This window comes from Camarhynchus parvulus, chromosome 10 (genome assembly GCF_901933205.1).
Source record: "Camarhynchus parvulus chromosome 10, STF_HiC, whole genome shotgun sequence".
NCBI classification, from domain to species: domain Eukaryota; kingdom Metazoa; phylum Chordata; class Aves; order Passeriformes; family Thraupidae; genus Camarhynchus; species Camarhynchus parvulus.
This window is the reverse complement of record NC_044580.1, coordinates 13984488-14112743: the sequence shown is the minus strand read 5'-3', so window position 1 is coordinate 14112743 and position 128256 is coordinate 13984488. Positions and strand designations below refer to the sequence as shown.

At 44.0% G+C, this 128256-nt stretch overlaps 1 protein-coding gene across 2 annotated transcripts; it reads right to left on the bottom strand.

The window, feature by feature from the left end:
• Positions 1-55546: 55546 nt before the first annotated feature.
• On the bottom strand, positions 55547-121417 carry SV2B (synaptic vesicle glycoprotein 2B). 2 transcript variants are annotated; one of them, XM_030955621.1, is made up of 14 exons: positions 121304-121363; positions 115553-115725; positions 86167-87014; positions 75970-76150; positions 75216-75367; positions 73245-73378; positions 72407-72496; positions 70184-70294; positions 69005-69093; positions 68124-68288; positions 65413-65546; positions 64466-64666; positions 61609-61768; positions 55547-60584 (listed from the first exon to the last, which is right to left on the bottom strand). In XM_030955621.1, exons 3-14 carry the CDS (start codon positions 86648-86650, stop codon positions 60401-60403), a joined length of 2085 nt encoding a protein of 694 aa, XP_030811481.1. In that variant the 5' UTR covers positions 86651-87014; positions 115553-115725; positions 121304-121363; the 3' UTR covers positions 55547-60400. The 2 variants fall into 2 exon arrangements, with proteins under 2 accessions (XP_030811481.1, XP_030811482.1); XM_030955622.1 differs by lacking the exon at positions 115553-115725 and having other exon boundaries at positions 121304-121417.
• Positions 121418-128256: the final 6839 nt, after the last annotated feature.

The following is a 128256-nucleotide window of genomic DNA, read 5'->3' as shown; positions in this document are numbered from 1 at the left end:
ATCAATAGCCAGGGTCTGAAGTTTCACAGCAGGTCATCATTTGATCTGGTAATAAATCTTCTATGGTTTATTACTGGGGACAACAGAAGTAGAGGGAAAACATAGTTTTCAGCCAGGCCGTGACCAATGGGTTATAGGGAAGGAATGTCCAGGGTTATGGTCTGAGTTATTTCACTGGGGAGCACATTAAACACTGATTTTGTTCTCTGCAGGAGGGATGATGTCCAATGAAAATGTCAAAACACAGTAAAATGAGTTCAAGAAATAAAATAGCCTGGAAATAGGGAAAAGGATCCTAACTGGCATTGCTAGGACATATTTGGGATTGGTAGCATCCCTGTCCCTCTTTCCTGTCCCCTTTGAGTCGCAGGGAGAAGAAGTAAGCTGTCTGACCCTCTAACCCTGCAGCTTCAGTGGAATGGAAGGGTTTGTAGCCACCCCATTTCCCATGCTGCTACTGCAGCACGTTTACTTGCATTAAATTGGAGCCACAGCTGTGCAGATTTTACTGGGAGACACTTTACAACCTTGTTTGAATATTGTCACCAGACAGCTGGGCAAATACTTTACCTTGGGAGAACCCCAGCTGGCATTTCCTGCCTCCTCACTCCCAATAAGCAGGAAGTTTTCTCAGGCTGGTTCTCCACCTCCAAAGCTGCCTCCAGCCTTGCACTGCTCCCACAGAGCTGCAGAGGAGCTGCAGCCCCTCGTGCACTACAGGGTTAACCAGAAGGCAGGCTGTAAAAGCAATTCCAGCCCTCACTAATCCCATCCACTGAGCTGTGAGTCTGTTCCCAAGGTTTCCCAGCACAGCTCATTGCTGCATGTGCCTTTATATTACAGCAGAGCACTTTATCTTCAGGCTGAATTTTTGTAGGGCTGGTGAATATAGTGATGTTTCCAGCTGCTCTGTCCAGATAAAGGACTGGGGCTGGACTTCTTGGAAAGGCAGGATTTGTGTCACCAATCAGAGTGTTTTTCCTTCTGGCATGTGCTCAAAAAAAAGTTTCCAGAGTAAGATGCCCTAGATTTTATCATCACAACTTGATCTATGTGGAGGCCTTTTGGCTGCTGACAGCAATATTGTCTCAGGTATTTAGACATGGTCCTTCTCTTCTGGGTTCACTCTCCTGGGATTTCTCTGGCTCACAGTTCTCTTGGAATTTCCCTGACTCATGAGCCTTCTGGACATCTCTGCTTGTCACCGTGGGAGCTGCCTCGGGGTAGGTGTCCTCTGGCAACCTTGTACTGGTGCAACTGGAATAACCATGGCGAGGATGCTGATGGTCAGACTGATCTGTAACTGGGAAATACTGAAGGACCCAGGATAAAGCAGAGGCTGATGACTGTCTCTCACCCAGCTGATCTGAATGCTGAGGACCCAGACTGACTCTGAAAGCTCCCAAAACCCTTTTTCCATCCTCTTATTCCCATGCCCCTGCTGCATCTTAGTCAAGGCTGTAAATGCTGGCTTTCTTTCCTCCCCAAATATTCCATTTACTCTAACAAGACATGGATTGCACTTAATTGTTTATCTGAACTGAGGCTGTAAACTGTTAAATGATTCATCCATTAATATTCCAGGTGGATGCTGCTTTCACACGTGCAGAAAAACAAGAGACACGTGTTATTGTAATGAATCAATAATTACTGCTCATGAAATGTTATGAAGGTAGGGCACACCACTATTTATTAGATACTTATTTTAGGTTGTTTCATTTGGTTTGGTGATAAATGCTGGAGTTTACCTGTCAAAGGAAGGTGCTTCTCCCCAGACCATTGAGAGTTTGTTTCTGGTACCTGCACAGGGCATGATGCACTGGAGCATGGTTAGGAGAGGCAGGATGCCAGCCCCAAGTGTGATATGCAGACCAGCATTTTGCCAACTCAGCCTGCAAACAATTTTGTTCAGACCCAGTAGTTTCTGGAAAAAAAAAAAAAGGGAACCCCAGCCCTGATTGCTTGCTCAGGCACAGTGCAGGGCAGAAACCATCTCTTTTGGTACAGTATGTTGTCTTGTTTCAGCCCTGCTCAACCCTTCACTCCACACACTTGGCAAGGGACCCCTCTGTGTCCTGAACAAGGATCAATTCATCATGTGGAGTAGGAAGGCATCAAGCCCACCCCTAGGAGTAATTGCTGGGAACATGGGCATTGAATGACTAAAGTGACAGGAATTCTGCCTTGCATTTCAGTGTGGCCAGGATTTACTTGCAAGAAAAGAGGGGAAAGTTCCTAAGATTTCATTCAATTTGGATAAGTACCAAACCAAACAGTTTGTTTGGTTATCCCAGAGCCTTTTATCTGCAGTAAATACAAAAAGAAAAAGCCTTTGAGAAGACAGATTGAGAGGGTGTTAAATAAGTTGTTACCCTTTCCTTGTTCTGAGTGCAAGCAGCCAGTTTGCATGGATAGGGGCTCTAAAAAGCTGCCTTTTACGATCAAGAAATAAATTGTATTTAAGATTTTAGTGATGGAAATTTAACTTGCTGCTTTGGGCTTACCCTGGCCAAACCAGTGGATCAGTGCACGAGGGTCATGCATTATTTCAGCTGAAGTACTGTTGATAAATGGTGATGAGTTTGCAGAGAATTATTAAAGAGACATAAGCACCTACAGGCAAGGAGTGTTTTTCCTTTATCAGAACTTGCCAAAATGTGATTCTGAAAAGCCTGTGCTTCAGTGAAACTTTGTCTCCTGGCTTCTCACCTCCAAAAGTCTCCAGTTTTTGCCCACAGTGGAACTGTAGTGATGCAGACAGAGGTCTGGTTTCAGTGTAATTCTTCCCTGCTCTGGTGCCAGACAGGTTTGGAGACTGAATCAATATTTGCAACAATTACAAAGGAACTTTCCCTTCAAGCCTTCTGAGTTCAACTGGCTTTTAAACTTGTCAGAAATAATTCTCCACCATCTCCTTGCAGGTTTTAGCAGTAGACCTGAACATACAGTCATTCTGAATAGGGAGATGGTCCAATCCCATCTGCCTGTGTAAAGGTGACTCTGGATTTGCATGAAGCCACTTTAAAAAAGAAGCAAAGGACTTCCAAGAAGCTGAAACACATCTACACAATATAATTTCAGTCAGCTGCTCTGAGCAACAAATATTTTCATGCAGCTAATTTATTCTCCTTAAAAATGTCCCATGGGAAGAAATATCCTATGGTTGATTGTTCATGAACATTTAAAGAGTTTTCTATCTGGCAATTCTTTCTCCTCCTGACAGAATATCAATCCTGCCATTCTGTCATCTCCTGTGCTTTAGTTTAGTTACTACCACAGTTACTGCTACAGCAGTAAAATTTATTGATCAGACATTCTTGCTTTACAAGGTAGAAATGGAGAGCTGTGACTGCTCATTCCCCTACAGAATGCAGTAACTGTCTTTGGAGGTGAAGAGCCTTGAACCTTTATGGAGCTGCAGACTCTATTTTCCAAACTGGGCGTTAGGAATGACAACCAAAACAAGAATCACTGAGCAAGCAGGAAAGGAAAAAAATAATGTTTGTGCTCTCAGTAAGCACTGTTCACTTCTGGCTGTAGATGTCATTGTCTGCCCCTGACTAGTGTAGAACTAGCAGTGAGCTCCATGGCATTGTCCCTTTCCCTCCCTGCTCATTCTCTCCCAGGAAAGTGCTGCACTGTCACCCACATATTTTCTGAAAAATCCTTTCACTATGATTTTTCTCCTGAGAAGCTGAGAAGCCTCAGAAAAGAAATGCAAACAATAACTATCTGATGGCTGTGGGATGTGGCCTGGAGATGGTTTGCCAACAGGTGCATCTTTGATTAGTTTCATGTGGATTTTTTTTAATTGATGACCAATCACAGCCAGCTGTGTCGGGGTCTCTGTTACAAGATATTATGATTCATTTCTTTGCTAGCCTTCTGATGTCTCCTTTCTCTTTCTTTAGTGTAGTTTTAATATAATGTTCTTTTTATATAATATCATAACATAATAAATCAGCCTTCTGAAACATGGAGTCAAGATTCTCATCTCGTCCTTCATCCTGGGAACCCTCAAACACCACCACAGGGCACTGCTGGCTCTTGGCAGCTGTTGTCTCATTAGTTCTCCATTAACTAGCAGGAACAACATGTGATGCATTTCTACACCCCTCTAGCTGTCACAGGCATTAAAATGCCCACTGCCATCTGACTGGGAATGTGAAAGGCAGTGGTGGAAAGACACACACATTAAGCAACTCAGAAACGAGGGGCCAGCTGGTATCTTAAGAGAGTGTCATTTGTAAGGCACAAATGGGCCTAAGTGAGCACAAGGGAGGCTCTGACCCTGAGCACTGAAGCACATACTTCTCTTTAAGGAGTTAGTAATTCCACTAAATTCATTGGCAACAATATTTTTGACTAACTCTTTTCTGTGTCTAATGTTCCCTAGAGAAAAAATAGAAGTGATAATATCAGTTTGCCAGTTGTTGAGGCTTAGAGGCTAAATGTGTGCAGAGTGCTTTGAGATAGGAACCTAGGAAACAGGCCCAAAGGGGACTCCAAGGGTACCAAATCCCATAGGCACATCCACCACTTAATATCTTCGATAAATTTAGCAAGCTCCATCCTGAAACCTGTTGAATTTCTCACCCAAAGTACTTTGGCTAGCAAGCTATTCACAAGTGTTACCTTTCTGAGGATTAGAAGCAGGGCTGTTAGTGTGGGCAAATGATGAAAAGAAAATGCATTTAGGAAAAGATTATCAGCTGCATTAGGAGCCAAAATGAACAAGTGTGCTCTGAACAGTCCATTTGCTTCCTGCCTGCTCTGGGCACTGTTCCCCTGTCTTCTTCCATGGTTTATGTCACTGTTCTCCTCCAGCCATTATTGCCCCATTACTCATTTCTGTTGTCTGCAGACACTGCTCCCTCCCCACCTTCTTCCTACTGATTTTTGCATCCTCTCCTTCTCCACCACTTGATTTTGAACATCAGAAATCCAGTCTCCTCTCATAATCCAGGAGCATGGGCATTTACCCTTTTGCACTGAGCTCTTGAAACCCGGTCAGAATTCAGCCTCATCCCAGGTTGGGTTCAGGAAAGCCTCTGACTGCACAGCAGATCCTTGACATTCCAGGAGACAGCATTTCTTCCCTTCATGCTGGCTGGTGGAATGGTCTGTGTGGGGAGAATTGAGAGCCTGATGGAGGAATGTGGGAAGAGTGGCTGTACCAGCACCCCAGGCTGTCAATAAGCATCAGGATGATGGTGACTGAGCCACTGTGGGGAACCACAAAAGCAGGAAGGAGCCAAACATGCAGCCATAGAACATTATTTTTCTTCTCTTTTCAGTAATTATTTCCTAGGATGAGAATTTGCTTTTCCTCAACATTTTAAAATTGAGGCCACTCTTTGTGCAGCAGTCACAATCTGCCCAACATTCACATCCGATGATGGGGACAGGACCTGGTTTTGGATCTCATCCATCAATGACAGATCCACACCACTGTGTGACGGAGGGCAAGGCAGGGAGGAAGGAGAGGGGGGGAATGGAAGGTGCAGAGGGCTGGTAAACAACACACAGAAATCTCATTTTCAGTTGCCAGCTCAAAAACAACCCCAGCTTGCTGTGGCCCAAAGCCATTTCCTGTTGAGCGTAATGACTTGGGTACTTGCTCTGCACTTATTAGACAGGCAACCAAAAGAAAACAACAGCAAAAAGCTGTCTTTGAAAATGAAGCAGGCACTGCTAACAGCAGCTATCCATCTTAGTCTCCACTTCCCCCTGGAAACAGATCCCAGCAATTAGCAGGACGCCTGCTTCTTTCATGGAAATACAAAAAATGTTAAATGAACTCCAAACCTGCTTCTGTGTCTCTATGAACATCAACAGAGGGAGTGAAGGGACCCTTCAAGCCTGTGTAGCCCAGCCCCTCTGCAGTGAGCAGAGACATCCTCAGCTTGATCAAGTTGTTCAGAGCCCCTGGCTTTGAATATTTCCAGGGCTGGATCATTGGGAGCCCATGCCAGTGTTTCACTACCCTCACTGAAAAAACCTTCTTCCTTGCCTTTGATCTAAATTGACCCCCTTTCAGTGCAAAACTATTTCCCCTTGTCCTATCACAACAGGTCCTGTAAGAATCTTTTCCCCACAAAAACAAGTTTGTGCCCAGATCTGAGTTCCCAACAAACCCACTGGCACCCCAAAGAGACAATTTCTCCTTGGCCAAAACGCTGTGAGCAGCAAGAGCCACCCTGCAGAGCTGTCAGGAGAGCTGCAGTCCCACATCCCTCCCCGTCCTGCCTGAGCTTGGATCAGGGCAGAGAACCAAACACCCTGAATCCTGACTTGGTAGTGTTTGAGGGAGTCACTGTGCATCTGTGCTCTTTTGCACACAACACCTTTACTTTTTCTCCACCAGACTGGCAGCCAAGAGTGACAGAGGATTCCTTCCTCACCCAACAGCTGTGCTGGCAGTGCTGATGAATGTTTCAGGATAACTAACATCCTCCTCATCTCAGGTTCCTCTGCACCTCTTAGCCTGTTCATGTGGAAATGGCTTAGCCCTGGATTTAAACAGCATTTCTTCCACAGACTCACTTTCCCTGGTATTTGTCCATGTTATGGCATGTATCCATGTGAAAGAAAAAGTATGTTGAGGGTAATGGAGCAGAAGGACAGAGGGTCATCATTATTTTTTAAGCTGCTTCGAGGATTCCAAAGAAACTACTTCCAGCAGACAATAATGTAGGCATTCTGATGCGGCTGCCCTGCAGGAGGAAGTTTGGCTCCACCACACCTTCCCCTCCCCACATTGCTTTCACCTGAATTTTAATCATCTGAAGAAGGATAAAATCAATAAAATGTTTAATGTGGAGGGATGGGACAGGGTGACCCTGAGTGCTGTTCTTTGGGGATGAAAAATGCCTCATTTAAAGTTTTTCAGTTTGTGGATCTCCCCCAGACATAAATTTGATTTATGCCTTTTGCATTTGCTTTTGATTTCAGTGGAAATTGGCTCCCACAATCAGGGCAGGCAGGGAGATGGAGCTGGGCTGACTTTGTGCACAGACACTTCACAATCACCCAAGAGAGGTGTAGATGGTGGAGTTTTCCAGCAGCACAGACTGGCTTCTCCATGAATAGGAGATTTGGCATGATGAATACTGAAGCTTTCATCACTACCAAAACATCCACAATAGTTGTTAATTCCTTCCTAGCTGAAGAGGTGGTGTGTAAAGGACTGGAGCTCTTCAAGAGATGAAAAGATATTTTGTCCCCAACAGAAAGCAGCTGATAATGAAATAGAGAAGCACAGCCCATACCATGCTGAACATCTGCATTTGGATTTTAATCCTCCATCCCTTTAGAATCCTGTTTTAGTGTTGTCCAAAGGGAGATAAAAAATTATCCCTTCTTTTATTATGTCTGTGAGTTTTTGGCAGTGAGATGAGCCTGTATCTTGCAAACTGATGTTCCCTCTCATGTGAGGAGTTTGGCTGCTTTGGCCTCTTGTAACTACATCTGCTTTTGGTCCAGAAGAGGCAAGAGAAAAGAACTCACCTTGCTGTTTCAGGTAATTGGGAGCTAATCAAACAGGCTGGGACCCTGCCCAGAGCTTTCCATGGGAACCCTGCCCACACAGGGCTTGGTGCTGTCCTGTTTGGTCAGTGGCATGATCTCTATCACATGGTTCCAAACCTGAAATAACCTGTCTGGATCTCTTACAGCAAAGGTCCTTGCCATTTTTTTATACATTAAAATACCATGGAATAGTACTGCAAAATCTGCATCCTGGAGGAAAATGATGGAAATAGATATTTTTCTTCACAGCCAAAGAGAGTGAAACTCACTGACTCTTATGATATGGCATGTTTTTCCCAGCACTGATTCTTTTCCAGATGCATGGTTAGATAGAAATCTCAGCTACAGGATTCCACAGAAAAGCTTGAATTCAGTGCTAGGTCTTAGGAAGCAGAAGGTGCACTAAAAAAAATTAAAATGTCATCCTCTCTTGGAATGTGACTCATGCGTTAGGGATGGTGGATTCTGGAAATGGTTAATTAGTAAAAACACTTGGGATAGTCTCAGCTAGAAAATCTTCTGTGCCAGGATCACAAAGGGCTAGGGTTTAATCTAATACACAGCAGCAGTGGGAATTATGCTCCCTGCTGTATTTCAATATCCAGTGAACCATTGCTTGGGTGTGTTTGGATACCTCCATAGCCTTCCACTCATGGGGCACAAGGGGATTCACTTTCCTCTAAACGCAATTAATCAGTACCTGTGGAAGGCACAACGGATTTCAATACATTTTGTAAATATAATAAAGGTTTGGTCTGGGTTTTTTTTTTATTCATGAGCAAATGTGTACCTTTAATACTCACTGAATTTAGTTAACTATGGTTCCAGCCAACAGGGTAATCACCCAAGTGAAGAGCACTGGGCCATCAGTTTATCCTGCACCAGAATGACCCTCCTCACCAAAGGATTGTCCATCTGTTGCTGAGAGTGGGGTTAAAGATCAAAAGCTGTACACTAAATCTTATTTCTATTTTCTCAGGAGAAGTTCTGTGTGAATAATCAACAATCTGCAAATGCAAGAGACTCATATAAGAGACTGAGTCACTCCCAAAACTTTAGATCAATTAAATATGTAACCAAACCTATAGAGAATGGGCAAAAAAATTCTACTCTTTTCTATATAATATCAGTTTAGAACTGAACTGCAGTAAGTGAAATAGGAAAGAAAATCCTTGACTGTTCATTCCAGAGCTACCTTTATGAAACACCAATCCTGTCATTTATTTGCCTTGTCCTTGATAAATACACACAAAAGAAGGGAAGATTTTACAGCAGAAAATATCAATAATGTCTTAAGGGAGTCAGGCAAAATTGGCTTGTCTATTTACAAATCAATACATAAAACCCTCCATAAAGCTGGTACTTATTTGACTTTGATGCCTGAGCATTACTGAGCGTGTCAAGGGCTGTTCTCTGTGCTGTCTGATGGCACAGAGAGGCAAAGCTGTCGTGCTGTGCTGAATTTCTGGTTCCCCATGTGTCCTTGTGCCAGCACAAGCCAAGAAGCTCCATGGGGTCATGGGTTGTGGAGGTGTGCTGGGCACCACTCCTGATGGGAATCCCACAGGGATGTTCTTCATCTGCCCTCTCTGCCCTCCGTGCTCCCCTGATCACTGCATGAGAACTGAAACAGAAGAGCTCAGCCCCCCCTGGCATCAGCATTTCCTGGAGTATCAGCAGGATTTTGTAGAATGCTGTTTTCTCCTCTGTTGTATTCCCTGGGGCCTGGAAAATAAGTGGGAAAGGCTATGCAGACTCCACTGGGACAAGTGAGGTGGGTCAGGACATTTACATCTAAACACAGGGAAGATATTAGCTGTCAACTCAGCTTCCACTTCCCTGGGGAAGGCCCAGACCTGTCCCTGGAAAAGTGGTGCTTTTCTATCTGTGCAAGACTTTAACTGGGAAAAAGATACCCAGAAAGCCCAAGGGCATCCCTCCTGCAGTTACCAGGACTCGGAAATGTTTCCCAGAAAAGGAGAGAGTGAAGATGCAGAGGGAGAGATGATATCTTTCATTAAATCAGTGGAGCAGAGCAGCTGTGGAGCAGCAGAGCAAGAGCAAAAGGCAGGCAGCCCCTCTGAGGGGGGCAGGGCTGAGCCATGGATGGCAAACCACGTAAACACGGTCCCTAAACACAGCCAAGCATCAATCTAAATGCTACAATTACAAAAATATTGCCCTTAACAATTTGAAAACGTCACTTGCAGGATGTACAATTAACCCTAAGAAATCAGCGAGAGAAAATGGATTGGGTAGAAATTCTATAAAATGGGGGTCAACACCTTTTCTGTTTTCTCCATCAGGATTTAAAAAGACATAAAATCAGGAATATAAAGGCCGGCAGCAAGAAATAAGATTTTTTTCTCAGCCAGCAGTAAACAACACACATCTTTCAGAAAATGAGACATGTCCCAAGGAATTTGAAATGGATCATTGCCTTTTATGAAACATTAGATATGTCTGGAAGTTAACACTGAAAATTAGAATGCAGAGAATAGACAGACCACAGAAAAACATCATTAAGTGCGACGTATTTACTATCCTTTCACAGTGGGGATGGGAGCGTTATTGTTTAGGTAAGTGAATGGAAATTCAAATGGAAGACCAGACCAAATCTACCTAGTTTTGGTTTGGTTTTTTCAACAAGATGAAATTTCTTGCAATGTCCTGTATTACTACATTATGCATTACTGCCTGGAGGAAAGTTTCTCTCTAAACAAATAGATGAAAATATTTTGAGAGAGATCACAAAGGAGCTTAGAGCAATGAGCAAAAACCAAATAGGCAATGTAAGCATGATTAATTTGTTTCTGCCTGCTCCTCTATTCAGAGAGGGATGAGCTGGGGAAAACATGGTTTATTTGCAAAAGGAACAGATTCCTATCATGAAGAGAATGGGGGCAAAACTGCTTTGAATTATTTTTGTTGTCTTTTGTGCAACAAATTCTCTGACACAAAGATGTAAAACTTAAATCTCCCGCATGCTGGAATGCTCTCACATTGCTATTTCCAGCAGTGGGCTGTGCCCAGATGCCTTTGTTCTCCATATCTCCCTTCTCCTCTTTGTGTGCTCTTTTTTTATAGTCTTCTACCTGTTGGGTAACAAATTATTGTGCTACATGAATGGGAAACACCGGATCTCCGATAAAGGGCTTAGATGAGCAGAGATAGTGCTGGTGGCTTGTGCCAAGAGGTGCTTCCTAAACAATTTGTGCCACAACAGGAGCAGCCTCAGGTTAACAGCCTTTTTTTGAGTCTCAGACATTGCTGTGAATGGTGCCAAGGTGAGGGAGATGAGGTTGGGAGGTGAAGGCTCTCAGGACTGCCCTGCTGGCACAGCTGAGCGGGTGGTGGGTGGTGCTGAGGGGTCAGGGACCCACTGCCATGGTTCAGCTTCTCAACCTGGTTTGCTGCTGAACTCGAGGTGTGAGAACCATGCCCTGAATGCAGGAGCAGGAGCTCAGTGGTTCCAGGTGCCCTACTTTCCACCCACCCCTGTCCTCATGAAGGAGATGCTGTGTGGCCTGACTTGGACACACTTTGTGTACAGCCTGGCAGGAATTTTCCTGAATCCAACCCTTGGTTTTGCTGTGCTGCTGTTCTTGGGGGAGCAATGGAGGTGCTGCTGCTCCTGTGGCCTTCCAGGGCATCTCCCTGTTCCTCAGGGAGGACCCAACCTCAGCTCTGTCCCAGCACAGGTTCTCCCATCTGTCACCATCTCCTGTGTGCTTTTCTGTCCAGGTTTGTGATAACCTGGCATTTGTACTGACAGTGAGCACTGAAAATTTATGTGTGCTTTGGATTTCATAGGGATTTGGTGTCATTTTGGTCTATTTTAGAGCTTTGCTACTCTGTTTTGTCCATGAGAATAAATCCTGATTGTGTTGATCATAAGTCCAGCAAGGGCAGCTCCTAGATGAGTGGGAAAACATGTAAACATCAAAGATTTGGAGGAAGGCAATAGATTTTTCTCAAGGTTTGTGTGCTTTTATGAAGTGCAGAACTGCAGTAAAAATTTTATTTTAAACTATAGTTAACCTGTGTGGGGTGAGATGAAAAGAGGTTGAATGCACCAGCCACAGGACTCTAGGTTATGGCATTTTTGCTCTTCAAATCACAATATAGCCAGCTCTAAAGAAAACAGAAACACTGAAAACAGTTTTCTGGGGACAAAGTGAATTGCTTATTGCTCAGCTGTGGTTTCGAGGTTTGCTCCCTTTTCCTTCCCCCATTCATTGCTAAGTTATGGCTTCCCTCCTGGTAATTCACAATAAACACCTCAGGGATGGAGGGAATGATTGAAAAAACATGAAAACGTTTGAAAGCCTTGACTCACTGCCAGCAAACCACCTTCCACTGCAGTTAAATATCTGTTTGCATTTGAATATTTGATGGAATCTGGTCGAACTCAAATGAAACTGTTGCTGGGAGAGAGATAATGCTCTGGCAATCTATAGTAATGATCTGAAGCGGTGCCATTTACAGCAATGGCCCTGCTATGGCTGCTGCATTGTTAATGAGACCACAGAAACACACAGAGCCCATTAATGATGGGGAAAAGCCTGCAGGGAGCTGGGCACCCGCAGCTCCAGGGGACCCTCAGCTCCCATCTCTGGGCCAGATGTGGAAATTTCCACTCAGCCCCTGGCACAGGGATTGCCACCCACTCACACCTCCCAGCTGGGGAGCTCATGGCAGCATCCCTAACCCATTCCCCTGTGCTGGGATTACTGAAAGCCTGGTCCTTCTGCAAGGGGCACAGCAAGGAAGAAGTTGAAAGGCAGGATTTCCTATCTCTGATGGCTTCTGAAATGAGTTTGCCTGCAAACCACTAATCCCTGAGCTACTAAACAGTTTCACTCTCCCATACTGTGACAGTTTTCCCTCCTGCTTTTCTCAAACAGCTGCCACAGCCAAGGATGGACCAGTTATAGATTCTCTCACAAGATATAAAACCCTAAACAAAATGAAAAACTCACTTGACTTAGTGGAAGATTCTAAGATTAAACCTGGAGCTAAAGCCGACCCAGAGGTCATCTCTGAACTCCTGCAATGGCTAAAGATGTGCATCCTTCACTTCTAAGCTGGGTGAAATGCTAGAGGTCACTGAACTGGGGAAAGCACTACTGGTGAGGGGACAAACGGTGCCAGAATTCTTCCACAAAATAAAGAGGAGCCAAAGGAGGAGGGTAATCACATCTTTTGAGCAGCTGGCTTCAGGCCAAGGGAAAAAGAGATGTAAGGCTGTCACCACTTCCTGCAGCACTGCTGAAGGGGTATTGGCAGGGAGAAGAAAGCAGGCATTGCCTCACAAGCTCACCTTGATCTTCTGAGTAATTGCATTTCCATGAAGTGTCACTTCTTGCTGGCCCACAGGTGTTCCCAGTTGTGTTTCTGTGTTTGCTGCCTGAGCACTCAATATCCCCTCAAAGGGGGGCTGTGGAGGCCCTTTCACTGAGCTGTTCCCAGGCTGAAGGGAACAATTCTCATTTCCCCCATATTTTGTCCCTGCCTCCATTCCATGTACAGCACCTCCAGTTAAATTGCTGGGAAAAGCTGGGACAGGGGGCTCTGCCCATTGAGTTTTTGTTTCTGGCACTGTAAATAGATGGGGGGAGTTTTCCACTCCAGCTTTCCCTGGATGCAGGAGAGGATTTAACCAGCACAGAGACTGCCCAAAGGGAGATGCTCTTACCTCACATGGCAAAGAGCTGATGCTGTACCTGGAGAGAGAGTCCAGGTCACTTACAGATCTGCTCCTTGAGACGTTTCCCTGTGTCCTCTTCTGAAATATCAGGCTCTGCCCCTCACCTGGCAGGGAATCTGAGAGGGGACAGGTCCTGCTCTAAGCTGGTCTGGCTATTTGGGCACTGGTTCCCAGCAGCTGAGACCTGCCATCAGAACCAAAGAATGACATTTTTTTAGCAGTGACCATTTTAATCCAAATTATTTATTCAGTGAATTTATTAATTTAAAGAAGAAATCTTTAGTTGATCAGATTCTGAGAAATAGCATTCCCTCAGGACTTGGAATACTGATCTCAGCCTTGTGCTGGCATGTGGGGTGTTTATTCAAGCTTGGCCCTTGAAAAGGGTCACCAAGCCCCTGTCCCAGGGTATTTCTGTTTGCTTTCAATTGCAAATGAACATTGGATAAGGACTTAATCTCCAGTTTGCCTTTTAGAAATTGATTTATCACTTAATAAAACCCTTGCTGTGATGGGGAAAGAGCAGGCAGAGCCTGAGCAATAGCTCTATTGTGCTGTCAGTATAAATTAGAGCTAAAGATGTTACTCTTTAACTACAAGCTTTGGGGTTTCTGTGTTTTTTTTACAAGTGCAATTTTCAGCTGACAAAAGGCATCTTGCACAACAGATTCTTTCCTGTTTAGGTCTTCATCCCACACAGTTTTCACAGCCTTGCTGCCCTCTGAATCTCCTGCAGGCAGCAGCATGCAGAGGAGAAGGGATCAAACTACAGGAAAGGCAGAATCTGCTTTCTGGGCTGGAAATTGTAGTGTACAGCTATTGATGATAATTATAGGGAAAAGGCTCATTGATTTACACTCTACTTTCTGAAAATCTGAGGCTTCAAAAGAACCAGGGAAAGGAAAAAGTAATAAACTAAGACATCTGTCCTTTTTTATCTGTTATTAGAGAGGATAGAGCTGGTTTCAGGTGTCTGAGGGAGTCATGTTAAGCTCCAAGACAGAGTTAAGTCTGAAGAAAAAGCTTTACTTCTAAAGTACAGACCAGCTTATTTTTCCTAGGCTCTCACCCCAGGCTGAGTAGCTGAAATCTGGAATAAGAGTGCATCAGCTCTATAGAGACGGCCTTGTCCTGAAACAAAGGTTCAGAGCCAGGAGTAAGAGCAGGGACACATCTGGGTTTCATCATTTGGGAATTGCCTGAACGTGCTGTCAATCTCCTCCTCTGTGAGGAGACCAGAAAGATGACACAGTGACTAATGCTCAGTCAGTAATATTGAAATGCCAGATATGGGCAGAGGGAGTGGTATCAGCTCTATCTGAGAGCTCCTGGTCTCCTGCCTGACTGCAGATGGAAGGATCCTGTTGGCACAGGTTGGACGTCCAAGGGAACAGGGAGTGTCACAGTGACAGCCTGATGCTTGTATGCAGAGGAGCTGAATTAATACCAGTGGTGGCCATCAATCAAGGAAGCCAGGCCTAGCTCAGGGGTTTCCATACCTCTTTTTAATCCTGCAGCTTGTTAACACCAGTTTTGTCTTTTGCATTCAGCTTCTGAGAAGTTCCCATTAATTGTAGATTCCATAATTCCTGATTTCCCAGCCCAGGACTCGGGGGTGGCATCAGCCAGCTTGTAATTCCCTTGGCATAAACAGAAATTCTATAAAATAATATTAACCAGGGCTTATGGGGTTAACATACTATGGCATAAAAACTCATAGAGGAGAGGAAGATTTATTTAGAAGTTAACATTTATATATATACACATGCATATATATATTCATTAACTTGCTAGAATGTATATTGGGAGCATTTAATACATTCCTCAACAGCTGAGAAATTTCTGTTCAGCTCACGAATTCATCATCACAGTGAGTGATAATGAGCCTTTTGCTGTAGGATGCAAATCCTACAGCATCCCTGCGTCCCTGGTGAAGGAGGGACTAGGAATCCTTGATGCTAAGGCTAGACTGAGAATGGGAAAAAGAAATTAACCCTTGCCATTTTTGCTAAGTGTGTCTGCAATGAACCATATTCTATTTGAAAGGTAAAAGTATTTTAAACAGAAACTAAAATGTGGACCTGATGTATTTAATTATTGTTAATCAAAGAAGAATTAGGGCTCATCAAAGGTTTTCTAACATTTTGTTAAATCTTTCATACAGTCTCTTTGTTCTGGCAGGATAGAGAACAAAATGTTAGGAATATCTTCCAAGTCAACTTCTTCTAGAAAACAAATAATTGAATTTGCAGATTTATTTGCCATTATTTCACAGTACTTTTGGGATATCTTATTCCACTCCTTAGTTAGTTCATTTGTAGCAACATCTTTTCTTTATTCTTACAATGATTCACATCACAGTGATCTTGGAAATATTTTTCAAAATCACTTTGGTTATCTTAGTCATGACTTACCAAAACTTTTGAATATTCTAATCTACAAATTAACATTTAACAAGCATTCAAGGTGTTTTATACAAATGGAAAATAAATATGTGAGGGTGGGGGTTTTGTGTGTTAAAAGTTACTTGCTTTGTATGGAAGAAAGAGAGGGCAGAGAGAGCTGCCCAGAGAAGCAGCCTGTCAGCAGCACCAGTTCTTGCTGTTCTGACCAAGATCCTCCAAAATCTCACCTCTCCTCCTGTTTTATTTTTTAAACAAAATCCAAATCTATTTTTTTAAAGATGGCCTTACTGGTCTCTATGATTGTTCCCTCCTCTTCCATTTATTTTGAAAGGAAAATACAATTTCTTAATAATAATTAAAACATTAATTATATTGGAGAGAGTGAGATCTATGTGCCAGTGAACACTTTGGTATTCTGCACAAGGAATCTCTGACCATATTCATTTTTTTTTGTCCTGAAGGTGAAAGAGATATTTTCTTTTTTGAAATTCCCCTTTGCCTTAAGAATATTTAACAGAAAATTTCCCTCCTTGCACTAATAGGACAGACATTTCAAATCTATCAAGCTGAAGGGAAGGCTGCAAACTTTCATTAGCTGCTGAAGAATGCACCACACCATCCAACTTCAAACATTCTGTCAAAAATATAATTAAGCCATCTTCTAAGTAATAATAATAATAAAAATGATATCTTGTATTTTCCCAAGTACTTTTATCCCTGCAAAGAATATATTTCAGAATTCACAGACCTCCTCCTGTCTCCCTTTATTAAAATAAATGTTAAAAAAATGCCATAGCTACTTGGATGATATATTTATTTATTTATTTATTTATTTATTTATTTATTTATTTATTTTTGTGCCCAGCCCACATACCTGTAGTATCTGTTCATCCCCTCATCCCAGCTCCTCTCTCCCTGCAATCCCTGGGAGAATGATGCAGGCAGAGCAGGAAAATCAATATAAAGTATGCCCCCTTCTACTTTGTTTATTTATTTGATATATCTTTTTTAGGGGAAGTTAAAAAAAACAAAACCAACTCTGTGTCTTGCTTGGTTGTCCCTTATGAGGGATTTTAAGGTAATCTTTCATCAGCTTTCCTTACCACCACAGGAAAAAGTCTCCCTCTCTTGCATCCTTACTTCAGGCAACTGAAGCATGAAATGGGAAATCTCATCTGCAGTGGAAAGCAAATGTGTCACCTTATTTATTAATTTCATGATCAGCTGAAGACTTTGATTTATTGGACAAGCCCAGCCAGAGTGTTTTTGAATAGAAGCAAGAATAAAGACTAGCTGTGGAGAAGGTTGCTGAATATTTTCTTTTGATTATTTACACAGAGATGCAATGAGAAATGCCATTTAAAATCAAAAATAAAACCAGTACAAACCCAGAATCCCTTATGTCTTTTTCCATCCTGTGGGAAGTTTTTTCTCCCTTTTTCTTTGCCAAGTCTCTCATCATGGCCTGGGTGACATCACATTCCAGGCCATGCCTCTACCTGCAGGCTGTGGAGTGCTGTACCTTGGATCTGTTTGATTTAGCTAAAATTGGCTGCCAGCATGATGGGTTGAGACCCTGGAGCCCTGGCTTCAAGATGCCATTGGCAAAATGAGCAGAATTTAAAATATTTGCAAAGTGCTCTGAGCTCTCAGGCACTCTGGACGTGCCTGGTATTTTCTTTGCACATGGGATTTGCATGTATCTGAACATTTAAAATCTTGCAAGAGAAGGTGAAGTCACCACAGTCAGGCAGGAGAGAGACTAAGAACATTCATTTCACTGCATTTGGGAAACAGAACACATAAGCACTATCTTTCAAAAATCTACATTTTCCTCTTTTCTACAGCCAACATACACTGAACCAGTTTCACATAAATTACTTTAAACTTGCAATAACAGCAGTATATCCAGGAGAATGGTGAAGGAGTTCCCTATGCCCAGCTGGAGCCTGAGGTCTCAGGTATAAAATCAGGAGAACAGTAAAAGTACAGAGGTGGACCAGGCATGGATGTTGGCTGGGGTGGGCGCACGTCCCAGAATGATGTTCCTGCTTCATTTCCCCAGGGCTGTTAGTGGATTATCTACTGATGGATAGGTTTTAATTACCAGTGGACATGTTTTCCTGCATCTGATCTTCATCCAGATGCTAATTCAGAGAAATATTCTGATCTGGTTTCTGCAGGGGACTTGGCTAAGATCATCTTGACAGTCCCTTGTGGCACTGTAATCCATAAGCCGTGCCAATAAATCACACCATGGCTCCAGTCTTCTCTACGGAATCACACATGCAAAGGGTGTGATGAAGAGGATCAAATCTAGCCCTGATCTTTGTTCAAAGCTCCCCTTTTAAGAGGAAATGCATATAATGAGTGATTCACCCACCCCACTTGACCCAGCATTTAATCAATTAGTGGGGAAGTACAGACTGTCCTGTCAGATGTGCACGTATGCAAATGTCCTCTTTTATTCCTGTAAAGCAATTAAGCTCATAGTTATAAAACAATTATGCTGTAAAGTTTCCTTTTTCCTTAAGGGGAAGCCTGTGGCATTTAAAAAAACCACATATTTAGAATTTTAAAGCCATTGTTTTGGTGATGTTTGAGGGGATGTAGGGCTAGAGAGTTAACTGAGTTAGATGGCATCAAAAAGAGCAGGAATGAGTCCCTGTTTGACAGCTTGGAGAAAAACTGTAAATGTGAGACATAATTTATATGTATTTTAAAAATTCAGCAACAACAGCAAATAATTCAAGGGACTCTAGCCAGCTGGTCTTCCTTCTAAAACTGGATACAGCAAGCAGGAAGTCTTTGCACAGCAATGATGACATGCAGGAGCCTTCTATATAAATTTACACATTCATCAAGCCTTTGTGGAATAATGAGCTACAATCTAGCCAGCCCGGGGCAGTCTGCTGTAATTGTTATGATTTGTTTTCAAGATACAGTACAAATTCCTTCATAATCTTTCCTGAATTTTAATAAGGGGAAGGGAAGACTTAATTAAAGAATCCTTTGTACCTTCTATGGCAACAGCCATCTGCGAGTGCTTCATTCTGGGTCTTATCTCCATCGTGCAGCCCCCAGCTCTGCCTTTGTGCAGGGTGCTGGAAAGAGACCCAAGGAGTGAAATACCCCTGCTGAGAGGGTTTTGGAAAGTGTGAACCACTTTGGCATCTTCAGTGGAGAGGCAAGGACCAGAGCCCTTTGATCAGCCCTGATGCATTAGAGTATTTATTGAAGATAAATGGCATTTATCTCCAGACAAATTAATGGCATTTATTTCAAGACAAATTAGGGAATACCCAGTTTACATATGAAAGAATCACAAAACTTTTTTTTTTTTTAAGAGGTATGTATAACATAATTGACTTCTACCAAGAGTAGTCTCTGGTGTCAACAGGGCCTTTTGTGTGTTGCTATAAATGGGCTTTTATTTTTACAACGAAATAGGGAAATGTATCTACCAATAGAAGCTGTCAGTAAAGAGGTGAGCTTCTCAGATGCAGCTCTGTACAGGCTAAATTGATAATTTATTTGGAAATAAATCCTCCTCACCCACAGTTTCAAGAAAAAGCAACTTTTATAATAGGAGTTTGTAATTAAGGCTGGGTGCCTCAGCTTACAAGGGCCTGAAAATCCAAATAATAGGATGGATTTCTTTGCTGGTATAACCCAGAAAGTGGCTGGGATTTCAGAGCAGGATGTGTCTGAACACAGGCAAAAATAATTCTAGAAACTAACTCTCCTTGATTTAATGCAGAAGGAGCAAACACCAAAGGCATCTCATGGAGCCCTTGCTCCCTCCTGGCAAGTATATATTCTTATGTACCTTTTGCTGTAAGAAATTCAAAGTTTGGCCAACATCTCATTCTTTCTGTTCTGCTAAATGATGCCTGGTATAGCTGTGAAAGCTCTCCTAATTTCCTCTTTGTTACATTCCTACTCCCTTCTTTCCTATCCATCCATCCTGTATGCCTGTGGGCTGAGAAGCTGCTTTGGTGTGGGAATCCTCAGCACTGAGTTCTTTCCTGCCCTGTTAATCCCCCTTAGGAGCAGGCAGGATGTGATTATTAATCACTCACTGGAGAGTCGGGAATGTAATCTCTAGATAACATCCATCCCACTTAAGCCTGCCCTTAATGCCAGTTTTTGCAGAAATGTCTTGGGACTTTGTGTCTTCTGTTACACCTTGATATGATCACACAGGAATCCTCATGGGAGTGGAGAAAAGCACTGGCAGACCTGATAGCCAGGCTTTCATTTCTGTCTGACTGCACACATGGTGTGATGCCATTGCTTCAGCTGATGGGTGTGTGAAAGCCTGAGCTGTGGACAGAGGGGTTAATTTGTTGAAAGAATAATTAATGCCCTTTGTCTTTTTCCTCTCCTCTTTTTATCCATTTGCATCAAAACTCTATCAAGCAAACTGCTTTCCTCTACATCTGGAAGAATTCAGTTTGTATTTTACTTCTATTGCACTTTTGTGTCCTTCCAGCTCTGTTAGCATAGATCAAAACAATCTAGGAGCATATGTTCCTATCAGATTTAATGTGTAGACTTTCTTAAATCTCTCAAAAGACCTTTCAGATCTAAGCCTACATTTAAGTAAGTAATTAATTATTGCATAGCTCTTCCAATGAAAACACAACTTGTTTTCAATTTAGACTGCAATTCTGGCTCTTTTGAAGTTTCCTGTCTGTTCATTCCAAGCTAGGGATTGTGTAAATTTGATCTCAGACAGTACCTGTCAAATCATCAAAAGGCATTGGGGAGCCTCCATGTGTCTGGAAGAATCTCCAGTTCTTCACTCACCCCCGTGGAGTTCAGGGACCAGCAAATTCAGCCACACACATCAGTGTGTGCACAGCACTGAACTAAAACCTTTCCCTAAAACACTTAAAACACAGTATCTTGCCCAAAAGGACACAGCCTTCCTATAAAAACAGGGGAAGAACATTTAACTAATCCTCTGACTGTGAAATGTCAGGCAGGAGGAGGTCCTTGGGGAGGGAGAGGATTTGGGAGTGAAGTGTTTCTTGTCCTGGTTTGTGAGTCAGGAACAAAAGCCGGGAGTGATTTTCTGAAGAGAGGAGGTGTCTGTGATTCAGCTGTCACGTTCTCTGCTCCTGGCCACCCAGTGCCCTGACAGGGCAGAGAAATATTTCCCAGCAGAGCTGGGGTGAAATATCTCTTTGTACTGGAAAACTCCACAGCTTGTCATGCAGTAAATGGAGTTCACCATGCAGAGCATCACCTGCTGCCAGCCCAACAGAAGGCACCACAGCAAAGCACAGGAAGCCCCATAAATACACAGAAAGAGCAGAGGATGAGCATGGGGCTTGTTGTGTTGGTTTTTGAAGGACAGGGTGTAATTCATCACTTGGGGGCAATCATGAGAGGGATGTTTAAATTCCTCAGAGAGCACAGAGCTTATAAATAATAATGAACAGAATAAAATGCAAATGGCCTGGAAGGAATCAATAGTCATGAATGAAATCAGCCCTCAGATCCTAATTGAAATGAAAATGAGATGCATATTCAATATGTGCTTAATAGAATATACATGATATGAGCATCCTGAGCTAATGAACAAGATCTTTCCATCATGCAGATACACACAGGCAGGCCCCCCTCCTAGGAAGAGAATGCCAATAGATGCACCCAGCCTCTCATACCTCTGTGAATTGCTATGTATATATACATATATATTGAGGATAATGGAAACAATGAACTTTTAACCTCTGCTAGGTCTCAACAACAAACAGCCACAAAAAGAGCAGCTGTTGTTTCTGAATATCCATGAAACAGTGATAGGTATTTTGCATATTGCTCCAAAATTAATTGAAGCTTTTGTTTGTGTCAGAAATAGCAGAGAATAATGCCGAGGCTTTATTCTCCTTTGTATTTCAGGCCATTTTGCAGTAGCTGATTAGGTGCCCACATGCTAATTGCTCTGGTTCTTTGGTAGCCCTTCCTAGGACCTCACTGACCCACACAGAAGAGTGGGAGCTGCTGCTCTTTGAGTCTAATTACAAACAATTGAATTATTTCCTGCAGGAGGCTGAGCTGGGTGTTGAAGATTGCATATAAGATGTTTTCCATTACCATCTGTATGGCTGATTACCTTGTCAAGTGAGCAGTTTGCCTTATCTCTCTCTTTGAATGACCACATTCACACCTTCCTCGGGAGGGGACCTCTGCTGATAACAGACTATTGAATATCAGTGCATGACTGATAAGAACTATAACATCCCATTGTGAGATGCTCCGCCCAGAGGGAGGAGCCAAGCATTGCTGCCCCATATACTCTGGGATTCTGAAATTGCAAGTCGGCCTTTCTCCACGAGATTCCCCAGAGGAACAGCAGCTGCCTTTTCCTCCTGGATCTTCAGAGGAAGACTACATCCTTCTCTACAGAACCCCCTTGCTCCAACAGAATCACACCTGATACTTCAGAGGACTGCAGCCACATTTTCAATCGGACTGCCACCAACACCCTGACCAACAGGGTGTCAGGTTGGGTTCTCACTCTGTCAGTGTTGTTCCAGTGGACTGCATTGTTTATTTTATTCTTTTTATTTCTTCCCTATTAAAGAACTGTTATTTCCTGCTCCCATATCTTTGCCTGAGAGCCCCTTAATTTAAAATTATAGCAATTTGGAGGGGTGGGGAGGGTTTACATTCTCAACTTCAGGGGAGGTTCCTGCCTTCCTTAGCAGACTCCTGTCTTTCCAAACCGAGACACTGGGGATCTCATGTTATCTCAGCAGAAAGCAGATGTGCTTTCTGGAACATCAGTGTCATTTCAGGAGGGTCTTGGCTAGGGCTGCAAAAATCAGCTGTCATGCACAGCACTGCTGAGACAGGAGCAGGAGATGGTCCACAGCCCTGGGACCCAAGGAATCCTGACAGCTGGGAAGGTGTGAGGCACCATGGCTCATGTGGGATCACCTCCCTGAGGTCTCACTCCTCTTGTGCTGGAGAATACCAGTTAAGAGATGCCCAGTTTGCTGCTGAAATGCTGATTGCCCTTTGCTATGCTGGGTGCCTCACCCAGCAAAACAGAATTGGGCATTCTGCTCTTGGGATAAAAACCCAAAAGCCAAAAGTCCTAATTGGAATTCTGCCACGGTTCAACCTCTCTGCCTCCAATTCCTCATCTCCACCCCACATCTGTCCTGAGGGTTGAGTGTTTAACGTTGCAATGTTTTGAAAATGTTCTAAATGTTTTGTGCTAAATCCTATCTGAAAGTACCTAACTGTTAAACAGATGGAGCTTTTTTTATTGCTTTGCAAAGCAAATGTCATCTGTATTGAATTTCTTGCCTTGTCTGCTAACAGAATTCTTCTCTCTGATTTTATTTTTCCATTCCTGTGGAGACAGGGTTGCTGGGGAGGGAGCTGAACACAACAATTTAAGGGCCAAAAATCTATTTCTTGCTTTAGTATCCAGCATTAATGTTATTGCCTCATCACCACTGAGCCAGAATCCCAATTGGATGTCAGACTGATGAGGTCTTTATCCCAGATCCATTATTGGATGGAAACACATTCTTCTGAATCTGCACTCTATGACTGGATGGGGGCACTCACTGACAGGGAAAAAAAGTGTGTTCTGAGTGTAGCAGAAAGCTGAAGTAAAATCATCCCTCCCTTAACACAGCCCAACAGCTCTTCTGACACAGTGGAGGCTTTGCCAAGGGCCACTCAGCTAAGCTAAGGGCCATTGAGCTCTCATAGAAATCCCTGTGGGTTTTCCTCATGGGAAAAACGGCTGAAAATGCTCCCTGGTGTAAACTGCACGGGTGCAGCTTGTGTTCCTGCCCCTTGCTGAGAGCTGAGCACAGGAAAAAAGCCTGCAGGGAGCAGGGCAGTGCTCCTGGCTGTGCTGCCAGCAGCGATTGGTCTCACCCACCTCACTCTGCCCTGCCCCAGCATCTCCATCCTCAGAGATGAACACAGCACCTCGGGGGGACCTGTGACCCACAGCTATTCTCGCAGCTGTTCTCACAGCCAGCTGAGTAATTCTTCCTGTTGTATTCCTTTCTCTTCCAGCAGATGGTTGTCTGTAGCTGTTCCTTTGTAATTTTTTCTCTTTATTTACTGGCTCCAGGCAGTGGAAAGCCAAGAAATGGGAGAACATTGAGGTGATGGACCTGTCTTCATCCTGTCACCCTGCTTCCCAGATGTGGTGCACTGGGTTCCAATCCTTCCTCCCTGAGACCCTGCACCCTCTGCACCTTCAGGAGTGTGGCTCTGTCATGAGCAATAAACCTGGGAGGACTTGAATCTATTCTAGGCCTGCTGCTGCCAGGTACAGATACTATCTGTTAGATTTTATTTTCCCACAAATTCTTCTGATTCATAAAACATTCAGGATTGTGGACCCCTATTTTGTCAAATCTTTCTTTCCTGCTGTGAAGCTTTTGGCAGTGGAAATGTGTATGAATGACAACAAAGCTGATCTTTATTAATATCTTGGTTGGCCAGAAACATTGTTGGATAAACCATGGATAGTCCTGGGGAGTCTGCAAGGCATTAGGAAGTGATTTTCCAGATGAGATGTAGAAAGAAAGAAGGAAAAATCTGTTTTGAGCTATACACACAAATTTCCATAGATGCAAAAAACAAAATGAAGAAGAATTAATTCAATTACAGAGCATTCAACTTAAGCCTTGTTTTAGGAGTTTTTAAGTGATAACTCATGTAGCTACACTGCATGGAGTTTCCTTGGAGTTTTTTTTCTTTGTGTTTCTTTTCCCCAAGTAAAGACAATCCCTCAGTTAAAAGGATCAGAACACTTTGAAATAATTGTTGAGAAGTAATTCCTCTTGCTCTTCTCCCTGGGGAGCAGTGCTCCAGGGTGGATGCTGGTCCCAAAGCAGCTGGAGACATCTCAGCTCTCAGGATGTGGCTCTCAGCACATCCCTTAGTGCTGGCATGAAGGAGAGAACTACACACATTGGTTTGGAGCATGTGGGGTTGGTGCTGACCCTGGCAGGGGCAAATGTGAGCCCAGGCTGAGTGCTGGCAGAGTCACAGCTCCAGGGAAATTCCACATTCCTGACACCCCTGTCTGGAGGGGACACATGGCAGCGCAGCTGAGCCAGCCCTGACAACCTCCCCTGCCAAAGGGCCACTGCTGCCACTGCTGGAGGGTTCCAAGAGCAAACTGAGGGGTGTGAGAATGGCTTTGCATGAAATACAGTCACTACTCAGCTGCAATTCCCCTCCTTTTTGGCATGCTGAATATTCACACGTGATATACACTCATACATCTATTTCTAAATCCACCTCATGCTACTTAGAATAGGGGCAGGAGTCATTCACCTTATACACAGAGATTGATGGAAAGAGGATTCTGTGAGTTTCAGGGAAAATTCTTACGATAAAACCTGATCTGGAGTCAGTAAAATACCCATCATTGTCAGCCCTTCCCCACTACTGGCCCCCATCTTCTATTTCTACACTTTGTGCGAGGATTATCAACTTTCCCCTCATCTTTTGGAAGACTTTTGTTGCAGTGACAGTATTAAGATCAGTTTAGCATTTGTTATGCTGGTTTCAGATTTTTTTTTAAGCACAAAAGAAACTTATTTTAAACAGTAAAATTACCAGATGGGAAGCTAATTTAATAAGTTGATCATATCTTTTCATTTTAATTTGAAGACTGCACATAGAGCTGTCTTCTTGAAATACAACCTGACACAACTGCAATAATCCTAAACTGCCAGATCTGATTTTGTTTTCCAAGTAGGAACTAAAGAGTACTTTAATTTCTTTAAAAGTACATTGGAGAGGATAACATTTCATTGACAAGGGCATTCTTTAAGGAAGACTGACTCAGGCACTACGAGACATGGAAAGTGAAAAAGTTAAAACCAACTGAGTTGAAAAACTGTTATGACCACCAAATGAAATAAGCAAATAACAACTGCAAAGGAACAGCCCAGTTTTGCCACCTAAACCTTTGTTATTTTTCTACAAGCCAGGGGTAGAATGCTACTGCAATTCACAATACAGAGCTTATTTTAATATTCTGCTCTGTCTGTGCATAGTCCATGGCTGGGAGAACTGGGCTTTATCTCATTGTTATCAAGGTCTTTCCATCTTAAATATCGTGTACAAAAACCAGGCTGACTGGAACTGAATACAGTATTTGAATACACAAACCCACAAAATTTCACCAATATCTGATGAAAATCAAGATGTACCCTCTGGAGAAAAGATTATGTAGACTCGCCCCCAAACATAAGTGAATATTCTATTTTCACATATACCCGCTTCCTTTGTTTCCAGTGAAGGAAATAATAAATTATTTTTTAAATTCCATTTTTATCCATAAGAACCATCTCAGAAACTTATTAATGGACAGGAAATGTTGGCCGATAGCAATGTGGTTAAGAAGCACATTACATTATAATCATTTTACTCAGGTTCAGTTTAAGATTTTTAAGCCACAGAAGAAGCTATTTCTCACTCTTTTCTTGTCAGAGATTGAGTACCCAGAACAATTCAGAGGGGAGATAATATTTGCTGCTTTTAACATAGCGAAAAGGTTGTGGTAGAACATTTCACAGGGAAGTTTTGGGTAAGGTTGCATCTATTTTTTTGTGTGGTGGAAAGAAAGGTCCTCACCTCCAGATATGTTTAAGTTACAGGGACAACAGTGATTTTATCAAGAGGAAATGGGAGCTAGGGAAATATTCCTTGTTTCTAAATAAAAACATTCATTTTTCTACCACTTCCTAATGTATGGGATGTAGTCAATATGAAATATTGTTCTTCAGCTGCCTCAGCATGCATGCCTTGCTACACAAGCACTTTCTTGGCTTGATTTCATTTCAAAGCCCATTCAGACTCTATTCTCCCTGTGCTATAGTTCTGTAACTGATTCAGGTTTCAAGTCATATTTTGCTGTTTTCTCTCAAGAGTAAAAATCAGAGTTGGCTCCTGTGGGCAGCAGCTGATTTTCACATGAGCTAGAGGCAAACCTCAGGGTTCATTCCACACACACACTCTTTTGTAAGAGTGTCTAGCTTGATTGAAACATGCAAAAAAGCATCACCTACACCTGTCATCAGCACAGCACTTATCTAGGAAAAAAGGCTTGCAGATGAAAATGATCCTGGAAATAATTGCAAATCCAAGATGAAAAAACTCGAGTGACCTCTTTTTAAATACCACAGAAACATATTGGCAAACCTTTACCATTAGACTGGAAAATAAATATCCATCCACTCATGGTCAAATTTCAAATGAACATGATCTAACTAATCAATTTTTGTTTATTTAGCATGCTCTAACTACTCAAGTAAATCTAAATTAATGGCATGAGTAATTGGATTCATTTAAGACCTTGCATTTCCTTTCCTTATGCTCTGCTGCTCACTGCTGTTTAAATGAGAGCAGCCAAACCATTTTCTTCCGTGGGCCACACAGACAATACACTGATCACCAGAATTTGGATCCCAGGTGCCTTTTTCAGAATTATCCTCTCACACATGGCATAGCCAATGATTAAACATACCAGAGAGCTTGGAGCTCTAGAACAATTCAAACCTGAGATTTCCAGCAAAGAAAAAAATCATGTATACAAAAGAGAACCTACCCAGTGCTATTCCCACTGATGGGAGAGGGAAGAGGTTAGTTTGAGGTTAACAACAAGGCTTTGGAGGCCTTGGCATGTGGTATAAATGTCTTCTGGCACACAGCTGAGCCTCTGGGCTGTACCTCAGCCTAAGTGGCATGTGATGTGTGCTCCTGCCTCTGTTGGAATTCATGGAGGGAGACATTGCTTACTGGGGGCTGCACTGGAGCCCAGGTGTGCACAGGATGGATTTTACAGAGGCTGAAGTTTGTACCTCACAGTGAAACCGCTACCAGAGAGTGGTTTGTACCTCAGGGCCTGTGATCCCTTCTTGAATAATCAAGTCTGCTCTCCTGCAGGCCTCCTTCCTCCTCCCAACACATAAAACCCCCCATGTCTGTCCTGTCCCGTGAATCCACAGGCTGTGATGGATCTACACATGCACAGTTCATATCTACTCCACTCTTTTCTGGGAATATAGTTCTGCAACACAGGGTAACCACACCAGCTTTCTTTGCTGTATAGCAGGTAATTTGTGTCAGCCTTTGTTTAGGAGCCTGGGGCTTTACATGCTCAAAGCAGGTTTTCTTGGCAGGAATTTAAAACATTTCTTATGTCTTGGAGGAGTTTTTCCACTTACAGTTTGCTAAAGTGGGGTCTAAGGAAAGAATCCCTCCATTTTGACTACTCTTGTTTAAACTGGAGTGGTCTTTTAATTCAGGCTATTCCTGTCCATCCACACTCATGGATGAGATCCTAAAGCTCACCTTCCAGCAGTGGCCTCCTCTCCTCACATACCCTGCAGCCCCTGACACTCATCCAGCAGCTTCTTCAAACAGGGAGAGGGAGAGGGGAGCTCCTCCACAGCCCTGGGCACCATCTAACCCATATCTGGGGTTTCTGGCACCCCTGTAATTCAGTTATTCAATTAGTAACCAAGAACAACTGCATTGTTCCTTCATGCCATGGTAAAGAAGGCTGGTGCTGCCTGTTGTAACTTTATTTATAACTTCCCTACACCCCCCTGCTCTCTCTGATAGGCAAACCAAGGAACAAGCTGGAGGTTGCTGCATGGAGAAAGGGAGTTCTTTAGGTAAGGGACGGGATGTGGGGTTCTGATAATACAGTGTCACTACTCAGGGAATATCTCTTAGAGCCTGTCTCTTCTCTCTCAAGAGGCTTTTTTTTGATAGACCAGGCCTTTTTATGGAAAGAGAGCACTTTTCACCTAAAATGTTGAAGGTTTTGTGAGGTGACGTTGGATCCAAAAGGGAAAGAAAAAACATGTTACTTCTACCAGAGTATTTCTGGGAGAGAACAGTCACCTTCTGGGTGCTCTCAGCAGTTCTGTCCTCTCTGTATTGTGCTTAAAATTGCTCAGCAGTGAGGCAAATTCCTGGAGCCTGGACCCCTTAGCCCAGCTGAAAATGGTGTGAAGGATGTGAGGGTGAACAGGCAGGAGAGCAGGAAAAGGCAAAGGGGTTTTGGACCAGGAGCAAACAGAGCTATTAAAATGGCATATTTTCTAACTAGCAGCAGAACTGCTGACTCACTCTGGTTTAGATTATTGTTCCTTGCCTTCCATGAGCACTAATAGGCTATAAATAAACCCACAAAACCTTACTGCCAGGGAAAGCTAATTTCTGGTGCATTTACTGATGTTTAGGGCTTTCTTTTCACAGCAGATGAAATCACTGGAGTGTTTGCTGTGATTTGGTGTATAGCAGCTTAAATCAGAGCTTTGCTTGGACAAGCTCCCAGCCTTCCCTTTGTTGTTGGATCAGGGATCTTAGTGTGAATTTGCAAGGGGCCAAAGGAATTAAGTGCCCACACGGACTTATTTTGGTCATCAGGATGCCCACATTCACCTTACAAATGCAAACTTTTAAAAAGTACACCCAGTTTTCAACAAGAAACTTACTGAACAGACTTCTAAACTGGGGAGATTTTTTTTTTCCCATGGTATCTAACTTGGATTCTTCCTTTGGCTTTTGGTCCGTGCAGCAGGGGAGAGGGGCCAGTGCTGAGAACACCTGAAAAGTAATTAAAGGCAGCAGCTGCTGAGGGACTGCTTCTTTACTGCCCTCCACTGAAAAGGTTCATGGAAAACTATTTACTTTCCCTGAGCTGCTGGAGAAAATGTTAGACAAGTTGTAGCTCTGTGCAGAGGTTTGTGCTTGCTCTAACCTCTTGCATCCGTTTGATATCTGAAAATCTATTGACAAATTATTTCCTATCTGCTTTTCACAGTTGCTAGATTCCTGGGATGAGAGAGTCTTTATTTCTTTGCAGGGCTGCACTACACCCGACTAGATTAGAAAATGTTACTTGCTGATAGATTTTTTTCCCCTTTTAGCTGCCTACAGAATGCTATACCGAGGTGCAGCGAAAAAAAAAAAAATCCACACCAGAGATATGATTTTTCTATTAACCTTCTCACCCCAAACTTCTTCAGAGACATTCATTTTTTCCCTTGGATTTCTATAGAATTTTTCCATAAAAGCTGAAGAAGTTTGCAGAAATCAACCATTCTTAAAAGAATTTCTTCAAGCTCATATATTTATACATTGCTTTTAAAATCAGATTCCTTGTAAATATACAATTCTACTATAGATGAGGCCTTGTGAGGCTCAGTTATACATTACAGAGTCCTTGATTACCAGGCTTTGGTGAAACCCAGCTTTGCTGTGTTACTGGTACAAGCTGCAGGAAAAGGTGTCCAGGAGCTGCTATCACAAGTGGTTTTCTATAGAAATCTGGTGTTTGACAAGAACTGGAATGGTAAAGGAAATGCTATTTTGGGGACTGGGGATTCACCAGCCCACGTGGAGTGAGTCTGCAGCACTTCTTGGCCAAGCTCACCAGCAAACCAGCCTGTAAAGCACCACCCCTGGTATGAGAAGGGATATGAAGGCAGTCACAATTAACCAAAGTTTTTGAAGTATGGAAAAAATGAATTTCATATGCAGCTGAAGACAGCCCTGCAGAAGAGTTCATCCCCATTCCAAAGGGAGAGTTCCCACATTTTGATTGCACCTGCTCTTGAAGAACCATAGGCAGAGCACTGCCATCAGAGAGGTGTTTGCAATCAAACACAGCCTAATGCAACCCTGTCTCTTGGGGTGTTTGGCTTTTTTTTCCTTCCCTGTTCTTTCTCCTACTCTTTGTGGTTTATTGTGTCCTTTCAAGCATTAATTTCACAACAGATAAATAAAATTTCCTTCTGACTGGGGTGCAATGGCAGTCAGTCCAGGATTTACACTTCCAGTTTAATAAAACCAGTGAGAATGATTTGTTAAACCAATGCAAGAAAAATGCAGGAGGGGAATTTCAAGGATCTCTCAGTTCATGGGCAGGATTGCATGAGATGGAAGTAATAGCTTTGATTTCTTCTGACCTAAGCAGTGTTCTTGTGACCCTCACACAGTTACAGTGGTCCTACATTCCTTCTTTATAATGGATTGATGTTTATTGCCTAGGATTTGAGATTTTCGTCCTGAAATCTGGAGAACTGTTAATTTCAAGATAACTTATGGCTACTTATGGATCAAATTATTCAAGACAGCTTTCAGTAAAGGGCCAATGTAGTAATAACTCCCTTAAATTCTGGCTATGAATTTGAGCAGGCTAACTTATTTCTGTTCTGCAGGCACCCAAAAAGTTTATTAATCTTACAGCAACAGTTAGGTATCAATGCTTTGTGCTGTTAACTATTATATTAGAAAATTGGGGATTCAGAAATCTCTCCAATTATTAGTGGTTGCTATGGAGAATGGACTAGACCATGATTTTTACCAAGGTAGATGTGTTTGACTTCACACAACTTTCCTTCTCCCTGGTGTGTTATTGATGGTGTTCTGTTGCACTGATTCTTCAGAGAAAAAAGTAATTCACCAAATAGAGCAGTTTTCACTGATGTCCACATTTCATTGTGTTGTAATGCTGTTATTTTTCCCCTAAATTTTATCCATCCTTTGTCTAGTATATGTGGGCCTTTGAGGACAAGCACAGGAAAAAAGAAAAAAACAATATTCTGGAGACTCTTCAGTCTTCCTTAGTTATAACAAAGAGCAGAATTGCATGTAAGGGCTGTAAGGAGGTGTGTAAAAGGGATCATGATTTGGCAGACAGAAGTCTTGATAGGTTTTCTTATTCCTGTGCTTTTAAAAAACTTATTTCCTTTAAATATATCCCACACCCCATCCCATGGCAGCTCAGGCTACACGGGCAGACAAACACAGACACTGTTACCAAGGCAGCAGCAGCACACAGACACCCTGCTGCTACCATGACAGCAAATGTTATATGGTTTAAATATATGTATTTGTTTCTGTGCACACATCTGTCCTGGCTGTAGGCCTAAATCCCACAAGTCAATGCCAGAAGCTGCAGTGATTTAAGACCACGGAGTTAGGCTGGATGTAGTGAAAGCTAAGCACGTGCTTAAGCTTGCTTCTTGATGGGAACCTTCTTATCCAATTAAAACTGGGAGGACAAGGGCAGTCAGAAAGCCAGGAGATCAGTCAGATCATCCAGGGAAAAGGAGTGCAAGTTGTCACCCTCCATCACAGCTTCCCAGGCAAACAGGGCCAAATCCTTGGGGCCACTGTATCCTACAAGGAGTCTCCCAAGTCAGGGTTCTCCTTGGCCATCTCCAAGTAATACCCAACAGACAGAGTAAATACTTTTAAATTTTGCCCACAATGCAGAAGGATTGTTGCACGTTATGTTTTTGTCCAAATAGATACAAATATTGCCCCTCATTATCCATAACCCCTGAAATATTGTGGGTTTTGATTTTTTTTCTTTCAAATAATTAAGCCTGTTTGCTGTTGGCAGCCATCACATTTGCCTGTGTAAGGCCAAGTCTTTCCAAGTTTATTAGATTTACTATTTCCAAGAAATAGCTTTCATAACCAGAGGTGCCCATTAGTTCTCCAGCTATTTCCTGTCTTATCCCCAGGTTGTTGCCCATGCCAGATTCCCATGCAAGGGTGGTCTCATGTTACAGAAAAAGCCTCCTTCTCTCTGGAGAACACCAGCTTCTCTGACCCCACACAGATATAATGATGACTTTAAAACACAGAGTGCAGCAATTACCAATGCTCGTGTCACAAATCAGGTCCACAGAATTATTTACTGTCCCTCTGCTTTTAATTTTATCCTTGTTCTGCATCTCATAAAGGTCCCTGTCATGCTGCCAGCGTTTTGGTGCCTGTTATTTATTTTATTTACTGCTGAAAAATGAAAATATGTGTAAATCCATAAATAGCTAATACAAGAAATATTGCTTCTGTGACATAAGTCTGAGTCTTTCATGGCTCTTGCATCAAATGAATGGTCCAATGGGTCAGGCAGCTTCAGCCAATCTCCCAGCACCCCATGACATTTAAATATAATTTAGCTTTCAGGGTTAGGGGGGAAGAGGGGAGGGGAAACTGAATGAGTTATGAAAATACAAATTAAACTGCATTACTATTGCTTTACAACAGCCTGTGCCATATTAAATAGCTGACATGTCTGTTCCAAGACTTTGTCTTGTTACTTTTACATTTATGTAAACTTACTTCAGTTACAGAGCAGGAAAAGAAAAATCAATTGAAACAGAAGACAGAGATTTAATTTAGCTGGGGGAAAATCAGATCAAGGAAGGCAAATGATGAAGATAAAAGTAACCCCTGTCCCAATGTAGAGAGAGAGTGGCTGTCTGATGTTCATTAGAATTAATTAACAGCATTCTGCTCCTCTGGGACCTGGGGGGCTGAGGAGGGTGGGATTTGCTGCTGTTCCAAGAATGAATTAAAAACACAGACTAAAAGAAAAAAGAGCCAGGGGTTTTCATCCTTTAGGACCACAATGGGTTGGTGGATCTAGATGTGGATGGACAGAAGTAACATGGTTTAAGCCCTTCCTCACCACAGCTGTGGTGGAAAAAGGCAGTGACTGCTGGATTATTGTGCTGACAGTGTACCTGGAAAAATTAGGTTTATGTGATCCACACTGTGCATGCAATGTCTGTCTCTGCCTCTGTAAAAATCATAATGTCCACTGGCTGATTTGAATGAGATATCCTGAATAATCCGGAAAGATTTTAAGTTCTCTGAAGGAAATAGGGCAGCAGGTAGAAAAGTGTCTGTGTCTATGTTCAGGCTGATACTAGGAATGGACTCACATTCCTTTTGAGACAGTAGAGAACCAACATTAGACAGAGCTATCATTAACATCCCAGCACTGCCAAGCCCACCACAAACCCATGTCCTCAAGTGCCACATCTACACCTCTTCTCAACACCTGCAGGGTTGGTGACTTCACCATGGCTCTGGGCAGCCTGTTCCAGTGCTTGACAACCTTTGGTGAAGAAATTTTTCCTCATATCCAATGTAAAGCTCTCCTGGCACAACATGAAGCTATTTCTCTTGTCCTGTCCCTTGTTAGGTGGGAGGACAGCCTGACCCCACATGTGTGCACCATCCATTCTGGGAGTTGTGACACCAGAAAGGTCACTCCAGAGCCTCCTTTTCTCCAGGCTGAACCCCTCCAGCTCCCTCAGCTGCTCCTTATCAGACTCATGCTCCTGTTCCTTCAGCAGCTCCATTTTCCCTGGAGACTCTCCAGGCCCTCAATGTCCTTTCTGTAGTGCAGGGCCCACAGCTGACCCCAGGATTGGAGGTGCAGCCTCACCAGTGCCAGGTACAGAGGGACAATCACTGCTCTTGTCCTGCTGGCCACACTGCTGCTCACACAAGCCAGGATGCTGTCAGCCTTTTTGGCCACCTGGCCACACTGCCAGCTCATATTCAGCTCCAATCCAGACGATTAAACTTGGGATAATCCAAATACCAGACACAAAATGGCAGGAAAGAGGTTTCCTCAATTCATGTGGGTTTTTTCCCCACATCTCTCCCCAAGAAGTCCTGCCAGGAGCCTGTGCCCACACTTGGTGTGTGCCAGAGGAGGAGAGGCAGCCAGGCCAGGAGTGTGAGCAAACCAACAAACCTGCTTCCAAAAACACAGGAGGCAGCTGAGTGTGGAAGGACACAAACTTTGTTTGTTTGGTTTGGATTGGAAAGGAAGGCTCATTTTAAGCTTCACAGGGTTTTTTTGAGGGATGGAAGAAATCAGCCTTTACCAAATGCAGGGAAAAACTGGCTTTTCAAAACCTGGAGAGGATCAGGGCCTAAACAAACAGAGCCTCTGAAATTAAATCATGCAAATGTACTTGACAGATTCCCTGTTCAGAAAATGGTGTCCAAGAACAAATAGTTCTTTGGCTGTTGAAATGTTACAGGATATTGGCAGTCTAAAGAAATGAAAATAACCCCCTGAATCAGGACATTCTGCATCCCCTGAGCTGCTGTGCTCCTGCCCTGTGGTCAGGGGGTGGGAGCACTCTCAAGGTGGTGATGAATGAATGATTTATGAAGCCCCTTTTTCAAAGGATGCCTTGAAAGGTGCATCTGTATAGCTGATCCCAGCCAGCCATGGCATCAGTCTCTGAAGACTGTTTCATGTGTTGTCTGTTCATTACATAAAAGCAGAGTGTGGGCCACTGGAGCCTTTGTTTGCTTCCTCTCCCAGCAGTTTAGAGAGGGGACAAATGTGAGCAAGGTACATGGACTGCTCAATTCAGCAGCCAATAATATTCAATAATATTCAATAATAAACAGAGACCAAGGGGATGGGGACAAACCAGAAGATCATGTTGATGGCCTGCTTAGATCTGTCCCTCCAAACCTGCTGCAACCTCAAGACTCCAGAGCTGATCCTTCCAGGTGAGCAAGCTGGTTCTATCAGACTAGGAAGATAGGATGCTGTTGGGAAAAAAGGCCTCTTCATTAGGATCATTTGGCCATGGAACAACATGCATAAGAATTTCCTTAGCTGGACACTGATTTGAAAAGCACGAAAAGGAGGGGGAAGGAGCAAGAAGCCTCTTGGACTGCACTCTGACAATCTGAAAATTCACCAGGCATTTCGACTATCAAGCTAGCCCAAAACACATGAGCAGTGTGAAGCATGAAAGTAGAGCTAGATCTGAATTTGATGGGTCAATATCTTCAGTGATTTGATTGCACTAAATTCAATCTTTAGTTCAGAGAGGTGACACAGAGCTGAAAATTGAAGCTCAGCTGCTGAAATTGAGTCTCGGGAAGGCAAGAAAGCAGCAAGGCATAAAGGGAAAAGAAAATAATTTCTTAAATAACTTCCCTTTAGATTCCTGTAGCTAAAGCCAGTGTTTGCCAAGAGATAATCCATGCATAACTCTGCCTCCTTTGCTTTGGAAAGGGACTCACTGGGGGCCAGACTTTGAAACCCCAGCAGCCAAGTATGAGCTATATTGCTGAGGAATTTCTTTCATGACTAATCCTGCTGGCTGTTCTGGTAGCAGGGGGAGCCCTTCCCTCCTTGGGGGAAAGGAAACTCAGCCTGGGCCATGATTTGCACACAGTAGAACCCTGAGGACAATGGTCAGTGCATGGTAGAGTGATATCGTGGAGATGTTCACCTGCCAGAGGTAGGTGCTCATTTGTCACTGGGGCTGGAGAGGGAATGGATTGAAGATAAAAAGCTCTCAATGTGTTGGCAGAGACCCCAGCCAAACTGGGGATTGTCTACAGGCTGCTTTAACTTCCAGGGCTGTCACCTACCTTGGAACAGTTGTTGCTCTCCAGGAGCCAAGGCCATGGCCTTGTGTGGTCCTTGGAGCCAGTTCATGTCTCAGTAGGAGGAGTCCTGTTTTGTCCTATGAAGACATAAAATTTTGGTCTTTCCTGCACTCAAAAATATTGAAATAAGAGAAACTCCGAGTCTAGCCCTCTGCAGGAGCTTTGGGATTTCCTCCCTTCCTTGGGAAAGCTCTTGCAGGCATGGTAGAGATTATCAGTAGTAGTTACAACAGTATTTATGCATTGTATTTTAAAACATTTTGCTTGAAGCGTTCCGCAAAGAACCAATATTACGATAATAAGCAACAATTTAGAAATGATCATCAAAGTGGAAAACCAAGATAGATATAACATAGAGAGCCAAAGGGCATAATTAGAAGGAGGGGGAGGCTTCCCTTTGGAATGCAGCCATGATGCAGAAAATGCCTATTCAGAGCTAGCTTTCACCTGATCCTTCCTCCCTTCGAGAAAAATGTGCATTAGAATTTAATGTTGCAATTTCTATGTTAGAATTCAGAAAGCAAACACAGCCATGAGCTTCTGCTTGTTCTGAGATCTCGTTCACCCTGCTTCTCTCCTCCTAGGTCTTATTCATCTTTAACAGGTTGTAAAGGAAAACACAGCCCTCTTGACTGCACCAGGGGTCAACGTTTTCTGCTCTTGCCTAAGTGAAAGATCAGGATTTTCATGGGCTTGGGCCACAGTTGTACTGTGTATGACCACACAGTCCAATAGCAGTGACACAGGCAGAGAAAGGGAATAGCTCTAAAGAATTATAGAAAATATTTACCATGATTCTTATGTTGCGGTGACTATACAGATTCTTACAGCAATCAACGCTTTTCATTAAAGCCCGTTTTTAAGAGAACATTCATTTTCACTGGAGGGAAAAATGTCAAAGACATATCTATTTTCCTTAAAGTCTGGGCATATTATAAATAATACTTGGAGTCCTAAAGGAGAATATTTTAATTTTCAGCTGGAAAATACTGACCAAAGTGCCAAAATCTCTGCTTTATACAGAATAGTAAAAAGAAATTAAAATGTTTGGTGAAGTCTTTTCCTCTTCCTCTGGGTCATCTTTACCAGGTCACTGCTAAGCAACATTCTTTTTCTCTTTTTCCTTGACTTCTCTAGAACATCCCTTCCCATTTCTGCTCTTTCCCTGGAATTTCCCACCTCTGCAGTTTTAACTCCACTGTCCCTCGATGCAGCAGGAGCTTGGCAAAGCCCCAGAGGCTGCTGCTTTGGGGCAGCAGCTCTGTTGTGCTGTCAGCTGAGAATCCTCCCACCAGTGCTGATCTCTTTCTAAGGCAGCTTTTACATCAGTTTGTCGGTGAAGGTGTCCTTCACTCTGCTATTTACAGAGTTCAAGGATAAAACATTTAATTTTCTCATCAAATTTCTCATTTCAGACTTCTCTAAGCTTCATCCAGTTAAGCTGAACGGGGCGTACAAAGTATTCAGCTCATGTGAAACTTCTGAGAGACCATAGAGGTTTTTTTTAAAGAACATGGAAGATGGACAGCCATGACACTAATTATTTTGCTGCTTAAGCATTCTTCCTGCTTAAATGTTTTTGTCTTGCATTAAGATTGATTTTTTTTTTAGTATTTTCACATTTATTTTTAAGTATTTTCCCCAGAACCACACACAAAGCTAACAGTATTGTAAATCTTCTTTTTGCTTCTAATGTGTTTTAAAATTTCTGAGTTCTGACCGCTGTGGTTTTCCCCTTTTCATTCTCACAGAACTTTTTCACCATTCTTAATGGGATGATTGATCACACCTCTTATTTTTCACGTGAATCACTGTGTGTATATATATATATATATATATATATATATATATATATATAATGTGCATATATACATTCTATATGTTTAGTTTTGGGCAGCTGGCTGTCAGTGAGATGCTCTTAGCTAAGGCTTTTTTTGGTGGTGGCTCTGGCCTTGTCTGCTTGAGACAGCAGCAGCTCCTCAATTTTAGGATCCTATTTACCTCTGCTGAACTGTGTCTGGTACTTCTGGTGATTGTGCTGGTCATTGAGTAAATGCTGTAGATAATTTCAAAATCGTTGGCAAAATATCTTCTGGAGGCACCAAGACTGATCCTTCGTGAGGCAGCAAAGGCATCTCTGAGTGCATCAAGGACTCTTTCCTCCTGATCCAAGTGGCTGAGCATATCTCTGCCTTTAAGAGCTCAATGTGGGAGGCAGCTGGGCTGGCAGGCAGAGCCAGCCCTGTCTCAAGGGCTGGAGAAAGCTGACCAAGAAGCCACAGGTTCCCCCGTGCCACATTGTCAAAGGCAATGTTCCCATTTAGTCACTCGCACTCACTGTCTTTCAAGCCTCATTGAACTCCAGCAGGGGTAAAAAAGCCTCTGTGACGAATGTGATCCTCCTCGGCAGGACAGAGACGTTTAGGGGATGTCACTGCCATCACTCTGGCTGGGGGTAAGGCTGAAATAACTCCTGTCAACCCCACGATGAAACCAGGACGGAGGAACGCCGCTAACAACAGGCAGCCGTCAACACTCCCAAAGCTCTCCTCTGAAATGAGGCCACTGGGCTGCCCCTAAATCCTGCTAAACGTGGGTGTGTGGGGTGCTGTGAGCTGCAGGTCTCTGGGTATCAGGGGCTGTCTGGAGCAGTGAGGGGCCCTGCAGCTGTGCTGCCCACCTCCTGCTGCTCCTGCTCACTGCCACAGCCGCCTCAACTCAGCTCGGTTCATGTGTGACATCATTTCCCCATAAAGGAGGGCTGATTGTAAACCCAGATGGAAATGGATTTGCATGAAATGCTCTTTAATTAATTAGCTAAATGTTTGCAAAGTGCTTTGAAGATGTAAAGCTCCATACAAGTGTTCAACGGTTCTAATAATAAAATAACAATAATTAATTTCCCCAGGAAGTGTGTGTACAGCATGTGCTCAGAATATTCCTATCCAAGAACATAAAAAAAAATAACCCCACTTTACCTCTGACATTTTATTGAGGACTGAGTACTGCAATAAAATAAATTAATTCATTTATTCATCCATGGAGACTTCAGTTTGGCTCTAGTTTAAAAAAGAAAATAGCAGCCATAGTGCCCATTAGTCAATGTGACAGAACAGAAGTATAATTTAGAGCAGTTAAGCAAGACAGGGCTGTTTAGCAGCGAGGCATCTGATAAGGGGACCAAGTATCTCTGCTTTCAGTTTTCCTCTAAAAGCAGAAGGGACCTACAATAAAGTGGCCTGCAGTGACTCAAAATCTGGATGTTGTTCTGAGTACATTAAATATGAAGAAGCAGCAGAAACCTGGGCTGATCCAGATGCTTTTACACATTGCTCCTGGATGGGGTCTGGGAAATTCTGCTCCCTTCCCTTAGAAGAAGTGCTCATTTTGGTGCTTGCATTCCTTTGGATTTGATTTCTGCTCATATTTGGTCAGATTTCTGCAGGCAAGAAGTTAGTGAGATAAAAAAGCCATTGCAAAAGCTCATGTGAATATGCATTTACCAGAGGATTTGCTTCTCCAGCCAAGGCTTCCAGCATTTCAAGGTCTTTACAGCAAACCTTCAGCTCAAGAGTGAACCTTCAACAACCTTCCTTCCCTGTGCTGCACTGCCAGGATTGTGTTCTCTAAGGAAACTGGGCTAGATTGTCCTCACTCTGAAGGCAGAGTTGACAATGCAGTGCTCCTCCTTCAGCTTCCTGACAGCTTTTCACTTGAAATCACTCAGACTTGTTAATTTACCCGTGACATCCCACCAGATGCATCTGCTGGAGCAGGTCACCACAGAGACTCGAGGGCAGGACAGAGAAGATCTGTGGATGGGCTGATTTCCCCCTGCATTTTTCATGCTTTACACAAGTGCAGAGATGAGTGGTGAAAGTTTGTGTCATTAATCAGTAGCTTATACCCAGAGCATTAGGGATTTTAAAGCTGAGGAGATAATGTGACAAATGAAAAAAATGATGTGAATTAGCACAAAACTGACTTTTCCCCTTGATATTAATTCATTTCTATGGCAAGGGTGCATTTTCAGAGTGCAATCAAATTCATGAAGAGGTTTTGATGGATATGGAGAGACAGGAAAACACCATTTTTCACTTGGAAAAGCTGCACAAAGCACAAGAAGGGCCCCTTTATGGAGTCATAACTGCAGGAGATGTCATCTGTCAGGGAGCTGCATGTTGGCTCTCCCTCCCCAAGTGGGGATGTGCAGATTGCAAGTGAGGCTTTAAACTTCTCTCCAGAGCCTGAGTTCAGGAGTTTCTTTTTAGTGTATTTTGGAAATAAAATCAGAGAAGAAAATTGGAAGAGTTGGGCTGCTTTCTACAGAGGGACTCTGCCATCCAGTTCAGCCAGGAATTGTGTTAGATTCACCTGATTCATCTGTCTCAGAGCAGAATTTTATGACAAAAAACATCTGTTTTGTTCCCTGTAGTTATGATTATATAACAAGAAGCACTAGAATGAGATACTCAAACAAAAACAAACCTGTGCTTTATGTCCATGCATCTAAGCAGATTGAGTGAGAGCAAATGATTTTAGATGTATCTCTTACCTCCTTACCAAAGCAGAGGAGATATTAATGCTCCACCAGAAGTAAAAAGAAGCATTCAGAAGAATAGCTGAGGCCAGATATTTTCCCTAAAATACTTAACTGTTTGCCAAAACTTGGAAGATTATTTGACAGTCATCAGCATGAATTTTCTTGAAGAGGATGCCTGGAGTAAGCAGAAAGACCTGAAGGTTTTGAGCATGCAAAACTAATGTAACTTTACCCTGACTCTGAATTCATCCTGCTTCTGGAGAGAAGCAATGGGGAATTTGTAATCTCCATACAATCTCAATACCCTGACTGAATAAAAAGAACACGACTGACCTGCTGCATTTGACCATTATGTTATTGAAAAATTCCCACCTATGAACTAAGGGATTTAGCCCTTGGAAAACCTACTTGTATTTGCAGAGCTGTTTCCTGACCTTTTCTGTAAGCCAACATAGTCATGAGCAGTAAGATCAAAGGCCTGATGAATGTCTGATGTGAAGAGAAAAGAAAAGGCTTCAGGCTCTTTCCCTTAGAGACTGATGAACACTCATTTCCAGTTAATTTAATAGGGTATATGCTGAAAAAGGGACTCCTGTATACAGTACATTGAACACAATCGCTTATATTTTCTCTGCTTAAGTGGATGGTCTGTTCTAGTGAGCCTGTATCTTAGCAGACACTAAATATTATGTTTGTCAGATGAATGTACCTCTTCAGGAGCTCAGTTTGCAGGCACTGAGTGCACTTCAGAGGGCAGATGTCGATTCAGAATGCATACAGAAACCCTGCCTGGTTTGGGACAAATGGGACAGGTGACCTGAGCCTCCAGTGAGCTAAACCAGCCAAATTTAATTGATTTTGGTGCAGCAGCAGTGATTGTGGTGCCTGATGATCCAAGCTGGATGCTCCAGACCATCTGACTGAGGAGCAATTAAAGAAAGGGATGAAGAAGGTGCATGTTTTAAGGCAGCAACACCAGCATCAGGCTTAAAAGCTTACAACTGAAATTTAAGAATGCATTTCATGACATGTGAGCATTTTGTTCCTGAGCCATCATTGAGGGCTGGTTTTTGGCATAGCAGCTGAGCCACACACCTGGAAGGAGCAGGAATGATCCTGGGGGGAAGCAGCCCCCCTTTGTGAGGCACAGCTCAGGGAGCAGCTCTGCCTGTCAGCCCCTCAGCACTGACTCCTGCACATTTCACAGGAGACAGGAACACACAAATATGTGTCCTCACTGGTAGCTCCTAGCCCAAACCTCTCTATACAAAACCAAAATTCAGCTAAATTTGCCAAAGACATTTTCAAAAAGCTTTTTGGCTGGTTCCTACCTGGGGAGTGATAATCTGTCTCTGTAGAGAATGACTTTGGGGGGGATATAATGAAAGGGAGGAGGGAAAGAGTTGACATTATTTAAAGAAAACCTTTTAGTGAGGCTAAGCATGTAATCTAGATCTTCATTTTGCAGGTGTCAGGTAAATATAAGAAGATTGTATTTGCAGTAGGCAGGAGCCCCTGCTCAAGCCCAGGTATTTGCATTAATGTTACCAACTGCTTTAGGGTTTTCTTCACTGGGATGTTTTTACAATCTAACCCCTTCAGCTGCTTATTTCCTGTGCTTGCAGGATGGTGAGCAAGGTACAGGGAAGGGAGAAAGTTCTTAGAGGGGAATGGGGCATTTTACTGCATTTTACTGCAGTAAGTAATTACCAATTTAATTGTTTCATATACTCTCTGCCTTTGATGGTTATCATCAACATACAAATGCTCTGCAACAGCAGCAAATAAAGAATCAAATGGTGATTGGAGCCATCAACTTTGTCATCTGTGTCCCTGCTTCTTTTTTCAGGTTCCTTTGTGTAGCTCAAGTTTGTGTGGATCTCTCCCCTAAATCCACTGAGCAGAGTCAGGGCCACAAAGCAGTGTGTTTCTCTGTTCTTTTTGGAGCTTAAATGAAGGTTGGAAGAATAATAGAATGTCCTGCATTGGAAGCGATCCACAAGGAGAATTGTTAATCTATTTCGTTGTAGCTGGGGTGGTCAGGGCTGTAAAATGGTCCAGTGCTTAACTGCACTTTTATAACCCTGTGCAGGAGACAGAGTGATGCCAGAAAGCCTCTGCATTTACCACTGCAGAGGAGGAGGAAGGAGACAGGCTCCTAAATGTGCAGTTTACCAGGAGAAGCTGCAGCAGCTGCATCTGTGCTAACACCAAACTCTTCCCTCAAGTTCAGCCTAGGATTCACCCTCCCTTTTTCCTGAAACTCAGACAATTCCACATTGGATCAAACACATGTGAGATGCTACCAGGCTGGTCTCTGACAGCTGGAACAGCTCCAAGGATGCTATAGACTGCTTCAATCCTAGCAGATCTGAATTGCATGAGGAGGAGCTGAGAGCTTGCCATCATTACCCTCTGCAAATCAGGACTGCAGATGTCCCTGCCTGTCCTGTTCGCTGCTATCACTTCAATGTTTACTTATCCTCCATTCTGTTTTCTCTGGATTTAGTCTCCAGTCATGAGCATATTCTTCCACCTTTCTTCTCCCTGGATCAGGGTAGAATGTGGCCCCTGGCTTTCAATAGCCGCCCTACCCTGCAGGATACCTGCTGTGCCTCACAGGCACTTGTCCCTGTTATCCAGCTGGGACAGAGCTTTGCTTCCAACCTGGAAAATGGAGGTGCCAGCAAAATGAGGAGCTGCAGTTCTTCTTCTCTCTAAATCCCATTCTTGGTCTCAGTGGTAATAAATCAGTGTTTAAAACACTTTAGCTTTTCATCATCCATTAGAGTAAACATCCGCTGCTCATCTGTTTTCCTTCTGCAGCATCATTGTCTTCACCATTGGAATTAATTGATTTCTTTGTGTTGGGTTGGGTTTCATAAGACTAAATATTCCCAAGAGATGAAAACATGAACTGAGTGGTGTGTGTGTGTGCAAAACAGATTTCCATCTAGATAAGGGCAAAGTGAGAGTTCAATACAGAGCTACTGTTTAGTCCTGGAGACACAGGAAAACCACAAAACTGCCCTATGTGCAACATGGTAACAGGTTGCTCAGAGAAGCTGTGGCTGCCTGACCTTCGGAATTGTTCAAAGTCAGGCTGGATGTCCCTGCCCATGGCAGAAGGTTTGGACTAGATAATCTGAGAATGTCCTTTCCAACCCAAACCAGTCTGTAGTGATATGGGGCCTCTTAAGTAGGTACAGAAATATCTATTTTAGAAATAAAGTAGAAATCCATGATGGAAATTAAATTGTTTGGGAGAGATCAGACAGCAGACAACATAAACCTTAAGAAAACTGAGGAATTCTGGATGTCACTCATGCTCTCCCTTCTGAACCATGTTATCATCTGAATGTGTAAGAAAACAAAATCTACAATAAAATAAGCTTCAATCATAAGTCAGTGAAGCTGAGGGGTCAGCAGGTCTCTCAGTTCCTCTCATAATGAAAACCCAAAAAGACAAGGAAAGTTCCATTTCTGTCCAGTAAAATGCCATTATTGTGTCTGACAATGACAGATTTCTGCATACACAGACACACAATGTACACGCACACGCATACAAAGCCGTTCCATAATAACAGGTTTTCTGGCTTGGTCTCAAAGCTGACATAAATGAGAAGACCAGGAGCTCCTTTCCTGCTATTTTATGGACTGTGAATAAAATTGCACTTGTCCTGATGATCCTTCATTTGGCCATCATTCCTAATCATCAGACAGAGTGCCCCTCACAAAGAAAGGACAAATCCATACCCAGGAGTCTGTCAGACAGAGTCAACACATCACTCCAAACATACCCACAGTGAACCAACACATATTTTTCTCCCTTGTTTAATTTAAAATAGTTTTTCTCTTTCCCTTCTCTTTTCACCTGCTCCCTGGATGGAAATTGCACTGCTGGGAAGGCAGGGACACCAGCTGCTCTGTAGCTCTCCCCATTCATCTCTCTTAGGTCCTGAATCACTCAGGTGCTTTTGTGATGCTTTTTGTGATAAGCACCTGCTTGAATCCATCCTTGTTCAGTGAAACATTTAAAACTCATTGTAAGCCTCACTGACACCAAGCAGAGTTAAACACAGTTAATGCCATACTTAAAATTCAGCCCAGTTGTGTAGTGCTCTGCCAAATCATTATTTGGCACTGGATAGCAATGCAGGCCTAAGTGACCTCCAAAAGGCTGCTCATTATAGCTGTTTATAGCAGTTAGAGGCAAATACTTTAAGGTGCAGTTAAGGAAATGTACCCAGCTTCAGATCTTTGCCACTCACAAGCAAAAGCTCAAGGAAGCTGAGAGGAGAAGGTTTATTTTGTTCTCCAAATGTGACATAAACTCTGAGGAATAAATGCACAGAAAAGCTGCTTTTAAAATTTTGAGGTTAGCAATCATTCACGGCTGCCATAAAAGCCAGAAAATTTCCATATACTTCATTTCAGCTGCCTAAAACCTAAATTCACATTACAAAATCTGAAGGTAACTTAGGGATGTTTGCTTGTAGCTGCCTACCTACAATTTCCAACACTTGAAGATTCATCATCTAATAAAATTATTTGAGTGGAAACCATTCCGTGTCTCAGTTATGTTCCTGACTTTTCAAGACCAACTCAGATAACTCATCACTAACACAAACAGTGCATGTGCACATCAACACCAGCAGAAACAGCCCCCTGGAGGGTGTGCAGTGGGCTGGTGATGAGAGTATTTATGCCAGAGAACAGGGAATGAGGAGTCCAAAGCTGTACCTACACCATCCATATCCTCAGGAAGACAGAGGCACTGGAACTGCCTGACTCTGCTCTACAGAAAATCTGTCTGAGCCATCTGCTCTCCAAGAGTTTGTTGACCAGCGCACAACTGGAGTGGCAATGCCTAATGGGAGGTGTCTAATGGGCAGATGAAGAGAGCAAGCTAAATAGCTCAGTCTCTGACTATTAAAAACTGGCTTTGGTTGGGCTGCTTTGCTGAACTGCCAAAGTTCAGCTATTAGAGGGCTCAAGATGCTTATCTAAAAATAAATTTAGGGCTTTTTGGCAAATTTCAACACTTTGGTTCTTTCTAACCTGCTATAAAATCTGCCTGATCTTTGGATCTGCCTGGAGCTCTGTGAAGATCAAACTAAGGCCATGAGAGCCACAGAAAAACAATAGATTTAGTGATGGGAAGTATTTAAAACTGTCTTTTATTTTCTCTTAGATGCAGCCCCTGGTACTGATCTCTAAAGGATCAGTATCTCTGAAGGATATCTCTAGAAAGGATTTCTTTAAATAATGTCAACCAGAAACATCCAGAAGTTCTTTCAAAGTGCAAGGAACCTCTCAGGTCAGGTATTCATCGGAAGAAGCAAGACCTCAGCACCAGCCATGCTGTCTGCAGGCAGAACCCCTCAGGTCCCACTTCTTCCTGCTCTTGAAGGAATTTATGCCTTGAAAGAGCTCCATTGGAGCACAGCTCCTCTGCCTAGCAGTACACTCACCATCAGCTCAGCAGAGGTGACTCTGCACCATTTCCCTTCTTCAAAATATCTGCTGAGATGTTTATATTTGGCTCCGCCTGTGTGTGAAACCTCTCCTCAGCCAGGACCCTGTAAAGAGCTTTGCTGCACAGCATCGGTGGAGCTCCAAACTGGTGAGATGAGTGGTGAGACAGGAGGCACAACCTCCACAGGAGGGAAATGATGACAACACAGCTTGTGAAGAGTAGCAGACACCACCCTGCTCACCCAGAGCTTGCCAAAGAGCTGGTTTGTTTGAGTTCCCTCCATTGCCTTTTTCCACGTACGTGATTGCTCATGCACACAAAGCCAATGAGTGACTGCACGGGCATAAACACACACATGCTCAAACCCAACCACGCTCTGCTCCCTCTGCCAGCTGGAAAAAGAGGGCTGAAGTCTTTCTTGTTTTCCTTGTTTCTTACCCCCACAGAAAAGTCTGGGATACCGAACAACAACCTGTACAGAGAAGATAGAGCGGTTTAAAATGGACAAAAATACCTGAAACAATCTCATCTGCTTTGCCCAGGAGGAGCTGCTATCTCACTTCAATGCCTGCTGAAGCTGTGGATGTCTCCCTTAGTCTCAGCAGTGATTTTCGTTCCTTAATTAATCAATTACACATGTAACTGTGGTCCATTAGCAAGGCAGATGACTGTCTTCAGATGCTGATTACTGGTTTCGGAAGAGCCCAAAAATATTTCAGTAGGATGAATAAATTTCCTCTATGAGGTTTTAATGAGACCATTTAGCTTTTTTTCTTTTTTTTTTTTTTAAAACAAGAACTGAAATGGGTGTAATAAACCAACTCCACCTACATGATGCACAGGGGAAAACAACAGGCCCCAGTTTTAGACCCTGTCTGCTCTTAATTGTACTTAGAAGAGTATATAATGGAGGACTAATGGTACCTATGTGTTTAGCTCACTTAGCAGTGCAGAGGGGATGATTTCCTATACACAGTATAACACTTTGATTGGCTGTTTTATAAGATAATGATCAGGACACATACATTAGTAATAGACTGCCGTGGCTAGTATGTCCTGAGTTATAAACCCCAGCTGGTCATGGTCATAATTATTCATAATAACAGTAATCTGCGTTTCTAAATCATATCTGACCCCAAGAGCTAATGGAATCTGTTTATATAATATACACACATTGCAGTAAGTCTAAGTTCATCTTTGTATAAATATAGGGGTATTTGTTCAGTATGGGGACACGTTTTCAAAGAAAAAAGAATTCAGTTCTTAGAGCAACTCAGTCACACAAAAATACAGCCAGGATTTCAGTACTTAATTTTCTGACATCTTCCCATAGTATGCACATTGTGCCTGTTCATTTCATTAATCCGTTATTGACAAGAAGAGCTCAGGACTTTGATTTTAAATCTCATCGGAGAGTCTGAAAGCCTCTCCTTTCCAGCAGCTGCTTGCCCCGGGTCACTGCTACTATTATATGATGATTTATATTTACATATTCTGCTTGGAGGTTGCATTGTATTTTCTTGCTCCTGTTTTTCTTCCTGAAACTGAGGATAAAAACAGCAATCAACATGGGACATCAGCAAAGGCTCACAGCTGGCCCCATCCCCATTACCTTCAGCCTTTCCTAATGTTTCACTGATTATTTTCCAAAACGAGAGGCTAAAGCTGTGAAATTCCTGAAAAATTAGTTCTGAGCTCAAGTGCTAAAAATACACATTTCATGTAATGCTGGAAAGGAGACAGGGTGATCCCCACTCTACGTTTGCCAAAGCATCTCTGAAATCCAAATAAATTAAACTTCTTATTCAATCAGTGTTGCCAAGTGGATGGGTACAAGCAGCTCCAGTGGTAGTAAGTAAATTGGCCGTATTCTGGAATTTATTCTGGTAGGCTTTTTACTTGTAAGGGAGGCATCACAGTCTTTTATTCCTGCTGGACCAGTGTCCCACATCCATCCTGTACACATCTCCAGAACTCCTGGTGCTGTCCAAAGCTTTGGAGTCAACTGGGCTTTGATTCCTCTTTCCTTTAAGGATATTAAGATTCAACTCAGGAATCAGAAGTCAGGAATACATGGATAAAACATCCCCAAAGCTGGGATAAAGGCAGTAAGAAGCAATTTGCATTGTAAAGAAGTTTTATAAGTATGCAGCCTATTAATAACTGCCTCCACTTGTGACAAATGTCACTGGGCTGATTTGAGCTGCTTTGGAGGTGGCACAGATACAATTATCTATCACCCCGGAAGATACTCTCCAGAAATTATTCACATTTGAAGGGTGTTGGGATGGTGATTTCTTTTGTTTTGTTTACCTGATGAGCAATTTTGACCCAAAGGTCCTGCTTTTTAAAGGCTTCAGACTCAGGGTCACTTCTGCAGGGCATTTACATCTCCCCAACCCATCAGCTCTGTTGTGCTTTGTGTTGCACAATCTTGAAAGCAAAACATGAAAAGAATTAGAAATCAGTGCAGAAGATTTGGTCATTTACATAGCTTCAGGGCTGTGATGGCCATGGAAAAGGTTGCTGTGGCACCTGGAAAGACAGGAGTCTGTGAGCCTTGTTCAGAGAAAAGTTTTGCAATTACCTGGCCCTCATCATAGTTTGACACTTCTGAGCTATCTTCTACAGAAGAAGACCTCTTACTGAACCCAAGGCATTTGGAGGAGAAAACAAACACCCACACAGGCAGAAAAATCACTGTAATTCACCTGGTGAAGTCACTCTTAGCAAAAAGCCCATGAGACAGATCCCATTACCCTGTCCTTGAGTTGGGAACAAGGGGATCAGAATTGGTCACATCTCTGGATGTGACTGTACGTGGGAGCTGCCAGTCCTCAAGACTGCATGAATCATGAAAGTCAGGCAGCAAAGTCGACAGTGAACATTTCAGCTCCCTCCATCTGTCCCTGCAGATGCACTGGAGAGCCCCAGCTCCTGCCACCTCCCAGGGGCTGACTCTGCTCATCCCCAGTCCTGTCCTGCAGCAAGCTGGGGTCTTGCTGAAAGCAAGGAACTTGGTTCTTTGCAAGACTTGGCTTCCAAACAAGGTGTTGTGACAAGTGACCTCACACCCATCCCAGTCCAAGCAGGACTGGCTGCAGCCTTAGGCCAGGGGAATGGTTTTGTGCCCAGTGACAAAGGCACCAGCTCCTCACTGTCACCCAGCCCTCCACACCTCTCAGCAGTTTAAGAGACAGTAATGGCACAGTTGCCATCACCTTCACATTTTCTGTTTTGTTACCTCCAGTACAAATATCAATTACACTGTCTGACAAGGGGAAAATGAAATTGCAAAGTGTTAGGCTGCAGGTATTTAGGCCAAGGATTGGGGCTGTCTTTAAAACACTGTAATGACACCATCCTGGATGGATAAGAGAGAGATGGGGTGTTGTGTGCATTCCTACACTTTGAATTTAAATTAAAATTTGCTGTGATTTAAGATGTTATCTCCTTTGAAGGTCTATACTTTCCTTGGAGAGAATAATTATTCTCAGCTAATAATGTGAGTTGCTAGGCTAGTGATTAGTATATTTGCAACAGGGTAAATTTGCTTCTTATTGATGAAGACTCAGGTGTGTTATTTACTGTCTGATAATTTCAATCTGGAATTAATCTTTGGCTTGAAAGGACACCTATTCTTTAAAGCTCATCATCCCCTTGCCCTGCTTTTGCTCATGTCTTCAGTTTTGAAGGTACATCTTTCTTCATGATTTGCAGAAGTCATTACCAAATGCTTGGAAGTCCACCAGGCAGGTTACCTTGATAATTTCTTTTATGAATAGTAATAACAACAATGTCAATAAATAAAGCTAAATCATGCTCAGAGGAAAACAAAGTAGTCACTTGTGAGTTGCACTTGCAAAGATTGGTAGTAAGAGGGTAGCAAGGACATAAAATAAGTAGGGAGCATTATCCCCCATGTCCCATTTTGAAACCAAATTAATCAGGCCACCACCCAAGGACTTTACTCATAAATGTAATGTCACACAACACATTCTTGCTACAGAGTCAAAGGGGAACACAAGTAGCTCAGGGCTATGAGCACTGAGCAGCTCAGGACAGAAAATTTTAGTGCTTTATTCCTTGATCAGCACAAGGGCAGTCATAAAACTAGACCAGGATCTCTATGTGCAAACAGAAGGATGGAGATTGTCCTCCACACTGGTTTAATGCCTTGTGCAGTTGTTCAAGAGGCCTGTTGAGAGCAGGGTCATTGCACTGGAAATGTCTGTGGGACAAACATTTCACCTTGTGCTCATTCCCTGTCATGCAGGAGGAAGCCCTGGCTGGGTAATGCCTGGTGATGAGCTCAGCCCTCACTCATCTCTGCCATTATCTCACAGACTGGGGAACTCATTCCCAATAATTATGTTGCTGATAAGGGAATTCCCAGGACTACAGTGGATAAACATATTTGATTTACATAATATTGCTTAAAAATCAGCATTTCATTTGCATCATGTCGCCAGATTCCCACTGCATCAAGCAAGGCAGGGTGCTTGGGGAAGTCACACCTGAAGAGAAAAAAGAAAACCCAGAGAGAAAAGGAGACAGAAGGTGATTTTCCCAGATTTTGCTGTGCTGTGAGACACCTCAGAGATCTAGTTCAGAAAGTCTTCTCCTCCTAAAGTGAGAGGGAGCTGTCAGCTTTCCAGTGAGCCACACCACCACCCTAATTTTCATTCAGAGAACTTGCCACCCACACCTCCACAAGCCTGAGGCTTGCACACACAGCAGAGATCTGGGCTTTGCTTCTGCCTTTGCACCCTGACCAGTGTGCAAAGGCTGGGAGAGGGCTGGATGGGGCTTTAAACAACCTACGCTAGTGGGAGGCACCCCTGTTTAACAGGAGACAATGGTCAGAAAATGGTTTGAGTTCGAATTTGAGGCATTTTTTGGGTTGGATTTTAACATTCCCCTGCTTAGTTTTCCCATCTAGATTTCCTCTTCTTTATGAAATCCTGTCTCTAAAGCCTATCAAGGCAATATTTCATCCCCAGTGGACACTGGAAGGTTGCAATAATCATCTTCATGGGATACATTTAACTTCAGCCTTGAACTCTTCTGTGGTTGATGTGGCATTCACCCAGGGTTACCTCTTTTTTTCCTCTTTAACGAGATTTTCTTCCCACAAGTTTCCTACTGAACCTTGACCTGAGGAGGCAGGGAAACTGGTTATCTGGGAGCAAATGTGTAGCATTTACAAGGAAAAGCTGCTTTAAGTGACCAGGAGGAAGGACATTCTGCAATACCAGAGATAAATATCAGCGAGGACATGGGATAATAATGGCACTCCAAACCCAAAACCTCAGAAAATCTGTCTGAGAAGGTCTCTCAAGCCCCTAAAGCCGGGGTCATCCCATACAGAGCAAGAGATCTGTCCCAGAGACCAACACAAAGGTGACACTGTTCCTGTCCTCTTCCAGGTGGGATGCAAAAGGGGACAAAGTAGCTTAGCAGGGTCCCACAGCTGTGCCAAGCCAGGGCTGCTCAGAACTCTCTGAGGCCTCTTTGGACAGGGTCAAAAGAGGGCTGTAAATAGTTGTTCTGAAATATTTATAGGCCTAAGGGCTCAGTACGAGGCTGGTTTCTTCAGAGCGGTTTGTTATTCAGGGGTCTGAGGGAAGGAACACGGTTCCTGGGAAGATTTCTGAGCTCTTATCCTAAATAAGAAAGGATGAAAGAGCTGAGTTTATCACTCAAAGATGTGTTTTGAAGGGCTGAGGACAATATTGTTTTCCCATTCTGAAGCAGACGATTTCAAGGCTGAGAAAGGGCTCCCTCTGGAGAAATCTTACCAACTTCTTCTGAAAGCCCAGGACAGGAGTGGATCCTGCTCCTGTGCTGCCCATGGCTCTCCACTGCTGGACAGGCTGCAGCCCTGGGAAGTCACAAACTCCCTGGAGTGTCGCCTTTGCTTTGCCAGGGTAACAAAAGCAAGGAGTGAAGCCACTTGAGATCTGGCTTTGGTTTCCTTGCTATTAGCTCTCTTTGTATTTAATGCGTAGCTCTTTTGTTTATTTTCTATAGTGAAGGAAAAGCTTTGCAGGGAATTCTAAACTTGTGGTTCTCAGAGCGAAAACATCATCACAAAATCCATGGCGGACCTCAGCTGTATCCAGGTGTGGTGGGAGTGATCTCCTAAGGCTGGGGTAAAGCCCTGCTGAAGAGGATCATGATCCTCAGGCTGGGCTCTGTGGGTTCTGGAGGCTGTGGGCAGGACAGCTGCAATGTTGATTTTAGTTGGTTAATTCCCAGCAGGATCAGAATTCTGATCTGAGTCATCCATAGAGTGAAAGCATGAGGGTTTGTGGCCTCAGGTTGTTTTGAGGTGATAAGCGAAGCACTTACAAATACCTGTGTTGTCCCCTGCCTTACATTCCTCATACAGAGATGTGGGAGGGGTTCACCAAACCCCTCTGTGGTGAGAATTCTCCTTTTAATAGCCCAAATTCTCCTTTTAATAGCCCAAATTTTAACTGCAGAATGTTCTGCCTCCTGGAGGAGGAGGAACTTATGAGACAACCTTGGTGACATCTCATCGTGATTTGCTGGGCTGGAGACCTTATGTACAAAGCCCATCCCTGCAGCATCTCAGCAGGCTGCCCCAGGAGGCACCACTGCTGCAGCCCTGCAGGGAAGGCACTGCCCAGTTCACAGCTTTTCTCCTCTACCTGCACTCTCTCCACATTATTACAAGGAATCTACGTCTCCCCTTGAGAACACTCAGGATGTGCAGGCTGAGAAAGCTTGAAAACCATTGCACTAGCCCACTGAAGCAGAAATCCTTGTTTTCTCCCCCATAATTACATTTGCTCTGCTTCAGCTTTGCACAACTTGCATTCCAAGAGCTTTGGCATTAGTCAGAGCTGTTTGTTCCCTAAACTTTGAGTCGCTGCTTCTTTTTGTTACCTCCTTTTCCCTGATTTCGCTGAGGGTCAGAGCCCTGTGAGCTGCATCTGATGGCACTGCTGCAGCACCTTCTCTGTCTGATGGGGGTCCTGGGCACAGCCTCCAGCAGTCACTGGTGAGCAGAGACCAGTCAATGTCGTGGGCAACTGCTGCCATCTCCTGGTCTTTCAATCCCCCAAAAACCTCGGGCATCATCACTAAGGTCAAGTGCAATCATTTAGTTTTACATACAAGTGCATACGTGTGCATATATGTGTATGTATGTATATATACACACATTTTTGTAGGTGAAAAAAGAAGTGCTGAACAGTAAATTTAAATCTGACTTCTATTATTTTCAAATGGTACTATGTGGGTCAGGGCAGTAATAACTCTGTACATTTAAAATGTTAAAAATTGTGTATAATCCCCCTAACTGTTTGCATTGGCCATGGTAGCTGAAAGTTCTTCAGGTAATTCTCCTTGCTCACTGAGAATGGTAAAAAAAATTTTAACTTTTTTTCTGGTTTGTAATCACCTGCTCACAAAAAACTTCTCTGAGAAGGACACATTCTCTTAGTATCAGCCCCAAAATCTGACCAAGGTTTGTGCATTGGCAGGCTGCTCAGTCTCCAACAATTTCTGCCCCAAGCTGGAAAAAACAGGGCTCCATTTCCTATCCACAAGGACCTGGCCAAGTTTTGCCCTTCCTTTGTCTTTTCAACAAATGAGAACTCAGATTGCCAAGTTTGGTCTCTACTTTTAAAGTCCCCAAATTAGGATCTGAGATACAGGAGCACTGGTAAAATGATTTGCCATTTTACCATAACCTGACTCAAATCACATTCCTAATATGAAGTCACTTCACACACAGAATCATCACTCAGACCTATTGCTGGATTTATTTTGTGGCTGCTAAGACTGCCATCTCCAGCCTTCTTCCTCCACCAGGTAACCTTCTGTGACAGCTTGGATGAACTTGCACATCCAGGGAATCTGGGTCATTTACTAGTAGCAACGAGAATCTGTGCCAGAAAATCCACATGATGATGGTCAGGGCAGCAATATCAACGTGGAAAAGCAGGAACACAGATTTGCAAAGGTTTTCTTACCAACCAGTCCATCCTATGTGATCTCAGGCAGATGTGTCATGTAATCCTGCTTTTGAATTCCCTGTGCCCTACTTTAAAATTAGTCAGGGGTTTTTCTGCACTGTTTTTGTCAGCAACCCTCTCTGAACATTCAAATATGGGATTTTTCTGCTTACTGAGACTTCAGCCTTATGCAGAATGTCAACTAGCCTGGAGTAAGAACAACTCAAAAACACCTGCAAGGCTTTCAGTGCAAATCTCTGACCTTTATCTAAGAACTCACTTTGTAGAAAATGATTTCTGATGGTGTTTGCTGATGCAGGTTTTCCTTCAGGCTGAACACACAGAAGGGCTTAGGGAAGGCTGCTCTGCACTCTGCAGTTGGACAGGAGCATTGCAAAATTCACAGCTGGCAGCTCCCTCCTGAGACCAGTCCTTGCTGATTCCCACCTGAGGCCAGTCCTTACTGACTCCCACCTGAGACCAGTCCTTACTGATTCCCACCTGAGACCAGTCCTTACTGATTCCCACCTGAGGCCAGTCCTTACTGATTCCCACCTGAGACCAGTCCACTCCTACCTGAGCCAGTCTCCCCACCTGAGCCAGTCTTACTGTCCATGGAAGTTAGCATTTAGATCCCACCGAGACCAGTACTGATTCCCACCTGAGGCCAGTCCTTACTGATTCCCACCTGAGGCCAGTCCTTACTGACTCCCACCTGAGACCAGTCCTTACCAACCCCATTCTGCTGCAGGCTCTGACTCACCCAGTGAAACCCCAGCCCAGACAGGTCCTATCAGCTGAACCCAAGCTGAGGGAAAATGCTGGTTCCATCCCCTGATGATGGAAATACCTTCATGGTTTCTTTACTACATTTTCAATCTTTCTGGCTCTTTATTTCTCGCTTTCATATTACCTTTAACATGTTACAGTGGATGTGTAATCAATGATTTACCCAACAGCTTTTCAGCGCTTAAATTTCTCAACCATGAGCTAGAGCTGACTCAAATCAAAACCCTTCAGTGGGCCTTGGACAAGTGAGATTACTGCATTTAATGTTTTGCATAAAGAAATTCATGCATAAGCCCCATATTCTGGCAGCCAGCCTCCCGTGCTTGTGCCATGAGCTCCTTTCCTGTGCAGTTGCTGCTGTCTGTATCATTGCTCTGAAAGCATGGCCTGCACAGTTAGATGTATACAAAGAGCTGCAAATAGAAATAAAGAGTTCACATGCCTAGAAATTCATCTGAGAAGGGAGTGTACTGTGGTCAAAGGGTGTACCAAGCCTCAAAAGCAGCGCTTCCTTGGGGAGGCATTCCTGTCACAAAGCAGAGTTTAGCTTTTTGGTCTTGCACAGCATTTGGAGATATTTTGTGCTTCCTCCTACCAGAAAATGTCTCAGGGTAAAGATTTTCTTGTGTCCTGTGTTTGGTAGTCCATGGTGTGAAAGGATTGTGATAGAAGGCAGACTTAATTGAGTTGGGATTGTATGAAAGGAGGAGGATGAACAAGTAGCAAACATCAAAGAAAGCCCCTACAGTGTCAGGGTACAAAGTTACCCAGTAGAGCCCTTGTGAAAAGGCTCAAAATGTTCATTAAACACAAACACTACAAGAGCCATTCTTTTTCTTCCAGCCTTTTAATGTGACAGAGAGAACAAAAACAAATCCATTGGAACAGCTGCAATTTCCAGTGACGACCAGACACAGATCAAATAAAAAAATAAAAGAAGGTTTAAAATGAAGAAAAGGAACCAAGGGACTGGAATTGGCTATTTCACACACAGAGTTGACAGAACATCTAAATGAAACTTTCCATTAAAGCACGACACCAGGTGTTATTTACAGTGGAACTTGCAGTGTGTGTACATTTATACAGCACTAGTATCACATACAGCAAAGAAATTAATTTCATTTTGTTTCCTTCATGGTTCCCAGGCTTGATTCTTCCTAAAAGCAGCATTTGCTAATGTAAGGGTGAGAAACTGAGGGAGAAACTTAATGCAAAATAAAATACATAGGGCTCAAATCTACATAAACCTAAAAATATCCTCTCAGGTTTTGTGATTCCTTTTGAAAGTCAAAGGACATGAGCAGGGAATATAAAAGGACTCCTTAAGAGCATCAGAGAATACTCTGCTGTTGGAGGTCTCAAAGCAGGACCTGGAAGGGACCTGGAATCTGCAGAAAGCTCAGCTCCATGCTCCTGCTCTGTGCCCCTGTGCGGAGGCAGCCTTGGGGCTGGACCACTCCCAGGCTTGGGGAACATCCCTTAGTGCCCCCCCAGCATCACTGAAGGACATCAGAGTGCCTGAGCCCTTCCCAGTGTGCAGAACCTCTGCCACTGGATGTGGGTTTTCCAAGACTGACCCTCCTCATGGTCCAAAAGATCCCATACACCACCATTTGTAAGTCCCACAGCATTTCAAGGAATTTCAAAGAGTGATGTTGATATGGGCAAGGAGGGGCTCACCCCGCCCAGCACAAGCTGCAGCCACCACCTCTAGGATGTAGCAGAGCCAAAGGCAGTAACAGGAGCTGTCCTGCACAACTGGGGTAAATAAATCACAACACCACAACCTGTAAATCAACAGGGAACACAAGGAGGCAGAACTCTCATTGTAACACCACTGGTCTTTAATAATAGTATCAACAGTGCTTGGTGTTCCTATAAAAGCCAGTGTCTGCATGCTCAGAAATTCAGCAATGGACTCCTCCCAGTACACTGCTGTAGAGCTGGAACCACAAAGCCACAGCAGGCCAGTTTGGGTTCCCTAAATTCACCTTTCCCATGCCACAATGTCCCTGGCTAAGTGGCTGTCCTGCTGTGCCACACTGCAGGAGGAGATCCAGCTGTCCTCTAGAAGAGATCTTTGGGATTTAAGGCAAGTCCCCTGCCCTGGTCCTTCCTCTGTGTCCCTGTTGCAGTGAAGGTCACAAACCCATGGAGATGGTGCTGTGCAGAGACCATCAGGGGAGCTGTGGTCAGCAGGTTTCTCCGTGGATGGTCCAGTGTATCCCAGACAGAGACAGCTCCCTGTGGCAGATGTGGGCAGGGGAACTGAGGGAGGAGATGTGCTGGCCCTTGAGCAGCAGGAGCAATGCTGATTTTACAGCAGAAATTAAGCTGAGCCATCAGAGGAGGTGCCTGAGGAGAAATCTTCCCTTGCTTGAGGCTCAAGGATCCATGACTGAGGCTAAGCGTAGCAGGTGGCCAAGGCTTGAAACTGAGCCCAAAACAAACCCCAGCCGATGAAGAGGGGGCTGCACCCAGCTGCTGTTTTGCTCTGGAGAGCAGCAGTGTGACACCTACACTGATTTACACCACGGCAAGGACAGCAAATACACACTTTGGGAATATTGACTAAGCCTGTCCCCACTGAACTGGGTGGGAGATGCCAGCCCAGGTGTCACACATGCAATGCCTGAGCTGGAGCTGCTGCCCTGGATCTCTCTGTCCCTGAAGAAGCAGGACTGTCCAGGGCAAGTCATCTCCAGCTCAGCACAGGGCCTGGGCAGGGTCCCCCTATTCCCTTTGCCTTTCAGCTGAGAACAATGGCAATCCATTCAGTCCAACCCTAGGTGTGTCTCAGCTGGGTGATGGGAGCTCTCCTCAGCTTTTCCTTTCTTCCTTCTCTGTCCTTTATCTCAGGACAACAATCCTTTATCTCTGTGTGTTTGCTCTCTCCTGTTGGTCGCAAACTCCCTGGTCAAGCAGGGGTAGGAGCCTTCTCCCAACACATCCAATATCCCTTAGCCCTTAAGTGACTCACCCATGGATTTTAGGGTGCAAAGAATTTCCAGGTGGCATTGACAATGAGATCCTATTACTCTTTACCTTGTCCCAGCTGGTCTGTGGGGTAAGGTCTAGCAGCCTGTGAAAGAGTCATTTTATAAGGAAGAAAGGTTTCTCATATTGGATAATATTTCCTAATATTACCTTGCCATTTCTATCTCCTCATGATTTCAATTTTTTCCTTCTCTGGAAATTAACAGGGAAGTTTTGCAAAATAAATGATGTCACTAATGTCACTGCAAAATGTCAATGGAGAACACAAACAGGTTTGCTGTGAGCTTTGGGTGACATGTAAATAGGAATGTTATGCAAAAAAAAAATATTTAGACAATTAGGTTCTAGCTCCTCAGAGCTGCACAAATGAACAGTCCAGAAAATGAAAAACAAAATTTCTCCCCCTCTGTCCAGTTGCAATGTGGTAATTGGCAAGCACAGCCCAACAAAATGAATGAAACCTAAAGGTCACAGTGACCTTTTGTGTTAAAATACATATTTAAACTGTTTCTCATCATGCAAAAGGACCAGATATTCTTAGAGAAAAAACCCACATTCTGGGCTGTGATTCTGAACAGAAGCTGTGAACTGCTGCCAAAGGACATAATTACATTCACTCCTACCTTAGAGAAGGAACCTTGCTGTTTTGAAGACAAATAAAATAAATAATAATAAAAAAATGCCTAAGCTACCCATAAAATGAAGAAATTATGCATAATAAGCTCAGTTATTACAGCAGCTTGTGATTTCATCAATTTCATAAACCTCAGAATAAAGGTCGAAAATCTCAAACAGCCCATTGTAGCCTAGCTGATCCATGAGTGTTTATCCCTGATTGACACAATGATAAAAGTGATGTTCATTAGGGGCTTTTGCCTCATTGGCAAGGATTTGCTGCTTGTGATCTAACCCTGCTGTGTCCTTCAGCAGCACCACGCTGAGTCCCACAGCTGCAGCCTGGGCTGGTCCTGGTGCCCAAGTGCAAGGGGCTGTGCCTGTGCAGCCAAAGGCAGGGGTGTAAGACATCACTCCTGCAGGATCTCAGCCTAGCCTTGCTTGGTTTTCTTAAAAAAAAAAAGAAAAAAAAATCACCAAAAAACCAGAAAACAAATAAAAACCAACAAAGATCCAACAAAAGGTAAATGAGAAGATCACCAGCAAAAGTACAGAAGAACATTTTTATGTCACAAAATATCCTGGTTTGACAAATTAGCTGCACTATGTGGTGGTTTCAGATCAATTCTGGTCTGTTGCTGAGCTTGTTGCAAGGGTATAATTAGTGTTATCTCATCCATTGTGAGCACTGGTGTGCTATTGAATAGGGTGCTTTTCCTTCTGGTTTCCCAAGAAAACACACCCCTAAATACACAACTCACTTTGCCTCTAGGTGCAACAGGACTTAACTGGTATGATAAAAAGGGCACACGAATTTCAGAAATGTTCTCCACAGGATATCAAGCTAAACTGTGCCACTTAATGGGGAATTTAATGTTCTGTACAGTGAAAGCTTGCTGTGTGCATTCCCTGTGTAACAAGTTAAATGGCTTTAAGTAACTGTGCTTACAGTGTTTCAATGAGACCCAAGTATATTAGAAAATCAAGCATCATATTCTTCAAATAATATGGCTAAAATGCTGGTAAATTCACAGTTACCATTCTCTAGGTATTAGGCAAAAATCCCCTATTTACACTGGATAATATGTACACATTTGGTTTGTGGAATGCTCCAATATCATATCAATTTCTCCTCTGTGAAAGCTGTAAGGAAAAAACCCTCTTAATCATTATAGAAATATATAGTCCCAGCCACTAAGACATTTAAATATTTGGTATCTTGATGTAAAGAACAAAGTGTCACTGAGTTGGTCATGACTCCTGATAAACTTGAATTACTGGGATTTGGTTTTGGTGCCACTCTTAAAATCCTCTTAAGGGTGCAGAAATTAGAAATCCTAAATTTTAATAGCTGATCACTTCAATGGGTGTATGTAAGTTTGCAAGTAGGTGTAAATACACACACATATATATATATATATATAATTATTTAGATATTTCTCTTCCACAGCAAGAAGGTGTCTAGTAATTCCCTGTGCCCAAGTGAAGACAATAAAGGGCTTTGAAGCTCTGAGTCTTCTGAGACAGCTGAGCACCCACCCTCACATCCTCGAGAAATCAGGACTCTCACTCTTCCAGGGTGGAGTGGTAATTCCAAAATCAAGACAGCTGGGGCCAGTGGCCACATCTGCAGCTGTTAGCTGGAGCTCACCTAGAGCAGGTTTGTTTCCCGCCCTCCCTGGATGCTCTGAGCACAGCTGATGTGGGTGGCTGGGCAGGGCAGGAGGGTCTGGTCTGTCCTCCTGTCTGTCCTCCATGCGGGCACGGAGCTGCTGTCTGCCTCTGGTGTCCTTGCAGGGGATGGACAGGGTCAGGGTGGGCTCCCAGCACAGGCAGGGTGGAACCCAAGCTCTGCAAGGGGCATGTGGGGGCTGCATGCACCAGTCGTGGCTGTAATAAGGTCAGGAACGATGGTTTTGTTTAAATCCCTGCGGGTTGTTCTTTGTTCTTCTTTCCCTCTGCCGTCTTGCTTTGAGGTACCGACAGAACAGTACAGAATGAACGTTTTGGGCTTTCCAGACATGGCTCCTTTTTGTTCTTCTCCTACATGTGCCCCCACCCCCCACAAGCCCCCACAGCCTCTGTTGCTCACATCAGGACCTGTTCTCGAGTCTCTGGCAGGCGCAGAGCCAGCAGGCCACCCCCAACCAGAGCGGAGGAGGCCAGAAGGATGGGAACCACCTTGGTTATCCCTACGAAGGAGGAGAAGATGGAGTTCCCCAGGATGGCACCAAACTTGCAAAGCCCATTGAGGATGCCAAAGGCTGTTGCCCTGTGGGGAAGAAAAGCAGAAAGCAATGGTTGGGAGACAGGTTCTGGCACAGCTACACAAGGTTTGGATGAGTAATTTTGTGAATGCTCCTATGTTGCCCAGGCTATGCTTCTAGCAAGTAAAACTGGGTGGAATAAATAAGTAGATAAATAGATGCAGCTGTTTTGTGGGTCTGTGTGGATGAGGAGAATGCCTGTGTGCACTCATTTCTCCTTTTCATGTCACCTTCTCCATAGAGTGACCCACTCTAGGGCCCTTGAGTGGCCCGTTCTGTCAGCCTTTGCCCTCCCCAAAGCCAGCAGGACAAAATCTGCTCTAGATCTCCTCAAAGCCCTTCCAAGGGCTGCCTGGACTGGGTTGTCATCAGAGAAGCAACCACAGCTCTCCCCTAAATTCTGTTTCACCCAGCAGCTAAAAGCCCACTACTTTTAATGTACAGTCCCTCTCCTTCATTTCTGGCTTCCCCCCACAGTCTGAAAAAGGCAAAAAGGGGCTTATGATGATGTAAGGAAAGATTTAACCCACAGGACATTGTCCTGAAGTCCTCTGCTCTTCCCCAGGTCCCAGATCACTCTGTGTACATGGTTTTCTCCAGGTTTTGGATGGGAGGGCTGCCCCAGTGATGAGCCATGACGAGAGGATGGGGATGCAGTGTGAGAGGCCAGACCTCCATACACATCCATGGAAATGACAGAGTACTTCTTTCATTTTAAACTAGTTGACCTTAAAGGTCCCTTCCAACCCAAACCATTCTGTGATATCATGGTTCTATGATTCTTTGATTTATCAGCCCGTAATTTCCATATGTCCACGTGGTCCCTGTGTTCAACCTGCCACACATGCAGAACTGTGCTTGCAAATGTCTTTTCTGACCCAGGATTACACAGCCCTGAAGGACTGGTGAAAGTAAAATAAATAAAAATACACAGCTCCCCCACCTACATGTCTCTAGGGCAGCTTTTTTCGCTGGGAACCAAGAGGACTAGGCAGAGGGTGGGGATTCAGGGAGACGTGTTCTGAGCACCTTTTGTCGGTGGGGTAGAGCTCCACGGTGATGACATCCAGGGCGTTCCAGGCGGCGATGCTGGCCCCGCAGAAGAGGCACTGCCAGCCGATCATCGCCGACTCGCTGTTCCCAAAGAACAGGAAGAAGCAGCACACGGCTGAGATCAGCATCGAGCCGCCTGCGGGGGGAAACCAACAGGAAAACCCTGGCACAGCTTGTTGCCTGGTTGTACTCTTCCCCTGTCCGCAGCTTGTCGCCCTGAATTTTTAAGATTTTCTAAGCCTTCTGATGTTTGTGCTCTTGTAGCAAACTTTCTCGCACACTTTCTGTAAATAACTTTTTGTTTTGCATTCTTTTATTCTCTTCAAATTTGATAGACTGTTGGTTTGTCTAGTGTCATTGGAGAGGTGGCACTTTCACCATTTTTTAAGATTTTCTAAGCCTTCTGATGTTTGCGCTCTTGTAGCAAACTTTCTCGCACATTTCTGTAAATAACGTGTGGTTTTGCGTTCTTTTACAGAAAAAGAGAAATTTGATAGACTGTTGGTTTGTCCAGTGCCATTGGAGAGGTGGCACTCTCACCCTCCAATCCACTGTCACTTTTAGAAAACTATAAATGTTAGAGTCAGAAAATAAACTTCCCTTTCCTTCACCTTGAGAGCAGCAGCGTGTGCGCTCGTGTTGTTTCGTGTCCTATAGTGACAACAGCTGAGCAAATACATTTGTTAAAGATGACTTTCAAGTGATGACATTTCATCCCAGTAAGTATTAAATCTCTGAGGATCCAAAAACACCTTGATGCTGCCTATCTGCCATTCTCTGATGCTGGTAGCAAGCCTGGAAGCGTTCTCAATGTCCACGTGATCTTGCTGATAGTCCTGCTCTACAAAGACTGTGAAGACAGGCTTTTCCAGGCAGGCTTCCAGCATCTCAGACTTCCAGATGGACCCAGGAAGAGCAGAGGCAAGTAAACATGAAAGTCAATGAGCAGCAAGCATCATTTTGAAGGTTTTTCAACTTGGGTTTCAAGTGATAAGCTTGTGCATTTCATATCGTATCACTTGACACATTTCTAGTCCCAATTAGGATAATTTACAGTCACTTGTATGAAGCACTTGAGGTCTCTTTTAATTATAAGAACATCATTAGATTTCATGGCACATTTGCACAGGAGCCATAATTTTATGAACATCACCGAGGGAGAAAGTGAGAGCATTCATGCTCAGTTAGGCACAGTTCAGATTCAGAAATATTAATAGCTACATCACTGCTTTCCAACCTATTGGGAATTTTCAACTGAAAGATGAAATTTGGGAAAAATCGAACTATTTTTCACCAGAATGTTCTGTTATCACTGAAATATCTCCATTTATTACCAGGAAAGCAAACAATTTTCTCTATTTTTTTTGGTGGTTTTGGAGTCAATTTAGCGTCATCCAAAATAATTTGGATGTTGAAGGGTAACTAAAATGCTTCAATTTGGACATTATGTTGCATCCTGCAGTGGCCTGCCTATGAAAAGCTGCTGTGCAGGACTCCTTGTCCACTTCTCCATGGTTCAAGGCCAGACCACATCCCCACAGTGTGGTGTGGATATTCCCCCTACTGCAAAAGCCCAGCCCAGCACTGGTGAGGGCACAAAGAGCGCTGCTGTTTTGTACAAGAGAAAGTTTGGCAGGATGTGATAAAAACGAATTGAAGCCCCAGGAAGGCACACAACACAAAGGAGAAATTCAGTTTTCCTGTTAAGCTGACCAGAAATAATATGTTCCACAGAGTGATACAGGTGGGATGCCAGAAGGCTCTTTCAATTGGAAATTCCATAGTGAAGCATTTCAGCATGTCATTACTAATTTTTGTCCCCTTCTCTTCTTTTTGCAGGAGAAATAAGCATTTAGGGCTCCAGCTGTCATCTCAATTCCAGATGAAAATGCTGAAACACTGACATGTTTGCAGGATGGACAATCTGATTCTCATTCAACTTCTTCTAATTTATTTCTCCCAGACCGTCTGGTGTGTTTGGGTCTTTTTTAAATACACCACATGAATGCTCATTTTCCCTCAGTGTAAATTCCTGAGATGCTCATCTTGCTCTACTTTAACCTGTCTGAAGGTGAGGCTGAGCTAAACCTTCCCTCTGTTCTCAGAGGAGAGAGAGGAGCTCAAGAGAGTGATTCATCCCTTACCCCAGAGCCACATCCCTGATTTTATTACCTTCCTGTGGCTGTCCCTCAGGGTATGATTCACATATCATGGGATAAGAGCAAGGTCTGAACCCTGGAGGCTGCAACACCAGCAATTCCCAAAGTATTCATAAAGCTGATAAGGTGATAACTTGATAAATTATTCCCATGATGCTAAAGGGTGCCTCCTGTCTTGGCTGTGACATGGTCAGTTAATTTACCATATGGTCTCTGAAGCTGCTTGTGCAATCATTTGAAAATCAGAGGAAAAACCAAAAAAGGGAACTCCTAGGCTGTCAAGCTGCCACATCAAATAACCTTTGTGAATATTCATTGCTACAAGCAAAATGTTCATTTATTTATACAGAAGCTTTGGACTTCAGCAGCAACTCAACAGGACCAAGAGCTCCTTTTTTAGCTTTGACCCTGATTTGCTGAATACTGCAAAAACATGCAGGATTTGACACAAAAGGCAAAATAAATTAAAAAAAATGTTACAGACACACAGAAAAAAAGGGTGAGGAGGTGGGGAGTAGGTAATTTGTTCACCTGCCTAACCCTCTAGTTCTTATCCTTCTGCTCCTTTTGTTTTGGGGATGACTTGTTGCCAGCAGAGCCATGCCAGTGTGCAGACACACTGAGCAGGGCTGAGCTCCACCCTGTCCTGCCCCATCCCCACCATCCCCACTCACCAATCATCTTTATCCTCCCGATTTTGTCCATGAGCAGAGCAGAGATGATGTTTCCTGGCAGCACAGACAGGCTGCCCAGGAAGCTGACCAGGTAGATCAGGAAATCATTGTCCTCCTCAAAGTCAATGTGGCAGCCTTCCTTTTCCTTCATGAAGGTGCTGTTGATGAGCCTGCAGTTGATGAATTTATGTTCGTAGAGATCTGTGAGGGAAAGAGGCAAAGGCTTGACCCTGCTTGGCTGAACTGTCCTCATACAACAGCAAGGACCAAAACAAAGAAATTTCTCATCCAATAGAAATGGCCAGGGAGTATTTATTTCAGTGGAAATTCATTAGAGTGGCAAACTCTAGCTGAGTCTTTGGCTCCTGGCAGATGCAAGCTCATACACTCCTTTTATTTGTGGAGTATAGTCAGTATACTGAACCAGAATCCCCATGCCGCAAGGACAGGGCAATGCAGGCTTTGGTTTTCATAGCATTATCATTTGTTCTTTATTAGAGTAGAAGTTAAGAGTTAGTGACTTTTTAAAGTGAATTTTTAATGACTTTTGATACAAATTAGCGACTTATTTTACTGATGATGATCTTCAACTGCCGGTGGCTTGAAATTATATTTTATGCCAGTTTTACTGACTAGAGCTGTAAAGTGCTGAGAATTTTGCAATTACTTTAACCTGCCTGAGCACAGAATTTGGCATTTCCCATACAGCACCCAGAGACATCAGAAGCCATGGGGTTAAAATCACTGATGGAGCCACCTGAGGTCTCCTTCCAATTGCATCACACTCTTTTCCTCCAGCATCACTCTCATTACCCAGCACACACTTAAACACACAGATCCCTACATCCTTTCTCCCAGAAAGCAGATAAAATAGTTCTAATAAAAGAGTTTTCTGATAAAAAAAGTTCCTAGTTACAGAGATGACACCGCAGCAGGAATCCCATTACCGGTGTTATAAAAGACAGTAGAGATGATGGTGCAGTTTTCAAAGAAGGTCTCAGTGGATCTCACATCTTCAAAGTAGCAATCCTCAAATAATGAATCCTCAAATCTCACTTCCTTGAATTTCATGCCAATAAATCTGTGGGGCAGGAAACAGAACTTCACTCTGTGCTTTAAGATATTTTCTACACTGTATAGAGTGCAGTGGCTGTTTCAAGAGACAGAGCACTAATTCTAATTTCTAGTGTCATTTACAGAAAAGGTGTTGCTTGAATGCATAACCCTTCCAGGTCCTTCTGTGTTTTATTAGGAGGGAAGGGTCTGAAGAGTATTTTTTTAAAAGAGTCATGGATATTTTGGGATTTGTGTAGTTTTTCTATTCCTCAAAATAATCACATCTGAGAAAATATGCTTCTAAAGCTGAGGGGACACAAATCTTCTCGTGTTCAGTCCTAATCTGTCTGAAGATGACAGAATTTCACTCAGTGCAGGGCATTTCCTTCATGAGCTGACCTTGCTGCCTTCCTTAGGCTCCCCCTTCCTCCATCAGGAATAAAACCAGACATTATCAGGAGCATATTGAGCCATTTGGTGAAAGGTTTCTGACAGTTGTTTAAACTCAAAGTGATTTTTTTAGTGAAAATGCAGCAGGCATTCTGGAGAGAGTGGAGAGATAATCCGAGTTCTGCTTGTAACCATCTCTGTTTGAGGTTTATTACTTACCATGTAATGAAAACAGATTTCACTAAAAATAATAAACTGTGTCAGGTGATTGATTTCTCCTCTGATGGGAAGTGTGACATGTCTGACCTGGCTGCCTGAAGGATGACACAATATTGATTTACCTGTGAGATTTTGCAGGAACACTGAGAAGATGTATTAGGTAATGCACAGACATGTTTAGAAGATGTAAGGAGCTATTAAGAACAAGCATTATTGCTCCATTTAAAGAGGCCATGACTGTCACCCGATGAAAAAAGGCCTTCTAACATATACTCTGCAGCTTAATTGAATTGAGCACTTTTAACACAGCGTAACGTGATGGTTGTTTACACCTTTAAATGAGCACTGCAGGGCTTCTTGACTGAGCCTACTAACAGAAATTATTAATGCACAATTATATAAAAATACCACGAGAAGATTATTCAAGTGTTTTGCTCCATGTAGAGGGTCTCACAGGTTACAGCAAAACTTAAGCTGTTCTGCATTTTCTCAGTGATGCATTTACTTGTAATGTATTTACTCCTAAAGGCTGTTAAAACCCATTTTCCCTCCTGCAGTTTGCTTTTTAAATACCCAACTTTAGAAGACTCAGAGAGCAATGGCCTGGTGATCCATGGAGTTTTAGCTCACAGCCAAGGGCTGCGGAGCAAACACAGCTGTAAACCATTCTGAGATAATTTCTGGGCATTACTGCAATTTAGCTTGATGAGGTTTTGAGTATTTGAAATGGAGAGGCCAAGGTGGGAGAATAGTGATTTACATACAGTTTTATGTCTTCATCCAGCAAGGTGCTGAGTATCCTTAATTCTCAATGGAGTTAGTGAAAATTCAGCACCTCTTCTAGGCATAAGAAAAATGTCCCCAATCCCTAAATTGGACCAACATCTGCTTCTAACCACGTTCTTTTGGGGAAGAGGAATTGCGGGGCTAGGTTTGCATCATCAACTCAGCTCCTTGCTGCAGGGAAGGTGTATGGAAGGACATGAGGACACATGTTGGGGTCCCCCACCAATATATATCAAATATATAACAAAGAAATGGTTTCTGAGGGGACTGGAACAACCTGGCTGGGCAATGAGATGTGGTTTCAGCTGTGAAGATTAAAACAATGAGTGTTTTGTGTAACATTGAGCATGGGTAGGAGCCCCCAGCAGCACAGCAGCTGGAGCAGCACCCTGTTAGGTCTACCTGGGGCAATGAGATCACAGAAATTACAGAGGGATATTTTTCCTTTTTATTGGGATTTCCTTTTAATTGGGATTTTATTGGGATTTTGAATAGTAGTAATGGAATGACCAGGATTTACACTGCTGTGGAACATAGAGTGATTGGGGTCCAGGCTGGATGCAGAAGGAAAAACAAGGCCAGCCCAAATAGGAGGAAAAAGGGAAGGAAAGCAATGATGTCCTGCTGGAGCAAATGCTCTGACTTCAAAACACTAAAAGAGAAGGTGACTCACTCATTTGTGGGGAGACAGTGACTGCAGTGGGGGAAGCACCCCAGCATGGCCACAGCCCAGCTTGCACTAATGGGCTGCAGGATGGAGACTGGGGTAATTCATATAGAGGACTTCAAGAAGAAATAGCTTTTTATTTTGGAAATCCGGCAGCAATTTCATTACCAGTGGCTGCCCAAGCCCAGTAGATGTCAGTGTGGGCTAAGGAAAAAGTAGTCACCTCTGCATGCAGGGCTGCCCAGCACGGCCAGGTGGGCACTTGCTACCCTGATCCCAGCTCAGGGCTGTTGGAAACAGGACTCCTCACAGGCATCCCCTGGGTTCTGCAGAAGTCAGTGACAGAGGAAAAGTAGGTGGAAAAAAAGGATTAAAATTAAATTTTGTCTGTCAAAAACTGCCTCTGGAACTTGAGATTTAGATTGAGTGTCCAAAAGAACAACAGAGAAGTTCAAGTTGATGGAAAATGGAAAAGAAAGAAAGAGCTTTCTAGAAAATTATTTCAGTTTGAATGCATCAAAGTAAATTTTGTTCACTTACTTGTCATTCCTGTATTCCCCATTTCTATGGATCTGGTTTTCCAGGGTGAAATTAAAGGTGAAATGGGACACTTCTTCCTCATCAAAGATCTTCACCCGGGATTCATATGCCTCGTCTTGGAAATAGCGGATCATGTCAGGGAACCAGACAATAAGGCCATAGTAACTGCAGCAGGATTGGGAGACACATCAGGACACAAGATTCTCCCAAAGACCCACTTCACAGCTTGTAAACTTGTTAAATTCCAAATGTGAATGCTTGTGTGACACAAATTCTTGCTCAGTTCTGACACAGGACTGAGCAAAGTGTTTCTGTGCTCTAAGCACCCCGCTGATCTCAGAAGAATGTTGGTCCATTCTCCTTCACTTGAAGAAGGACTACTCATTTCAGTTCCCCTTGGCTGGGGAATACAGAAATGTGTAACCTTGCTACCCATTAAATTAGCAGAGAATAAACAAACTGGGCTGATTTCTGTAAGTGTGCAGTTTAAGTGAGAGTTAGACAAAATTTACCTTTAGTTTAGATTTAGACTCCCCTGAGTGGTTTTGATCTAGACTAAGGAATGGCTGATTGTCTGGTAGGGTTGTGTCTTTTTTGTGTGTATGGACAAGATCAAATGAAAGATCTAAAGGTCAGAAAGTCAATCTATTACTGCGCTACCAACCACTTCTCAAGTCCTGATTTGTTCAAAGCACCTTGTACTTCATATAAAGCAGTCAGATTGATCAATATTTGTAGGAGAGCAAGGCTTAGTTCACAAAGACTCTTTAAAATAAGACCAGGATTAATTGTGTAATAGTTTATTTACATGTGTAAATAACTATTCAGACTCTGAATACTGCTTTAGTTTCTTGAAAAAAATAAAGAAGTATCTTCCTTACCTTAAGGCCATTGTAAACCAAACCACAGCCAGCATCAGTGTGTTCATCCTGTACTGGGCTGTTAAACAATATAGCACATTGTCCCAGACCTACAAATCCACAAGAAGGAATTAGCTGCCAGGACACCCCAGCAGACACTTGACAGCTTAATTTCTGAGTGCATCATAAACCTAATGTCAGAAAAATGGGTTCATTAGAGGAAGGTCAGATGTGTGGCTTATATTCAGTGTTTTTTCAAATTATATTTATTGAGTAAACGGCTTACAAAAAGTCACTTATTCAGCTCAGTGCCAGAGTACTTGATCTGAGCCCTCTGTAATGAGCTGGAGTGCACGATCAGGTCTGGGTATGAGGCAGTGTCTCTCTCAGGTTATATCAGCAAATGTGGATATGAGATTGTTCTCTGACCCTCTGACAGCTTTATCTTTTCAAATATATGTATCATGTCAGGAGTGCTTTCAAACTGAGATCGAAAGCTCTCTGGAGAGCAAAAGCCCAAACACAGCTGGCACTTTAGGAGGTATAAGATGAAATCGGGTAGGGGTGAAGCCAAGCAGGAGGCAAACCAAGTTCTGCTCTTGACTCACTGCAGAAAACGCCGCCAAGAACATGAGGATGCAACTCCTCAAGCTCTTATCTTGACATGTAAGTATAGTAATAGTAAAGCCCCTGCATTGCTATTAAGAAGACCTTTCCTTTATTTTCAGCTTATCCTTCAAGACTAGAAGTTTTTAGAAGGTTTTCCACAATCCTACATGGGCATTAGATGAGCAGCATAGCAGATGTGAAAGGTTAAATTAACCCAGGAGACACTACAATATTCTTAGAAACCTGGTCTCAGCAGGAACAAAGAGCAAGCACTTTCTGCCTCCACTGCAGGTGGTAATTCCACTTAAGGCTTGGGGAGAGAGAATCGATATTTATCTGCCCAGGAGGAGAGCCAAGTGCTTGGGGCTGTGGCTGCTCCTGGAAGCTCTGCACTGCTGGATGGCAGTGATGCTCACAGGGGCATTTTGGGGCCTGGCTGGTAGCATGCACACATCTGCACAGAAAGTGCACTCAGATTACAGCTCTTTGTAAAGAACAGATTTTCTGAGGTGGGAGTCAGGGTTTCAAGGTACAACGACCTGAAGCAAAGAGGCACTGGAGCACTGCGTGAAGTTTTTTTCTTCTCTTTACCTGTTTTAAAGTAGTCGTGATTCTGACCAGCCACCGCTGGTACCAGGTCCCTGTTGAGCTCTGGATTTCAATAAATTCATCTACTTGCTTTGGAGTTTTGATATAGGAAACCTGGAGGAAGAAAAAAAAAAAAAGGAAAAAAATTGGACTGCAGTTTCTAGAATTGATCTTGGGTGGATTTAAATTCCACTGTTTTCTGGGCAATGTTTCCACCTAATAACCCTTATTATTTTTCCCTTGAAAGTTAGCATTAGCAATTGAGCTCATTGATTTAATTACAGCAAGAGACTATTAACGGAAATAAGCCTTGCTTCCTTCTTTTCATCTATCCCTTCATCCTCTCTCTCTCTCCTCTTCCACGAAATATTTTAAGCACATCATGCCCACTTCAATCTTTCATTTGCTGGCTAATGTACCTGTATACTACCTTATTTCTGTATCTTCAGATTCCCACTACAAATCAGGACTCAGAAAGTAGAGTAAAAATTATCTCTAAGATCAGCCACTTCTACCCAAACTGTGTCTTTGGGGTTTCATTCTTCTAAGACAACTAGCAGGAACATTTCTCATTCAACATCTTTTAAATACCACTGACAGAACTTCCATGACAAATGAATGTGTAGATGGGAATCTTTGCAGCTGAAAATGTATCCTGCCATCGAGTGAGCCCACACAATGCAACCAGTTTGCTTCACCAAAATAACCTGAATTTTCACAGCTGAATACCTGAACTGGACTGCTCAGGAAAACTTACAAATGTATACCAGTAAATATTTGCTTAGTAAATTTAATTAAAGGACATATTCAAGGAAAACAGAACTGTTTGTAAACACAAGGAGGAGGCGAAAATCTGCTGAATAAATTTCTGAGTGTGAACGAGCGCCTTGGCTCAGCTCTGGAGTCTCTGCATTCCTCTTCCTGGCACAAATTAAATGTCAGATCTGGGAGCTGTCCCGTACAGGCTGACTCACCACAAACTGACAGCTTCTAGCCTGTCAGAAAAGCACAAACCCTGGCAGTTTGTGCCACACCAGGAGCAATGATCAGCCTCCTGTGCCAGGGGGTGTCAGCGCATCTCGGCTCAGCTTCGAGGTGCGATGTGAGCTCAGCTCCTCCACTGCTCTCATGGCTCTGTGGCATGGAGTAACCAGCACTAATGGGGGCTGTACTGCTGCTCCTTCATTCTCCTACTCAGCTCAGACTCTCATAGTGCCCTACTTTGGGAGATATATATATATATATTTATATATTTTTATATTTGAGCTTCATTTCCCAGCTCAGCGTTACAGCCAGTGATGGATTTGAAGAAAACCACTTCTCACCTTTGCTATCAGGGTTTGCATTACTCAAATGGTTGGTAGCCTAAAAATAACACATGCTCATTAAGATCCTGCATGAACCTGCATGCAGTTGTCATGCTCAGATATGAAATTTTATTTTCCTTGAAGAATCACTCCCGAGGGGCACAGTCTCCTGACAACCCTTCTGAGCATGGAGCGTTGTTTTCCTTCTTAATCAAAAATACATGTTTCACACACAAGTGTATCTCCTTTTTTTCCATCCTTTAAAAGCATGTGTGCTCTCATCTTTAAAAGAATAAATCAGGAGTTCTTCCCTGGCTGGCTCATCAGGATTTTAACACTGAATTATAGTAATTTGCAGCTAACCCCAGCATAAACCTTTCCTCTGATTTTACTGTTAACAACTCTGCTGGCGTGAGCTTTTTCACAACAAGCAGCAGGCCAATGAGTAATAACCACTCATCCCACTTTCCCTTGGGGAGATTAAAGACTGGATATGAGGCAGGTGGAGTTTGGAAAGCTCATTAGAAAGTGCGTGAAGTTTAATCAGACTTTGATTAGAAGCCAGAATGGAGAAAGGAGTGACTCAGGTCTCCCACATGCCTAATATGTCTCTTATTTTGTTTTAGTCTCTTAGAGCAAGCTAATTAAACACGTGCGTAATTGAGAAATCACTGGTCTAAAGGATGTAGAGTAACACCAGGAATGAAAAGTACTTTCTGCAGTTGACAGACTTGACTAATTCTTGGACAAACAGACTGGCATCTAAGCTTAAGCCCACCAAATGTTTTTCACAGTCCTTTTTCTGGTTGCTGGGGGAGAGATTACATTGAAAGAGTCCCGAGGAGAAATAAAGTCGTGCTGTGCTGTGCTAAGGAGGGTATGTCCAGCTTTTCTTAACCAATGGCTTTGCTCAACTCACCGTAAACACCCTCTCTGGCTCACCCTTGGCACGCATGTTAGTGTCATGGACTTGCTTGAGAATCATCCAAGCTTCATCATGTTTACCAATCTGAAAACACCAAAGAGAAGGAAAGCAAGTGTTCAAGCTCCCAGCTCTGTAATTTATCAAAGCACAGAGAGAAAGCAATTCTAGAGGTCCAGCATAGTAGAGAAGCACACAGACAGCCTGGGCTGCATGAAACCTGAAGAGCTGAAGGCATGGCTGGTGTTCACAGAGTGCAGCATGTCTGTGCTGGAGAAAGGAGTTGTCCTAAAACTGCTTGAGGCAGAAAAGGGGTCAGGGATAGAGCTTTAAAACAGATGAAAGAAGAGGAGATGGGTGAGGAGAACTGGACTCTCATCCCAACTCTGCTAAAGACTTGCAGGCTTGAACTATGTATTGCTACATGTTCCACCTGTGAAGTGGAGATACAGAAACTTGCTTAAGATTTCTGAGGCTGAAGTATTTTACTCAGTGAAATGTACTTTACTCTTTGCTCTACCACCAGGATTCAGCAGCTCCATGCCCAAACTCTGTGAGATGTTTTCAAAAAGGGCCTTTGTCGGACAGATAAAATTCCCATCTCTCATTACCTTCCTTCTGTACCCTATCAGGCAGTGACACACTAATCATCAGTGACTGACCCCACAGTCTGCAACCTTTGGGGTTCAAGCAGTCTGTGGAGCTGGGGTAGACACGCAGGAGTGGCTTTGCCTCTGAGCTTGTGCTCTGTGTGTTTGATGGGACAAAGAAAGACAGACAGTGACACATTAGGGACCTGCCATCCTCTGCAGATATCAGAGATGAATCACCTTACCTCCAGCAAAAACCGTGGGCTTTCAGGCATGAATTTCAGCGCCACCAGGGAGGCGATGCAGGGCAGAGCACACACCAGCACAAAGACTCTCCAGCTGTGGAAGTGGTACTTGGTTCCCATGCTGAACCCCCAGCCTGGAAACAGCAAGAGCCAACAAATGAAAATACTGACCAGGAATTCTGAGCTTTTCTCTGCTCAGAACTTTGCAGCTCTGTATGACATGAGGACAGGTTGAAAGTTTGCTATTCTTAGTGCTGGTGGCTCTTGGAGGCTCAATAGCGTGCTCAGTGTATAGCAGCAAGTTTCATGTTCATTACAGAAATTGGAGCATGCTCAGGCTCTGCCTTTTAAAAACCTTCTTTTATCTTTGAGTGTAGAAATCACCCAGTGATAGGAACAGCTCAGAGAAGCTGTAGGCAAGTAAGGCTGGAAAATGGTACAGGAATAAGGGCCAGAATTGATCATTTCTCAGTGAAGGTTTACAAAGGTTAAATCTCTAATCTGAGAGGCACTTTAGAGACAGCTTCTTTCCATCTCCTACATCACATATGTGTTTCACATTTCATGGAAGTGAGCGATAAAAACAAGTTTATTTTTTTTCCAGACCTACAAAAACCTGAGCTAGGGTTCAAACTTAAAAGCACCAAAATCCTAATCCTGCATTTGAGATACCCCTTCTCCTGATTTTTTCCTGGTGTTTGACCAAGTTAGGTATTCCCCTGCTAAGAACTGGAAAGTACAGCCTCATTCTCTTACATTGCTCCATTCACTCTCCCTAGGCTCAAATCTCTTAAGGACTGTTAAATTTTTTTTTCTATAAAAATTTTATTCACATATTAGGGAAATCATCAAGCAATGGGTTTTGCAGAGGTCTCATCTGAGCCAGTCATGGTGTTCTAATGATTTCACAAAGTTCCATAAGAGTAGGTGGAACACTGGAAATCAAAAAAGAAGCTACAAAAACACAATATCAAAAAGTCATCTGAAAAATAATTGTAATGTAAATATATAAGGGCTTTTAAAAGCAAATGTTGTTGCAGGTAATAGAATTATTTCTACCAGAAACCACTACAGTAAGTTTACCTATTTCTTCCAACAGCCTCTGTCATGTCAATCAAAAGCATGAATATTTCTCTATTCTGAACGTGCTTTAAATGTGCTAGAAATGAAATGATGGATAGGTAAATGTTAGTGGTTTCCTTTGTGGGTTTTGTGAACTGTCCTACTTTCCTCAAACAGGATTTTGCAAACAGCTGGTGTCACTGAATACTGGGGGAATTAATCTTTTCCAGTAGATATTTGCTTCTGGTGTTTTCCTAGGCTCTATACACGAGTTACAAGGAATTCCATGCTACATGCAGGCTTTTTCTTCTCAGAGCACAAGTAAATTTCAGTTTACAGCCATCTACTTTTTCATTCCCACTTCCAGCTGAGGGCAGGGAACCCATTCCACTCCTGCATCCATTTAGGTGAAGTCAGAAGTGACTTTAACACATCTCATGCTGGGCAGATGTGTCACCAGGTACACAGCCCTGACAGTGTGGACACCTGGCTAAGGAAAAGCACATGTGCTGTGCTCACTGCTGTCATCCACAGCATCCAGTGACTCCCTGATTAAAGTTGCTTATTTTTGATAACTGGATCAATTTTTGCCACATAATCTCAGTCATTTTTTTTCCCTGAATGAGCTGACATTTAGATTAAGAACTCAGGCTCCAGCAGTGTAATTCAAGGGATGTATTTTAGACTTCAGATGGAAAGCAACCCCATCCAGTCCTATCTACAGCCTTAGTGTCCATCAGTCAATCGTGCAGTCAATCTATGAGACCTTCTGTGAGCCCTTCAGGTATCTATTCTTTTCAGTGGTATTTATGCTGGGATGTGTAAGAACTGTCACTACCTGTGCAAGGATGTGGGGTGGTGTAGTAGTGCAGGAATGTGGTGGTGTAGAAATTCAAAAGCACAGATTACCGTAATGTGGGATGATGCTCCAAGCCATTGCTGAAGCATAAATGCCACCAATCATCCAGAACATGCAAAGCCAGCTCAGGTGTTCCCCCCTCTTCTCACGAGACAGGAATTCAGAGAAATAGGCAAACACGATGGGGAGGGTGCCCCCAATACTGAGGAGAAAAAACAGCACATGAGAAAAATGAGGGTCAGCTTCAATGTGTTTGTGGTTAGGATTGCATGTTTAATGAGGGAAGGTCGCACTCACAGATGGGCTGCTCAGAAGTGAAACTTGGAGGAAAAATTCAAATCTCTCTTTGGCTGCACTGGTCTTAGATGTCAAAGATGAACATGATCCTTCTCATGCTCTAAAAGCTGAATTTTCTGTAGTTTGTACAAACCCAGAGTAATACCCTGCTCTTCGCTTAAACATCTCCTCTTGTTATTTCATGATCACTCATTTTAGGGGAGGCAAAATACTGGCAGCCCGTGGGAACTTCTGAGGATCTCAGTGGAGGCCTTGGAGGTGGGCATTTTTCAGTCTCACCCACATTTCTGCACAATTTGGGCAGTACCAGAAGAACATCAATGACCAAACTTTCCCACCATTAGAGCTCTAAGGGTCAAGAGCGAGGTAACACAGCCACACGTCCCAAATGGCAATGCCATCCTGGCTGGGCACCAGGGATGCATCTCCTGAGCACCTCTGCTTGTCCCACCCCACACTGCCCAGCTGTGCTGGGGCTGCCCCAGGCCAGGTTCACCAGGTACCCACCCGAGGCCTGAGATAAGGCGGCAGAAGAGGAAGAATCCGTATCCCTGGACGAAGGAGGAGAGGAACGCAAAGGCAGCATTGATTGCAAGTGATATGATGAGGCATTGCTTTCTTCCCAGTTTGTCAGCGAGGCCACCCAGCAGGACAGCCCCCACCATCATTCCTAAGTAGACTATCAAGCCTGGAAGGGAGAGAGACAATCCTCTTGTTAACAGGGTGGAAATAGTACACAGGGTAGAAGCAACTTTGAAAGTGCTCCTGTGGCAGCTGATGTCGTCCTGGCATATTGTGCAATAGAGATGCTCCTAACCACCCCAAATCTCAGATGCCAGAAACTCTGCCCTTTGGCAGGACAGTAATTTTCCCATCTCGTGCCTGAGAGCTTGCATCACTTCAGGCAATATGGACATACCCTCATTTGACCAGCCCCACATCTTTCCTTCCCAACCTCGCTGCTCACATTTCCCCTGCACGTAAGCAATGGCCAGGCATAAGCAGCTTAGGATGCACGTGTCCCAGCTATGTGCCACCAACAATACAACAGAAGTCTGATGTCTTAACTCCTCTGACCCCCCTGAGTGCAGTGGGATGGAGGATGTGTAGGGAGAGGCTCTGTCGGGCTGCTGTTTATGCTCAGAAAGCTGTGAGAGCAGAGAGACTGATGAAGCATGGCTAAATCTCTTTGCAGTGTTTCATCTCTTTCACTCTCTGCTTTTCCCAGCTGTGTCTGAAAGGATCAGTCTGTTACCCAGACTCACCTCGTGTAGCTCAGCTACTTCCTTCGTTACTGAGCCAATAGCTGGTGTCTAACTAAAGCACGGCTTACTCAAGAGTGCAGGCTTGATCTGAAAATTTCAGGAGAAGGGAGAATCTGAGGCTTGTCTGGACAGTTTGCTCTATAGAGTTATCTCTCTAATATTGTTAAGAAAGATGGATTCTTCTTTTTAACCTGACTTCACTAGATCTTCTGCTATGGGGTCCTCAAAGATAGTCTCAATGACTCATTTAGTGCCAGGCTGAATAGGAGACAATGGGTTTCCACCCTGGGCAGTCTCCCTGTACCCTGCTCAGTTTGTGCTTGCCACTCTCCTGGAGAACATGGCAGTTGTCCTTTCCTCTTCTACTGCCACTGCTGCAAAAGGGCCACAGATTTTATTGCCTTTTTTTATGCAGGTACCAGTGTAAATAACACTAGTTCATAATGCTCAAAGGTTCAGGAATATATTTTTTCATTTATTTTATCTACTTTCCAGATGTAGTTCAGAAGAAATTGGTTGCAACCACAGCTTTTCCTGGGGAGCACAGAGGTACAAGAGGCTGCTCCCAAGAGAACCTCATGCATCATATCAAACCCCATTGACAGGATTGTAGCCTGTGTCTATAGGCTGCACAGTCCTGATGTGGAGATCCTGGTGGGGCCTGACCACTGCTGGATGTGATCCAGATGGGCTGAACTATTTCAGGATGGAGAACATCTGCTTGCTGGGAAGCAGAACTTTCTGCTCTCCCTGCAGTGCAGGGAGTTCTTGAAGGAAAGGGATGATGCTTGAGGATGTTTGGAGACTGGGGACATGTCAGGTTCAGGACCCAGCTGAGTTGGGGTTGAAGGAAAGCAGCAGTGCTCCCTGCATCCCTGGCCCCGAGTGAAGGCATTGGATGCTAAGCAAGTAAATACACTGCCTTAACAGGAAACATTCCTATTCATTTATTGAAGAAATACAGCTAAAAAAAACCATTTCTCAGGCGTGGTTGACTCTTTGGAGGTTCCTTCCTCACCTTGAACCAAGCTTGGCTTCTCTTGAGAACCAGTGCCTTCCCCAGGTCCTGTTCTGTCAAATACACTTGGAAAACAAGGTGGCAATGAAAGTTTTTGTAATTTATTAATGTTTAAACAAAATAATCAGTCTGGCAGCTCTGTGCCATCCAGCAAAGCCAGCTAAGGGCTAATGCAGAGTTATCTGGCAGCTGATCCTGTCTTCCTTTTGATTGCAAATGCCTGCACTTGATTTAAAATGCATTACTAAATTAAAGGCTATGCAGCAGAGATCCATTGCAGCATTTGAAGGACGCTTGCATCACATTGATCAGATGGGGAAAAGTTTGGATTTCTTAAATCTCTCTATTCCACAGTGGGGTCACCTATCTGTGAGTGATTCTTTTCAATCCACATGATGTCTGGCGGGCAGGATTTGTGTGTCAAAGGCATAAAAAAAAAAAATAAATCTGTTCTTGTCTAATAAAAGCCTTTGTACCAGAACTGTGGAGCCAGATTTGGCCAATTGTACCTCCACCATGAGCACATGGCTCTGTGCTACCAATCCTTGCACTCCCTGCCCTACCCTCCTGATCCAAGCTGTCCTGGTGAGGAGATCTGAAGGTGTGTAAAGGTTTCAGGTACTGATCTCAAGAGAAAGTACAGACACATCTCAGAATCTGGGATCTCTATTATCTTTGACCTCCAGCTTGTTCACGGAAGTGCAAATTGCAAGGGTGAGCCAAAGCAAAAACAGTTGTAGTCCAAAAACTTCCTGAAGGAAGGATCTTAATGCAGGGCTGGATGGCTTAATGCTTTTACCCTGGCTCCTGAGCCCCATTTAATGGAGCAACTATGATGGCAGCCAGCAGAAGGAAGTGATGATAAGCCCTGTATCTACTCACTGGTGCATCACAGCCACCCATCTGACAGTGAACCCTGCCAGCACTGCCAGACCCTGGTGAGGAAGAAAAAATGATCTGCCAAACTTTTTTTTCTTTTTTTTTTTTTTTTTTTTTTTTTTTTCAGAGAAAATCCCTGGATGGCAGATGTTCATCCAAATCCTCTTAGTAATGGAAAATGTCCCAGGTCAGGAGGAGGTGGAGGGGATTGTTACTGTCTTCTAGCTGGTGTTTTACTGCAGGCACTGGTGAGGGGCAGCCTGTTGTCTGGCCAGAAGAGTGGGCTCACTGTGGGATGTGGCAGTGCTTGAAACTCAACATCAAGTGGAGCTGCTTTTGTAAGCAAACCCCTGCAGATTCTGACTCAGGAGCCCAAACTTGGGATGGAAAGGAAGATTGGATCTCTGGAACACAGCATCCATCACACAGTGAGCAGACAAACCACAGCAGAGCTGTTAATGTCACAAAATCATCTAGAGGATGTTGCTTTACTTAGTTATTGTATATGATAAATCAATTGATTCATGGTCCCCCAGAAATTTAAAACAATAAAAATCTGTAGTAAAGAAAATATCAGGGACAACCAGAGACTTGGCCAGGTTTTGAGGGAAAGATCCTGGTTATGGAAATATGTGCTTCAGGGTTGAAACAAAATCAACAGAACACTTCCTTATGATGGAGAGGTCTTTTTTTGGTGAAGACAGCATGTTCTGGCCAATGTAATTAAAACTTTGGGGTAGCTGCTATGGAACACTCTGTCAGCTGATGGATCTCGGGACCCAGGGTGCAGAACACGGTCTGCTTTGCAGATTGCTGTGCCCTGGATTGACAACAAGGTGGCAGGGACCCAGGGAGGAGGGGAATAGTTACTCAAACAGACTCTTTGCAGGGAGACAAACTTCCAGAGAACACAATGATGGCTGCTACCTCTGAAAAAGATCCAGCTCATGTCAAGGAAACTAAAATTTTAAGGAGAGTTGGACCAAGAAAAGGGATCACAAAATGATTTTTGCTGGGCTAGCTCTCTCCATCAAATATTCTACAGTACAACATTACAATGGTGTGCACCAGAACCTTGACTTCTAAACTTGGCTTCAAACCACACAGACTCAGACTGTGCTAGGAGGGATCAGCTTCCCAATTGACACATAAGGTGCTCAGATGAAATGTTAAGGGCAGCTCTGAATAAGCCATTATTTGCAGGCTATTCCACAGGTCCTGGAGTATAAAGAATGCCTGTGGGAAGGTCTGCAACAGCCTCCCATAAAAGTGGTGGAAAACCAAAGAGCTGAAATTCTATGAATAAATTTTGGGTTATGACTCATCCATTGCTGAAGTTATAAGGAAAATATGTGACCACTGACTGGGCTTATTCCCACTAGAAAAGGGGTAACATATTTAGCATTTTCACACTAAGAAATTTATTAGCCTTTACTGAAGTTGTGTGCTCTGTATGAGACAGGAATTTGAAGTTAAAAGCTGAAGTTCTAGGAATAAGGAAAGGAATATACTGCAGATACAGTATATGGCTCTGGGTGTGCCATAAACTGTATTTTTACTGCTTCAATATAGTTTAAAGTCAACTTCTAAGGGTTTCAGAAAAAAACCCCTAAAATTTCACGGTTTACCTAAATCTGCATCACAAGTGTGAATTTTTCCTATTGTTAGTTAATGGGATTGAAGTCCTTAAAAAAGAGGCACATCTAAAAATAATCCCTTTAAGGACAGGACAAAGACTTGTGGAATAAATAGAAAATTTGAGCTATTTGAGCCAAATAGCTCACTGAGAAGAATTAGTCCCAGAGTCCTTGGGGCTGTCAGGGAGGTAAGGAAGCTGCCTGGGCCCAGGGTTGTCTCTGGCTTGCATGGAGCCAGTAACCACAGGAATGGGAAAGCTCCCACCTTACTTCCAATCCCAGGCCAATACCAGTACAGCCCTATGGTAAAAAAAAGAGGCTCTTGTAGAGGGAAAGCATTTGAACAACACTAAATTATTAGGACCTTATATATCTTGTAGTTCAAATTGTAATAAAACCAAAATTAAGATGCTGTTACTGGTGTAGAATCTGTTAGGGATACACCTTATGGACACAAAGAAAACTTTGTGAGTCAGGTCTGGACAATTTAGAAGATGGATGTGGCAAGGCAGAGGATCCAATTGTAAGTAATTAAAAGAGAGAAATAAAGTAGTGATAGTGCTGACTCTCTTACCGTACCATAGTGATGGGACGGTCTTGACAGAGGATGAGCTGAAGGCTGGTGGTCTTTTTTTCCATTCTTCCTGCAATTTTCAATCTGCTATGCCTTGTAGGTTTATTACTGCTTTCCCCATGAATCAACTTGACCTTTTAAGTGGAACTCAAAGGAAAGGCTCATCCCACTGCACTCTCCTTGTTGGTTCATACGAGCAGTGAGACTCCTTCCACAGCCTCCACCTCTGGCACTGAGAAGGGACTCTACCATGGGAAAGGCAGCTCTCCATTTTGGGAGATCTGTGTGTGGATATTGGGCATATCTGGCTGCTGGGATGGAGGGGGCTGTGCAGCTGGAGCTGGGGTGGGTGGGTGAGCCCGTGGGGCTGTGGCACAGCCGGGCTCGGCGCTGCCAGCGGGGCGTGGGTGGTGTTTACACTCAGCTGGCTTCACATCTCCCCACGGGACTTGTCCAGCACCACAGTATTCCTGGAACCATCTGCTTCTCCCCACCCAACCCTTCTGCTGAAGCAAAGATTTCAACAGAGGAGGCCAAACAAATCCTTTCCCGTCCAAAAAAAACCGTTCTCATGCTGGAACGCATCAGATGAAACTCCCACAGTGTTTAGAGATGGGGACACAGCCATTCATCCCCAAATCAGACCTACACAAAATGCGGGGTGTTCTCAAAGCACAAAAATAAAAACACCTTTGTTTTTTCCCTACAGCTCATGGTGATGACGCTCCTTGGGCTGAGCATTTTCAACCAAAAGCAAATTTGCAGCCAGGAATCTGTGCCTGACACGGGCAGGTCTCATCAGGGTGAGATGAGACCATGACCATGGCTCCTCCATGGCCATGGAGGAGCAAAAGAGGCAGCAAATAACCATGGCAGAGAAAAGGAGCCATGGCTGGGCTTGTCTGTGCTCAGCCAGAGGGAAAAAAAAATGAAGTGGAGAAAAGCCATCGAGCTCTGCAGAGGGGATTAGGATTTACTGTCATATCAGGTGAATTCAGGGCAATGAGAAGCTGTGACCAGATTTTATCTCAGCTGATAATAAAACATCCTTTTCACACAACTAAAAGCAGGCATGTTGTACACATTCTATTTAACCGGACTCACACAGCCAAGCTTGAGTTGCTACAGAAAAGCATAATTACTTTTAGGATCTTTTTTACTAGTTTTTTTTTTAAATCCGGCATTGGGAGGTTAAGAGTCTGTAATATTACATTCTCCTTAAAAAAATTATCAATAAATCATAAAAAGGAGAAGGAAGCCTGAAAAAGCAATTTTATTCTCAGCCTTAGTGTAGCAGTTTTACAATTATGGGCAAAGCCCTTAAAAATTTCCTTGTCTCAGTTTAGTGAACTGTGAAATGATGATAACACAACTGCAGCTCTGGGATCTGGGAGGGCTGATGCTTTAACTGTGCCTTGAGTTTTTATATGCAGGATGTGCAGAAGTTTAAAACATCACTATGTCATTATCTTTTATACTTGTGTACTTACTGCTCTTGCAAACATAATATTTAGTCCTCTAAGAAGTGATTTATAGCATGTAAAAATATATATTTATAAGATATTTCTCCAAATAATGATACTATGTGCTTTTCAACAAATATAAAAATACAAATTTTATTACTCTTTTGATTATCCTTAGCATATTAAAAAGAAAATGTTTCCAATAGTCTGTATCATACTGAGAAGGAATATTCCGTCTCAGTAAATTTAAGAATTGAATTATTATTTTGTCTACTGCTGATAAAAGCTCAGCAAAGCTGATCTCTCAAATAAATATGTAAAAATAAAGTTGTTACATGTTACCAAGCTTATTCTTAACAACTTATAATATAAGTTGATTAAATCAAACTGTTAAAATATACATACTGTTGTTTCTTTTTTTTTGTTGGCTTTTATTTTTGTAATACCCCTGAAATCATGTTTAAAATAGCATTTCTCATAAATGAATAACTCCAAATACGTATTTTGTCCCACTCAGGATATTTAGGGCTAAAATAGCTGTTAATTTGCATCTGATGGTGAGATGTTTATTTTCAGAATGAAATGTAAACGTTTTCTAAGCTGTGTCATATCCATTTCACACATTTTATGAAACACTGTGGGCATCTGTTTATTTGCAATTTTTGCATAATTTGGCCATAGTCTGCTTGATATTTTCCCATGACTGCTTTCCAAGGGAAAAAAAATATGCAATATGCAGAGTGTTTAATGCAAAATGTCCTTTTAACAGAAGCTGAACTTCACTAAATTGGTCTTTAGGAGACATCTGCTTTATCACTCTTATTTGTCCCTTCCTATTTCTGCTGGAGTTTGATTATTCACCTGACTTATTTCCTTGTTTTTCCCCTCCTGGCCTCTCTTGTTATGGCTGAGCCCTTGTGTGTTCAAATGTTAGCAGCTGCCTGGAAGTGACCTTAACTGCTCCTGGGAAAACCTGGTTATGTTTCCTTAGCAAAAACTGGGGAGATAATCAGTTCCTTGGGAATAAACACGAGCTTATGTGTGGATGTTTATTGGCACATGGGGATAAGGCAAGGGGCAGTAGCTTATGTGTGGATAATATCACTGCTTCTCTAAAACCATGGGATAACTTGAGGGAAAGCTGCGTCTGCTCTAATCACCCCTCTGTTCATCCTGGGCAGACACTCCCATGCACAGGATGAACATTAGAAATTGAGGTGAAGGCTCTTTGATTGCCAAACCAAATCAATCTCCAAGTGTAATTGAAGCCTGATCAACGTGCACCACCATAGACCACCAAGGGAATGGATTCACAGGGGGAGATGAGCTTGTTTTGGACACTCTGAGCTTTGTGGGAGATACATTTTTTTCTAGCTGCAGGTGGATGGGAGCTGAAGCTATCCTAAGATTTTTAATGATTTTGTTCTTGTCTCCATCAATAGCACTTCCTCAGCCTTCCCCTTGGGAAGCGGATATCTGCTGTCCTTATGCCCAAGCTGCTGAGAAAAGAGATAAAACCTTGCAGGGGCAGTATTTGGGACATGAGGCTGTGCTGGAGGCAGGGCTGCACCCACACCTCGTGTCCCTGCACTGCTCTGCTGCCTATCAGACCTCCAAAACCCTCTTTCCTGCTGCTGCCACCCTTCACTAGGCAGAAAGGTCTCCTTCCCCTCTCCAAACCCAGAGATCTGCACTGATCCCTTCCTATACCCTCCAGCAGCCCCCTACCCACCCCAGGCTCATCACATTCTCTTTTCTTGATGCCTTGGGTACTCATTACTCGCATCAGAGCACTGCTGGGCAATGTGAGGCTTTCCAAGCCATGCTTAATTCATTTTCACGAAGTCATCTCACAAACCTCAGACCCAGCAGCAGAGAAATGTCCAGCAGACAAGAAGGGGAGTTTAACAAATAAACTGGACTGAATCAGAGACCTGCCCCATGTACACCACCAGTCAAAAAAAACAGCATAACTACCCACTCTCCTCCCTGCCCCAAACTAAGATGAACCAGCTTTTATTGCTTTAAGAAAAATTCTTTTTTTTTCCTCTCATAATGAGGTCATGAAATAGTTTGAATACAAGCAGATTGACAGCAGATCCCCCAAACAAATAAGCTGAGGACAGGAGAAATTGTTCTGCAAAATCAGGTTCTCACAGGCGGTGTTTGAAAGTGGGCAGGAAAGGCAGCAAGAAGAGTTCTCTTCCCCTCATTAGCAGTCCCAGATTAGCTCTGGTAGTGCGCAGGAGGCTGGAGCTGGGATTGGATACGGACCCAAATGTCTCCTTGCTTATTCAGAGCTTATCAGAACACCCTGAACTTTCAGCCTTGCAAATACTGAGCTGGAAAAAGCAGAACGCGCTCTCTGGGGAGATTTCATGTTCATTTTTACCTGTGGTTGGGCCAGAAATACTTCAAAGATAGATTTCCTTGTGACATTTGAAGTTTTCTCATTCAGGAGCCTGCCAGAGCTTGAGCTATACAGAGGTAGATATTTATGGGGTCAGAGTTTCAGAAAATCTCAGCTTTCATAGAGTCACCAAAATAAATGACCTGCTTTTCAAAAAAAGGTCTCATCACTAAAAAGACACCAAGCCTTGTGTCCCACAGGGAGCTGGCGCATTCCAAAGTCCCTTTGAAATCAGGATCTAATTGTGAGAGGTTTGCTTTTAGATATCTGACTGGAGATATTTCGAGCTAGAAATTTTAATGGGTTTGTGAAGCAAAAAAAGTTGCTAAATTCTTTAAAGCACAAAAGTCAGTACAAACCTGGCTAACTATAGAAAGAAACATCCCGATCCTCAAGTTCAAAGAAAAAAGGGAGAAACAGAAAAGTGAATATGACCTCAGTACACCAAGAGGAGAGGTTTATATAGGGATAATTATCTATTGCCTTTGTCACATGAAAATAATGTCAATAGAATGAAGTCAATGGCTGGGGTCTAGTCCCAAATCTGCATTTTCCTGGCATCAGGCAGTGCTTCTGGGCCAGCATGTATGACCTAGAGTCCCTGATGATTCCCTGCAATCCCAGTACATGTCCTTCAAGACACACTCTCTCCCTCCTCAAGCATTTATTCCAAGAGCTATTTTATTTCCCCTCCAGATGTTCTGTCCTATTGTGTGGCTGGCTCTCACTACAGACCCTGCTGGATCCTGTCCTGATTCTTTGAGATCTGGGAGGCTTTGCTGTTTTGGCTGATGGAATTTGGCTTACCTATTGTTCAAGGGGAAAAATAGTTCATCCAAACCTTTCCACACAGTCTCAGTCCCAATAAACAACTAAGCTTTGTATTTTGACCTCAGGGAGATGTCGATAGTGATGCAAAAGGGATGTTGCCAGTAGCCTCAGCTTTAATCTTCATGCTGCACTTTAATTGCATTCCACAGACCTAAAAAGAAACCTCCATTGACTGCATCTGATCTAGGGCATATGAGCAAACTGAGAAGTTAGCAGGCAGAAGGAACTGACTGCACAGTTGATTTGCCTTTTGGGACTTTGGCCTGAAGAAAAGGGAAACCTGTGGTTCCTAACAGCTTTGAATTTTGAGTCACTAGATCTACCTTTAACTTTTCACTTATTTATCCTTGAACACCCCTTGGGGTTTTGCCCGGTGGACCTGCAGGCTGTGAGCTGCCTTGCCCACACTGACCAGACTGGCACTGAGGCCAGAGCATATTCTGGTACAATTCTGCTGCTCATCAGCATGTGAACCCTCCCTGAGTCAGATCCACCCAGGCATGATTATGCATGACATACAACACAAGAAGAAAGTCATCAGAAGATCCTGAAATCAGCTGGTCACTAAAAAAGGTGTCTCAGCTGCTTCTAGCTGCATTAGAGGAGCTGTTTGCCAGCGGCACTTACCCAGCATCCCTTTGTTGGAACTGGACAAGCACATATCCTTCTCAGCACTGGGAAGAACAAATCCAACCACAAACACCTCCACCCCATCTGCCATCAGTGCCAACCCTAAAACAAAGAAGAGAGTCCACTGGAAGCGTCCGTGGCCACACTCCTCAATGATGTTCTCATACTGGTGGGCGAGCTGCTCCTCGTCCTCCATCCTCTCAGCCATGAGGTCAGCACGGTCTCTGTACTCATCATCCACGGCAGGGGCTCGCTTCTTCTGCTTCTCTTTAATGTCATCTGGGTGTGGGATCCCTTGGTACTCCCCCTCATAGACCTCATCATCCTCATCGTGGCCTTCTGTGACATCACTCTGGGCATCCTCATCCTGTGCGGGCTCATCCCCACCCCTGTAGTAGCCATCATTGGGTGTGTCATAGCTGCCATCCTGGTACCTGTAGTCATCTGAGACCTGGTTTGTGTTTCTATATCCATCATCCATTCTGAACAGAGAGTTCTAAATGCTGCAGGTCACTGTGTAGGTATTCTAAAACGGGTATGGGTTTGTGCAATTCCTGGTGTCGGTTATTTGAACATATCCTCTCTGCTCTTTGGAACTGATGGGATGCACAGCTTCCCAGGCTCGGAAGGAGAATTATATATAAAGGTTCTCTTTGACAGAGCCTCACGCAGCTTTTGGTAATGCTTCACTTTTCAGCTGTCATTTGTGACTTGCTGGGTCCTGTGCCTTGGGTGAGAACAGCTGCTGTCTGGGGAACAGCGAGGGAAGAGCAAATTGCACAGCCGGGGAGCTAGGAGGACTTGACAGGATTTTCCTGATTCATTGTGGTGCTGAAGGTCATGTCCTGAGAAAGAGGAAACAATAGCAATGAGACAGCAGTAAGCTTGCAAGCACACATGCACTGAGTTTAATGCCCAACATTTGGAATACGTGCTTTTCCTTTGAAAAAATATGGCAGCAGAGGAATGCTTTTGCATCATCAAAACCCAAAGCCTCAGAAAAAAGCAGAGCATTAAAATGTACCAAGTTCAGTGGGAACCCAAAGTAGAATGTAAAGTACCATGTGGTCCCAATTTCTGTCATTCCTGGAAGTCCTGCCTCCCATATGTGGTCCTGATTTCCATGGAGAGCAGAACAGCACTGGGCTGGGTTGCTGGAACAGAGCTCTAAGGTTGCTAATTATGTTTCCATCCATCTCCTCAGAGTACACTCATCCCTGGTCCCTACAACTGGCTAGCATCATAATGACACAAAATATGATCTGGGTTTTCTTTTTCATCCAGATCCCCACGTTAATTTTATTTACTGGCTTCTTCTTCTCCCTAGTGTCTCTCCATCTGTATCCCAGATGCACAACTGGCATAAAGAGTCTGCCAAGTCACCAAAAGTCACACCAAGCTCTGTTCTCCCCATATCTAAACATCAACAGGGGATGATTTTCACAAAGAGCAAAAAAACAAAGCTAATACAGAATCACTGCTGTCTGCAGGGAAAACCAAAAAAAGTCAAGACACGTCTAAACACACACTCCTTCTGGACACCTGATTTCCATTATTTTCCAGGCAGTTTCCAGCCAGCTGGCTCTGCAGTGTTCCCCTGCCTCACACAGCTGTAGACACAGAGCTTGGAAGGAGAAGCACATGGGGAAGGGAGTGGAGTCACGCCAGAGCAGCCAGCACAGCGTAGGCATGCACAGAACGTGGACTTTGCTTCAAGCTTGGAGCTACTTGCCTAAATAAAGTGCAAATGAAGTATGGATTGACATGGGCAGGCACAAGTCTGAGGATGTGTGGGTGTTGTTACCTACACAGTCAGTTGACCTATAGAAGCGCACGCAAACGCACACACTGTAAATAACAGTGCTATATGCAGCTGAAGTGACTTCAGAGGAGACATGCAGTAGCACTCTCTATAATAAAATGCTCACAGGGGCATCACTCCTGCAGCAAATGCTGTGATTTTCTGGCAGCCCAAATGCTCAGGGTAAGGAAGGAGCCAAGGCCTGACTTCTCTGCATGGATTAATGGCCATGCCTTGCACGTGCTGTTCATGGAACTGCTCCAAGGAACTTCATAAAAGCTTCCTCTGCTCTTCTCTTTCTCTACCTGTATATTTGTGGCCCATAATTACAACACAGCCTCTCCAGAACCTGCCAGAACCTCTTCCTTTTCTCTGCTGCTTGTCACTACATTCAACGTGTTTCCTCTTCCCTTTCTTTATGCTGAATCATACTGTACATTTTGCATCAAGTGAAAAAGGCAACATGGCATTCTTCCAGGACTCAAAAAGAGTGATCAATAAAGAAATAGAAAAAGAAAAATTAAAAATTTCAAATGTATTCTGATCAGGTTATAATGATCAGGAGTCTACAGTGCAGGGAAAGGTAAAGAGAAGTATTTGCATAGGCACCAGAGCTGTTAATGTGCAGGGGAGTTAATACATCTGACAGCCATCAGAAGCACTTAAGTGAGTTCCACAGCTCTTGTTTCAGTGCTGGAGTGTTACCTTTAATGGTTAAAAAAGTCCAAAATTACTTTTGAGTCTCAGAACTCTCTCCCAGTCCTGAAGTAACTTTCTTGATTACACAAAGATTTGTGTCATGACTGAACATCGTGTTCTCCAAGGCGGTAAAGTGTAATTCCACAGAGACATATTTTCTTTTGAAAAGTAGGGGAAGGAGCCTTTTATTTAAAGAGAAAAAACAAAAGCACAATATGTGCAAAAGAACATTAGGCCTTGCTTTGGAAGTCTTTGAGAATCATCTGCTGACAGGTCATGCTTCAAAGCGACCTCAAATGTTGGAGCAGGAAGCACAGTGACCTCACTGTGTTTGTCCCTTTCTGGTTGCCACAGAACTGAATTCAAAACTTGTTTTAAGAAATGAAGTAACAATAACACTAATGATCAATAGCAGAACTGATCAGACTCTGAGTCTCCACAGACCTTATCTCCCTTTTCAAAAGGTAAAAGTATGTTCTTAAGTGCTGGAAATCATTTTATTCTCTATTTAAAAGCTGCTGAGGCTTAAAGCTGGGCTCTGCCTCCCACAACAGCAGGACCAAAGATCACAAACTCAGAAAAGACCTATTGAAGCATCTGTGCTCTTTCACTGACACACAAAGTCTGGCATTTACCAGATGGAATCACATTTTGGGCAGCCTAAGAAATAATGACTTGAGCTGATGAGTCTCACAGACCAGTGAGAGTCACCTGTATGGGGAAGAACAAGCAATTTGGAGAAAAGGTCATGGCAAAAAAATAGTGACTGGTTTCCCATTCAGTTGGTAGGATGGATAGTTTCTGGGATTACCCTAGGAGAAGGGGCAGTGGAGAGAAGCAGGCTGTAACTTCAGAATGCTACACTTTCTATATTTCACACTACTTGTTTTCTTTCTTTACCACATATGCACAGGCTGATTCACTCCAGACCTGATTCTTTAACACCCTTTCACTCAAGCTGAGCTGCACTCACTCATTAACAGCCCCATTTAGCATTTAGATGCGAAATCATGATGTGTCATAAAGATGGCAGGCTTGGGTTGCTATAATTACCCTTCACAGTGATGCATGAGGCTTGAGACAAATATACACATCTCACCAAGCCCATTGTAGCAGGGTGGGTGTCAGTCTCTTCTCCCAGATAACAGCACAACAGGAAATGGCCTCAAGCTGGTGCCAGGGAAGTTTCAGACAGGATATTAGGAAAATTGCATCATCAAAAGGGTTGCCAAGCATTGGAACACTCTGCCCAGGGCAGTGGTGGAGGCACCACCCCTGGAGGTGTTCAGCAGACATGTGAACACTTGGGGGCATGGTTTAGTGCTGGGCTTGCCACTGCTGGCTCAGTGGTTGGACTTAATGATCTTACAGTTCTTTTCCAATCTAAATTATTCTAATTACAGCCCTTGGCCCTTTTAAACTGCCAGATCCCTTTGAGACACACAAGTGAGGTTTAAAGACACAACAAATGTCAGGCTCCATAAGGCAGAGTCTGCAGGGGCAGGAAGGCAGAGGAAAGGAAAGCCTCATTCTGTTTCTGCCCAAAACAGCCCATTAAACTGAGTGTTGGACACAGAAACCTGGGATACATCAGAATTCAGATCCTTTCCTCATTTGTTTAAAATACATTATGCACCATGCATGCAGATTTCTTGTACTCTTTAGCTCTTTAGTTAGCTCAGTTGTTGCATGCTTAGCCAGGAATTCAGTCATTTGAGCTCTGCAACTTAAAATAGGAACCTAAAGTCTTGGATATCCTCATAATAGAAATGGTAACTAGTTTAGGAAAAGGGATGTTTAAAAAAAGCAGATCAACACCAGCATTTGCCTCTCTGAGAGGGCATATAGGCAACTCTGGCATGCTGAGGTGATAAACTGGGGGCTGGAGGGCAGCAGAGCTTGGAGGGGATGCAGAGAAGGGTGATTTTCTTGTTCCTGGTACTAAATGAAGAGAGCCCAGGGCTTGTCAGAGAGCTGAGCTCTATCAGAGGGCAGAAATCATGTCAGATTAGTGAACAGGGTAGATATGAGAAGGGTTTTCCATGAAATATTGCACCTTGGGGCATGATGGAGTTCCTGGAAGAGCAAAGGGAGCGAGGTTGCTGCTTTGTGGGAGCCCGAGCCGTGGGTGCACACACATAAATGCAATATGAATGTACATCCATGGCGTGGATCCAGCAGGGACACAGAGCCAAGGCTGGGAGCTGCCTCCCAGGGCCTTTCTGCAGGCTCAGAAAGGCAGAGCACTCAAAACCAGCAGCAGGAGCGAGAGGTTATTTGAGCACTAAGGAGAAGGAGCGCGACAGGGACACCATAAAAATGCTTTCAAGGGATTTTTAGCATTCACCAGAATAATCCCTGTAAAACAGATGGCAGAGCAGTTTAATATTCTGCCTGAAGGACGACTCCTCCTGCAGAACATCCTCACCCCCAGAGCTGCTTTCTGCTGACAGCAATGGGATGGTGCCCAGATCCTACAGTGACCATAAGGACATCCTGCACTCACAGAGCTGACTGTAAAAAAATTCCTGAGAAGAAATTCTCCTCACTGAAAGGAGAAGGATGATTATGTAGATAGGCTTCTGTGACGTTCCAATCCCAGATTCTTAGTGAGGTTGCAATTAATGGATCTGCTTGTACACATGAAGGGACAGATTTCTGAGGTGCCAAAGAAATCACAGCTCCCAGGGGAGCAGCACCCTGGATTTCAGCAGTGGCAGCAATATCATCAGACAGGCTGAGAGCTGCAGCAATGAGTGATCACTGAGCTGCTGGATTAGGTGCTGCAGGTTGAGCATCCTTGGCTTCTTGGCATCTCTGTGTCCCTCCAGCCCCCACATCAGGACAGCCCAGCTTTCCCCTGCTGGGAATTGCAGATCCCTCACAGCTGTGGTTATGTGAATATATGAATATATTCATATATGGACAACTTGTGTCCCCAAAACCTTAAACCTTAAATAAACCAGAATTTGGGGGAAAGAGGTCTCTGTGCTCCCAGCTTCACAGCTGAGGAGCTGTCAGGAAAAGTGCTCCCAGGTCTTTGTCAGTTTTTCAATGAAGACTTGCAGTCTAGCATTTTAATTTTTTTAACTAAGAAAGATGCTATTTTATCTCAAGGTAACTTTGAAAATTTCCCTCTTTCCAACTAGTATAAATAATATTTTTTTTAAATCTAAAAAATTAGACTGCAACCCCATAATTCACAACAAAAATGCTTTCAGATCAGGTGCATTATAAATTCTTCATCTTACACTCTAGAAAGTTGCCCTTTTCATTGGCATAAAAAAAAAAAAAAAGGTGCACGGAGATTTGTTTCAAACTGAAAAACAATATTTCATTAAAGAAATGCCATCCTGTCAACTGCTTGATCCATTTTTTATTAGAAACATTAATTGAAACTCTTTTTTTTTCCTAAATAATTCAGGTTTGGAAAAATGGCATGTTTTTAACAACAAAAATTGTGACAGGATCTTTTATTATGCTCTCATGGATGTAAAATTATCTCAGGTGCACCTTTAAGAGGACAATATAGAGAAATATGATATAGGAAAAGTAATCCTGTTATTTATGTGCATATGACTAAAAGTATCTGACCTCTGTAAGGAAGGAAAGGGTTTTTCTTCTACAGGGTTCTGATTATTGTTGGGGATTTTTTGGGTTTTTTGGGGGTTTTTTTGGCTGACATTAAAATTGGCGCTGCAGCCACACAATTCAACATCCAGAAGAGAGCTGAGCAAAATCATCATTCTCCTGGACAGATGGCAAGGCTGGGTTCTTGGCAAGGATCCTGCAGAGGGAAAAGCAGCAGGATCTGAAGAGAATTTAAATGTGAGGGAAGGTAGAAACAGGAAATGAGGGGGTTTTGAATACAGAAAGGTAAAAACCAAGTGAAATTGGAAGTCAAGGAGCAAGAGCAGGGATTAATGGTGCAAGCTATACTCAGAATAAAGGAGGAAATGGCCAGGGAAAGATGGAAGCCCTTGCATATTACTGATCCACAAACTGTGGAAAAAATTGTGTTGTAATAACAGTAGCTCTTGCCTGCATATCCAAGGATTATAAATGCATCTGGTGCCATCTCTGTTAGAGATCAGCCCTAAGCCTTATTAATACTTGCTTGACTTTTTGCATCTCTCCTTCATTGCCAAAATAACAGGAGAAAAGCCTCAGAGCACAGGACTGATACACTTTTGGAAGAAGCTGGCTGTGGAAGACATCACTCGCTCAAAACAAACCAACCCAAACCAACCCAACCTGACCCAAACCACACCAGTGGTGGTGGAATATTATTTTAGGTGATGATTGCATCAAAATAGATAATGAGTGTGATTTAATCAGCTGGTGATCTGGTCTCTTTTTTTCAAATTACAGAACAGCCCTTGGGATGCAAGTTTCTACAGGATTCTAGACAGGTAAAGGAACACTGTATGTATCACTAGGAAAAGCATTCCATTCTGATTCCTCTCCAGTCTCACAAGACTGGAAGTAAAATTTATCTGCAAATAATGTCCAAAAGAAACCATGGTCATCAAGCATTCTTGAAGGAGGACTATATCACAGGCCCAGGTGGAAAAGCCATTGCAACTGGAGCAATATCAGATCCAATATAATTTCTGAGGTCTCTTTTCTGCTCTTGTCCCAGAGGGACAAGATAATCAAGGAAGGTATATACGTTTAGACATAATCAAGGAGGGTATATGCGTTTAGTTTTTTTACTCAGTGACATGGTAGCCAGAAGCAAAAAGGAGCTGCTTTGCCATCAAAGACAACAAAATTACACAGAAGGGCATGCCAATATGTGTTTTTCAGGTGTAAAATTATGTGTCAATGGCTACAACAATTAACTGTGGCTGCAAACACAGGAGGGTAACTGGGTCTGGGCAGCAAGAGATTTAAAAATCAGAGTCTGTAACAGAGCCTACCTTTTCAAAGAATTTGCTTTGAACTGTGGAAAAAGAGTTGTCTTTTGTTGTAGCTTCAGAGGAGAGCACTGTATTAAGTGAAAACTAAGGAGAAAACTAGTTTCTCCTGAAACTTTTTTTATTATTAAGAAATTGTTTGATAGATATGCAACACAGGTTCAAAAACTCTCCACGGAGCTTGTTAAGCAAGCTATCTGTGCCACAGAGTCTGTAAAGAAGAGCAAAATATTTGAAAGTCATTGAATTGAAATCAGCCGGTTCAAAGAACTGGCTTTCAGTAGTACAGGTGGCACCTACTGATTGCTCCCCTTCAGCACAGGTAGGACAGGAAGGGTAAAAGTCCTCTGTGTAAAAAACATTGATTTGCTCAAAGGTGCTGCCAGGGTCTCTGGGACAGGACTCATTTATTCACTGCTCCCACACTGTAGGTTGGAAAAGATTGGTGCAGATGCAGTCCTGGTGTATCAAGAAATGCAGGGAAACCAGAGCTGGAGTATTTAGTGAGCTACCAGCAGCCCTGATTAATTATTTAGAGAAAGCATTTTAGTTCAAAACTCTCTGCTACAGAGTTCATTGAAGTTCTCCTACAGTTTCTGGATAATCTCTATTGATCTGTGGTGGGTTTTACACATTCCCAGGCAGGTGCACACTGTGTATGTTTGTTCCACTAGGAGAAAATACTTCTTGCATTATCTGATCCTACAGTCCTGCATTACACAATGTTCTGTGAGGAGAAACTATTGTCTTTGAAGCTGAAGCATTTACAGTAGCCCTTGGATTTGGAAGCAGAGATGGAAGGGGTATGAACACAAATAGTTCAGTAGCTTGATTGAACTGACCTGATTTATGCTGAGTAAGAATCTGGCTGCACTGCTCCAGTGCCTTTACATTTGTTCAGTCTCACCCATCCCACTGGCGGAGATTTCTGGTTTCCAGCACATTGCACACTAAAATGCCATTCCCTTTTGTGGTGGTGGTGGTAGTGACTCCCAGCAAAGTGGCTGTGGGCTGAATTCAGTTTGTAATCCACTATGTTATGTTATGAACTAAGGGACAGAAAGTCCCCCAGACTGTTAGAGGGAGATTATACCCTCAAGTCTGATACTGTGCTGGTGCAGATGCTTTAAAGGTCATATCTAAGACAGTATGTGCTACAGTAAGCTGGCACAGCAGACATGCAGCAGATGAAACAAGGAACAAGCATCAGTCAGGCAGAAATAAACAGCTTTTCTGAAGTTAGGGGCACAGACTAGCAAGTTGGGTGTTCATGAGATAGATACAGAGAGGAGTGTTTAGCAGTAGGAGTTGGAAAGCAGCAGCTTAGCAGCACATATCTATATAAGGAGGGACAGACTACACATTAGGATCCCAGAGAAAGGCCATAAAAGGTCAATTTGACAAGCTGAATATGGATAATGAGTTGAGACAGATGGTGTAAGAGTATGGGAGCTAATAAATAATGAACAGACTCGCTTCAAGCAGCAAACGGCAGAGAGCTTAGTCAGAAGGGAGGTGGTGAAGGGGAAAAGAACAAAACCAGGGAGGATGGAGGAGAATCACAGCAGGAGGGCTGGTGGGAGAGGAGTGTCTGCTTTTATGTGCCAGAGTTTTGTGGAAATGATAATTTACCCAAAGAAAACTTAGAAATACATATGCCTGAGGTGGAATTTGGCCATTTTACTGAGTTGAACAATTTTTTAGCTGAGAAATTACTCACAGTCTCTAAACTTCTTCTAGATATCTATTTCCTCTTCTCCTCCTCTCCCATTACCACAGCACCTAAGCAGCCTACAGTGCTCCCAAGTCCCATCAAAGGCTGGGAAAAATTCTCAGGTTTGTTTTGCACATCATCACTTGAGGCAGAGAGACTAAAGCAGTGTCTGAGCATGGAAATGGAAATGCTGTGCGCTGTCCCCCATATTCCAGGGATCCTGTGGACAAGCAAGGTAAAGATGTATTCCCATCTTCAAACCCAGCTATCCTCCACATCATGACCAACATAAAGGTGAGTTTTTCTGCCCCACAAACATTTTCCTTCATGTGGAGCTGAGGCACAAACCCTGACCTGGACACCAAGTAATACTTAGAGGTGTCCCAATGTAGATGCAAATAAAGGAGCATTTCCGAAATCACCTGGGGGAGCCATGTCAGAGCCAAACAAACAGCACCTGTTTCTATTTCCTTGTCCTCCTGAATACCATAATGAGCTAGGATCTTTGAGGGTTTACAGCTTATTAATAAACCAGCCTCTCTTTCAGCATTGCGCCTGGCAGTGTAAACCAATAGGAAATTGGATGTTTATTCAGAAACAACAGTGCCCTGGTGCCCTTCCATGAATTTGAGCACTTCTACGTGTGTTTACCCTTGGACAGCTTATTAGGTTTAACCTGACTGGGCTTGGGGGCCCTGACAAGCTCCCAGAGAGAACTGTAAGCGATAACCTTGGAAGGAAACTGCTTGCAATTCAGCAGATTCTGCCTGTGTCAGACAGCAAACATCCCTGATTAACTATAAACTGCTTAGCTCATTGGCAAAGATGTGCCTCTGGCTACAAAGGGGATTTTTATTTCATCACACTTGCAACCTGAGTTATTAAATAATGAGCTGCTTAATTAACTAATTCATTAATACATGGCTGTGATGAATAGATTTGCTCCAGTGACAGAGCCATGAAAGCAGAAAAACCCTGAGTGATTTCCAAGTGCTGCTTTCTTTCAGGAGGGATTTTATTTGAGCAAATATCCTTATTAAATACCCCTTTCCTTCTTTTTCCTGCCTCTACCTAACAGAGCAGCCTTGAGGTCTGCTGTGTCTGTTTGCTCCCAGGCTCTTGTCCTTTCCTGCTTTCTGCTTTGCTCCCCCTTTCCTTTGGATCCATGCAGATTTTCAGAGTGTTTTGCCACAAAATGACCCTCTGCCCAGTGCTCCCACACTGCTGTGGCCAGGGTGCCTCATCCTCCCCAGTCTCAGATGGGAGGTGACTTTGGTGCTTCAGGTTCTGATAAAAACCCACCAGCTGTTGCCCATGATCACCTTCCCACTGCTGGGGGACCAACCAACCTCCCCGCTCCTGGAGAAAAAATAATCCAAATAATTTACTGTGCCTCAGGGCAGCTTTTGCAGGGTTGCTATCTCCTGTTTTCTGTGGTACTGGAGTGTGTTGAGAAAGGGCTGTAGCAGAGATTTCCCCAACAGCTCTCTTTCCCAGCCCAGGATGCTCAGGCATCAGTCTCTCAGACAGCTGCTCACCAGCCCCAGTGAAGTGTACAAATGCAGTGGCCATGCCAGAATTCTCTCCTGTTCCCAGAAATCCCCTGCAGCCTGTCACAGACACAGCCAACCTTATGCTTCCATCCTGCCCTCTGATAGGTTTGATCCCTGGGTTTCCCTTTGGGGCTGCCCAATGATCAAGGCTAAAGGGGCTCAGTTATTATGAGATCAGATAAAAAGGGTGGCTCTCAGACCAAATCCAGCCTCTTTCCTTTCTGCATAAGACCTCCAAAACAATTGTATTGTGGCCTCAAGGGCTTTCAAAATTGCAAATGTACTGTTCATTATGCACCTTGCCTGTGGAGAAATACAAGTGCAAGCAGAAGCAAATTCAAAGAGACTCCTTTCAAGGTTAAGTGGCAGGGAAAATACTGGAGCATTGCCTTTTGCTCCATTCATGTTCATGGCATTTTGATTAGTGATTAGTTTAACCTTTTTTTTTTTTAAATATGAGACACTATTGAGGAGACCTGAACCTTGTAGCAGCCATGATCATTCAACAGATTTGATTATCTAGCTATCAAATTCACTATGTGCCCCACACGAATCACTGCAGCACAAACAAAACATACCCACAGAGTGATGTTTTCTTCTGCAAGGAGACAATTTGCAAAGCCTGTCTGAGCTGCACCTTGAATATTTCAGATTCTCAGATCTTTGAAGAACCTGCTTTTGAAACCAGCATCTTGAAGAAAAGTCACAAAAAATTGCCATAGGGCCTGAAATATGTTGGCATTGACTTACCAGCAACCTTATACATAGCAACCCTATATTTATATTTATGTTTTTATGCTCATGAAGGACTTTTGACTCAAAAGAGCACCCAGCAGTATTTTTGCACCTGCAGAAGAGAAGAATTGATAATTTGAGCACGTGTAATGGGCCCCTTAACATTTTGGAAAGTTGGATTGCCTGGCAGTGGTTTTTCCTAAACCTCCCTCATTCCTTTTTTGTTCCTGCAGGAGCCTTTAGGATGGGTCTTTGCAAGAGGAGCTCATTTACACAGAGCCTTAAACTTGGCCAATATTCTGACAACCCAAAGGCGTGTGGCTTTCAGCTGTGCCATGGGGCATTTGCTGCCTCACAGCCTTCTGAAATGATGTTTGTGCCTCTGTGCAATAGAGAAGGAAATGAGGAAAAAACTGAAACAAGATACTGCAGGAGCCAAAGAATGAGAGAAAGCAACAGCAGAGCATGAGATATAGGAAAGGAGGAAGAACAAAGCAGGGGATGGTGAAGGCTGGAAAGGTAGGGAGAGAAAAAGGCATAACAAAATCAGTCTCAGAAACTAATGCTGCCTTGAGCCAGTAAAAAGAAGAAAACCAAACAAAAAAAACCAGTTAGGCTCAGCACTTCACAGCAGTGAGAAGGCTCTGCATGTGCTTCCCAAACACACAAATAAATTCCTGCATTCAGGTTGGACATTAATGATGAAAAAGCTTCATCTCCCCAAATTAACAGCCACAATACATCATCAGGCTGTAGCACTGTAGCCTGTGTGTATGCAGAGAGAAAATCCTCAGCATCACCTGCCGAGGCAGAAGAAGGATTTAGCTGTTATTTATTGCTCACTGTGACTCATGCCTGTGGGTAGGGGCGCGACAGTACAGATGGGAGTTAAAATCAGACTGCCAGCAGGGGGATTCGTGCCAGGAGAGTTGAATTCAGGCAACTTCTGCTTATGTTCTACCTGGAATTTCTCTGTAAAATATGAAAAAGAGTAAACGAAAAAAAAATACATGGCTATTTGCTAGGACTCAGACAGGTTTGGTTAGAGGAGAGATGGCTTAGTGACTTGGGCAACATCAAGAACTCTGTACAGTTTTCTCTAATGCCACAAATGGCTCAATCAACCTAAGGCAAGGCATTTAGTTACCCTTAGGTTTAGTTCTTTGTCTGCAAAATAGCTGTAATAACTTGTTTTCTCTACTTGTCAGAGAAAACACAGGCATAACTGCAAAGAGAATCTTGTACCTCTGGTGAAGAGCTCAAAATTTCACCTTTCTGGACTTCAGATTGTCCTTGCCAAGACCACTGTGATGTTGAAATTATGCTCACAAGGAAAGAGTCTCCTGTGAATGACCTTCAAAGTGCTGTTTCTGATCAGAATTAAGAATATTTGCAGCATGTTTCATGGCTCTCCTCTTCCTCTCATTTCAGCCCTAGCCAGAGAAGACTCTAAGAGTCATCAGACTCCCTAAAACTGAGAAGGCAACTGAGAGAGATCTTGAAGCTCAAGCACCCCGTGCAAAGGAGACATTCTGGCTTTCAGAAGTGGGGGGCAGGTATTTTTTGAGCTGTCCCCACTGTCCCTGGTCCAAGTGTGCACCTTCCTGCAGATACTGAAGTGAGGGGCATCCCTCTACCTGCTCCCAAAACCCAGACTCTTTGACCCAGCTCAAGGAGCTGTACAGCAGAAATGCCAGCTCTGGACTCCCTGGAAGTGAGTTTACTGGAGGAATATGGCTTTCAGCAAAATTTAAGCAGCAAGGGCCATCATCATCTTCCTCCCTGCTGGGAGTCTGGGATTGGCCTCATGTATATATTGGCTGGTCTCAGCGTGCCCTGAGCCTGCTTGCAAAGTCTTGTTTGGTAAAAATCCAGGCAGCTTTTCCCTCAGCCCTCTCCACACCTCAGCTCTTTGTGTCAGCAGGAGAATTGAGGGTCTGAGGTGTGCAGCTGCATTTGGCCCCATCTGAGCATTTCTTCTGTCCCTGTGTCATTACCCAGCTTCCAGCCCACATCCTGAGCCCAAACCTTGCCAAGCTCCTCAGGGGTGGTTTGGCTGCCTGTCCTTCTGAGTGTCATTTTGACAGTCCAGAGCTCCAGGAGAGCTGGCCATGCTCTGTGTGCTGCAGAGCCAGGCACAACAGGCCTCAAAGAGCTGCTCTTGAACAGCGTGTCAGGGACTGGCTGCCAGGATTGGGGCTCCAAGTGCCCCCCCCATTGCCAGCCCTCCCCAGCAGTGCTCCTGCAGCTGCCTCTGATGGGCAGATCCATGGGATCAGGGAGCATGGGTGTTACAGACATATTTTATGAAAAATCTTTTTTTTTTTCTTTTGAGAATCTTCAGCTTCTCCATGTTTTCTTGCTTTAGAATGTAATTTGAAGAACTGTTTAGTTAACATGTGAAATTGTTTTTACTTGATGACTAATGACAGCTGCTGGTGTTGAAGCTGTGAGCAGTCACAAGATTTTATTATTATTTTTTTCTCTAGCTTTTTGATTAAATCTTTTTTTATTCTTTTAGTAGAGTTTTAATATATAATTTTATTTTAATATAATATATATAATATAATTAATATATAATATACAATATATTATATACTATATATAATACATATATTATATATTATATATTATATGTTATATATTATATATTATATATTATATATTATATATTATATATTATATATTATATATTATATATTATATATATATATATTTTATTATATATATATAATATAATAAAATAATAAATTAGCTTCTGAAACATGGAGTCAAGATTCTCATCTCTTCTCTTGTTAGAGTTGCTTGCAAATTCAACATTTAGTGACCCCGAGTGAAAAACATTACCACACATGGGGCTTTCCTCTAGCCCCTGCTTTCCCAGGCCTCACAGGGGAGCTCCTGAATTTGGCAGCCTGGGATGTGTTGTCACACTTGCTGCTGCTGCTGTTCCTCCCCTGGGGGCTGCAGAGGTCCTGTCCTGTGCCCCAGCACAGAGCTCTGCTCTCACTGCTCCCTTCAGCCCCAAATCAGCTGGCCAGGCTCGCTGTCAGCACTGAGAGAAGTCACTCACTGGCAGATGGGTCTGGTGGCCGAGTGGCTGCCAGATTAACGCTCACCCAAGATCTGTGTTGGCTGGGAGGGAAGGCACAGCAAGGCAGCAGCTTCTAAGGGGCCTCCATGAAGTGTCTGCCCTCCTTACCCGCTGGGTGGGCTCTGTTTCCAAGAATGTTTTGGGACAGGGAAAATGTCTCTTGCAATGGGGAAGAAAAGAAAAAAAAAAAGTCAGTCTCTTTGTCCTCAGAATGTAAATGAGATGGACTTGCAGTCTCATAATAGGAGACAAAGGGATATTAAAGAAATTTGAAAGGCAAGAGATTTAGATCTTTTACAAGGAAATTCCTATTTACACACTAACCTGTGGGGCTCCTGGGAATAAAAGGCAAAGTCTTGGAAGCATTAAAAAGCAGGGATTGGATGTATTTGAGGGAAAGAAGATCAGTTTCATCTGAGTTTCTTTTTCTACAACCTTTTTTTTTCCTACTGGGAGAAAGAGATTCTTCAAGACATGAGGCAAACATCAAGAAAATTTCACTCTGGTGTATGCTGATCTTTAAGTATCCACCAAGAAGTTTTCTTGGCCATATTTGCTGGTGCCAGCTGTCAGAGAGGGCATTCCAAACTAGATATTTCCCTGGGCTCTCAGTCCTGGGTAGCAGGAATAGGAAAGCTGTGGAATGTTTTTCCCTTCACCTGCTACACTGGGACCATTGTCACAGAAATGACACCAGAAGATAAAGTGGTATCTCAGCAAATGGCTTCTGCTCCCCATGAGGAACAGAGAATTACAGTCTATCACACCTGGAGGAAAGACAAAATAAATCCAAGGCTTTGGCTGGAAGCAGAAATCCTGGATGATATATGGGAGAAGTGGAGTGTGAGAGCAGGTGTCCTCCAGATGACAAGCCTGGGGGGATTAGCTGGCAAACTTCAAGGGGATAACAAATATTTCAAGGCAGATGATGTTAGTGCCTCTTCAGGGGAAAAAGGATAGGATATCCCAGGTGAAGAAAGTGGCAAGGAGGTGATGATCAGAAGTTATTTATCAAAGTGTAATCTCACACTTCCCTGTCAGGGAGCCAGGGAATGGCTGACAGAATGCCAGCTGAGGCATTTGGTCCCTCATGGTTTTAAAAAAATTTTAGTAAGACCTTATCTCATAAAATTTGGTGTCTGGAAGGTCTGTCTGTCCTCTTCAGAGTGTAGGTGACAGCTTTACCTGCATCCTAACTGTCCCCTGTCCAGCTGTCCTCATCTAGGCTCTCCTTCAAGATTCTGCAGAGGTCTTTGTTCAACACCAGCTGCACACTGTAAATTTGTACACAATTGTGCACACTGCACAATCTGTAAAGTGTGAATTTGGGGTACCAGAGTTTGATGCAGAGATGAGAATATTGCAGAGGTTTGCTGCCTGCAAGCAATGTCCCATGAAAATTTCCTGTGAGATGGGCAGGATTTTCTCTGGGAAATAACTCCCCTAATTGTTTTGAAATTCCTCCCTTGCTGAAAACAAAGAAAATGTCTCTCCCTGAGGGTTCCCAATCTGTTGCTGTCTCTGAATTGCTGCAAATCGTGGGGAACTCCCCTGTGGTCCGAGCTGGGTGGCAGCAGTGGTGCCACTCACTGCAGTGGATTGCAAACACAGCAGGGCTTTGTGAGCCCAGATTCATCCTGATATTTACCTGTACCACCCAAGGCTGTGTCAGGGCTGCTCCTACAAACCAACAGCCACCTCTGCTCTGCTCCTTTAGGGCACCCACCTCTCCCAGCCAGACTAAAGCCAGTCAGAGCCCCCTGGTACAGGCAGGGAAGTTTTGCCTGACTTTTCTCTGTACCTCTCCCATTTGTGGCACTTTGCAGGAGGGAAGCATTTGTTACATACATATTTTCTGAAAAATCCTTTCATTAGGATCTTTTCCCCTGAGAAGCTGGGAAGCTTCAGCTTCGCCATGTTTTGCTACTTTGGAATGTGATTTGGAGAGTTGTTTACCCAGCACATTAAATTGTTTTTACTTGATGACCAATGACAGCCACCTGTGTCGAGGCTGTGAAGAGTCACAAGATTTTATTATAATTCCATTCCTTTCCTTTGCAGGCCTTCTTATGTCTCCTTTCTCTTTTCTTTTAGTATAGTCTTAGAATATAATTATAATATAATAAAAATATAGCATAAATATAATATAAATATAATATAATTATATCTATTTATAGATATAATTATATTATGTATAAATATATTTTTATATATAGTATAATTATATATAGAAATATATATTATATATAAATATAATTATATTATATTATAAATATACAATATATATCATATAAATTATATATATTGTATATATAATTTATATTCTATATACAATTATATTCTAATTATATTATATTATATTATATTATATTATATTATATTATATTATATTATATTATATTATATTATATTATATTATATTATATTATATTATATTATAAATATATTATATTATTAATATAATATAATATAATGTAATATAATATGATATAATATAATATGATATAATATAATATAATATAATATAATATAATATAATATAATATAATATAATATGATATGATATGATAGAATAGAATAGAATAATATGTATCATAAAATAACAAATCAGCCTTCTGAAACATAGAGTCAAAATTCTCATCTCTTCCCTCATCCTGAGACCCCTGCAAACAGCACCACAAGCACAGACTGTGGTCTCTGCAGCAAGGGGTTCCCCTGCAGCATGACATCATGCACAGAGCTCCCTTGGCTCAGGGACAGGGCTGATTTCTTCTGCTAGAGTAACCCTGGCTGCCAAGTGAAGGCAGAGCTGCTGATCTCTCTGCACAGCACCCTCAGCACCTGCCCCCAGCCACAGAGAGCTCCTTCCCAGGCTGGTTCCCGCTCTAACCTGACAAATCACCCACTGTGCTGCCACAGATGGCCTCAGCACTGCTGGCTTTCTCTGCTAAGAGTGACCGTGGTTTCCAGCTTTCCTGCCCTCCCTAGCTCAGTCATTCTGTGGGCTTTATTTTTTTTTTTACACATTCTATATGCTTTTTAGGAACTTACCAGCAACATTGGCTCATGCTGCTGGTCTGTTTGCCCCTGAGCAGTGTCTATATTCAAAGGGTGCCAAAAATCACCTGTGCTTTGCTGTAGGAGACCACGTGAAGAGAAAGAAAGAGTTGGAGAATCTGAATCAGCCCCCTGAGCTGTGTGACTCTGAGAGGGGTAAGATCAGAGGATAGTTAATTAGGTTCCTAATTACAGCAGGTATTAACTGCAATAAAATCACCTGTGTTGGGATCCCAGAGCAATGTGAGCTGGAGATTTCAGAGATATGCACTGCATGGATACACACAATTTATTCTTTTGGCTTGAGCCCAACTGCACTATCAGTGACTGAAGATTTAACTCTAATGTGTTATTTATTCTTTCCATGATAAAAGCAATGTAAAGAAATCACACATCAACACACATGGGCTCAAATACCATCAAGAGCCACTGTATTTCAATCCTAAAGTAAAATCAAAATAATAAAAGAATGGGGTCACTATTGGAAAGCCCATATGTTACTTGAAGAAAAACCACCTTACCACACTTTTCTGCGTCCCTTCCAAAAATACAGCCCTGCTGAGAGGAACAGACATTGTTTCTTCCACATGATTCTGACTAAGAGCCCAGAAAATGGGGAATCTATTAGAAATTAGGGGAATAACTTTCAAGGTTAAAAAAATCAATCTGTTTTCTCGTCCTTGCTTGTTTGTTTCATCAGGCTGATAAAGTAGGAAAAAGCATCAAATAATAGACTGGCTTTCTATGAAAAAACAGGTGCTAATAATGCCTTTTTTTTTTTTTACATGAGTAATACTTTTCTTGAAAATTTGGCTGGTTTTCCCTGAATCAGAGTTCTGTGGTGGCCTCAGCAGTTATTAGTGTAAATGGACAAAGGCAAACATTTGCTTCTCAAACATTTCTAATTTGTCCAGAACAGATCCCTTTTCTTTTGGGAATTAAATTCTTGGATGAACATTCTTTGACCAGAGGGAAGGAACATGTTCTTTAAAGAGAGATGGGGAGTTTCTCTTTTTCATGAACTTATTGGCTTCTCTGGGTGGGACTCTCCAGCTGGACCCAGCTCTGCTGGGACATTTGCAGTGGATGCAAAAGCCTGAAATTCAAAGTGATGCTGAAATTTAGACAAAGCTTCCTGACAGCAACATTTCTGGGGCTGAAGGACAGCATCTTGAGGGGATAGACAGAAACCCCATCAGCAGGGCTGCTGAAAATCAAATTGTTCTAAGTGTGAGCCTGCACGGGCTGTACCACTGAGCCAGAACTTTGAAGAGACCTTTTTTAACCCTTCTATGAATTAAAAATGGAAAAGCCCCCACAGCATGGCAGGAGGGGGTCAGTGCTGCTGTTGGCTTCCAACTTGCACAGGGTATGAGGAGCAGCTTGTTCTCTACATCAGCCCAGTGGCAGGTAGATTAAACATCAGGTGGTACCTGGCTGCTGAAAAAGAGCATCCAAATGCCACCCAGTATTAAGGGGATAAGGCCAAGGCTGCCAGGAGATGTTAAATCCAGGGAACTTCATCTGTCTGTGTGTTTCTCTTGAGTCATTGTTGCTTTTGCAGTGCAGGAGCCCTTCAATGCAGGCAGAGCAAAGTGCTGCAAGCCTCAGGGAGGGCTGAGGCTGATGAAATATAGATGGGAGCCTGGCAGGCTCCTTGGGCTGGGTAAATACATGCATAGTAATTGACTCCATCTTCAAGCAAGAAATGTTCTGCATAAGAGTGCAGAACAGGCTTGCTTGGTAAAGTGTGAGATGCACATTTGACCCAGCAATCACTGAGGAAAAAAGGAAGAAAACCCCTCCTCTGTGATGAGTAACTGAGTAGTAACTAACAGGTAACTCCATTTCCAACCTTTCTCCCTCTTTACTCCACCTATTATCCATCATCCACTCAGAAGATGCTATCTCTGATGTCCTATAGAAGACTCTGATGAAAGCAGATGCAGCATGGGCACAAAATCCCAATCCAAACCACTGACAGTCTCCAAAACACTTCCAAAGAAAACATCTGCCTACCTGGAACCAGGAGGAAATGGAGCTGCTGATGCACAGATCATGCCATGGCTGCTGTTGTAATGAACATTTGGTTACAGCTCTTTTCCAGCTGCAAGGACAGGAATTCTCTCTGGGATGCCCTGAGTTCATGCAAACCTGTGAAATTACTAAAGGTTTTGACTGAGGGTCCTGCCTGTCCTTTCTATATCAGCTGGATCCTGGCAGATCTCTGCCTTTATGTGTTTTATCCACACATGAGTGGTCAGAACAAGCCACTGCTTCTGCAACCACAGGAAATGAATTATTTCTAGGCGCCTCTCAGGAGCCTCTTGTGTTTAACTGGATCTCCCTCACTTGGAGCAAGCAAGATTTCCCCTTCCTAGTGAGAAGATGAAACCTGAATGACCATGCCTGTCAAGGGCAAGGCACAAGTCCAGACATGAGCAAGCAGGGCCAGATGGATGTGAAATGCAGCCATGCAGGAAGATTCTGGACTGAAATCTCATGTAGATTGAACCTCATGATGGAGTCTCACAGTGGAAACAGCAGAAGCATCTCCTGCTCAAACAGGAATTTGAAATATTTCAAAACAGATATTGAAAATTATTTTTTTGCTAATTATTTCAGCAGGGATGAAATTCCTCCCAAACCCACTCAGCTTCAAGCTGCATCTGTGGACAAATTAGTAATGTCTAGTATCCTATATCTGCCCACTAATTAACTCAGCAGCCGCTGCCAGAGTTAATCAGGGAAGCAGCTCCATTATCCCCTGTGCCCCCACAGGGCAGGGATCCACCAGCTGCCACCTCCCACATACTGCTAAGGCAGGCCAAGGAGCTGCTGGAAAGGCAGGGCAAGGAGCTGCTGCTTTTGCTGCTGTTAAAGGCCACTGAAGCCCCTGGGTGTCCCTGGGTGGATGTCCCTGAGCTCCACTCTACCACCATTCCTGCAGCCAAAGAGTTTTTCCCATCCAGGGGAGATCCCTCCACAGAGAGTTCCTCCCACACACTTGACACTGATAGAAAGGAGGGATTAAAGGAAGAAACTGAACGAGAGCTACATTTATTAATTGGAAAAAGACAAAGGTTCTCTCCTGTAATTGAGGTGCCACAGGCTCTGCTGGAGCCCTGAGCCCCCATCCAACAGCCCTTGGGCTGCTGCCTTCCCAGAGCACCTCAAGGAGAAAATCCTCTCATTCAGGAAGATGTGCAGGAGATCAAAATCCCTGGGGAGGGTCTGTTCTGAGCTGACCTATTTACCTGGGGGGCTTAGTTCCAATTTAGGGGGTTGGCAGGTGTCACAAACACATTTTATGTAAAATCTTTTCCTTAGGATTTTTCCTCCTGAGAAGCTGAGAGGCCTAAGGAACAGAATGTAAACAATGGTTATCTGCTGCTGTGGAATGCAACAGGTGGAGCTTTGATTGGTCTCATGTGGTTGTTTCTAATTAATGGCCAATCACAGTCCAGCTGGCTCAGTCTCTCTGTCCAAGCCACAAGCCTTTGTTATTCATTCTTTCTTTTTCTATTCTTAGCCAGCCTTCTGATGAAATCCTTTCTTCTATTCTTTTAGTATAGTTTTAATATAATAGATATCATAAAATAATAAATCAAGCCTTCTGAAACATGGAGTGAGATCCTCATCTCTTGCTCATCCTAAGACCCCTGTGAACACCATCACAGGCAGGCTGAGCATTCCTTCCCAGTTTGAGGGAAAAGTTGTGTAGCACAGACTTCATTTGCTTCCTTACTTGCCATGCATTTCTGCTGAGCCACATGGGCACAGATCCTCCAAGCCTGCCAAAAACCATGGTATTATTTCATAGCACATAGGAGGGAAAAAACCCTCAACACCAGTTAGTTAAATAATTACAATGAGGTCCTGTATTTTTCAGTACACTGTTGGGAGATGGAAATTCTGGATGTTTTTTTAATCAAACGGCTTATCTAAATCTAGCAGGAATTCAAAACCGTTTCAGAATTTGATTTTAAATGTCAAAAGAAATATTTTCTTTTGGAAATCTTCCAGCTGGAATATTTCCCAGTGCAAAAACTTTTCTTATAATTATGAAAAAATAATTGAAATTGAAGAGCTACACTAGATGCTCTGAAAGAATGGAAAAGATGCCAAAATGATAGCAAATGACTTTCGCTATGAACACACATCCCATTTTAATAGAAATCTTGATTTTTAATTTGATTTCAATTATGTTATGGACCACTTCCTTAGGGCTATAGATTAATCCAGATTTGCTCAGATGACAACCTATCCATCAGCCCTGCTGTGACTGTGTTCTTCTAATCAAATGCAATTAACAACTGTCATGAAACACTAAAAAAACCACTTACAAACTGCTTAATGATTCCCATAAACCGAACTGATTAATGTAATTTTTGAAATCAAGTTTCAATTAGGTCCAAAGAATAATGAAAACGCAGATTCTGCTGTGGACATATCGCCTCGGTCTGAGCAAGGAAGATAAATAGCTCTTTTTTCCTTATCATTGGGAAAAAAAAAAAAAAAGAAAATCTGCTAAATGCCTTGTTTTGTGTAGCAAATGTTGGCCAGTGCACTCAGGCTGTGAGTAAGCAAAGCTTTGCTGGCATGTTTACCCACAGGCATTTCTAGACTTTTCTCCCATAGGATGCAACCATCAAACTCACGAAATATTTCATAAAATTATGACAAAATTTTTAATTTATAGATAAAACACGCAGAAATCAATCCTCAGTGATGATTATGTATTAAAATAAATGCAGTCCAGTGCAAGGGCTAAATTCCCCTTGCAGGAAGGATGGAAATCCTGTCTCTCCTTCCTCTGTCTGAACCTCTTCATGACCCAGAGGGACCAGCAGCCCTTTACCCATCCTGTCCTATTCCTCCAGGCTGGATGTCCTCCCTGCCAGGGTTGCCTGCTGCTTTCAGGACAGATTATCCCACGTCTCTGCAGATTACAGCAGCATTTTAATCAAGTTGATATATTTTCTCTGTTTGTACTTACACTAATGAGATCAGAGACATTTCCCAAAGTTTTCCTTTGATCACAGGACAGATTTGCAGGCCTGTTTTGGACACTCAGACAATGAGGGTAGTTTTCCTGCTGAAATGTGTATTTTCTGACAGCATAAAGTGACAAAATCTCAGGCCAAGCTGTGCTGCTGTGACCCTCCCTGCAGTCACAGCCCACAGATCAACCCTCTCAACCTCTCACACTTTTGGGCCCTATATCTAATCCCAGCTCTCCTCCTGCCTCTGCCTTTACCCTATAACTCATCACAAATCCCTCCCCTCTCTCTGCCTGCACTTCCACCATCCCTTGGCCTGTTCCAGGGCTTTGGGGTGTGTGGGAGCTGAGCCTGGAGCTGCTGTGTGCTCACACCAACCTCAGGTGTTGGCTCCCATCACATCCAGCCTTGGAGCACCTGCGACAGCCTCTGAATGCCACCAGGTCTCTGACAGCTCAGCCTGACCCCCATCTGCAATCCCCACCTCCCTGAGCACTCCCACACCTTGGCTCTGAAAATGAGGAGCCCAAACCCACGTCCTGATGGTGCCTTCTCACTGAAACCCACAGAGCTATTTTGGGTGTGTTTGCATGGGATGGCCAGATGTATTCAAACAGAGACTAATTTCACCAGCACAAACTTGTCCTCACATAACTTCATTTTCATCCAGACAGAAGCTTTTCAAGCAACAGCAAGGAAACCCTTTCAATATTTAATCAGCTGCATGGCCTGGAACAGCAGGGACCAGCAGCAGCTGCCTGGCACAGAGTGGGTGAGGGGGGATGAGGGCTCTCATCCTCACCAAGCCTCTCTCCATCCTGAGAACTCCTCTACAAATCTGCTCTGGAGAAAGCCAAATGTGAGCCCCGTTTCAGCCTTCTGCTCTAGCTGCTACAGCTTTCAAACAGTATGGATTTGAAGCACCTTATTTTTCATTCCTCCCTTCCAAATTCCCTGATGCTTCCCAGGTGTAAATCTTCCTTCCTTTCCTACTGATGGCTGGGAAATTGCTGTGCTCAGCCCCCTGTAATTGTGAGTCAGCAGGACTTGAGCTCCCTCCCATTTATTTCTGGTTTTAAGGCAGGCAGGGTGTAAACTTTAGCTACAGATGAGGTTTTGCAGAATTTGCAGGGTGTGTGTGTGGGGGCAATATTAGGCTTTTCCTAATCTTTCCTCATTCCCTTAGTGCCTGTCCTGTGTGTGTCAGAGGGATTACAGGAGTTGAAAGGGCATCATCTGTGGTGGTCTGGCTGTGCAGCATTCAGCACAGACTCTGTTGGTAGCATAAATAAATTTATAAAATTTACTTATATAAAGCATATAATGCTTTATGTGGTGATAAAAAGCATTTATCACCCTATGCTTTTGGTGGTTTTTTTCCTTCTTCTTTTAGATAAGGGTGTTTAGGGTTGGTTATTAGTATCTATTTTATAAATGCTTTAGGAGGATAGCTTGGAAATAAAGCCTTAAGGAGAGACCCCAAAGTGACCTGCTGTAGTCATGCCTGACTTTCCAAAATCATCTCACAACACCAAATGCTTTCTGGTCAGAAATGGTCTGTGAATGTTTCCAAGAGCCCCTGATCTCTGCAAGATCCCCAGTGTCCAGCAAGGCTCTGGTTTGTCCCTCCACTGCTGCTGGGCACCCTGGGCTGGAGGTGTCTGTGCTGCCCAGCAGCATTCTCTGATGCTTTGCACTGTCCTAAGAACAAAGGATCCTCTCTTGCTAGAACTAAAATAGATACTAATAACCAACCCTAAACACCCTTATTTAAAAGAAGAAGGAAAAAAAAGCACCAAAAGCATAGGGTGATAAATGCTTTTTATCACCATATAAAGCGTTATATGCTTTATAGAAATAAATTTTATCAATTTATTTATAAAATAAATAAATTTATTATTTATTTATTAATAAATAGTAAATTAGTGATAAATAGTAAGTACAAGATTAATTAAAATGACTCTTAATTCCCATCCTCTGGCCTCTGAGAATGTAAAAAGGCATTCCCCATCTTCCCAAGGGTGTCCCCAAGGGTCAGTGTCTGGCAGGGGTGGCAGCAGGATTTCCCATGCATGTGCTGTCCCTGCTCCCCCCATGCTGGTCACAGCCTTCCTCGGCTCACCAGGGAGGCTCAGCCTGCACCAAGCCCAGCAATTCTGGGGCTGAACTGCAAGTGAAAAGACTCCTCATCTCCTCCTCGATGCCAGCAAGTCGGACTTTTTCAACAGCAGCTACACATCGTGAGAAGAAACCACTGGGATTTCTCAATCTGGGTCTAGGAATAAATCATTTACCACCTCATTTACACATGCTTATAATTAATGCACACTAGATTGCTGCAATGAAACGGTCCTGATAAAACATCTGAAATGCACTGGGCTGCAAGTGCATTGGTTTGGGGGTGTAGAAGGACAAAAGAGCCCCCCCAAGAAATGGCTGATCCCACTGGCTCCCACTCTCACTTTCAGTGGAAGCAGATGAGAGGAATTTGGGTCAGATTTCCCCATTTGTAGTGTGCTGAAAGCATTTGAGAACCAGTTGCCATTTTGTAAAAAGCCCACAACTCTTGTGGCCACACATCTTCTCCTGCTTCCCATCTATCAGGTGAGAGAGAGCCCTGGATTTGTGTACAGAGCAGAATTATCACTTTTTGCTTTACTGCATTATGAGGTGCCATATCTCTCCTAGTAGCCCATCTATCTCTGATTTTGGTATAAGTCCAGAGAAATTTTACTGGATTTACAGCCCTGAGAATGACATCAGGATCCACCCACCCAGGAGAGTTTATAAATCCAAAAGAACTTTTATCCATCAGTAGGAACTTTTATCCATCTGTGCAACACACCCTCTGTGCCAAGTACAGCTGGAGAAGAATCTTGCAGGCTTCCATTCTCGTTCCCCAAACCCTCAATCATCCCCTTGGAGGCATCAAATCCAATCTGCCTCTAACCTGATTCCCCAGATGTGCTGCTCCCCCGGGGAGTGTGACTCACAGGAGCTGCAGAACCAGGTGTAACTGGGCTGGATGGAGGACCATGACTGCCTAAAGAACTGCAACACAAGGGAGGTTCCTCAAAAAATTCACCACCACCTCCTCTACAGGGGTCTCCTCAGAGTGTCAAGGCAGAGAGGAGACACCAGGAGAGCCCTGCATGCCTGAGGAGGGCTTGGGTATGAGTTCAGGAGGTCAGGAGCCTGTAAGCTGCAATAATTACAGCAGTTAATCTGCAGCAGCCTGACCACCTGCCACAGAGGGCAGGAGAAGCGTCCCTTGGAGGAGGCAGGGATTTCCCTGCTGCCAGGAGGGATGTGGTGGGAGCAATCACTGAGACACCACTTGTGTCCTGGCAGAGGAGCTGCCTTCAGTTTACCTGCAGAGAGCAGGAGGGGTGTGAAGCCTGCCATGTGCACAAGCAGATTGGCTCCCACAGCCCTTTCCCCAGGGTCAAAACCATCCTGCAGGGATCTGTTCACCTCTCACATTTTACAGAACACCCCACAGGGATCGTCTCCAGGCCAGGACTGGGAAAGTCTCCACATTGCAGTGCTGCTCAGAGCACACCTTGCCTTCCTCCCAGCCTGGAGGGTGGGAGGCCAAGGAGCAGCTGCTGTGCTGGGCTTGGACAAATCCATCCATCACCCATTTGGGACCTGCTGAATTCCAGCTTCCTGCAAACTCATCTGCCACAAGAGCTGCTGTGAAGCCCAGCAAAACACTGAGTTTGCCTGGAAATACTGAATCAGTGACAACTGAACCCTCATAGTCCTGCAGCAGCTCCTGGAGGAGCCTGCCCAGCATCAGACCTGACACCCTCCTCATGCCAAGAGGTGTCTTGGAGCTGTACCTGGCTTCTCTTAGGCAATTCTGATGTTGACTGGGTCTTGGATTTGAGAAGTCAGCAGCCCTACTGTCTCCTCCACATCACAACTTTGTAGATCTTGATTGCATCCCTCTCTATCTGCCATATCTCCAGGTTTGGCACAGGAAGGTGAGCAGAAAACATCTCTGAAAACCTGTAGCCTCTCCAACTTTAATGAGGGAGTTTAGAATATTTACAGTGCTCTCACATTTCAACCTCCTCCAAGCAAGAGAAGCTGTAATTTCTTCTCCCTCCTTGGCATTAGGGCAGTCAAGAACATGCCCAGGTGAGTTGTCACCTTAGATGTTGGAGACTCTCTGACATCTATTTGTAAAGATTCCCTGGGACAGTACTAGAAAAAGAGAAGAATTGTCCTCAAAGTGGCCTGAGCTCCCCAGCTCCCCTTTCTCTGACTAAAATCTCATTCATAAGAGGCTCTTCCCTCAGTTTTAACCCAGCTCCTCTTTCAAATTCAGCACAGCCAAGGGGATCTGCCAGGCCACCTCAGTCAATCCCACCTTCCTTCTCCCCCAACACCAGTGAGTTTCCTCTGCCATAACCCTGCTCACTAAGTCGTGACTGCAGGGGGAGAACACACAGGCTGAGCAGATGGGCTCTGAGGGAGGAAGGCCTCGCTTCAAACACAAATAGCTGCTGGGAATTTAGCAGATGTGGTAAGAAAAATCTGGAGAGACAAGCATGAGGTGACAGGATTCCAATTTCAATCAAATAATGTGGAAGTCTCCCTTGGCAAGGAAAGGTTTCGTTCTTCCATCTTCTTGATTGCCTTGTCTTGAAGAAATGATGACTGATGCCAAGTGCCATCACAGGAATGATCTGGAGTATTCTTCATTTAGGATCCCATATGACTCCCTGCCCTCACCAAATGGATTTTTTTTTCACAAGGGAAATCCATTCTTTATAACCCAAATGTCCAAAAGAAAAGACTAAAACTCAATTAAAGTCATAAAATTCATTAATTCTGTACCACATTCCACTCTGTTTCTGTCCAGAGACAGACTTTAGGATCAGACCTTCACTTCCCCATTATCAAATCAGGATGGCTCAGGAAATTTGGAACATTATAAACATCTCTATATCCAGCATATTGTAATATTCATTTGGCCCTAGAATTTCATCTTGGCAGAAGCGCCAAAGTTATCACAGATGGGTATGAGGTTTTTTTCTTTATAAATATTACAGAGCCATTAATTAAACAGGGGAAATTAACTGTGCCAGGCAGCACTGCAGAGGGACAGGAAAGCACAGTCACCATTGGCCAGCACCTCAGACTGAATGTGGGATGAGTGCTCACAACATCAAACTGACAGCAGAGATACTCTGGCATCAACATTACTGCAAGTTTTAGAAGAAAATTCAACAAGAAAAATAATTTATAGACATTACTGGTGTTCAGGAGCAATGTTCCAGGTAACACGAAGGACTTTCAACCTTTTGAAACAAACCACGGTGTTTTGGTTAAAGGACACAAAAGCTGTCCTCTCTAAAATGATTTCCTCACATTATCAAGCCCCAAAGACAACAAATTGAGCAATTTCTGCACCTGCACACTTTCCTTCTTGCCCTGTGCTGGGATTTAGTAATGCAAAGCCCCTTCCAGTTCTCTGTGTTCTCTTCACCGTCTGCTAACCACACAGATTTAGTCAAGATTGTCCCCCTGCAACACGCCTGAAACAAAACTCCAAGTCAAAACCTGCTGCTGAAGAGAGGAGGATCTTTTTCTTTAAATTTAATATCACTGGTGGTGAAACGTCTAGGTTGCTCTAAAATAATCACAAACCCCAGAGTGACTTACTCTCATTGCCACAGCATCTAACATCAAAGAGTAGGAAATGTGTGAGTTTTTAGCAAGTGGAGGTTTCTGCATGAATACATCATGAGAGGAATATTTTTATAAACAAGTCATCTCTGAAATGTTCTCCAGAGCTAGTTCTAATTCTGCTTGTCATAAATAAATCTAGAAAAAAAATGTTTTGGTATGCCCAAATCCTGCATCAATTTTTGTGTGAAACACAGGTCTGTCGAGAAGATCATATCTTTGAACCTGTTAGAAAAATTGCCAAAGCTCCCCCACTACATTTCTCCTTTTTTTTTTTTTTTTGTTTTTTTTTGGGTTTTTTTTGTTATGTACAGACCTTTGCAGATTCAATACAGCCAGATTGCAAAGGCTGCTCTTAGGTTTATTATTCCCTGATCCTCTTTAAACAAGGGCCCTAAATTCATCCCTGGTATAAGAGCTCTGCTGTCACTCAACTGAGATGCAGGACACCTATTTTGAGAATCCTGTGAGACACTGACTTGCAAACCTCTCATCAGACAGCTCATGGTCCCAACAGAGTGTCCAGTGAGACCCTCTTCCTTCCAAACATCTTGAGCTGCACCTCTCTCTATATCAGCTGCTGGCAGAACCTAAGGGACTGGTTTCAGTGAAAAATGCAGTAGACTTTAGGATGGAGATAGTTCATCAGCTAGGAAAGTTGAGAGGATTTATGTATCAGCTCAGGGGCAGCAATTTATGAATTACTTCCCACAACTCCTGCACTAACAAGCACAGGGCAGAAAAAGCAGCATTCAAGTGGGAGCTCACATAGGACTACATGGAAAATATCAGACCAAGCTGGAAATCACAAGGGAAAAAAAGATACAGGGTGGGCAATGGATCTGCCTGTGAGCGAGAGCTGGTCTGCCCAGGCTCACACATTGATCTGCTTGATTCCCAGCCTGTCACTAACAGTAATTAATTTGCTTTGATAAGCATTGACCCCTGGAAAAGATTCACTACAAACGAAATGAGCTCCACTGGGTTTTTTTTCCTGTCTCTTTCCAGCTCCCTCCTTTAACTTTCCCACCTCTTTAAGCCCCATTTCTTTTGCATCTGCACTGATTGCCCAGAACAGGACCAAAGAGAGAAAAGCATCACTGCTTACCAGAGCTAGGAAATATCTCAGCACATCCATTCACCAGCCATGTCCCCTCTGCCTAGCCCGCAGAGCTGCTCCGGGAAGGTTCGCCCCTCTCTGCTGGGATGCCACAAGCCGGAGATTAGCAGCAAATGCTGTGCAAGCCAAGCCGATCATCCCGCTGCGAGCACACCCAGGTACTGAGGCAGGAGCGATGGAAAAGTCCCTCAGCCAGCAGAAAACACCACCGCAGGCACACACACACACCCAGGCACTGAGGAGCAATGGGAGGGAGAGAGGGAGGGAGGAGGAGAGCAGATGGGAGGGGGTGGCTTGGGGAAACCAGGCAGCGAGCGATGCTAACGTGACAGATGTGTTGACTTTTAAGTTAAACAGGAAATTGAGGATGTTCGACGACGCAGGAGGAAAGACATTAGCTCACATTAAAGGCAAAGACTTTCCATGGTCTTTCCCTTCTTTGCTTTCTCTCTTTCACCCAGGCTTTCTCCAGTTTCCAGGCAGAAACAAGCCATGGTTGACACTGACTCTGCCTGTGTGTCTGGGCAAGGCAGGAGCTGACACAGAATTCCCCATCCTAGCAGTGAGTTGGGAGACTGTTCTTTTATTCCCTCTTCAACTCAGGCTCCCCTGACATTATTTAAACAGCATCCTCTAGATTATATGAGTAAAAGAAAGAATGCTGAAAAGGAGAACAAGGCTTTCAGTTTGTCCCAGTTGTGGGCAGGGGAAAACACAGGGTCAAAATCCTGATTTAGCTTATGTAGGATAAGCAGCAGAGAGTGGAATAAATTGATTTAAGTGCAGGGAAAATAAAGCGTCTTGGTGCACTCAGCTTGCCCATCAATAAACTTGACTTTTTTTCCACAGTCCAGACAAGGGTGAACAGGTTGGGTCTGGGGGATAAGAGCTGTACTGTGAGGGTCCATAGTAACTCCAGGGCAAGGTGGCTACACGTCTAGGCAGCAGTAAAATGTTAAGAGAACTGAGGAAGAAAAAGCCCACTGATTTCTTAGTTACAGCCTGGAAAACTGAGTGAAGGAAGGCAAACCACTCTGGCTTAGAGCTAGACCCCAGCTTCTAGAGATTAGGGGAGGAAGAGAGTGGCCCCACCACAAACCCATGGACAGAAAATCAGCCAGGACACAAGGACTCTGTTCCTGTTTCATGAGCTGGTCCTCCCTGCTGGCTTTTTCCACTGCCTTTGGCACAAGGAGGAAGAGCCCCTTTGTCATCCCTGTGGAGCTGGGTGTCAGCCAGAGCCCAGCCTGCACAGTTGAGCCTTTTTCCTTCATCTCCCCACCAAAACTTTGTCCCTAGACCCACATGTAGAGGGTCAAGTATATCTCCTCTGTGGCACGAATGGGCTCTCAGGGTGAGATTAGTGACAGGACTCCTTTTTTTTCCTAGAAGCTGTGCATTAGGTAAAGAACAGAAATCTGCTATGGGCACTTGCTCCGTAATGGAGCGAAACATTCAGGTTTTGGTGCAATCTAGCCTGCCTCCCTGTTTGCATGCCATTCTTCCCCACCCCCTCACTGTCCCTGAGCTGTGCTGTTGGCCTCCCTTCAGCTTTTTAATGGAGTATTGACAGTGATCCATTCCCACTCCAAACAGATGAACCTGACTTGCATGCCCAGATTCCCATTTGCTGAGCCAGCCCAAGCAGGAGGGTTTGGAGCACCTCCTCGGAGAGATCAGCTGCAGCTCCAAAAGCATCCCTTCTTCTGGTTAGAGGAACAGCTTGGAAAAGTCTAGCAAGGATATTACACTTTGGAAAACTGCTGCCTCGGGTCTCTTGTCCCTCCTCCTACCTGCTGCCACGCTCCCTGTCTCTGCAATTATTTATAAAGCTCCATGTTCTTTCCTAATTGGGATGTTCCCTTTCCCCCTTGCACGTCACTCCTGTGTCACCCTGTGTCTGGGCCCCTGGTGACCTCTCGGAGTGCTTGGCAAGGCTGGCAGCAGCCAAATGAGTCATCAGCAACCTGCTGGCATCTCCCTCCCTCCCTCCATCCAGCCATGGCCCCCCTGGCTCCCACCGAGCCTGGCTGCAGCCAGGGAGGCCTGGGGGAGTTTAAAGCTGTCTAATCCCCTGGATAATTCATGAAAAGAGGATTACCCATTCTGTGCACAGCCCTTAACCTAAATAGAAACCAGCCTTCCCCTTGCATTGCAGCTCCTGTGGCATGGAGGTGTTTTCCCTGCACTGCTTCCCCATCCCATCCCATCTTAGGGGTTAACTCTGCTCTTGCTCAAATCTGGGACATCCTGGTTCTAACCCATGGAGCTACGGTGAAACAAAACTGGTTTTGTAAAGCAGAGGTGAGACTGTGTTCTGTGAACAGCAGCAGGATCAGTGCAGACTCATCCCCATTCTCTCCCTAATAAATGGCAAACTCCTTTATGGGGTCCTGCCCCAGGACCTGGGCTCTGGCTCACCAGGGGCTGGGTTATCCCTGCTGCCAGAGGGTACAGCCAGAGGGATGGCGAAAAGGGAATACTTAACATGTTACCTTCCCTGCATTCAGAGATGAAGGGATAAACTGATGCAGGAGGGATAAACTGATGCAGGAGGGATTCCTGATGGATTCAGCAGCTTCCTGAGAGATGACAGCAAGCCTCATCTCTCTCCTCATTTTCTCTCTCCTGATTTTCCTGAGCATGTCTCTTCACCTGCCTCTCATTTTCCTCCTCTCCTCTCTCCCAGATGGTGAAATGAGTTCTGACCCAGCCACCACAGGCTCCCCTTTTCTACAATGCTTTTTTTGGCAGTTGGAAGTTAAAGTCCTTATGGGACTTTAGTCACCGTAACATTAAAGCATTCATTAGCACAGGAGTAATTCCATAATCTCTTCAGAAGAGAACAATTTCAGAGGTTCAGCTGGAAAATCAATTTGCCAGCTTGGCGATGCAGGAAGAGGATTTTCAAGGCTGGCCTTGGCTTCCCCAGCAGGACTGTTATCAGTTCTGGGGCTTGGTGGCCAGGAAGAGGCCACCCACAGTAGCTCTGAGGGGAGGTGGCAGGACCTGGGGCTGTCCTTTGGCTCAGAGAAGGAAGGGAGCTGTGGCAATTGCAGGATGAGCCTCAAAACCAGACCTGTCTCACCAGGTTTTGCCCAACAGTGTGCCGCACAGGTGGGACAGCATCACCATGGGTCATGGGGAATTTTCCTGCCTTTTTCATCTCTCATACTTCATTTCACCAAAGCAGTGCTCCCAGCTCAGAGCATGAAAGGGATGCATCTCAAGCATCCTGCCTTTTCCCTGCATTACTGGCTGAACTAGATTCTTGCACCTCCTGTACCAAGTACCTGCCCATGTGCTCTTCCTCTCCCCATGGAATTTTTCCCACTTTGACTGTGCTGACAGAAGCTGGGTTCCACACCCTGCCTGCAGGCACACAGCCAGATTGGCAGAAATCTTCTGCAGGTGCAAGGCTGACTTTAGGGAAGCATGCAGCTCTGTGCTTGCAGGCTGGGGGCTGCCTCAGAACCTGAGTGGGCTTCCACCTCCAGCTCAGCTCAGATCTTTCAATCAGAAGTTGTCAGGTACCAGAGACTTTCATTTAAAGATGTTCCAGAACACAAATAGGTGCAAAAAGCTGCTTCATGGGACAGATCTCTCAGAATTTGGCAAGCTGAAGTGGAAGGCTGTAGCCTGTCAGCTGCTTTCTGGTTCTGGCTTTGAAGCTCCCAAAGGGTTCCCCAGCACCCACATTACACAACTGCAAAGTTGTGTTAGGAAAACCCAAGTTGTCCTTGCAGATCTGATCTCCAGCTGAGTCCATCTGACAGTGGTGGACATGCTTTTGACAGCAGGGCCATGAGGAGGAGAAGCAACACGAGTTATTTAGGACCTCTTGGAACCCTTGAGACCCAGGGCCCCAGTGTGGGTGCTGCTACCTGTGGTAGCTCTCTTACAGTGAAGGGAGAATTCCCCTGCTCTTTCTGATGGAAGAGGGCTTTTCTATTGTGGATCAGAAGAAGCCATGGATGCTGCCTCTTCTGCTCCCACTCCTTCCTCCAGGCTGTCCTCTAGGAGTCTGACCATAGACATCCCACTGCATGAAGTGTTAGGGCTCCGTGTCATTTTGGGCAGAGGCACTAAGGTGCATTCCCAAATGAGCAGCAGAGCTTGGGCTCAGTGCTGGGATGATCAGTGCAGAACTGTTGTATGCTCAGTATCTGGCTAAGTAAACCAGAGAATTTACCCTTTTCCTCTCCCTTCCCCCAAGTGACAGCACCAGGGACACAGAGGAGACATGAAACAGCAATTTTTATGCCATGTCAGACACTGGACTTTCTCTCAGCCTACCAGAAGCTTCTACTCTGACTCCTCATGGCAGGAGTCCCCCATAAGCTCTAGTGGGTGCTTACAAGTTTCCAACCTGAACACAGCCAGGGATCCCCCTCAGCACACACAGAGCACTGCATGCTCCTCCCCTGAACATTATCACCATCAGGCTGTTACTCTTTTCCTTTTTTTCTCGAGATGAGGTCATCCCTCACAAGTAATATCCTTGCAGGGCCACTTTTTGCCCATTATTTTAATGGGATCTTGGTGTCACGGATCATATTGCTGCAGTTTGACACGTGTAATAAAATTTTCCCTTGAACAACATTTGTCCTCCAAAAGAAAAATAATCCCTGCAGAGATGTGTGCCTGGATGTGCTACAGGATGTGCTGTTGGCACACACACATGCATGGAAACTTGTCACCACAGCACCTGCATCCCACCACAGCCACAGAGTGCAGAGCTCCCAGGTCACTGCTTTCTCTCTGTGGCTTCATTTAACCCTTCCCAAAAAGGGAGACTAACTGCAGTTTTATTCTTTAGCTGCAGCTGGTCTCTGGTGGAGAGGAGGGTGAAGGAGGACTATGGCAGCGGGCACAGGACAGCTCGGTTGGTGCACACAGGTGTGGCACACTCACACAGCCCGGGCTGCCACCACCGCCACAGCCCCGCACGGCTCCATGGGGACACCGCAGCCCCTGTCCCCAGGCAAACAGCTTCTCCCTGTCCCTGCCAGTCCGTCCCGGACGGAGCACACACCAGGAGCACTCCGGTCCAAACTGCTCAAGTTCAAACTCCACAGCGCAGCAGCTCCGGGCAGAGAGCGAAGGCAGCATAAGGGGGCTGGTTTAAATCGTCCCCAACTGCCCCGACCCTTCCATTCCATGGCACTGACCCAGCCCCTGCATCTCCCACCGATCCATCCCAACTCAGCCCCTGCATCTCCCTCCGATCCATCCCAACTCAGCCCCTGCAGCTCCTTCCGATCCATCCCAACTCAGCCCCCTCATCTCCCACCGATCCATCCCAACTCAGCCCCTGCATCTCCCACCGATCCATCCCAACTCAGCCCCTGCATCTCCCCCGATCCATCCCAACTCAGCCCCTGCAGCTCCCACCGATCCATCCCAACTCAGCCCCTGCATCTCCCTCCGATCCATCCCAACTCAGCCACCCACTCCGCGCCCTTGCGCATCTTCCTTTTCACCTTCTGTTTTAGTTTCTTCTCCCTGCCCCGGGCTGCCAGCTGTCCCCGTGTTCCGTGGGGCAGAGGGAGCGCCTGGTCCTTACCTGGCGCGGCCCCGGGGCGCTGCGGGCGGTGCGGGGTGCGGCGCAGCGCGGCTCTGTGCTCGCATCTCCTCTAGCACTGATGCAGTCCTGCCGGGCGCCGCATGCCAATGATGCAGCCCCGGGGATCCCAGCCCAGGAGCCCCAGCGATGGGAGGGAGCCCAGCGTGTCCTACCTGCTTCCCTGCGGTCCCCAGCCCGGCTGCGGAGCGAGAGGAGGCAGCGGAGAGAGCGAGGAGCTGCACAGCAGGCAGGGAGAGAGAGGCAATGCTTGTGTAATTTCATCACGGTAATAAAATCCTGCCCAGAGTCTAAGTGTTGCAGCTCTCTAGCAGAGTTCTTCATTACATGAGGGATTTTTTTTTTTTTTTTGTAATTGCTGACATGCAGGAATGTTTCTAGCTGGAAGCAGAGGGGAATCCCAGCATGACTGAGCATCCTTCATCTCTCCACTTCATATATTATTAGACCATTGCTACGTTTGAGACCCCTCTCCCCGGGATGGCTAGGGAAGGGGCATGTTTCAGACAAAATCCTGGGAAAAGCCTGTTCTGTTTAAAATTCCCTTATGTTTATAATTTGCGAGCTCATTGCCAGAAGAGTAGCAGGAAATATCCAACTGTCCATGCAATTTGGTGCTGGAAAGAGACCATGTGGACACAGCAGCATGGAACACAGTCTGCCCTGGAAATCCATCCCCGCCATTCTGTGTTATTAAAAGAGATAAGCAGTAACATGAGGAGCTGTCTTACTGAGGAGCAAAGCATGCAGCTCCTAAGAAAACCTTCCCAGTGCACATGGGGGGCATGTCCACACCCAGCAACATCTGTCCATGCAGAGGCGCCCAAATTAGTCCAGATAATGAGAGCAATATTTTCACTGACAGATTTTCATTGCTGTTTCTCCTAACCTAAAACTGAAGAGCAGCATGGATCCACAGGCTTTTCAGAAACTAAACAGGGGCAGATTTACAGGGCAGCATGAATTCCTTGTACTTGAGCAGAGAAGTGGGAGTGAAACCCCAGTCAGCCACCCTGCCTCTGTCAGCAGGTGACATCTGGAAAGCCACTTTCCCACTCTGTGCCTCAGTTTCCCCACCTGTAAGCCAGCACTGGCACTACTGGCCCCTCCAGGCTGTATAGGCACTAGAGACTGTCACTCCTTTGCCTGTTTCCAGGGTTCCTCCAGACACATATTCCACCTTTCCTCCCTGGCCTGTATGTTACTGCACCCCCTCTGCTCACCTGATCTGAATCTCCAGCTCAGCTGTGCTTGTACTAACTGACAGCATTCCAAATGGGGCCTGTAAATTCTCTGTTTATCTGATGGCTTGCTGATACAGTTCCTGTGACTGCACTGGTGGCATCACTTCCATAAGGAAAAAGCAGTAGGTGATTAATTCAGACCTTTTTTTTTTTTACACCCACTCATAAAAATTGGAACTCGAATCTGAGGTTCAGCTTTATTCTCCCTTGCACAGTACATTAGCTTAATTGCATTTTGTGTTTGGTACAGCACACCCAATCACTTTGATGTGGGAGCACTTCAGAAGTCAAATTGTTACCAGAACTCCTGCACATTACAGGCCAAGTATCGAGGCCTTGGCAAAGCTAAAAAGAGCCAGTCTATCACTATGCCACTGAGCACTGCTTGCTTGCCTGTCACTGCTTCTCTGAGTCCTCCAGCTCACTAATAGTTCAAATTCCTCTAATCACAGGAGCTCTGTTTGCAGGTGTCAGATCCGTGCCTGGGTCATGCTTAGGAAGGAAAAGGCTGGGGCAGTCCTGGAAAGGGCTTGGGGCAGTTCCAGCTCCATCCCAGGGGTTGTTGGAGGAAGGCTGCTCTGCCTCATGTCCCCTTCCACTTGCAGGAGGGATTGGAAGAGAGGAGAGACATGGCAGGGACACTGGGGGCTTGTCTCCATTCTCTTGCATCTTCCTACTCTTTCCCATGCAGCAGAGATCTAATTCAGGTAAACTTGTATTAAACCTCACTGCAGAATGAACAGAGAGGGAGGCAATAAAGCCTGGAGGTGTTCTTTCCTAATGCATTGTGATTATCAGAGTTTCTAATTACCTCTGCACCCTCCTGTGCTCCCTCTGTTAATCACTGCTGCCCGTATCCAGGTACCTCAGCCAGACTGAGCCATTTTCCCTGGTGCCATATGGTGCCAGCAGGGACCCTCGTGGGCTGCCTGACATCCAAGGCAGCAGGATGGGGAGGCCTCACATCTTTCTGTTCAAGAGAGCACATTAATGAAATCTGCAGCAATCCGACTGTCTCAGAGCCGCCAGGAGCAAACGGAAAACACAGCAGAGCTGCAATGAATAAGTGCCTGGCATGGAGATGGATAAAATTATACAAGCTCTTATATCCCAGGGAAATAGGGGACTGTGCAAAGGCTGATCATGAAGGTGTATTAAGCAACACAACTACACAGGCAAAGAGAGCTTGATCTAACCCCATAAACTCACTGAGCACAGTGGAAAGCTCACAGATCTACTGTAAGCAGGGTGGGATGGAAGATCTGGCCAATCCATGTGCCCCACAGTCAAAATAAAGCCATTTTCCTCTTTTATCCCACCTCAGCAGTTTCTCTTTTGCCTCCTTGCATGAAGCAGACACCAGGGACCCTTGCAGTGAGGTGCAGAGCTGGGCAAAGCAGGGTACCCTCCTTCAGCAGTGCTCAGATGCTGTGGGGAAGGTGTACAAAGCAAAACGAGATGTCAAGTGGTGAAGGAACAGCCTCTGGGATGGCTCACAGGCTTTGGGGTGAAAGGAAGGTAATTAGAGGGAAAGCAGGACTCTAAAAATACACAAACAATGCATATTTCATGGCTCTGCCAGAGCCAGGCTTACATGCCTGGCATTTACTGTGAGAGGCACTTGGTACACGGGGTGCTGTGTGACCAGGCGAGGGTCACTCAGGGCTTTTAGGGTGGTTTTCAGGGCTCCCTCTACACACAGACACTCACACAGGTGTGGGGGGCACACACAGCACTCACACACACACTGTGTCCCCCTGAGCCCTCCCGCACTGTCTGCATGAGGAGCCCCAGCTGACCTGTCCTTGGAGGTGTCCATGTCCTAGCAGGAGCCAGGAGGGATCAGCTTTAACGTCTCTCACGGGTTAAACAAGTCTGAGGGGTGAGGATTTGAGGCTGGCTGGGCGGTGCCACCTCTCAAGGTGTGCAGTGACTGCAGGCTGGTGGCTGCTGCTCCCCGCTGGTGACAGCTGGCCAGCCAGAAACAGCCCTCACCTCCCCTCCCTCCACCACTTCTGCTAATGAAATTTGCTTACAAAAGCCAGAATCTGGCCTTGATAGAAGGGAAAGTGCAATATTTGATTGCACCTTCAATTACACCTGATAAGCAGGATTAGTAACGCAGATAGCAAATACAATGTAAAGAGCTATACAGGTATTAAGTGTAATTATTGGTATTGCTGCCTGATTGCTGGCAGATATAGATAAAATGCATAGGGAATCAATCTAGATATCAAAAAAAATAGCTGTCAGTCCTCTGTGCTGTGGGTTTGCTGTGAAGGGATTGTGTTGGCAAGACCCAAAAACAAATTAGGAGGAGAGAGCACAGGGCAAAGGGCCAGAGCCACACCATGCCACACTGCCAGAAAGGGACATTGCTGCTGCCTGGTCTGGGGGAAAAGTCAGCTTGGAGTGGGGAAAAAAGAGTTTGACACTGAATACACTGCAATGTGAAACCTGCAGAGGTCAGGGTTTGGGGCTGTGAAAGGTCTCCATGCCCCCAGTTCAGGTGGGGCGTGTGGATATTCACACAGAGCCCCCACTGGCTGGGCCCTGCTGCTCAGCGCTGCTCAGGAGCACAGCCCCTGGCTGGCTGCTCTCACTCCAGCCCTGCCACCCACCTTGTCACCAATGAGCTGCATAAAAGGAGAGATCAACTACTGAATGTAGGAGAAATGGGGGGAAACACCTCAATGCATTTCATATTTTCCTCCAAAATTCTGAGCTTTTCTAATCAAGGCTCTGTTTCCACGAAGCATAATTGTACCTTTTTTCCTTAAATTAGCCTGTTACTTTCTGCTTGACAGGAGCTCCTGATTATCATGGCAACCCAAATGGTTGCACAGCTCCTGGAAGACCAGGAAACCCCAGCACCAACTGTGCTTCTGAATGCTGCCTCTACTGCCTTCTCAGAGAGGTGGTTCAGGCTGCAAAACACAACCTGCATTTGTGCCCTCCAAGCCAAAGGGGCTCCTGAACTATCTAAAACCCACATGACACCACTGATGCTGAGATTTCAGGGCAAAAGTGCAGTCACTGTGGTGATATCACCTTACCTGAGCTGGAAAGCTGAGCTGGAGAGGCTGCACCACACCAGAAAAATAAGAAATTCACATCATGGTAAACACTTTGCTGAAAACTATTTGTGGCATAAAAACTTCAGTTTTCCAAAGAGCCACTGCTCTTTAAAGGTGTCACTGGTGTGTGCTGTGCCAGGCCAGGGGATGTGATGTCAGCTGCCATCCACCAGCAGCATCGTGGCCTGTGAGTGGCTCAATGTCTCTAATCCAGCAGAAACCATTCTGTAAAACAGTCCTGAGTGAGAAAGCAATCCAAGGGAACTTTGGCAGGTCTAGGTGTGAGGGCTAATGAGCACAGCAGGACCCATGCTGACAACACTGGACCAAATATATTACCTAAGAGCTGTATCCTCCAGGTTCACCCTACACATTTTTTTTGTCCCTCTTTCCCTGTCTCTTTCTCTAATGGTTCTCTTCTAGGCTGAAAATCCCAAGTACAAGCACAGTGGACCATTAAAGAGCAGCTCACACATCTCTTTTCTTCCCCTGTTTTCATCTTTCAAAATGAAGGAATATATTGTCAGGTTAACGCTGATTTTGCAGGGCTCTAATGAGTTAGTCAGAGTTTATTTATGTGGAAAGGATGAATGGTTCCCTACATGTTAATAGCACAATCATCAGCAAACCCCTCAGCATTAATATTTAATGTCCTTTGTTATGTACATGCCTGGCTGTTATTCAGAGAGGGCTGAGTCAGGAGAGCAGAAACTGCTGGGAATTGAATAAGCATTATTTGTGGGATTTCTCTGAGTGGAAAATGGAAAGTAGAAAAGATGTTGTTTTTATGTGTGGCAGCCCAGTTGTCAGGAAACTGCATTTCTGGATAGTGTATAATACATGCAAGGAACTGCTGCAATGGAACTCTGTGGCTTTTTGCATTACCTGATTTCTTTAATGTCTAGGTATTAATTGTTAGGTTTATAAACCTTTCACATCTATAGCACAGTCTATCTCCCATCTTTTATCTAGATTTCCTGCAAGTCAGACAACAAAGTCAAATAAAGATGTGAATCCCACATGATTAGCACTTCTTCTCTTTTATATAGACAGACAAATATATTAAGTCTATATATAATATTAAACAAATATTAATCTTAAATCTGTTCTTCCTCTGCACCTATGGTGATACAGCTGCCAGTTACAGATGGTTCCATCCTGCTCCCTATACAGAACAGATATCAGCAGGGTTTTTTCCAGATAGCAGAGCTATGCCTGTTCTTCAATTTAAATTGCCCATAAGTGCTCCACTAGCAAAACCTTTCCACATTTCCATGATTACTCTGTAACTGTAGCAAATGGCCTAAGCCTGGTGTACAATACTCATATGATCTGAGTGATTTTTTTGGAACACTCTGATAGATGTGGGCATCTAAGGGATAAGCAAATGTGCTATATTGCATTACAGAGAAATTAAATACGAAGCTGTAATTTCAGATGCAAAGGCTCAGGTTTCAGCTTTTTTCTTACTCGTCTGGAAGAGCCTTTATTCTCGAAGCTGTGCTTTCTGGGGAATTTCCTTGAGGGAAGCAGAGGGGCCTCTCCCTCCTTCAATAAAAGGCAGAGAAAAAAGAAGCTTTGTTATTTTCAAACAAAGTCACCTTAGCTGTTCACTGTCTCTGCTTCTCATCCTCTGCACAAGGCTGCTCAAAGCTGGATCACAAGGGACTTCAGTGAGTTTAATGTGCACAGGACAGAAGGCACCACAGCCAGGCTGCTTTCCAGCAATGCATCTGCAAGGGGGAAAGGGATGGGGAGATGTTTTCATAGAATGCAACTGGAAATCGTGTGGGGAAATAAAGAATTGCTGATGATCCCAGAAACATTTCAGGTATTTTCACCTCTGGGTTGTGGCGATGATACCTTGTGGTATCATCAGGCTTGATGAGGCTCGATGTGAACTGGTCAACGGGCAGAAACCAGGTGTAAAAATGGAGAGAAAGGGGAATTGCCCTGAGCAGAAGTGAAGAGCAGGAGGAAGAGGAGGAGGGGAAGCGGAGAGAAGCATCGCTCTGGAAAGCGCGGGGAGAGAGAGCGAGGAGCCGGCGCTGCAGTGCGGAGCCGCCTGCGGCAGGGGGCGGCAGGGAGCTGGGCGGGCGGACAGACAGACCGACGGACGGACGGATGGATGGACGGACACATGGACACACGGACGGACGGATGGGTGGACGGACGGACGGACGGACAGACGGACGGCCCCTGCCGTGGCCAGGACATCCAGAACTCCACGCAGACCTCGGGAAATTCGGCAGCCTCCTAACTACTCCCGTCTACCAGCAAAAAGTTAAAAAGAGCGCAGAGAGTAAATGAAGTCACAAAAATCTACGGAGCACTTGGTGTAAAGAGGTGAGGTGGCAGCTGGCTGATGTGCTGGCAGCATTGCACCACTGAGGCAGCAGAGAGGCACAAGTGGTCATTTTTTCTTCTGTAGTTATTTCATTCTGTAGTTATTTCTGTAGTTCTGTCCCAGCACCCAGGTGTCACAGTCCCCTGGGCTCACCCCTGAGGAGCTGCATTTGCCTTCACAGAGTTGCCTAGAGATCATATGCAAGCAGATGAACTACTCTGAAGAAGAAAATGGAGATTTGCTTTCCTACTTTCAGCCTGTTTTGGTATAACATCCATGCTCTATAATGTCAATGTTACATACAAACAAACATAATGATGATACATCTGTATTTGTGTCAGCATTCCTGTTGCCTGCAGGTCCTTTAGGAAGTCACAGATTTGCTGCATGTGCTGATCTCCAGAGCCCCACAATTTACTGACCTTTTCCCAGTTTTTTCC

Excerpts from the sequence above, each read along its gene's own strand:
- SV2B (XM_030955622.1), bottom strand. The coding sequence starts at position 86,650 with ATGGATGATGGATATAGAAACACAAACCAGGTCTCAGATGACTACAGG. Across the intron at positions 69,094-70,183 it reads TCACGACTACTTTAAAACAG|GTCTGGGACAATGTGCTATA; the intron begins GTAAAGAGAAGA and ends GTGGATTTGTAG. Across the intron at positions 68,289-69,004 it reads TGGTTTACAATGGCCTTAAG|TTACTATGGCCTTATTGTCT; the intron begins GTAAGGAAGATA and ends ATCCTGCTGCAG.